Here is a 105,295-nt window from a genome sequence, read left to right on the forward strand (position 1 = left end):
GGCAAGGAAAAACTCCCCTTTAGGAGGGAAGAAACCTGGACCAGGACCAGGCTCATAAGGGGGGACCCTCCTGCCGAAGGCCAGACTGGGAGAGTCAGGAACGTCAGCAGCACACAGCAGGCAGGTGGAAGCAGCAGCAGGATGACCAGAGGTGGGGGGGGGGGGGGGGCGTCAGCAGCACACAGCAGTCATGTGGAAGCAGCAGTGGGATGACCAGAAGGGGGGGGGGCAGGCAGGCGGAAGCAGCAACAGCAGACATCCACGTAGGCAGGTGGAAGCAGCAACAGGATGACCAGGGATGGGGGGGGGGGCTGGGAACACAGGCCAGAACGCAGCTCCCGAGGCTCCAGCCTGCAAACATGCACAAAAGAGAAAAAAAGGGGGGCCGGCACAAGAAACTACAGGAACGATGGACAAAAATGATAGCTATGAGATATTTATAATAAATAAAAATGGTAATGGAGAAGAGAGGCAGGGAAAAGGAGAGGAGAAGAAGGGTGAGAGGCGGATCATGTCGGTCCCCCCTGCAGCATAAGCCTATGGCAGCATATCTACCGCGAAGCTATATTTGAGACTAACTATTATAGTTTTGTTCTATAGCTGCAACTATGACTACTGACTCTAACACACTAGAGTTTACACTACCTAGAGATTTACCAACACCAGCTAGAGGTTTACTAAACAATAACTATAGGCTTTACTAAACAGAAAGGTTTTAAGTTTAGTTTTAAAGGTGGAGGTGGTGTCAGCCTCCTTAACCCAGATTGGAAGTTAGTTCCAAAGTAATGGTGCCTGATAGCAGAACGCCCGCCCTCCAAATCTACATTTAGATACTCTAGGACAGGGGTATTCAACTAGATTCGGCCGGGGGCCACATCTGCAAAAGGACTGTATGGAGAGGGCCGCACAATTTGAAAATGTGGGGGTTTTCAAAATGTATTTTGCACTCAAAGACGAAGACTTATGTAAATATAATACATTTGTATTATACATTTGAATATATCTAGTTTACATATGAATTATGGATTAATTGTCTCCAGATTTAGTCATTGTGAATGTTAAATATAATATTCAGATAAAGAAATATTATTTTAAATGCAAGTTCATTTTGAAACCATGCATTGTGCAAACTTAATGAAATTGATATTGACCTACTTTTAATAAAACACGCCATAATGACAAAGCACCACTGTCCACCAAGATTTCTTTATTTGAATATTATATTAAGCATTGAGCACAAGCATTTCAGTCCATAGTAGCCAGTTATAAAAATATTATAATTTTTTTTTTCTTTTCCAACAAACAACCCCTTTTTTGAAATATGACCAGGGGCCACATAAAAGCTCCTGGCGGGCCGCATGGGGCCGCCAATTGAGTATCCCTGCTCTAGGAACTACGAGTAAACCTGCACCCTGGGAGCGGAGAGCTCTGCCAGGAACATAAGGCACTATCAAATCTTGTAAATACTGCGGAGCTAATATGCAAGTAAGCTTTATATGCAAGTAATAACATTTTAAATTGAATTCTGAATTTTACAGGTAGCCAATGGAGCGATGCTAACACTGGAGAGACGTGGTCTCTCCTGCTGATTCCTGTCAGCACTCGTGCTGCTGCATTCTGGATCAGCTGGAGCCTATTCAGCAAATTACTTGGACATCCTGCTAACAACACATTACAGTAATCCAGTCTAGAAGATACAAACGCATGAACTAGTTTTTCTGCATCACTCTGCGAGAGGATTTTCCTAATTTTTGCAATATTACGGAGATGGAAAAACGCTATTTTACAAACCTGATTAACATATGGTTTAAACGACAAATCCTGATCGAAAACAACACCAAGGTTTCTCACAGTTGCACTGGAAGCCATCGCAACACCATCTAATCCCTTCCTAAGGTGCTCTGGACCAAGAATGATAACCTCTGTTTTATCTGAATTTAGAAGCAAGAAATTTCTGGACATCCAGTCCTTGATGTCCCTAAGACATGCCTGAAGTTTAACCAACGGTTCTGTCTCATCCGGCTTCATAGACAAATAGAGCTGCGTATCATCAGCATAGCAATGAAAGTGTATGCCGTGATTCTGGATTATACTTCCCAACGGCTGCATGTATAAACTAAACAAGATTGGCCCTAGCACTGAACCCTGCGGAACACCATAACAGACCCTTGACTGTTCTGAAGAAAACTCATGTACATGAACAAACTGGAATCTGTCAGATAGATATGATTTAAACCAACGTAGAGCTGTCCCTTTAATCCCAACAACATGCTCTAACCTGTGCAGTAAAATGCTGATCTACAGTGTCAAAAGCAGCACTGAGGTCCAGTAGAACCAATATGGACACTAATCCCTTATCTGAGGCCATAAGAAGGTCATTCGTGACTCGAACCAGTGCTGTCTCTGTGCTATGATGCATTCTGAACCCTGACTGAAAGACTTCAAACCGATCATTTCTATACAAACAGTCACATAACTGGCTTGAAACTGCCTTTTCCAGAATTTTAGATACAAATGGAAGGTTAGAAATTGGCATATAATTAGCTAAGGTGTCTGGGTCAAGAGAAGGTTTTTTAAGTAAAGGTTTAATTACTGCCACTTTGAAAACCTGTGGTACATATCCTAAACTTAGGGATAGGTTGATTTGGTCCAGTATTGTTGCACCAATAAGAGAAAAAACATTTTTGAATAGTCGAGTCGGGATGGGGTCTAACATACATGCTCTATTAACGAGTGAGGTCAGCTCAGGGAGGTCTATAGGATCAAAACAGTCTAGAGTCAAGTTAGAGCCTAGGGAAGTCGCTAAAGCTGAAGAAACGCCCACAACCGGCTGGTTGATTTCTTCTCTAATTCTTGTGATTTTACTGTTAAAGAAGCTCATAAAGTCTTCACTACTGAGAGCTGCAGGAATACACGGCTCCACAGAGCTGTGACTCTTTGTCAGCCTGGCTACAGTGCTGAACAGAAAACGTAGGTTACTTTTGTTATCCTCTATCAACGTTGAATAATAAGCTGTTCTTGCTTTGCGAATGGCTTTTTTATATACTATTAGAATATCTTTCCATTCACGATAGAAGTCTACAGACTTACAAGAGTGCCACTTCCTTTCCAATTTTACGCACGCTTTGTTTCAACATGCGAATATCTGAATTGTACCAGGGAGTTAAGCTCCTGTGGCTAGAAACCCTCCTTTTCAAAGGAGCAACTTCATCTAAAGCTGAGTGCAATAGATCAGCAGTGTTACTAACAAGAAAATCAACATCAACATCAGAGGAAGAACCCAGGTCACTGGCCTCTATTGCTTCAGTAGAGGCTTCACTATTTTCCACTATCGCAAGATGAGCAATGGTCTCCTTAAATAGCTTCGCAAATTAGCAATAGCTTCATCAGACAAACATCTGCTAAAATAATACCTCCTGGGCCGCTCGGTGGCGCAGTGGGTTAAGCAGCGGGCCATATACTGAGGCTACAGTCCTCCTCCTGCAGCGGTCGCGGGTTCGAATCCAGCCCGCGCACCTTTGCTGCGTGTCTTCCCCGTTCTCTCTCTCTACCCCTTTCCAGTCTGCATCTCCAATAAAGGGCCACTAGAGCCCAAAAAAACCTTTAAAAAATAATACCTCCTGCCCTGCACTTCAACATCAACAACATTCAATTCAAACGTTATTAAATAATGGTCTGGAGTTTACAGGTGACACCAACAGATCATCACCAACGAGATCGAGAGTATGATCAAAACAATGCGTCACCCCGTCCACTTTTTGTGAGATACCCATTGATTCTAGAAGAGAATTGAAAGCTAATTTAAGATTATCGCTTTCAACAACCATATGAATATTAAAATCACCCACTATGATGAATTTATCTGTACTGATCAATAATCCAGAAAGGAAATCTGAAAATTCAGACAAAAACTCTAGATAAGCACCAGCAGGGGACACTACCACTAACACAACTGGCTTCTCTGATTTCCAGCTCGGAAATTTCAGACTAAGCGTGAGGCTTTCAAATGTATTATAATTGCACTTAGGTTCAATTTTTGTTTGGAGACTGGAGTTATAAATTGCTGCGAATCCTCCGCCTCAGCCCGTGTTTCTAGGAATGTGATGATTAAAGTAGCCGGGCGGAGTTGATTCATTCAAACTAACATACTCTTCCTCCTGTAACCATGTTTCTGTTAAGCAGAAAACATCACTCCTACTCTCTGTAATTATATAATTTACTAACAGAGACTTGGAGCTTAACGATCGTATATTTAGTAGTCCGCATCTAATTTTTCGGTCTCTTATTGGTACCAAATGTGCATTGGTTTTAATTTTTACAAGATTATTTTGGTTAACGCCTCTAAAACGCTGCACCTGGTGAACTTGTGGAGGGCGGGGAACTGCAACCACTTTTATTTTGCTAGGCACCTGGTTAGAGTTACCAGTTACATCATGTAATCTTATAGTTTTGTTGGCAGGCGTTGGTCCTCGAGAAGCAGCAGAGAAGTGTGTTAAACTACAGCTCTGCATCCTGGCCTGGACCCTGCGATGTCAGGGAGAGGGTCTAATGAAACAGGCCAAATTACTAGAGACAGGAGCAGCACCATCCCGGGTGGGATGAATGCCGTCTCTTCTGATCAGACCGGGCTTTCCCCAGAACGTTTCCCAATTGTCAATAAAGGCCACGTCGTTTTCTGAACACCACCGATACAACCAGCGACGGAGCAAGAGCATGCGACTAAACATGTCATCGCTGGTCAGATTGGGGAGGGGGCCAGAGAAACCTACGGAGTCCGACATACTTTTGGCGTAGTTACACACCGAAACAATATTCATTTTGGTCACTTCCGACTGGCGAAGACGGGAGTCGTTAGCTCCGACATGGATGATAACTTTACCATATTTACGATTACCCTTTGCCAGTAGCTTCAAATTTGCTTCTATGTCGCCCGCTCTGGCCCCCGGGATACACCTAACTATGGTCTCTGGAGTCGGCTTCACATGTCTGACTATGGAGTCGCCAATCACCAGGGTCGGCTCTCAACGGGTGTGTCGCATTTGATTGTTCATCCCCCCATTTCATGGATGTAGCTAAAATGGAACAGTTTTCTCAACTGTATGACAAACTGATCGACACCACCCTTCTCAGTTGCCAGTGTCACACAGCAAAAGCTTTCCTCCAACTCCGACGTGGAGGAGAAAACCATCATGTCGGCTCTGACACAACTCAGCACCATGTCTGTTGCATTTTCGGAAGTGATCAAACTATTTAAGATTGCAGCAAAATACCAGTTTCCACTGCATCAAACAAGAGATTTTTCTCCATTTTAAAACGAGTCAAAACATACCTGAGGACCACTATGGGCGATGACAGACTGACGCATCTCATGTTAATGGCTATTGAGCCTGCTGTCGTCAAATCACTGGACCCAGATTAACTTGTGAATGATTTCGCCGGTTTGAGGCCTCGGCGTTATCCACTGATGGATTAATTATGCAAGTTCATCGTAAGGTAAGATATCAAATCACCCTACCCTCTTATAAATCTGTTTAAAGGAGCTTGAGGCCGGATTGTGGCAAGATTTATGAAAAAAATCTGTATACATTTTAAGTTTTCTAGTAATAATGTCAGATGAAGCGTTCCAAACCCAAAAGAATGAGCCCTCTAGTGTATCTCTCCTTTGCCTTGAACAGGCTGTGTTGCAAAATGTGCTGCAATTCGGTCCCGAATTTCCCGCGCTGGGCTGCGGATGTGACGTCACATGGCGCTGCATGTGCGTTCTCCCCGTTCTCCCGTGCCGGCTTCACTGTTGGCTGCAGTACCCCCAATGGCCGTCATGGTGAAGGGTGGCGCTAGATAGTCTCATTTCTTAAAAGGAGCCTCAAGCTCCTTTAAGGGAAATATTTGACTTTTTTTTTTTACTCTTTCTATTTCTCTCTTCTGCTCCCTCCTCCTCCTTTTTTGCATTTGGACTTTAACTGTTTTAAGTTAAACTGGAATTGTAGTGTATGGACCTATTTTTCTGAGCGTAGTTATACTCCCCTCTGTTCTGCAGTATACCTGATCGCTGTTTTTGCATACGCGCATTGATACGTTCTTGCGCTGTCCGTTACTTAAAGTCCTGAAGTAAACTGTGTTGTTTAACAGAAACTCTGAGTCAACGTTTTATTTACAGTAAGTTGTTACAAACACAACAGAGATGTTGTGATATTGTTGCACTGACATAGTGAATGAAGTGAACAGAATAAAACAGAAATAAAACAGAGTTAAATTGTGTTTGTCAGATACTCTTTTTCTGTTCTCTAACTCTGCCGCTTGCTGTCCATGGTGCCGAAAACGGATGTGTGTTGCATAAAGGTGCATTCACTGACTTGATCAACGCGTTGTTAAAGTGTAGTGTTCATAGTTACGTTAGCAGGATGTGAGTGAGACTGCATTTGAAAAAGTTCACATTTTCTTGACCACACAGATAAGCTACATAGCAGACTTCTGATGAGTATTTTCTGGGCATGTTGATTGATACTCTACTTAAGTTCTGTGACTCGTAACCTTGCCATAGCTTAGCTTTGACTGAATTGACGCAACTGGGAGAGACCAAAACCACCAGAGAACTCCTTTAACTTGGACAAAATGAAGTTACGAACTTGCAAAAATTTAAGAAAATCGTTGTGAGTGATCCCATACTTATTTTTTATTTCCTGGAATGTGAGGAGAGCCCCGCCCTGAACCAAGTCCCCAACGACCTGATACCTTTACCCCTCCAGTCTGCTAGACCAGCCCGTTGCCCCGGGGGAAAGTCTGGGTTTTAAGAGAGGTTACTTCACACACACACACACAGCCACACAGACATATACATACACACACATACACACACATACACACACACACAGCCACACAGACACGCCCTCCGATAGGGGGGGACAAACGGGTTTGTTGTCCCGGGCCCAGGTTAGGGGGGGGCACGCCCGCTGATAGGGGGGGACAAACGGGTCTGTTGTCCCGGGCCCAGGGTAGAAGGGGGCCCAGAACTGAACCAAAAAATAATAATTTTAATTCTCATAAATTATGGAATCATTTTTCAAAATGTTTCAAAATATGCCTATTTGTGGAAAAATATGTAGTATTTGAGTTACATAAAAGTTTGTTATTTGTTTTCTTCCTAATTGTCCTTGTGGTCAAGAACCCGCAACACAAAAATGGTTTGGCCGCTGATCAAAATTTGATGTTATTTAATTCAACCATTAGAATGGTCAAATTGTCCGGTCAGCACAAGTCCGGTGCTCAGAAAAGAAGAGAAAAGAGAAGAAGAGAAGAAGAAAATAGAGGCCTCAAAGATTCTATACACAAATATTTTAAAAAAGGTGGTGACGGTGAAGCTGGAATTAATAAAGTCAGCGTAGAGCAAGGTAAGAAACAGCGCAGCCAACGTTTACCAACCTTGTAACTTAACTTAACTGGCTAGCTCTAATGTTAACATCCATTAGCTTGTATAAAAACCTGAAAAGCAGAGGGAGAGGAGAGGAAGAGGAGAAGGAGAGATATGGGCGCAGGGGGGCCCATCTTAGATTAAAAGCGCTCTCTGCTCTGTGCGCTCTGAATTTGGGCACACCATAGGTCTGGGTAATGTACTCGCAAATATCCAGTGTAACAGTCTTTGTGAGGAAATATCTATTCTTTGTCTTTGCCACCTCCAAAACAGACAAACAGTTGTTGCGTCTCTCTCATGGAAGGTGAAGCTCCTAAACCCGAATCACGCAAACCCGAAGCGCATGATGAGATGAGGTCTCTCCTCCTCCTCCATTTGCACAAATTGATTAAACCAAAACAAACTAAGCAAACGTAATAGTTATTACATTTGTGGGAAATCGCGTGTTACGTTTGTAGTAGGCAGCGACTATTACGTTTGTGGGAAATGTATTACATTTGCAGGATTATTACATTAAAAACTGCATATTTTTATTACGTTTGTGGTTTATTACGTTTGCAGGCATTATTACATTGGCGGGCGTTACAAGCCTGCTTACTGTGTTGTCTTCCATAATATTTGTAAATATATATAATATAAACTCCTAAGTATGTGTTTGTGTGAGTGTGTATATATAAATATATTGAAGTGTCAGTGTGTTGTTTTTTTTCTTGGTCTACTTATCATTGAATATACGAGGGGGTGCTTTTCACGGCAGGGGTGCTGAATACGGCACAACAATTTGCCTCTTCCACTAATATCTCTAACTCCAACTCGTCAAATTTCATTTTGCGCTTGTGACTATATCCTGCTTTCCATCCAGACTCTCCATGACGCAAAGTTTGCGCTCGCAAACCGTAAGACACGCAACACCTCATTTAAATACTGCTGTTTGCACCTGTTATCAATTGCGCACGCAATCTTAGTTGATCACCCGCAAACCACGGAACAACAGCACGCGCAAACTTTTTCAGTTCACACGCAATTTAGTACTCTTTATTTAGGATCTTAGTAAATCGGGCCCTATGTGTGCAGACAAGGTAAAGAAAAAAAAAAAGAGAGGTTAATTTTAAAATACTTCATAGATGCTATCCATTCAAGACCAGTCTTATTAAATATAAGATAAACATTCACACACTCTGTTCTTTTTGTGGTCATGTGGATGAAACGATATCTCACTTATTCTGGAATTGCACATATACTAATGTTCTCTGGATTGACCTTAATAATTGTATAAATGCTGAAGTTGATTCTTCCTTTAAGTTGATGATTTGGTGTATCAAAAAATGATGTGACAAGCCCAGAAAAAGTATATTTAATCAACCATATATATATATATATATATGTATATATATATATATACACACACACACACACACACACATATATATATATGTATGTATATACACATATACATTCACAAAGATGGTAATATTTCCCTTGTAGGGCTCTTTGAAGCGTTATCGATCGTTACTCCGGAGATTCATCATCTCCCCAAAACCAAACGTTTCCTGCAGACCTTAATGACATGAAGTCGACTGGGTCATTGTTTAAAGGTTTATTTTCCAGAAGTAGACGGGGCCAGACCCACGTGTTTGTGTGGCTTCACCCCCGTTGACAAAAAAGTTTCAGTTTCTCTTCTTCTTCTGCTATTTTTCCCCCAGTCATGGGGGGGGCATCAATACACCAGCGTCAGCAAATCTGTAGGGGGGGCCACCCCTGGCCACCCCCTGGTGGCGCCACTGGGTCTAATCAGAGAAAAAGAGCAGACAGTGTTTAATAGTGGAAGTATTTGACAGGAGAACAGTAAAATGGCCAGCTGTATCCATCTGGTCCAGAGAGGGGGGTGCACCGGCATCAGGAAGCAGCTGATGAAGCCATGCTGCACCCGTCGGGACCTGGGGTGCTCTCAGTTAGTCGGGTGTAGGTTCAGCAACGTCATGTGCCCAAAAAATTACTTATGCGGGCCACCTGGATCTGAAAGATCAGGATTTTATATCAACCCTTTATTTGGGGCTGGCATGTACATACAGTGGAGCAAAAAAGTATAGTATAAGTACAGAATGGGGGGAAAGAATCCAGGAAATCACATTGTAGGATTTTTACTGAATTAATTTGTAAATTCCTGGGTAAAATAAGTATTTGGTCACCTACAAACAAGCAAGATTTCTGGCTTTCACAGATAGGTAGCAGCTTGGTGAGAAGAAATCAACTGTGGGAGCAATTATTAGAAAATGGAAGACATACTGATACTGATAATCTCCCTCCATCTGGGGCTCCAAGATCTCACCCCGGGGGGTAAAAATGATCACCAGAACGGTGAGTAAAGATCCCAGAACCACACGGGGACCTAATGAAGGACCTGCAGAGAGCCTGGACCAGAGTAACAAAGGAACCATCAGTAACACACTACGATCGGGGACTCAGATCCTGCAGAGAGCTGGGACCAGAGTAACAAAGGAACCATCAGTAACTCACTACGATCAGGGACTCAGATCCTGCAGAGAGCTGGGACCAGAGTAACAAAGGAACCATCAGTAACTCACTACGATCAGGGACTCAGATCCTGCAGAGAGCTGGGACCAGAGTAACAAAGGAACCATCAGTAACACACTACGATCAGGGACTCAGATCCTGCAGGGCCAGATGTTCCCCTGCTGAAGACAGGACATGTCCAGAGCAGGCCCGTCTTAAGTTTGCTAGAGAACATTTTGATAATGCAGGAGAGGATTGGGAGAATGTTATACGGTCAGATGAAACCAACATAGAACTTTTTGGTAGAAACACAACTTGATGTGTTTGAAGGAGAAAGAAAGCTGAGTTTCATCCAGAGAACACCAAACCTACTGTGAAGCACGGGGGTGGAAACATCATGGTTTGGGGATGTTTTTTTGCAAAGGGACCAGGACGACTGATCCTTGTAAGAGAAAGAATGAATGGGACCATGAATGGTGAGACTTACAGAAATCATTTGACCTGTCATTGCCAACAAAGGGTATATAACAAAGTACTGAGATGAACTTTTGTTATTGACCAAATACTTATCTTCCACTATAATTTGCAAATACATTCTTTGAAAATCAGACAATGTGATTTTCTGTATTGTATTGGATGCTGGGCTGGATGCTGGATGCTGGGCTGGATGCTGGATGCTGGGCTGGATGCTGGGCTGGATGCTGGGCTGGATGCAGCAGCTGCGGTCGGAGTTTACCAGAGTTTACTGGGACATGGAACAGGAGATGTTGATGCTGGTGAGGACAAACTGGGACAAACTGGGGCACAGACTCCAGACGGATGGAAGGACTAACAGGAGGTGGGACGGCAGCGTTGGTTGATACCAGCTAGTGTGACTGTGGACATGTTGGAGTGAAGGAGCGTCTCTGCACCCTGGATGATGCAAGAACTCCGGCTGCGTTTCCTGCCCACGCTGCAGCCAACACTTCCTGCTCAGGTTGCCAGGTTACAAATGTTACACCTTATTCTGTCACAGTTCCTACTTTACAACAGATTGTTGACTGATTATTATTTTTCTACTTTGTCTAAATTTTTGCCTCAATGCATATCGCAACAGAACAATTTCACAGCCTGCTCTAGGGATTAAAAAGTACAAGACTGTCTCAGAAAGTTAGAATATTGTGATTTTCTGTAATGCAATTACAAAAATGTCATACATTCTGGATTCATTACAAATCAACTGAAATATTACAAGCCTTTTATTATTTTAATATTGCTGATCATGGTTTACAGCTTAAGAAAAAAAAATAGAATATTCTGGGAATCTTAAACTGTAAGCCAGGGGTCACCAATCCTGGTCCTCGAGGGGCCGGTGTCCTGCATGTTTTAGATGTTTCCCTGCGTTAACACACCTGATTCTAATTAATCATCGTCATCAGCTTGTCATCCAGGGCTGCACAATTCTGTTAACGACACAGTCACTTGTATCATGGTGCAATGAAGCAGGAAACATCTAAAACCTGCAGGGACACCGGCCCTCGAGGACCAGGATTGGTGACCCCTGCTGTAAGCCATAATCAGCAATATTAAAATAATAAAAGGCTTGCAATATTTCAGTTGATTGTAATGAATCCAGACGGGAGTGACTATTTTCTGGCCACACCCACACTCCCAGCTCGGGCCCGGAGTCTTCTTCTCCACCTGTGGAGCCAGCCGCTCACAGCACTGCCCCCCTCTCCAGCTTCCCCCACAGGTCACAGTCATCACTGCCACCCCCACCAGATAATTTCCCCATAAAGCCAGCTACATCTGGCGTCACCCACACACCAGATCCTCAACCAATTCATCCCCTGGTCACCACCCGTTTTCCCCGTCAGATCCACAGACCCACTGGTTTTAAAAGAGACAATCTTGTTTTTATCAACCCAGTTCGTTGTGGTCGTGAGCGCACGTTCAACACAGACATTAACTTGGCTGTGTTGAACGTGCGCTCTCTTTTAAACAAAACCTTTATTTTAAATGATCTTATTGTACATCATAAACTTGATGGTATTCTTTTAACAGAGACATGGCTTGGCACGGACGCTGCATTTTCCCTCATCCAGGTTTCTCCACCAAATTTTAATTTTTTATTTACTACACGGGGTGTTAGAAAGGGAGGCGGCACAGCTTCAATTTTTTAAAACACATTAGCTACAAAGGAGGTCTCTTTTAACAAATACTCCTCATTTGAACACCTTGCCTTTGTTTTTAGCAGTCCTCCTATTCTTTGTTTAACTGTTTATAGACCACCCCATCACTCCACTGTTTTATCAGTGAATTTTCTGAGCTTTTATCAATCATACATACCACTTGCAACAGAATTTTAATAACTGGTGATTCTAATCTACACATTGACAATACCTCCGACCCACTGTCGAGAGAATTTTTAAACCTTTTAAACTGCATGGATTTTACCCAACATGTCACACAGCCGACTCACAACAGAGGACACACCCTGGACCTGGTCATAACCTATGGCCTGTCCACTGGCGTGTCCTCTGTTGTCGACCTGGCTGTGTCTGACCATTACTGCATGTTTTTTAACATCACCAGTCTTAATCATCAGGAAGCCTCGATGAGAACGGTGAGGAAACGCTACCTAACTTCTGAAGTGGCTGCAAATTTTATTGAGATTTTATAGAGCACTCCTGCTGATGTTTTACCTGCATCATGTGATTTTATTGTTGATAATTTTAACAGGAAACTGGAATCCACTCTGAACTCAGTTGCTCTGCTTTTAACAAAAACCATAAAAACTAAGCCTACACCCCCATGGAGAACTGAGGAAGTCAAAAAATCAAAAAGAAAATGCAGGAGTGCTGAGAGAAGGTGGAGAAAAAGTAAACTTACAATACATTATCAAATATTTCGTGAACAACTCAAATCCTATAATAAAACTGCCAAACAGGCAAGAATTGCTCATTTCTCAAAACTCATTACAGACAATAAAAACAATCCTAAATTTATTTTCTCCACCTTCGATCTTTTAACAAATTCAATTTTATTTTTTTCAATTTTATTTATATAGCGTCTAATACAACAGAGTTGTCTCTAGACGCTTTCCAGAGACCCATACCCAGAACATGACCCCAGAGCAGTTATTACATAAACAATGGCAGGTAAAAACTCCCCTAGTGGGAGAAAAACCTTAAGCCAAACAGTGGCAAGGAAAAACTCCCCTTTAGGAGGGAAGAAACCTTGAGCAGGACCAGGCTCATAAGGGGGGACCCTCCTGCCGAGGGCCAGACTGGTGGGTCAGGGACGGCAACAGCACAGTAGGCAGGTGGAAGCAGCAACGGGATGACCAGGGGTGGGGACCGCAGGCCAGCACGCAGCTCCCGAAGCTCCGGCCCAATCAGCAAGTCCCAGGTTGGGGTGCAGGGTCAGGGAAAGACTTGTGCTCCGTAATGCAAGCTACAAGCCACCCACGACCACCTGCAGAGAGAGAAAAGGGAGGAGAAGGGGGGCCAGCAACGGGATGACCAGGGGTGGGGACCGCAGGCCAGCACGCAGCTCCCGAAGCTCCGGCCCAATCAGCAAGTCCCAGGTTGGGGTGCAGGGTCAGGGAAAGACTTGTGCTCCGTAATGCAAGCTACAAGCCACCCACGACCACCTGCAGAGAGAGAAAAGGGAGGAGAAGGGGGGCCAGCAACGGGATGACCAGGGGTGGGGACCGCAGGTCAGCACGCAGCTCCCGAAGCTCCGGCCCAATCAGCAAGTCCCAGGTTGGGGTGCAGGGTCAGGGAAATGTAGATTTTAAGAAGTCCTCACAACCACCAACAGACAATCTTTGTGAGGATTTTGCAGACCACTTTGGAAGTAAAATTGACAACATTAGGTCCAGTCTTTTACCACATCAAAATGTCTGTTTTTTTTTTTTTTTTTAAGATTTTTTTGGGCTCTAGTGGCCCTTTATTAAGATGCAGACTGGAAAGGGGTAGAGACAGAACGGGGAAGACACGCAGCAAAGGTGCGCGGGCTGGATTCGAACCCGCGACCGCTGCAGGAGGAGGACTGTAGCCTCAGTATATGAGCCGCCGCTTAACCCACTGCACCACCGAGCGGCCCCAAAATGTCATTTTTAACACATCTGGACAGTTGCTTTTATCCGAGGAAACACTGGAGAGTTTTGCCCTGGTTGATGCGAGGACCCTTGGTCGAGTTTTCTCCCAGGCAAACCCAACAACCTGCCTTTTGGATCCTATTCCCACATCACTTTCAAAGACATTTTATGAATTCTTTGAGGAACAGATTTTAAATATAGTAAATTGCTCTCTTCAGACAGGTGTCTTCCCTGCTGCCTATAAAATGGCAGTGGTGAAGCCCCTTCTTAAGAAGAGCAATTTAGATCACATCATTTTTAATAACTACGGACCTGTATCCAACTTACCCTTTTTTGTAAGATTTTAGAAAAGCTGGTTTTCAACCAAGTAAATTATTTTTTAATAAGAAACAATATTTTAGAGAAATTTCAGTCTGGCTTTAGGATGAACCACAGTACCGAGACAGCCCTTTTAAAGATTTTAAATGACATCAGGTGCAATTTAGATAACCGCAAACTGACAGTCTTGGTTCTACTGGATCTTAGTGCCGCCTTCGATACAGTAGACCATCACATTTTATTAAACAGACTGAAGCACCTGGTGGGCCTCTCTGGTACTGTTTTTAACTGGTTCCGCTCCTATCTCACAGATCGATCTTTCTTTGTAAGTTTGGATACATGTTCCTCCAGAATGCATGAAATTAAGTGTGGGGTCCCCCAAGGGTCAATTTTAGGTCGGCTTCTTTTTAACCTCTACATGCTTCCCTTGGGGGACGTCATCAGGAGACACGGCATCAGCTTCCACAGCTACGCTGACGACACACAGCTGTACATCGCCGTGTCTCCTGATGACACAGGGCCACTTGATGCCCTTTTTAACTGTATTTTAGATATTAAGTCATGGATGGCAGATAATTTCCTACAGCTCAACCAGGACAAAACAGAGGTTTTAGTTATTGGCCCTGAAGGCCAGAGAGAGAAACTTTTACCAAAACTACAAGATTTTAAACCTTCGCAATGTGTAAAGAACCTGGGTGTTATTTTTGACTCTGAGCTCACTTTTATTCCACACATAAAGAATATTACGAAGATAGGTTTTTACCATCTTAAGAACATAGCCAGAGTCCGCCCGTTTCTCTCTCAGGCCAGCACGGAGGTGCTGATGGATGCTTTTATCTCATGTCGTTTAGATTATTGTAATGCCCTGCTCTCTGGTCTTCCTAAAAAGAGTATTAAAGGTATTGTGACATGAAAAACACATTTTTCTTCATTATTTGTGTTTTGTTGGGTGTTTTGACATCAATTACACCCAAAAAACAACGAACTTTTAACATTCAGTGTATTGTGTGCTTTCTGGGATTTTCCGCATAACTATGCAAAAACGGCGCATCTGGTTTGGTGGCGGATCGTGACGTCACGACCCGCTAAATCACTGCCCCCTCCATCCAGCTCCCTGCCTCCTCTCCTCTCCAGCGCACCATAATGGCTGATTTATGGTTCCGCGTTACACCGACGCAGAGCCTACGGCGTAGGGTTACGTGGCGACGCGCACCGTACGCTGAACCCTACGGCGTAGGTTCTGCGTCGATTTAACGCGGAACCATAAATCAGGCTTAACACGGAGCTGTTTAGAGCCTCTTCTGTTCTCATCAACTGCTAAGAAGACCCGCGGCCACTGACTGGACTTAAGATAAGGGGACACTGCTGCTTGCATGCCTTTATTTTTATGATTGTTTGCGGTGGACTACTTTGCCCTGCTGCTTTTCCTGCTTTTGCCGCTGTTAGAAGTCCGTGACCAGAGGACTCGACTTCCAGTCGAGTCCTCTGGTCACGGACTTCATCCCCGGGCTGTAGTCGCCCTGTCTGGGCTGTGTGTGTGGGTGTTTGTGGTTCGGTGTGCGCGCGTGTGTGTGGAGACGGCAGAAGTGTGTAGCAGTTGGTTGGAGGAGGTTTGGAGGAGGAGTGGGGCAATGATTGATAGGAAAGGGGGAAAAGGACGCGTTTTTCATGGCGCAAAAAAACACTGTCATAAAAAGCCAGGAATGGAGTACTGGAGTGAAGTTTTTCTTGTTACACCTTTTTAGACACATTTGAGGGATGTTGGCCAAGACCGTGCTGCCTCGTCAGCGCTCGCGTGCTGACGAGGACCAGAGGGCGGGAGCACATTACACCTGTTTTAAAATCGCTGCATTGGCTCCCCGTCCGCTTCAGGATTGATTTTAAGGTTCTTTTACTGGTTTTTAAGTGTCTTAACGGTCTTGGGCCATCTTATTTATCTGACCTGCTTTTACCGTATCAACCCTCACGGACCGTGAGGTCCTCTGGCACCGGCCTTTTAACCATTCCCCGAACCGGGACCAAAACCCACGGTGAGGCTGCATTCAGCCACTATGGCCCTTATTTATGGAACAGCCTGCCAGAGAACCTCAGGGCCGCAGAGAACGTTGATATTTTTAAAAGGAGGCTCCAGACACAATTTTTAGCTTGACTTTTATCTGATCTCATTTACCTAGTCTTTTCAGCTATTTATTGTATTTACTTCTTTAGCTTTTTTATTATCTTTAAACCTTTAATCCATTTTAGTGACTTTGTATTTTATGTTATTTATTATTCATCTTAAGTTTTGTATAGATTTCTCAAAAATTTTACACTTTTAGGCATTTTTTACTTTCTTTTAATCTTTTAGTTTTTAGCTCCAGTGTTTCCTCAGGGGGGTCGTCCACACTGGGAGGTGTGCCTGCTCTGCCCATGGGGGTGTCGTCATGGGGGTCCCTCAGGCCTGGGTAGCTGGGGGTGGGACTCCACCTTCTGTGTGGGGTCTGCCCCGGTCTGTCCGGGTTGGGGGGGTCTCTGTGGCGATGCTCCTTGTGGTCATGGCCGGTGGAGCCTCTCGGTGTGGACGGCCACCCATAGGTAGTGTTTTCCTCACCTGGATCGTTCCAAGCCATGTCACCAGTCCACTTACTGTGTTTGTGTGTGTGTGGGCGTGTGAGTGTGTGCACATGTGTATGAGTGTGAGTGAGTGTGTGTGTGTGTGTACGCGTGGGGGGTGGGGGGTTGGGTCGTATGGGATGTTTTAAATTGTATTTTTGATTGTTATTTTATTTTGTATGTAAAGCACCATGTGTTGCATTTATATTGCATGATTTGGTGCTATATAAATAAATAAAGTTTGAAGTTTGAAGTTTGAATGTATGACATTTTTTTTTTTTTTTTTTAAATTGCATTACAGAAAATAAAGAACTTTATCACAATATTCTAATTTTCTGACACAGTCCTGTAAATTCAGACGATCACAGTTTCACTTTTCTTAATGACTGTTTATGCAAACACACGTGGAGGAAATCTTAGGAAATAATTGGTGTTGGAGAGACGCCAGCAACACAGGAAACAGGTAAACCCATTTTTATTGGAGAGTTCTGACAGAGCTCTGACATTTGGGCAGTATTTACACGGTCCTTCCTGTTTGTCGTGGATTCAGAGTGCTCCTCAGTCCCGTGGCTGTGCATATGGAAGAGTCCGATGAGAATAGGAAATTAAAATCACGATAGAAAAAGCTGTGGGTTGAGCGCGTCCTCGCCCCCTGGAGAGTGAGCGGGCCGGAGCTTGTCGAGTGAAGGTGGACGTACAGTCTCCTACCTGTACAATAATAGTGCTACTATTCACATTCATCTGTACATCAATAATAATATTTACAGTGATCACATTAGGGAGAGAGCCAGTACCTGAGGAGTTAGCAACAATTAGGTTCACTCTTTCACCAGAATAAAAAGAAGCAGCCTACCAATGGCAGCCTGAATGACACACAGAACACGAGGTCCGGGGTCCGTGTCCCGGGTCCGGGGTCCGGCACTGATTTTACGACGCGCTTGGAACTGGTGGGTGAGAACAGGAGGCTCCGGAACAACGGCATCAACACAGCTACGGCGCTCATGTTTTGGTCAGGAAATCACCTAATTGTGTGACTCACAGAACCACCACCCTCTGCATAAACGTGGAACGATGTTCCCACGGTTGGTTTAACTTTTGCTGAGGTAGGCAGCAAAGAGCAGACTAGATAACAAGCATGTGTCACTTCCCTGCTGTAGTGTCCGCTGAGTGAATGGTAACGGCTGTTTATCCACAACAAACACTCCCCTAACATTCTTCGGGTGAGCCGACACGCTTTGACAGAGAAAAACAACAGAGTAAAACAAGAGAGCTATAAATAAAAGGTGAGGTCATCAATGACTTTGTGCCACAAGTATCCGTACACTTCCTCCGGAGTACACGGAGCGTTCATGAAGACATAGTTTAAAGCGCCAGTGAACAGCACACCAGATAAAAATCAACCTCACACATGTGCAGCATTTCTCCCAATAAAGAAACGTCAACCAATAAATTAGAACATAAAAAAATGCATTAAATAACAATCATTGTCTCAATTTTCAGATCGCTCGACAAGTGATCCAGTTATAACTTAAAATGTACAAAGTCTGTTGGAAAAATATATGAAAGGCTGAGCTCCTGCGAGAGCCCGGGAGTCCCCCCCGCCCGTGCGGGTCACGGCTCGTCTGCACGACGGCGCCCTCTACAGGCTCCAACTCAAACCACCTGCATTTTCTTTGGATCCCATTTTCTCTCATTACCCATTTCATTACAAAATTACATCAAAAAGGGAAAAACGCTTCCAATAGAAACTCTGTATCTCTGATTTCTGCTACGTTTGCCAATTGTTGAGAGTGCTGACGGCCAGCGGGGGAATAAGAACGAGCAGTTGCTCAGAGAGGGGCTTTGGATTTGGTTTGTTCCAGCAGCTTGGGGGCCTGTGAGGCGGCGCGGCGGCCGGCGCTAGGCCTTGTAGCAGTTGCCCTGCGTGCTCAGCGCCAGCTGGCCGTTGGCCGCCACCTCGCTGGCCTCGTCCTCCAGCAGCCCCGACACGTCGGCGTTGGGGATGCTGTCGTGGTAGCTGCTGAAGCTGATGTTGTCCTCCTTCAGTTCGATGGTCCAGAAGGGGGCGTTGAGCTTGCGGTTCTGGTACTCGCGGTACGTGTAGACGCCGCCCACGAAGCCCAGCAGCAGCAGCACCACCAGGATGATGACGGCCAGGATGATGATGTTGAACTGCGTCCACGACACCTCGGTGAGGGCGGCCGTGGTGTTGTCCGTGGTGCTGCCGGGGCTGGTGAGTAGGGCCTGGCTGGTGGAGGGGCTGGGGGGCCGGGTGGGGGCGGGGCTCCGGCTGCTGGACTCTGTGGTGGAGGTCCAGGTGGAGCCGGTCAGAGACGAGGTGGAGGGGGGTTCACTGGGGGGAGGGAGATCTGTAGTGATGAGCTGCGGTGCTGAGGAGAGAAAAACATGATGCACAATTAACTCTGAGAAACTTGCACCTAACCCTTACATTCACATGTGCAGCGCTGCTTAATCACGTCTTGATCGTTACGATTTTCACAGCAGCTCAGAAGACAAGGCAAGTTTATCTGTGTAGCACAATTCAACACAAGGTCATTCAAAGTGCTTTACATCAACATTAAAAGTGGCAAGACACAATTAAACAGTAAATAACAAATAAAATTAAATAAAATGATAAGAAAAGAGGTACCGTATTTTTGTGACCATTAGGCGCATATAAACGTCTTATTTTTTTTTTAAATGTGCCGCGCGCCCAATGACGCAATGCGCCCATTGCGTCGACTTAACCCGGATCCATAAGGCAGATGTAATTGAGGCCACCATGAGAACGTTAAAGGGGGAAAGGGGGCGCCCGGCGGTGGCTCCGTGGCGGGACACCTGGGGCGGACGGGGAGACTCGGCCTCGCTACCGAGAAGGAGACGCGGCTCCCGGGGGAGCTGCGCCGCAGAGGCGGGCCCGAGGGCCGGAGGAACCGCTGACCGAGCGGCAGCCGACATGTCGGCTCGGTCAGCAGGCTCCGTCGTTTACTGTGAAGGATTGTAGATGCGTGGGCTGACGTGTCTACTGGGCTGGACTGTTGTTCCAGCTTTTGCAAAAGCTGGCATATTTCCGAGGGGCCGCACGGGACGGAAAGTGACTCGGCTGCAGCATGGCCAGAGAGCTGTGGGCTCTGCCCGTCGCAGCAGTTCTCCCGGTCTCAGCGCGATCAGGCTCGGATAAATGCAGAAACGGAGGATGAAGATTTCGATGGGTTTGATTAAAGGGGACCTATTATGAAAAACACGTTTTTTCATGTTTTAACATATATGAAGTGGTCTCCCCTCACCCTGCCAACACAGGGAAGATGAAATCCCATGAATTTCTGCAGGGTCTGTTCACCCCGCCCGACGGAATCCTCCAGTGTCATGTGACTTCTGCGAGCCGTTCAGAATCTGCTCCCGTCGTGACGTAACGACAGGAGCAGATTTCCATAGGTCAGCCTCCGCTGCTGAAACCACACCCACAACTAACTCCGCCGGCCGGAGCTCCGCCATTGTTTAGAAGCGGTGGCTGTTTCCACAGCGAGGGACAGTAGAAATTAGGTTTTGCATCAACATTTACCCTCATAAAATGATCAGTTCCAACAGCACGGACCCGGCAACTGCACACGAGTCAGCAGTAAGTGACGTTATTTTTTTATGTTATTTATATTTGTCTACAAGTATGATCTTTGCATGGGCTAAGTATTTATCTTAGCTCCCGTGTTACTCCGTGTTACAGAGCTCTATTAGTACCGTAATACATTTTTCTTCTGTTTATGGTTTCAGATCTTCCCAGCACCTGAAGCTGTTCAACGACACCTTCAGAAGACGCACGGTCCTTCCTTGAGCCAGCAATAGTGCATAAATGTTATTGATATACAACTTATGTCCTTTTTTAACAATAAAGTTTGTAAAATTTGTGAAAATTCAGTGTTGTGATTTCTTGTAACATATGAAATGATTAGCAATCGGAGTAAAGAACTGTGGTGTAACTGTTTAGAATTCAATTAAATCTTCCTGTGTGAAGACGAGGTGACTAAAGGCTGATTTATGGTTCCGCGTTTCACCAACGCAGAGCCTACGGCGTAGGGTAGGCGTTGATTTAACGCAGAACCGTAAATCAGGCTTTAAGATCCTTTTACAGCGTGTAACTGCACGCGAGCGTCCGACTATCAGGTCGAGCTGCGTGACATCGGACGCTCTCTGTCCACACTGAAACCGTTAAACTCTCTCTGTCCACTTTAACCTTAGGGGGGTTTTTAATGTGGCTTATAGTCCTTCTCCGTCTGCTCTGCCTGAAGCCTTGGTCGCGTTGGATGCGGAGAAGGCGTTTGACAAAGTGGAGTGGGAATATTTGTTTTTTATTCTGGGAAAATTTGGTTTTGGGGAAAAATTTGCTTCATGGGTTAGATTATTGTACGCCTTGCCACTCGCCTCTGTTAGAACAAATAACACAAATTCCGAATACTTTCATTTAGGTCGCTCTACAAGACAGGGTTGCCCGTTAAGTCCTCTTTTATTTGCCCTTGTGATGGAACCTCTGTCGATCGCCTTACGGTCTAACCCCGATATTCGGGGTATAACTAGACATGATGTGGAGCTGAAGGTAGCCTTGTACGCGGATGATCTTTTGCTGCTTCTGTCTGATATAGCGCGTTCCATTCCTGCGGCCCTCTCGGTTCTAGACGCTTTCAGTAAGGTTTCGGGATATAAACTGAACCTTAACAAAAGCTAATTATTCGCTGTTAATAAGCAGGCAAGAGAGTATCCGCTTAGACTGTTTCCATTTAAGGTCTCGAAGTCTGGTTTCATTTATCTTGGAGTGTATATAGCTGACACACAGGCTAATCTCTATAAGAAAAATTTTCTCTCTCTGCTCACACGAATTAAAGATGACTTTGAACGGTGGTCCCTCCTAAATCTCTCTAGGATCAATACAGTTAAAATGAATATTTTTCCACGTTTTCTTTACTTATTTCAGTGCATCCCAATTTTTCTTCCTCTCTCTTTTTTTCGTAAATTAGACAGCCTTATCTTGGATTTTGTTTGGAACAAGAAGACTCCTAGGTTGAGCCGTCAAGTATTACAAAGACCCAAAGTCGCAGGTGGAATGGCGTTACCTAACTTTTTATACTATCACTGGGCGACCACTGTTAGGAATTTGAACTACTGGATTCAGTACGAAAACATTGAGGTCCCCCCATCGTGGTTAGTCATGGAGGCGAATTCAGCTCATCCGGTATCCTTGAAGGCCTTGTTATACTCACCCCCTCACTCCTCTACCTCTGGTTTTGCCAGAAATGTAATTGTGGCCTCATGTCTTAAGACCTTGGCTCAATTTAGACGCCATTTTGGCCTGCATAGATTCTCTGTCGGGGCTCCATTGTCAGCGAATCACGCATTCCCTCCGTCTTTACTGGACAATTCCTTTGCTTTATGGGCTAGGCTGGGCATAAAAACCGTAAGAGACATGTATGTTGACTCAATTTTTGCATCGTTTCAACAACTTGTCGATAAATTCTCACTCCCTAAGGGACAATTTTTTAGATACCTGCAAGCGCGGCATTGGGCCCGTTCTGCATTCCCAGAATTCCCAGCTCTACCCAATCCTTCAAATTTTGAGATGTTCCTGAGACCTCTAACCTCATTGAGGGGGGCAATCTTGGTAATGTATTCAAATATTTATGACCTTCATCTGAACTCCTCAACTACTCTTAAAACAGTCTGGAGAAACAGATTTAGGTGCGACAATCCTCGATGAGGAGTGGGTGGAAGTTTTGAGAAGAGTACATAAGTCTTCAATTTGTGCTAGACATAGTTTTATGCAATGCCGTATCATACATCGGGCTCACTATACCAAAGCGCGGCTCGCAAAAATGTTTGAGACAGTGTCTCCTCTGTGTGACCGATGTCAGCAGGCCACCGCAAGCTACAGACACGTTTTGGAGCTGCCCCTCATTGAAAAGATTTTGGTCTGATATTTTTGTTACATTATCCAAGGTAATTGGAAAAGATGTCGCCCCTAATGCTCTAACCGCCCTGTTTGGTGTGTGGCCTTCGCAATTTGTTCTTTCTCCTGCTAATAAAGACTTAACTGCATTTACAACCCTGCTGGCCAGGAGGCTAATCCTGCTGAGATGGAAATCCACAGCCCCACCCACCCATACGATCTGGATTAAGGAGGTGCTTTACTTTCTTAAACTGGAGAAAATCAGACTGACCCTCTCTAATAGATCTGATTCATTTGATGTGACTTGGAACTCCTTTGTGTCTTATGTGAACAGCACAGAATGTAAGATCTCTTTAGACTGAAAGGGGACTGTCAACATTATATTTTGCGTGATGCGCTTATTACTATTTATTTATTTTATTTTTGCTAAGTAATTCGTCATATTTTGTTTTTCTTGTGCTTGTATAGGGTAGGTGCCAGGGGGGGTGGGGGGAGGGATACTCTTTTTGAGTGTTATGTTTATGAATGTCTGTTCATTAAAATGAAAAATCAATAAACAAATTGTGGAAAAAAAAAAAACTCTCTCTGTCCACACTGAAACCGTTAAACTCGCGACCAGTTAGGACAGTCCAATACAAAAAAAATAAAGCGAAGGAATTTATTTTGTCGAAGAAGCTTCTCGCATGGGACACGCTTTGTGTACGGAGCCGCTGCTCTTCTGCCCGGAGAGGCTTTGTCTCCTCCCCTGCTACACGTCATTCAGGCAGCCAATCAGCACAGAGCCTCATTATCATAGCCCCGCCCTCTCAGAATCCCTCACAGAGAAGGATAGAAGCGGTAAAACTAGTGACATGGCCCACAGGCTGAATTTCTGATTTATGTAGAAAAAACAATCTTTAGATTGTTTTTAAGACATTCAAGGCCTGTTTAAAATATACATTGTATGCCATAATAGGTCCCCTTTAATGTAATAACTTAAATAAAGTACAATCAAACTAAGTTTTGCTCTCTTTATTTTTAATTAATTTTTTTTCCGCTCTATTTGTGTGTGTTGTGCGGCGCTCGTGTGTGTTGTAAGGCGGCGCTCCATGTGTGTGTAGACGGCGCCTTTTCAGTCGGTGCACCGTGTGTGTGTTTTAAATCCAAAAATGACACAAAAAACTGAGGGTATGCCTTTCCACACGGCGCGCCGAATGGTCGCGAAAATACGGTAAAATAATAAAAAGTACAAGTTGTTAAGTATTTAATTTAAGAGTACGCTTAAATAACAAATAAAATGAAATAAAATTATAAGAAAAGAGTTAAAATAATAAAAAGCACAAGTTAAGAAGTAAGGGCAGCAGAGTACAGCAGGTACATCTCATTCTTACAATGGCAAGAATTACGTTTCTATACAGTCAAAACGTACAAAGACCGGGTCAAATACAGTATTACAAAAGTAATCTGTGCAGATTCGTACGGTGTACCAGACCAATTTGACAATTCTACGTCACAATGCCTGCATTCAGGGCTTATCCATAACTGCGCGGTTTTCAAAAATCATAAGTATTTAATTTGAGAGTACGCGGAAGCCGAGAGCCAGAAGCTGTTTTAATTTAAATAAAGCGCTGTTGATATTGCCACTTTATTAAGTTTTAATATTTTTTCAGGCGTAAAAGTCACCTTTAAGATCCCAAACCTGAGCTCAGTTTATCCAAATAACGCTGGCTGAAATAAATCATTTAGGAAGATAAATGTTGGTTTAATAGATGGATTCTAACAGTTATAGCTGCCACATTAGTTTGTCTGAATATAAAGTGAAGCTTCATGTTTTTACTGGAGCCCCAGAAGCAGCTGCTGCTGCTCTGCCTGTACATCAGAGCCTCACAATTTTAATAAATGTATTAAAAATGAACATAGTCTATTCAATTTCATTTTATTTTATTAAGCTACATATGTTTGGGTTTTTATTTAGTGCCCCTTTACGTACTTGGTATAAAACATGGCGCAGTGTTGTGTTTTCTCAATAAAGCTTGTAAAAAAAAATTAAAAATTGTGCTGTCCGGTCAAGGGCGCATTGCATTCTGGGACATAGTAGGCGAGGTAGACTGGTCTGATGCATGCTGTGGATTTTTTTTTCGCATACTGCAGATTTTGCTTTTGTTTGCATACTGCATACTGCATACTCCATTTTGGCAAAATCAGTACGTACTAGTAGTACAGTCTGCGAGTATACGCCCCTCCTTCCCTCCCCAGCCCGGCAGCAGCGTCGTGCCTCCTGGGAGCCGTGTTTGAGGAACTCACTCACCTGGGCTGCAGTTGTGCGCCAGAGCGTCGCCCACGTATCCAGGAGCACACAGCTGGCAGCGGGGGCCCGCCGTGTTGTTGATGCAGCCCAGGCAGTCACCCGTCTCCGGGTGGCAGGGCGGGGCCGAACTCCCAGGGGCCGCGTTGCCGCTGCAGTCGCAGGGGACGCAGGCCCCGGACGCCTGGTGGAAGCCGGAGCTGCACCGGTCACAGCGAGGGCCGCTGTAGCGGGGGAGGCACTGGTCGCACACCGGGGAGCCCCTGGAATCTGAGGACGAGAGGTCACAAGTCAGCTGATGGTGGGGCCAGGGGCCTGGGGGGCCAGGGGCCAGGGGGGCCAGGGGGGCCAGGGCACACAGTGGCAAAAACCTGCAGCGAATACAAGGGACATACAGGACTGTCTCAGAAAATTAGAATATTGAGATAAAGTCCTTTATTTTCTGTAATGCAATTAAAAAAACAAAAATGTCATACATTCTGGATTCATTACAAATCAACTGAAATATTGCAAGCCTTTTATTATTTTAATATTGCTGATTATGGCTTACAGTTTAAGATTAAGATTCCCAGAATATTCTAATTTTTTTAGATAGGATATTTGAGTTTTCTTAAGCTGTAAGCCATGATCAGCAATATTAAAATAATAAAAGGCTTGCAATATTTCAGTTGATTTGTAATGAATCCAGAATGGATGACATTTTTGCATTACAGAAAATAAAGGACTTTATCACAATATTCTAATTTTCTGAGACAGTCCTGTATTTACACACATTCCTTCAGATTTGGGTCTTTACGAGATGAAACTTGCATAAAAACAACATTAAGACCAGATTGATACAAAGGCCGTTTGAGTGCCACATTAGATTCCTGCGCGGGACTGTTTTCTTCATCCCGCTCCCACTCAATTTCTGACCTTAGCTGCAAAAGGTCGCAACCTGTGTGTTCCACTCCCGCCCGCGTCCGCAAAACTCTGAGAATTCATGCTTGCACAATAATAGAGATGCATTGATGTTGTGTCTTCTCCCGGCCCGCAAGAGAAATGTCCTACGCAAATCTATCTGATTTAATGTTAACATGATCATTGTGGAGCTTGATGGATAATTGACAGTTCATAGGTCACATGACTGAAAGTTAGATGCAAATGCATCATTGTCATCATCACACAAGCTGTTTCACCTTTAGCGCTGCATCAATTATGTGATTGAGGTTATAACAACGAGAGTAGCTGTGAGTGGCTCAAATAATACCAATAAATAACATAAAATAAACAAAGTTAATGAATGAAATGAATTAATTTAACAAATGAATCACTTGGCCATTATATTGCTGTGGAGGAAGAGAATGCTGCTGACCAACTGCTGGTTCCAATCCCATGTCTCTCTTCCACGATGCAACACTAAACGCAGTTTCTCCAAATATCTGACTTGCTTTGTCTTTGTTTTGTAAAGACCTTGTTTGAGGTTTTTTTTCCACCTCATTGATTTCCATCTTGTCGCTAGACTACATCCCGATCCCATAGTGTTTTTTTTAGCCGCCCGGCGCCCACAGCAAAGTTCAAACTGCCCGCTCCCGCCAGATTTGCGCTGGGTCCCGCAGGACCCGGCGGGACCCAATCCCACTGTAGCCCTCTATGTCACATTGCAGACGTTGAGTTCTTTTGAGGACCGTCAGCACATGCATGTCACCACTAGGTGTCCCAAGATCCTTTAGTGGAGGAGGCCCGTTCTGGTTCTACCCCCTCCCACAGGTCGTCTATTTTTTTTTTTATACTTCAAATTTGTATTGATTTTATACAAGGTATATAACAAACAAAACAAAATAGTCACAGTACCAGAACAGTTGTTGCCATGTCTTCAATAAGCCAGAGTTGTAGGTTACATAAAGATTCATATCATTGTCCCAATTAACTTGGACGGAAGGTAATATATTCAGAAAATCATAGTCTATCAAAAGCAGGGGGGAGAGACGGACCCCCACTCACTCCCTTATTTAACAAGAAAGCCGTCCATTTTGACCATCTTGCAGCATACAAATCACCTTTCAGCCGCAGTAAGAAAGTCGATCTTTCCATCTCGTGAATGTCCTCAATGATCCTGAGCCATTCATCCACTGTAGAGTCAGTCTGTAACCATTTACGAGTGATCGCTTTTTTAGCAGCGACAGTCAGAATTCTCAGGAGGTATTTGTCCCTGCCTGACATCTCTTCTGGAATATCTCCCAGATAGAGCAACAAACATGACAGTGGAATCTGTTGTCCGAGTACTTGTTGTAAATATGAACAAATATTTCTCCAAAATAACTTAATCTTAGGACAGCTCCAAAAAATGTGATGGTGATCTGCTTCGTCGTCCCCGCAACCTCTCCAACATCTTCGTTGGGAAGCTGCCAGATATGGTTTCATTTTAGGGGTAATGAAATAACATACCAGATTCTTCCAACTAAATTTGCACCAGTGCATGGAGCAAGAAGTACAAAAAAACGATTCACGTATGGACTCCCACTGCTGACTAGATATACTCTCCTTCAAGTCCTTTCCTTAATGTAATCTGTAGTATTCACAGGTTGTCTATTGTTAACTAATGTGTGTGTCTATTGTTGGGACTTTCAGAGATTGTTGAATGTGTCTTGTAAACTCTCCATCAGTCTGTTGGCTAGTTGTAGAGCAGGCTTTAACATCCACACCTCACATCAGGACCATGAACAGACCGGACTCTGCAGAGCTCGGCTGGAATCTGATGTGGCCAAAAACCCAACCCACAGATCAGCTGTCTCTGGTAACAGGAGAGTAACAGGACAGATCAGCCGTCTCTGGTAACAGGAGAGTAACAGGACAGATCAGCTGTCTCTGGTAACAGGAGAGTAACAGGACAGATCAGCTGTCTCTGGTAACAGGAGAGTAACAGGACAGATCAGCTGTCTCTGGTAACAGGAGAGTAACAGGACAGATCAGCCGTCTCTGGTAACAGGAGAGTAACAGGACAGATCAGCTGTCTCTGGTAACAGGAGAGTAACACGACAGATCAGCTGTCTCTGGTAACAGGAGAGTAACAGGACAGATCAGCTGTCTCTGGTAACAGGAGAGTAACAGGACAGATCAGCTGTCTCTGGTAACAGGAGAGTAACAGGACAGATCAGCCGTCTCTGGTAACAGGAGAGTAACAGGACAGATCAGCTGTCTCTGGTAACAGGAGAGTAACAGGACAGATCAGCTGTCTCTGGTAACAGGAGAGTAACACGACAGATCAGCTGTCTCTGGTAACAGGAGAGTAACACGACAGATCAGCTGTCTCTGGTAACAGGAGAGTAACACGACAGATCAGCTGTCTCTGGCTAACAGGAGAGTAACAGGACAGATCAGCCGTCTCTGGTAACAGGAGAGTAACAGGACAGATCAGCTGTCTCTGGTAACAGGAGAGTAACACGACAGATCAGCTGTCTCTGGTAACAGGAGAGTAACAGGACAGATCAGCCGTCTCTGGTAACAGGAGAGTAACAGGACAGATCAGCTGTCTCTGGTAACAGGAGAGTAACACGACAGATCAGCTGTCTCTGGTAACAGGAGAGTAACAGGACAGATCAGCTGTCTCTGGTAACAGGAGAGTAACAGGACAGATCAGCTGTCTCTGGTAACAGGAGAGTAACAGGACAGATCAGCCGTCTCTGGTAACAGGAGAGTAACAGGACAGATCAGCTGTCTCTGGTAACAGGAGAGTAACAGGACAGATCAGCTGTCTCTGGTAACAGGAGAGTAACAGGACAGATCAGCTGTCTCTGATAACAGGAGTAACAGGACTGATCAGCTCCATCTGGCGTCACACAGGAAGATGACTCACCTCACCACGTTGGGTTTTCACCTTCACCCCACCTTCACCTCACCCCACCTTCACCTCCCCCACGTTCACCCCACCTTCATCTCACCCCACGTTCACCCCACCTTCATCTCACCCACGTTCACCCCAGCTTCATCTCACCCCACGTTCACCCCAGCTTCATCTCACCCCACCTTCACCCCACCTTCATCTCACCCCACCTTCACCCCACCTTCATCTCACCCCACGTTCACCCCACCTTCATCTCACCCCACCTTCACCCCACCTTCACCTCACCTTCACCCCACCTTCACCTAAACCCCACCTTCCCCTCACCTTCATCTCTACTTCACCCCACCTTCACCTCACCTTCATCTCACCCCATGTTCACCCCACCTTCATCTCACCCCACGTTCACCCCTTTCATCTCACCCCACGTTCACCCCACCTTCATCTCACCCCACGTTCACCCCACCTTCATCTCACCCCACTTTCACCTTCACCTTCATCTCACCCCACCTTCATCTCACCTCACCTTCATCTCACCCCAGCTTCACCTCACCCCACCTTCATCTCACCCCACGTTCACCCCTTTCATCTCACCCCATGTTCATCTCACGCCACGTTCACGCCACGTTCACCCCACCTTCATCTCACCCCACGTTCACCTCACCTTCACCCCACCTTCATCTCACCCCATGTTCATCTCACCCCACCTTCACCCCACCTTCATCTCACCCCACATTCACCTCACCTTCACCTCACCCCACGTTCACCCCACCTTCATCTCACCCCACGTTCATCTCACCCCACATTCATCTCACCCCACATTCACCCCACCTTCACCTTCACCTTCACCCCACCTTCACCTCACCCCACATTCACCCCACGTTCATCTCACCCCACATTCACCCCACCTTCACCCCACCTTCACCTTCACCCCACCTTCATCTCACCCCACCTTCACCCCACTTTCACCTTCACCTTCACCCCACCTTCACCTCACCCCACATTCACCCCACCTTCATCTCACCCCACGTTCATCTCACCCCACATTCACCCCACCTTCACCCCACCTTCACCTTCACCCCACCTTCATCTCACCCCACCTTCACCCCACTTTCACCTTCACCCCACCTTCACCTAAACCCCACCTTCCCCTCACCTTCATCTCTACTTCACCCCACCTTCACCTCACCTTCATCTCACCCCACGTTCACCCCACCTTCATCTCACCCCACGTTCATCTCACCCCACATTCACCCCACCTTCACCTTCACCCCACCTTCACCTCACCCCACGTTCACCCCACCTTCATCTCACCCCACCTTCATCTCACCCCACCTTCACCCCACTTTCACCTTCACCTTCACCCCACCTTCATCTCACCCCACCTTCATCTCCCCTCACCTTCATCTCACCCCACATTCACCTCACCTTCACCCCACCTTCACCTAAACCCCACCTTCCCCTCACCTTCATCTCTACTTCACCCCACCTTCACCTCACCTTCATCTCACCCCATGTTCACCCCACCTTCATCTCACCCCACGTTCACCCTTTTCATCTCACCCCACGTTCACCCCACCTTAATCTCACCCCACGTTCACCCCACCTTCATCTCACCCCACGTTCACCCCACTTTCACCTTCACCTTCATCTCACCCCAGCTTCACCTCACCCCACCTTCATCTCACCCCACGTTCACCCCTTTCATCTCACCCCATGTTCATCTCACGCCACGTTCACGCCACGTTCACCCCACCTTCATCTCACCCCACATTCACCTCACCTTCACCCCACCTTCATCTCACCCCATGTTCATCTCACCCCACGTTCACCCCACCTTCATCTTACCCCACATTCACCTTCACCTTCACCCCACCTTCACCTCACCCCACGTTCACCCCACCTTCACCTTCACCCCACCTTCACCCCACTTTCACCTTCACCTTCACCCCACCTTCATCTCACCCCACCTTCATCTCACCTCACCTTTATCTCACCCTGCCTTCACCTCACCTTCATCTCACCCCAGCTTCACCTCACCCCACCTTCATCTCACATTACCTTCACCTCACCTTCATCTCACCCCACCTTCATCTCACCTCAACTTTATCTCACCCCAGCTTCACCTCACCCCACCTTCACCTCCACCTCATTTCACCCCACCTTCATCTCACCCCAGATTCACCTCACCCCAGCTTCATCTCACCTTCAACTCACCCCAGATTCACCTCACCTTCACCTCACCCCAGATTCACCTCACCCCACCTTCACCTCACCTTTATCTCACCCTGCCTTCACCTCACCTTCATCTCACCCCAGCTTCACCTCACCCCACCTTCATCTCACCCCACCTTCATCTCACCTTCATCTCACCCCAGATTCACCTCACCCCACCTTCACCCTAGCTTCATCTCACCCCACTTCATCTCACCCCACTTTCATCTCACCCCAGATTCACCTCACCCCACCTTCACCTCACCCCAGCTTCATCTCATCTCACCTTCATTTCGCCCCACCTTCATCTCACATTACCTTCATCTCACCTTCATCTCACCCCACCTTCACCTCACCCCAGATTCACCTCACCCCACCTTCATCTCACCCCACATTCACCTCACCTTCACCTCAGCTTCCAGGGCCACGCAGCGGCACCCAGGGGGCCAAAGGACTTGACCTGCTTGTTCATCCATTATCCTTCAATTTACTGTGGCACACTTTCATAAGTCTGATAATTCAATTATTTGTATAGCGTCTAATACAACAAAGGTTGTCTCTAGGCACTTTCCAGAGACCCAGAACATGACCCCCGAGCAATATATGATAACTGCTAGCCCTTTACATTCTTTCTGACACTTGTAAATGTAAACACTGGAAGAATAAAAGGAAAGGAAAAGAGAGAAATGAATGGAGATCCTCTCATTGAAAGGAAAGACCCCAGCCATCGTCTGCCACAGCATAAACACACAATCATACATGGATGATTTAGCATGGGTGACCCACATTCAGCACGACTGCTTCTCCACTTCACCCGTGCATGTGTCAGTGTTGAGGGATGTTTCTGATTTAACTGTAACAGGCACATTTATAGAAATACGGCCCTTTGTGGAGTTGTGATCCTGCACTGTGTCATCTTCTTGTTTGCCATTGCCGTCTGCCTGGAAGCTGCCCGTTTGGTCTGATGCTGCGACCAAAACCCACGTATGCAGTCAAAGTGATCCAGGGTGGGTGTCTGGGTCCCCCCTGCTCTTAGACAGCTCTTCCTGTAGTGATGCTGTCTGCACAGAGGGTGATACTGCCCATCCCCCCTGGTGCCTTGCTGCCTGACTGGTTCTGAAACGGCCCAGCTGCGCTCTTGCTGTCCTAGCTCACTGCAGCCTGGTTCATGTCCCGTTCACTCCCTCCGTTCACTCCCTCCCACGGTGTGCAGCCTCCACTCTGACCCCAGCAGGGGCCAATGAAAGCTGACAGCCTAAGTGCATCTATGCACGGCTGTTGCTATGCAGGCCCCGGCCGATGAGTGGGGCATCAGGAAGTGATGGTGGGTTGGAGCACATCAATGCCAGCGTCAGGTCAACACAATGATGGAATGCTGAATGAAAACCTCTGTCTCCTGTTGTGGAAAACAGTTTGCAGTTGGATTGCGGAGAGGCTACGACCTCCACCAGTGTGTGACGTTGTCATGCCGGAGCCTGATTAACTCAGACGATGAAAGTAGATGACATGACGACGTGTGATCAAGAGTTTTGTTCATAGTCCTTGGGGCGGCAGTAGCTCAGGTGGTAGAGCGGGTCGTCCAATGATCCAAAGGTCGGCGGTTCGAATCCCGCTCTGTCCCAGTTACTGTCGTAGTGTCCTTGGGCAAGACACCTTACCCACCTTGCCCCGTGTGAATGTGTGTGAATGTGTATGAATGTTGGTGGTGGTCGGAGGGGCCGTTAGGCGCGGAATGGCAGCCACGCTTCTGTCAGTCTGCCCCAGGGCAGCTGTGGCTACAAAACGTAGCTTACCACCACCAGTGAGGATGTGTATGAATGAATAATGGTCTAAGTGTAGCACTTTGAGATTCATGAATGGAAAGTGCGTTACAAGTTAAATGCATTATTATTATTATTATTAGTCCTAGATGACAGATCCGTCCAATCATATCTTCTCAATCCTTTAACTCTTATAACTCCCAGAAGGAAAGTTACACTTCTGCAGTAAAAAGTAGGTTATAAACCAGGGGTCAGCAACCCAAAATGTTTTAGAGCCATATTGGACCAAAAACACAAAAAACAAATATGTCTGGAGCCGCAAAAAATGAAAAGTCTTGTATCAGCCTTAGAATGAAGGCAAATAGCGAAAGGCAAAATGTCGAGAAAAAAGTCAAAATGTTGAGGAAAAAAGTGGAAATGTCGAGAAAAAAGTCAAGATGTCGAGGAAATGGTCAAAATTTTGAGAAAAAAGTCGAAATGTCGAAATTAATGTTGAAGTACAATCTCGAGAAAAAAGTGGAAATGTTGAGGAAAAAAGTGGAAATGTCGAGATTAAAAAGGAAAGGAAAGAAAAAAAAGAGAAAAAGAAAAAAAAAGAAAAAAAAGAAAAAAGAAGAAAAAAAGGAAAAAAAAGAAAAAAAAGGAAAAAAAGGGAAAAAAAGGTCAAACATTTTTGAAAAATCTCCAGGGAGCCACTAGGGCGGCTCTAGAGCCGCGGGTTGCCGACCCCTGTTATAAACGTTGTTCTGCAGCTCTGTTTTCATCCCTGGTTGCTCCCTAACAGTCCTCGTAAAAGCAGCAGCCTTCCTTATTTGTTTGGAGAGTTTTTCTTAAGTCTCTCTCTGGTGCTGATGGTGCCAAGGTATTTATAGTCCTGCATCCCCTCCACTTCTTCTCCTTTGATGGAAATATTCCCTTTCCTCCTAAAATCTAAAGTCGTTCCCTTTTGTTTCGTTCACGGTGGAGCTGAATGTCGGCAGACCAAGCCACAGATGGCGCTTTTCCACTAGAACCTACTCAGCCTGACTCTCCTCCACTCGGTTTGGTTCTTCTCCACCAGGGGTCTAATGTGCCGAGTAAATACTTTTCTGTATCTATTCTGCTGAAGTTCTAAGCTGCTGAGTCGGCTGTATCTGACATCATCACACTACAGACCACCGATTGGTCGGGGGGTTGGAGTCAGACGTCTGAGTCAGGAGGAGGAAATCAGAGAAAGAGACTCTGACGGATTCTGGTTCATTTTATTCAACAGCAACGGCAGCAGAAGTCTGTTTGGTGATCCAACTCTGAGGTGCAGATGTTCATAAACCTGGTGCTGAGGAGAGAATTAAAAAGGGATCTAGACGGAGATAAAGAACGACCAGATCTACCAGGAGCTCTGTCTCTTCATAGCTGCTCACGGCTCCAGCTGACTTTTCAGCAGCCGAGACAAACTAACAAACAAAAAAGTGAGCTTCTCTCACTCTCATTTTTTATCTTGATATCAAACACAAGTGTAGACTTCTTCCTACTCCTTTTTCGAACCTATGTGCATATGAAGATGTTACTGTTTATTTCTATTTTTAATATACAGGACTGTCTCAGAAAATTTGAATATTGTGATTTTCTGTAATGCAATTAAAAAAACAAAAATGAACTGAAATATTGCAAGCCTTTTATTATTTTAATATTGCTGATCATGGCTTACAGCTTAAGAAAACTCAAATATCCTATCTCAAAAAATTAGAATATTCTGGGAATCTTAATCTTAAACTGTAAACCATAATCAGCAATATTAAAATAATAAAAGGCTTGCAATATTTCAGTTGATTTGTAATGAATCCAGAATGTATGACATTTTTGTTTTTGCTTGTACTGTACATGTTTGAAATAAATTCATTCATTCATTCATTCATTCATTCATTCATTCATTCATTCAAGTCACAGGCCCCGTGTGGCTGGAGACGGAGACGGAGCAGCACCATGGGACAGTTCAGCTGTGACAGGGAAGCTGTGGACAGGTATGTCATACGTCCACTCAGTGTAAGATTTAAAAGACATAAAACAACTATTTCACACAGTCACAGATTCAAGTTCCCTCTTCAGTGACTCGACTTCTGATTTCCAGACCTGAACCTCAACTACCAGCTTTGTGATGCTACCAGCGGATGTCTGAAGCACCGATTAGGAGTAAAGCCCATAACAATGACAATTAGTCTTGGCCGAAAAAAGTGATCTCATGCAAAAATACAGCTGAACATGTTTAGAGCCAGTGCTATCAGTGCTACTGGATAACATGTTTACATGACATTTAAGATCAATCCCAGGTTTCCATCTTGTGATTTCTGAGAGGACGATCTTTACATGCTATAAAACCACATGGTGATTGAGTGATTTTAGAGTGATGAAACCAGCTCCCTCTGGTTTCAGAATGTCACATGTAGGGCTGGGGATCCATTCAAATGTCAAGAATCGATTCCATTCTGATTCTTAAGATTCAGAATCAATTATCACGCTTTGATTCGATCCGATTTCGATATTGATTTGGGTTAGTGTTATTAAAAATGTTTTTTTCAGCTGTTGCATAAATTAGATGACTGTAGTTCTGCAACATATTAATACTAGTATTATATTGAGATTCAACAGCAAGTATTGCAGCTAATGATGCTGTAAGGACCAATCAGCTCCCAGAATGCTGATAGAACTGAAACAGAAACATCATGTAGAATTACCAAACAGTGAAATCAGTTTTATTTTTTCCCACATTCCGTTTTCATTTTTTCCATTTTCGGTCTATTTTGGTTTTTAATTTTTGAGAATTTTGTTTTTAGCATTTTATGCAAATGTAACCCCAAGACAGTATATATATAGTAATGATATATAGAGAATTTATGCGATTATAACTGAAAACTTTAATGTTTTCATACCTTTAAACATATTTAAAGGCAAAAACATGGCACCAGTTATTCTCGTGTCCAACAAAACATTCCTTTTTTGGGCATAAACAAAAAAATACCAAAAGTTGTAATGTAATGATGGAAAAAAAAATAATAGATCTTTAGACATACGAATCGATTTTTAGGAATTAATAAACACAGGCCTAGTCACACTACTATGCAGCACGCCAGGTCTGCACTTTCCCAGAGAAAGCGTGTTCTAGGACACGGCTATGTCAGGTTTGAGTGGCGAGCAGGGACTGACCAGTGTGACAGGTCCCGTTAGAGTTGGAGCTGGAGCAGGGGCACGGCGCGCAGGCTCTGCTCAGGCCGGACCCGGAGCCAGAACCGGAGCTGCGGTAGAAACCAGGCTGGCACTCATCACAGTTGGACCCCTGGGTGTTTCCATCACAGTTCACACACACGCCTGTAGGAGAGATCAAACAGCACATGATAATCCTGCCACCATCAGAAAAGGAGATTACATACATTGGTATATAACTCTGGGGGTGATGTATGACAACATTCCGACTCAAGTGTTTACTAGTATTACTTGTGATGACTACTACTGGAATTGCTAATCATTGATCTAAGAACTAATTATTAATCTCTAGATAACCCATTTCATTTTCATTTTATTTTCTTATTTAAGTTTGCACTACTACTACTACTACTACTTTTTTGTTATTTCACTATATTACTATCTTTTTATTTTTTTATTATTATTATTATTATTATTATTATTATTATTATATATTTTTATTTTATTTTTTTGCTATTCCCAAGGGAAAATTAATGACGATAACTGTGGGGGGAGGGATGGGGAGAGGGAAGAAAAAAAAAAAAAAAAAAGTATGTTCATCTGTTTTGCTCTGTATTGTGGAAACAGTCTGCCAATAAAAACATATATATATATATATATATATATATATATATATATATATATATATATATATATAAAAAAAGAAAATGAGATTACATGGCTGATTACGCTGACATGTGGTCAGATATTTCCATCAACAGGGCTGAACAGGTAGACCTCATTAACTGGACTATACACAAGTCAGAGGAACCAAACGCGTCCTGACAGGATCTGCAGGTGTACGGAAGAGTTTAGGGCCATGCAGGAGAAAAAATACTTGAGAGGGGAAGGGAGGGGATTTTTTTTATTGTGCATTTCGAGAAAAAAGTTGAAATGTCGAGAAAAAAGTCGAAATGTCGAGAATAATGTTGAAATACAAGTCGAAATTTCGCCTTTTTTCTCAACATTTCAACTTTATTCATGAAATTTTGACCTTTTTTCTCGACATTTCGACTTTTTTCTTGACATTTCGACTTTTTTCTCGAAGTGCATAATGAAAAAAAAAATCTTCCTCCTCTAAAATATTATTTTCTCCTGCCTGGCCCTAATACTCCGTAGAAGGTGCTTCTAAAGATGAGACATTTCAGCAAGTCCACGCTGGAGGAAAACCCTGCAGAGTGCTATCAGGTTGTTTTTTTTTTTTTTTTTTTTTTTTTTTAAATTTGATTTATTCTATTTTAGTACATGTAAAAAAAACACTTCATAAGAAGTTTAAGAAAACAAAACAACAAAACAAAGAATTTCATCCTTTTAAAACTTGCTATCTTGATTTACATGTGCCAAAAAAGGAGTAGGAAGAAGTGTAAACTTATTTAGTCCTACCCCCATTCACTGATCATTTAACCTGTATTTATAAATATTCACACACTGAACTCACACTGCTAAATAACAGTATTATTATTATTATTATTATTATTATTATATACTATAATTATACTCACACATACTTATACATGCATACATACATACACATAGTTGAATATTTATACACACATGCCCATATAAATATTTATATAAATATACTTATTTACACTATACTGTATCTGCTCTATATCTATGTATATATCTATTTACACACATAATCACACCACACATATATATATATATATATATATATATATATATATTATATATATATATATATATATATATGTATACCCATACATACGTATACACTCATACATACCTACATATATGTAGTACAAATGTACAAATATGTATATATTTTTGTTGCCGAGGGCCTTTAGAAGACGTTTATACGCTCTCACCCCCGGGAGCAGTGGTAGATAAGCACCCGGGTCTGTCTCACACTTGGAGTTTCCTTTTAAGGTGCAGAACTCCGAAGAGAGACACGAGTCATGCAGACTTCTTTAAAAAACACTGCACAAGCACATTTTTTGCCATTTCATGTCTTGACTTGTGACGGTTGCGAACGACGACGCTAGGAGGAACGAGTGCTGCCGAGTGTGGTAGGAGGAACCACTGTGGTGAGGAAGGGAAGCATAGCAGTTTATTTGGAAAGCAATAAGAAACTAATGTTCAAATGACTGAAATAACTGTAATTTGTAGGACTGAAGGAATTCCAAGACAACCTGGAATTTCTTCCCTAACTGGAACAATCATGAACGACCCCCTGCACCAACGCGTTTACTGTGGCAGGAACGTCACTGTCCACATATTCACGTGTCATTTGAATAGTGCAGTTTTGCAAGACCCAGAGCAGATCTACAGGACTGTCTCAGAAAATCAGAATATTGTGATAAAGTCCTTTATTTTCTGAAATACAATTAAAAGAACAAAAATGTCATACATTCTGGATTCATTACAAATCAACTGAAATATTGCAAGCCTTTTATTATTTTAATATTGCTGATCATGGCTTACAGTTTAAGAAAACTCAAATATCCTATCTCAAAAAATTAGAATATTCTGGGAATCTTAATCTTAAACTGTAAGCCATGATCAGCAATATTAAAATAATAAAAGGCTTGCAATATTTCAGTTGATTTGTAATGAATCCAGAATGTATGACATTTTTGCATTACAGAAAATAAAGGACTTTATCACAATCTTCTAGTTTTCTGAGACAGTCCTGTAGATGTTGTATTCTGCAGAGTTCTGGTCATCAGCAGCTGCGAGCACATCTGGCCTGCTGTTGGCAGACTGCTGTGGTCAGGATCACGTGGAACATGGAAACACGCAGGACTGTGGGTCCTGAGGAGCAGCTTTGAAGAACGCTGTTAAAAAATCATGTTTACCAAAGTAGGTGTGATTACCGTATTTACATTTGGTTCCCATACAAATCAAGCCAGAAATCTTGGTGTAATTATTGACTCAGACCTGAACTTCAACAGCCATCTAAAGTTTATCACTAAATCTGCCTATTACCACCTAAAAAACATTGCTAGAATTAAGGGTATTCTGTCTAAACAAGACATGGAAAAACTTATTCATGCATTCATTTTCAGTAGGTTGGATTATTGCAATGGCATCTTTACAGGCCTTAATAAGAAATCAATCAGGCAGCTGCAGCTGATCCAGAACGCTGCCGCCAGAGTCCTTACAAACACCAGGAAACTATGGAGCTAGAACAGTCTCGTAATTCACAAATGCACACGCCGATCCACAAATGCACAGGACAAAATTCACAAATGCACAGACCGATCCACAAATGCACAGGACAAAATTCACAAATGCACACGCCGATCCACAAATGCACAGGACAAGTTTCATACATGCACAGAACAATTCACACGTGCGTAGGACAAAATACACAAATGTATTTTTGATGCACACACAAATATAACCTGATTTACAAACGTTTTTCTGTCTGTGAGCTGCACTGGATTTGTGTGTGACTTCGATCCACAAATACATTTTTTTTTAACACAGAAGGATCTGCAACCAATCAGACGTCTTCCTTTGTTTCAGCCAATCATAAGAGCGCACCCCACGTGGGGGACGATTTACTTGTAAAGCAATCAGATGAAAGGGGCGGATACACCTGCTGTTTGAGCTGCGTTCACGCCGTTCGCTTAGAAAAGTGATTACATATTTCGAGTTAGTGGAGTAAAGATGAATAAACAAGACAGCAACACGGTTTCTCTCGCTGTTTCTCATCACCAGTTGCTGCATAGTTTTCTTTACTGAGATCACAAGAAAAGCAGAGCAGTGATCTCCTCTCCATCCCGTGTTTTATTTCATTTAATTTGTTATTTACTGTTTAATTGTGTATTGCCGCTTTTAATGTTGATGTAAAGCACTTTGAATTACCTTGTGTTGAATTGTGCTGTACAAATAAATTTGCCTTGCCTAACTGAGCAGTCCCAGGCTCAGCTAATGGGAAAATGAGCACAGTAATGAACAGCTCTCCTTCCCGGGAGCTCCGCGGGTATTTCATGACGTGGCTATTTGAACATGGACGGCTTAAATCTAGAGAAGACTCCCGGCGACGATCACAGCAGCTGGACACAGCCAGAGACTGAAAGTATTCATCAAAACTGAAGCTGATGGAGGACAAAGGTGTTTTCTGTGTGGCTGACACTTCAAACATCTCCCCTTTACTATGACCGTTTTCGTATAAAAATGTCAAATTAACAAATTACAAGGTCATTTCTTTTGCCCTTTATAAAAGCGCTGCAACTTTAAGTTTCTTTTTTTTAATACTTTTTATTTTGTCTTTTTCAAGTTACACAGAAAGAAAATAGAGAAAAAAAATAATAATAAGAAAAGTAAAAAATGATAGTAACAATCATAACATAACTTCCTGGGGGACATGTAATATTTTGCCATTCTTTTCTTTCCCTTCTTTAAGGGCATGGCTGGGATTTGACCTTAAATGTAGACCATTTTTGCCACTTTTGAGCAAAATCCCTTCCTCTAATTCTAAAACAAAAAGTCAATTTTTCCATGCCGTATATTTCTTCAACAATGTCGAGCCATTGTCTCAGTCCTGGGGGATCGCTTCTCATCCAGAGTCTTGTCAGGGCCTTTTTAGCAGCAACAATATTCCATCAATATTTTGAAGAGGTAGATGTCTCTCTTTCCAATTACTTCAATAGGGATAAGTCCCAGATATACAGTAGCAATTTTAAGTTTCAAGTTTGAGAAAGAGTAAAAGTCTCTCTCTATCATATTAGTGGAAGCCAACTTCCTTTGTCCTGCTGGAAGTGAAGTCCCCGTCACGTTTCTCGTGCACACTTCTTGGGCTACATTATAATTTGCATTTGCACAATGTGTCCTGCTGTAAGCAGCCCCGGGGAGAGGCCCGGGGAGAGGCCTGGGGAGAGGCCCGGGGAGAGGCCCGGGGAGAGGCCCGGGCCATTCTTTAGCAGGAGCCGTGTTAATCCACGGCTCCCGGACCGCGGAGGCCGAGCGGAGGCCCCAGCCCTCCATCTGCCCCCACATTATGACCAGAGGACATATGGCGCTCTAACTGCCACCCCCATCGCTGCCATCCACTCCTGGACATCCCCTTCTCCTCCGTGCTCCGGCCCGCCTGCTCAGCAACCCTTCACTGATTCTGATCCAGGACACAAAGGAGCAGCTCCAGACACTGACAAATGTTCACATTCCAACCAGATTTTTCTGATGTGGCAGTTTCCCTCATCCTTCTCACCAACCTACTATTTCAATTCTCCAGTGGCGTCACATAAATGTTTATTTTGGAGAAACTGGAGGACTTGTGCACGGGAGATTACCCACAAGCCCTAGAGCCCAGGTACTAACTTGCACCAAGAAGCCGTGTCACAATGAAAGTCAAGTGCATTCACAATCATAAATATATAAAACCACGAAGGTAAGTTATGTTAAACAAGTTATTGACTACGTTTACATGCAGTCAGAATTAGGGTTATGGTCAATATTCCGGTTACTGAAACATTGGGAATAATCTGTTTCCATGCGTGAGCAAACATTATCCCTGTTTACATGGTAATTAATCATTTGGGATATCTGGATCAAACCAGCGACGCACGGAGAACATCATGACGCAATTCCCGTCATTTCTGCTTCTTCTTCCTACAAATGCTGCTTCGCTTCACTTTTCTCTCACCTTCTTGTAAATCTTCTATCCCGGTACTTTCTACCGTCTACAAATGCAGAAATGTTCATATCCTTCATTACATTTATGAAGTGATTAGTCTCCTCCTGGTCTTGGTTTCTCTGTGTTTATAAGAACTTCCTGGACTCAAAAGACCAGGATTCCTTGTGAACAGAGCATGAGCAGAAAACTAATCCATGTTCCTTTTGATGGGGATATTCCGTTTGGCGTTTACATGACCAAATATTCGGGTTTTAAAAGGAGTAACCCAGGGATCATATTCGTTTATTTTTAAAACCGGAATATGAGCAAATTCTGGTAATTCAAAGGGGTTATTGGTGTTTACATGTCCGTGCAAAACCAGGTTGTTGCTAATATTCTGGTTAGAAAAGGGTTATTGATGCATGGAAACGTAGTCAGTGTTATTTGGATTTTATTGTATAACAGACAACCTGGAGTACTGGTCCAAACTGAAGGCTTGTTTTGGGTGATGATGACCAGAATTAATGATGAGATAAGCTGCTTCCTCCAGCTCGACCCACTCACCGGACTGGGGATGGCAGTAGTTGGTGCGGTTGTTGCACTGGCAGGGCCGGCAGCCAGTGCTGCTGAAGTGGAAGAATCCTGGGTGGCACTCGTCACACTTGGGACCGTACACTCCTGTCTTGCACACACAGATCCCCGAGCTGAAACACAGAGCAGACAAGGAGCTCAAATAAACGACCAGCAGTGCACACGACGCGTGTCACAGGAAGCGGTTCAGTGGACGAGACCGGACTGAGACGGAGCTTTGCTTGCGGGGGAATGTGTTTTGGAGTGTCTGACTGTGTCCCTGCAGATTAGACCTGTCTCCATTCTCATATCAATTCCTAAAAATCCAGTCATATGTCTCAAGATTTTATTTATTTTTATTTTTTTTTTCCCATCATTACATTAGAACTTTTGGTTATTTTTTGTTTATGTCAATGTCAATTTTATTTATAAGCACATTTAAAAACGGCCGAGGTCGACCAAAGTGCTGTACAGCATACAAGAAAATAAAACAATACCAAAAGAAAAACACAGTACACAGTGTAGAAACAATAAAATCACTAACATACTAAAATGATCAATAAAATAGTAATAAAAAATAGATAATAGAGAATAGACGACAAAGAACAGACAGATAAAGTGCACAATCACTTCTCACAGATGTAGGGAACTAATTTGTCACACACTAAAAGCCAAAGAAAATAAATAAGTTTTCAAAGAAGACTTAAAAACCACTAGGGTCTGGGCAGATCTAACATTTAGTGGCAAACTATTCCACAGCTTAGGGCCGGCCACCGCAAAAGCTCGGTCACCTCTAGTTTTGAGCCTAGATTTGGGGACGTTATGCCCAAAAACGGAATGTTTTGTTGGACACGAGAATAAGTGGTGGCATGTTTTTGCCTTTAAATATGTTAAAGGTATGAAAACATTCAAGTTTTCAGTTATAATTGCATAAAATGTCTATATTTCTTTGCTTTATATGTACTGTCTCGGGGTTACATTTGCATAAAATGTTAAAAACCAAATTCTCATAAATGGGGAAAAAATAAAACCGATTTCATCCGTCTCTGTTTCCTCCCTGGATCTGTTTGGTAATTCTGACCCACGATGTTTCTGAAAGCAGTTCTATCAGCATTCTGGGAGCTGATTGGTCCTTACAGCATCATTGGCTGCAATACTTGCTGTTGAATCTCAATATAATACTAAGATGTTGCAGAACTACACAGTCATATAATGTATGCAACAGATCAAAAAACAGTTTTATTAACACTAACCCAAATCAATATTGAAATCGAATTGGATCGAATCAAATCTTGATAATCGATTCTGAATCTTAAGAATCGGATCGATTCTTGACATTTGAATGGATCCCCAGCCCTGCTGCAGATACAATACAATATCTGCGCCTTTCCTTTCTCTGCTCTCTTCAGCTTTCACAAACACAAAACATGCAAAAATCCAGCTGATGCTGCTGAGTTTCTGCCATATAGAGACTGAACAGACACACAGAGCACAGTGCTGTTCATTAGCCACGAGTAGGAATGGGCGATATTTTACCGTTCACGATATACCGTTAAAAAAATTCCCCACGGTAAGAATTTGTCATCTCGCGGTAAAAAGGATAAATTCCCGTTGATGACGTTTTTATGTAAAAAACATGGCGGAAGGCGGATCTGAGAGTGAGGAGCTCGTTGTTAAACGAGACTCCAGCTCCGTTATCTGGAACTGGTTTGGATTTTAAAAGAGACGAGGAGCAAACATCATCTATTTTATGCAGAGTCTGCAAAAAAACAGAAGGAAATGGTTGTTACATTTTGATATAACGTTTGACTATTACGAAAAAAAATTGTAATAGTATCTAATTTGTGGCCACAGGTTAATTTGCACATTTTATTTATATTAGAAGAGGTCATCACTGATATGATTTTATTTTCAGTGAAATTTTACTTATTTGTCCTGTTTCTTTATTTATCAGGTTGTATTTTTTTCTACTTTGTGATTTTATAAGCTAAGAAAATTTGAAGGACAAGGTACTTTTGCTGTTTGCACTGTTATCCCACTGTTTAAGCCATACAGTTTGAATAAATGTTGAATCTGTTCTTACATTTCAAACTTGTTTCATTTGAGTCATTACAGTTTTGCAATACAGGTGGACTCATTTAATTGGTTTTTATTAATTACATTTAATTGGTGTAGTTTAGTAGCATTTAGTATTCTTTCAGAGCAGTGTTTTGGGGGCTCCAAAGAGTGAATGTGGTGATAAGATTTATAGTTAAAAAGATGGAGTTGAATTGGTATTTTTTTTATCGTCATTTTTATCGTTATTGGGATAAATGCCAGAAATTATCGTGATACATTTTTTAGTCCATACCGCCCATCCCTAGCCACCAGTGACTGCAACCTGTCAGCAAGTGAATGAAGACGACAGGGAGCACCGGCAAATCAAATATGCATTACTATACGCTCACTGGCTACTTTAGAAGTTACTGTGTGTACCTCAGAGAGTGGCTGGTGTTCTGATTCATCAGCAGGGGTCTTCAACATTTTGATGAGTAATACATTTCTGATGTCTGTGTCTCATGTTTTAAAATACTAAATGATTTACAGATGTGGCAAACATCTCAATGTGCAAATGCAATACTCCCCACTGGTAACAATCCTTCACCATATCACAAGTATTCAGATACATACAAAGCTCATCCCACAGCCGACCCCCCGCTGTTCCTGCTCTCTGCTCTACCCCCCCACCCCCCTCCACTGTTCCTGCCCTCTGCTCTACCCCCCCACCCCCCTCCACTACCTCTGATACACACCCCCCCTGCTCCAGCTTGTCCCTCACAACCCTCCAGGTGAGAAATCAACTCAGGAAGATGAACGCGAGGAAGGCGGCAGGTCCGGATCGCATCAGCTCCAGGCTCCTGAAGTCCTGTGCAGACCAGCTGTGCGGAATTGTTGGACACATGTTCAACCTGAGCCTGAGGCTGGGGAGGGTACCACCACTATGGAAGACATCCTGCGTGGTACCTGTCCCCAAGAACCCGCACCCCAAGGACCTCAGCAGCTTCAGGCCGGTGGCTCTGACATCCCACCTGATGAAGGCCCTGGAGCGGCTGCTCCTCCGACATCTCCGCCCCATGGTGAGCCCAGCGATGGACCCACTACAGTTTGCTTACCAACCTGGCATTGGGGTGGATGATGCCGTCATCCTCATGCTACATCGTGCCCTGTCTCACCTGGAGAAACCTGGGAGCACTGTGAGGATCATGTTCTTTGATTTCTCCAGTGCGTTCAACACCATCCAGCCGGCACTTCTGGGAGACAAGCTGGAGAATGCAGGGGTTGACAGTCACCTCACATCCTGGATTCTGGACTACCTCACCAACCGCCCACAGTATGTGAGGACACGGGACCACACATCGGACATGGTCGTCTGCAGTGTGGGGGCCCCGCAGGGAACGGTCCTGGCACCGTTCCTCTTCACTCTCTACACTGCTGACTTCTCCTACAACTCACCAACCTGTCACCTTCAAAAGTTCTCTGACGACTCTGCTATCGTCGGCCTCATCACTGATGAAGACGATAGCGAGTACAGAGAACTGTCCCAGGACTTTGTGGACTGGTGCCTGCAGAATCACCTCCAGATCAACGCGGGGAAAACCAAAGAACTGGTGGTGGATTTCCGCAGGCGTAATAAATCCCCCTCGACACCGGTGAACATCCAGGGAAAGGACATTGAGATGGTGACATCTTATAAGTACCTGGGTGTTCACCTCAACAATAAACTGGACTGGACTACTAATTCCTCTGCACTCCACAAAAAAGGCCAGAGCAGACTCTATCTGCTCAGGAGGCTGAGGGCCTTTGGTGTGGAGGAAACACTCCTGAAAACATTTTATAACACTGTGGTGGCATCAGCCATTTTTTACGGAGTGGTCTGCTGGGGCAGCAACATCACAGCTGCAGACAGAAGGAGGCTGGACAAAACCATCAAGAGGGCCGGCTCTGTCGTGGGCTGCTCTCTGGACACAGTGCAGGTGGTGGGAGAGAGGAGGATGATGGCTAAGCTGTCATCCATGATGGAGAAGGACTCCCACCCCATGAAGGACACCTTCAGAGCGCTGGAGAGCTCCTTCAGCGACAGGCTCCTTCACCCTAGGTGTGTGAAGGAGCGCTACAGAAGGTCCTTCCTCCCTGCAGCTGTGAGACTACACAACCAGCACTGCTCACAGTAGACCACATACAAACCTGACAATAATGTACATAAGGGAAATAATGTGCAATCTTTCACTCACTGCAACGTGCAATTATGTATATATATATCCATCTGTAAATATCCGTCTGTTATCTTTTTCATATACTAATATCTTATTATTTATCTTTATTCTTCTTCTTCTTATTATTATTATTATTGTATACCAGTTTACTGTTTATAGTGTTTATAGTGTGTTATTATTATTACTGTGTTACTAGTTTTTTCTATTGTTGCCTCTTGTTTTTGCACTATCCCCTTTGCTGCTGTAAACTGGAAATTTCCCCTCTGTGGGACTATTAAAGGTTTATCTTATCTTATCTTACATGATATCGTCAGGAGATTCTGACACAGAATCCAGTTCTGGTGAAAGATCAGAACAGACAGACAGCACATTCAAATAAGCGCTTTCATAAGAAAACACACCAGCTAGAGTCTTGGTTATTACTGTTGTATTGTTGTGTGTGACTTGGTGCTGTCAAGTGATTTGAGTCAACCCTTCGACAGTACTGGTCCCACTGGAACAGAAGTTGGCTGGTTTTTGTTGATAGCAGGGCCGGAAGATTAAACTATACTGTATATATATATATATATAAAATATTCCTTCTTATGAAACAGAAACGGATATTTTAACATCAACAAAAGTCAATTGTGCTACTTTAACTGGTAAATCAGCCCTCTTCTATTACTAGACGGCAATGAGGGTAAACTTTCATCAGCGACCAAAACCTGGCGGACTGAAGCAGTTAAAGGTAGAACAGTCATGATGGAAGAATGAGTGGTGGGCTGTGGTTGTAGCTGTACATGGACATGACCAGAACCAGAACCAGAACCCCCTCAATCTCGAGGTAACGTCCTTGGGGTCATACAACCCTGAATGCTCCAAAGACGAGGGACTCGGGAACATAATTGATTGATTGAATTGTTTATTTCGAACACATAAGGGAAAAATATAAAATTTGTGTCCGAAAAAGAGCAGGTAGAAGTAAAACTTATTTAACCATGCCCCTTTGTTAAATCCATTATAAATTAAACATAAATATTAATAATAAATAGCTGCTAATTTACACTATTAGCCTTTGCACCTAACCAGCTAACAAAACACAATCTGTCCTTAACATAACTCCTCCTCAATAAAATAACTTCCCAGAAATTCCTTTTTGTACCGTAAATTGATTTATATTTGTACATTGCTTCAACCCATCACCCAACCCATTCCTTAGATCCACTCCAACAACTGATACACACATGCTTTTCCTTTTAGAATCAACACATTGTTTTTTTAAATTATATTTTCCTCTTAAATTATAACCCCCCTCCCTGTCACAAAACATTTTCTGTAAATTGCCTGGAAGTGAATCAGTTCTCGCTTTGAATATGATTTGTAGAGTTTTTAGTTTGACAATGTCCCAGAATTTCAACACATGCGACTTTAAAAACAGGGTGTTTGTGTGATCCTTATAACCCAATCTGGTCACAATGACTCCCAAACAGTTGAAGTTAATCAAGAGTGACAGAGGATTTTCATGAGTATGTGTGTGTCGCCACACACAGGGATTTGGTAGAACTACTGCACCTAAGAGGCCTGGGGCAATGCTTGGCCAGGTGACACACACACACACACACACACACACACACACACACACACACACACACACACACACACACACACACACACACACACACACACACACACACACACACACACACACACACACACACACACACACACACACACACACACACACACACACACACACACACACGACAGTGCAGTTAGAGGGAGATGCAATGTTCAGGAAGTAAATTTAACGTGCTCATGTTAAAGTGCTTATTTTTGAGAACTTCTTGGGACCAAATATCCAATTAGGGATGAATAGTAGGACCAAAATAATAATAAAAAGAAGATATCTTGGTAGTTTTGGGAACCTCAGGATTTCATCTCTGCTTTTTGCGGATGATGTTGTCCTGTTGGCTTCATCGGACCGGGACCTTCAGTATGTGCTGGGGCGGTTTGAGGCCGAGTGCGACGCGGCAGGGATGAGAATCAGCACCTCCAAGACCGAGGCCATGGTTCTCCACAGGAGAAAGGTGGTGTGCCCCCTTTGGGTGGGTGGAGAAGGCCTGCTTAAGTGGAGGAGTTCAAGTATCTCAGGGTGTAGTTCATGAGTGAGGGAACGATGGAGCGTTACATTGTCAGACGTATCGGTGCAGCGTCCGCAGTTATGCGGTCGATGTACTGGACCGTCGTGGTGAAGAAGGAGAAGGAGTCGAAAGGCGAAGCTCTCGATTTACGGGTCAATCTACGCACCTACCCTCACCTATGGTGATGAACTTTGGGTAGTGACCGGAAGGACGAGATCGCGGATACAAGTGACCGAGATGAGTTTCCTCCTCAGGGTGGCTGGACGCTCCCTAAGAGATGAGTTTCCTCCGCAGGGTGGCCGGACGCTCCCTTAGAGATGAGTTTCCTCCTCAGGGTGGCTGGACGCTCCCTTAGAGATGAGTTTCCTCCGCAGGGTGGCCGGACGCTCCCTTAGAGATGAGTTTCCTCCGCAGGGTGGCTGGACGCTCCCTTAGAGATGAGTTTCCTCTGCAGGGCGGCTGCACGCTCCCTTAGAGATGAGTTTCCTCCGCAGGGTGGCTGGACGCTCCCTTAGAGGTGAGTTTCCTCCGCAGGGTGGCTGGACGCTCCCTTAGAGATGAGTTTCCTCTGCAGGGTGGCTGGACGCTCCCTTAGAGATGAGTTTCCTCCGCAGGGTGGCTGGACGCTCCCTTAGCGATAGGGTGAGGAGTTCGGTCACCCGGGAGGAGCTCGGAGTCGAGCTGCTGCTCCTTCACATTGAGAGGAGTCAGCTGAGGTGGCTTGGACATCTGTACCGGATCCTCCTGGATCCTCCATAGGGAGGTGTTCCAGGCATGTCCCTCCTCCCTAGGGAGGTGTTCCAGGCATGTGCCACCAGGAGGAGACCCCGGGGAAGACCCAGGACACGCTGGAGAGACTATGTCTCTCGGCTGGCCTGGGAACGTCTCGGAAGAGCTGGAGGAAGAGCTGGAGGAAGAGCCGGAGGAAGAGCCAGAGGAAGAGCCGGAGGAAGAGCCGGAGGAAGAGCCGGAGGAAGAGCCGGAGGAAGAGCCGGAGGAAGAGCCGGAGGAAGAGATGGAGGAAGAGCCTGAGGAAGAGCCGGAGGAAGAGATGGAGGAAGAGTTGGAGGAAGAGCTGGAGGAAGAGCCAGAGGAAGAGAACACACTGCTGCCATGTTCATCTACGGCCATGTCACTCCTTGACATGATTACCGTAACCCACTTTTCTTTGGTTTCTCCAACAAATCCCTTCATTAACTGCAGCTCCTTCAGAATCACGATCTCTTCCATCGAACACTCAAATGCACCCAGAATTTGGCCTCTCCATACCTGTCCGACTTGCTCCACATTGCTCCCCCCTCTCATCCTCTCAGGTCTTCCTCCTCCATTCATCTCTTTCCCATCCAATCATCTAGTCATCACGGACCACGAGCCTTCGGTCGCTCTGCGTCCCGGCTCTGGGGCTCACAAGTCTCATATCAGAATGAGATTTTCATGCTTCTCATGCTAATTTGTAAAAATCCATAATAAATGACACAGAATAAGACCCAGTGCCGTTTTTCAGGCAAAAAAAAAAAAGAGTAAGTGCAGCTTTGAAGCACAACAAGTAATTCAAAATTGGAACAAAATAATTGATTTAAATTGAGATAATAATGAACGCCATGAAGTAGACATGGGAATAAACCGTGATGTTTATGTAAAACAGTTAGAACAAGAATAACAGTCTTTTAGGAACTTCCCAAGAGTGAAAGCAATAATCATCTTATGAGAGGTCATTCAGCTGAGCAATGCTGGGAGTGACCAAAAGCATTGTAATCCTTCTGATAATTTAAGCCTTTTATGTGTGTGTGTGTGTGTGTGTGTGTGTGGGGGGGGTGATTGTTTTGAATTATTTCTCCATACTGCATTGGCCTCAGCTGCTTTGCGTAAGATCTGCACATTAAGTAGGTCAGTATTGCAGGGGCGCCACAGCTTAACCCCTTTCTGACGCTGCTGCTCTGAAGCTGTCCTTTGGCTGCTGCATGTGTCGCAAAATAGCAGACAGTTGCAAACAACCACTCCGCCACATCAGAGGGGTCACCAGTGTAATCAGTGAGGGGTGAAAGGGTGACTGATATAAACAGGGAAATACACTAAGCAGGTCTAATTGCATCGCGAAGCATGCTGTCAAATCCTGCAAGGGTCTGTAAAGCGACAAGAATTGTGATCCCTCCCCCACTGTCTTGTCTCTGATGGCCTGAATATGGACGTGTTCAACTATTTATAACAGAAAATGAACCAGGCCTCAGACCAAAAGCTAATAACATTGCATGTCATGCAGCCAAAGGAGTCATCTGAAATGTCTTAATCTGTATAGTGATTTGGTGATAATACAACAGTGATAAAGTACAAAGCATCCTCCCCAGCCCTGTCTTTATAATTCTCTTCACAGCGGTTCGTTTGAACACTCCTACACACTGCAGGATTTCCGCAGTTGTATAGCATCATTACATCTCACACTATACTGATTGGATCTTCTTTTGTCCGATTTATGCTTTTCCATCAACTCGACGCAAAGGGAACTCTGTCATCTTGATGGCTTCATGTACCTTTAGAAGTTCTGCATCAAGGTTGAATGTGCTGAGAGCAATTTTAAATCACAACACTCTCTCGTAGGGAGTGGCGTTCCCCAGACCTCTGTCCTGGGGCCTCTTCTCTTTATCATCTATTTATTAAAGGGGACCTATTATGAAAAACAAGTTTTCTCTTGCTTTAACATATATAAAGTAGTCTCCCCTCAGCCTGCCAACTCAGAGATGGAGGAAGCAACCAAATTCTGCAGTGTCTGTACAGCCGCCCGGATGAGCCGTCCAGTGTGATGTGGATCTACGAGCCAATAAGATTCTGCTCCCGTCGTTACGTAACGACGGGAGCGATTTACATCGGTTGGCCTCCGATGCGTGAAACCACGCCCACAACTAACTCTGGCCGGAACAACAACAACAACTCCGCTGGCCGGAGCTTCCGCCATTTTCTACGCGTCATTCAGGCAGCCAATCAGCACAGAGCCTCATTATCATAGCCCCGCCCACTCAGAATCCCTCATAGATAATGAGGTTAGAGAATGGGAAGATAAAGACATGGATCAGAGACTGAATTTATTTAGCAAAAAAAATCAAAAGCTTGTTTTTAAGACATTCAAGCCCTGTTTAAAACAGGTATTAGATGCCATAATAGGACCCCTTTAAGTCACGGTCATATCTTCCGTAGACTTCCTAGAATTCCCTTCAATTCAGTTTTATTTATATAGTGTATATAACAAAACAAGTTGTCTCTAGGATCTTTCCAGAGACCCAGAACATGACCCCGAATTATTACATAAACACTGGCAGGTAAAAACTCCCCTAGTGGGAGAAAAACCTTAAGCCAAACAGTGGCAAGAAAAACTCCCCTTTAGGAGGAAGAACCCTGGACCAGGACCATAAGGGGGGACCCTCCTGCCGAGGGCCAGACTGGGGGTCGGGGACGTCAACAGCACAGCAGGCAGGTGGAAGTAGCAGCGGGATGACCGGGGGTGGGGACAGCAGACAGGTGGAAGCAGCAGCGGGATGACCGGGGGTGGGGACCGCAGGCAGGTGGAAGCAGCAACAGGATGACCGGGGGTGGGGACCGCAGGCAGGTGCAAGCAGCAACGGGATGACCGGGGTGAGGACCGCAGGCAGGTGGAAGCAGCAACGGGATGACCGGGGGTGGGGACCGCAGGCAGGTGGAAGCAGCAACGGGATGACCAGGGGTGGGGACCGCAGGAAGGTGGAAGCAGCAGCGGGATGACCAGGGGGGGGACCGCAGGCCAGCACGCAGCTCCCGAAGCTCCGGCCCAATCAGCAAGCCCCAGGTTAGGTTCAGGGTCGGGGAAAGGTTGAGAAGCTTGGTTAAGCCTGAATTATGGTTCTGCGCCAAAACGACGCCGTGCCTACGCCATCGCCATGACGCCGCCACGACGCCGCTACGACGCCGCCACGAATCCTTCGGACTTCTCCGTCACTCCATTTCTCCGCGGTGCAGTACCCCCCGTGACCGCTAATTCACAATCTTTTCCTGAATGGTTTATCCGACTTTTTCCGGTCACAGTGAATCAAAGAGATAAGGACAACTATTGTGCAAAAAAATAAATAAATAAATAAAAAAAATAAAAAAATCACACATACACGAAGAAAAGAGCGCTGAAAGTTCACGACTGCTTCAAACCGGAAACCGGAAATGCGTTGCTACCACTCAAACCAATCACAGCCCTCTCATCTGCGTTTGGTCTGCGTCACCTCGACGCGTAGTTACAATTTTTGGGAGGTGCAGGTCAGTGACGGCGTCAGTGACGGCGTCAGTGACGGCGTCAGTGACGGCGTCAGTGACGGCGTCAGTGACGGCGTGTGGTCTGCGTTGACGCGTAGCCTACGCCGTAGGCAGGGCGTCATTTTGACGCAGAACCATAACTCAGCCTTTACTGAAGGCCTCCATACCATTGACTCGCTCCACATCTTCAAATCCTGCCTTGAGAATCCCCTGTTTAATTTGGCATATCCCACATGGAAAACAACAAACCTGTTGTTTTTTTTGTTTGTTGAGTATTTTTCTTTCATTTCTCATTTTGATGGAATTGCTAATGTTTTAATCTGTTGCTCTTTTGTTTATTTGTATAATTGATGTCCTCTGTAAGGTGTCCTTGAGTGTTGTGAAAGGTGCCTATAAATAAAATGTGGTATTATTATTATTTATCAATTCACCACAAAAATGCTCGGGGTGTCAGAGGAATCTTTTGCAAAATAACATGAAACTCGTAGGTTGAGTGTTTAACTTCCGGTTTTGCTTTTCTATGAGAGAGGACGTTGTTGAAGTTGGAGCTGACCGATGTGAAACATCAAATGCTTATATCGAAACTGTTGCATTGTAAAAGAAAGAGACGGTGCGACCTTTGAATGGGTGTAGCAGTGTGGGAAAAGTGCCAGAAATGATGCGGTAAAGTAGACCAATCACTGCCATCGCTGTCTGCGTCACATTGACACACAGTCAGAAAACTTCAGCAGTGCTATCGAGGCCCTGCGAAAGTGGCGGGGGGGTTCGCGTCAACGCAGAGGCCATCAATTCAACACAGAAGCACAAATTACGCTTAAATCAGGCTTGACTGATGTGGCAGTAATAAGAGGAATGAGAACGCAAAGTAAACAATAGTTAACATTCACTAAGATAATATTTTACAAAGCAGTACAGCAAACGGGAACAGAGTCATTATTCAGTCGAACAGGGTACAGCCTACTTCTACCAGGTGGTATCAAGAGTCAGTGATACCACCATAGTGATGACTTGCCCTAATTTTTATTCTAAACCATCCATCCATCCATCCATCCATCCATCCATCCATCCAGGGGTTCATCACCCTGGACAGGTCCCCAGTCATCAATTAACCTACTACGCAGGACTGTGGGAGGAAGCCGGAGCACCCGGAGAAAACCCACGCAAGCACGGGGAGAACATGCAAACATGCAAAGACCCTGCTGGGCCTGGGAGTCGAACCGGGGACCTTCTTGCTGTGAGGCAACAGTGCTAACCACTGAGCCACCGTGCTGAGGACCTACGTCGGTTGTAAACTCCATAGCCAGACATATGGCGCATAGCCAACACATGCAGATTGCACTCACACAAATGCGGAAAGCTTGAGCTGCTAGAGGAAGTAAAGAAACTGAAACCAGCAAAGGGAAGATGTTTTGGATGCATTTGACAGCGTAACATTAAATAAGACAGAGAACTTCAAGTTCTTAATCCCACAATTTCTCCATTTATTCATCAGTCTCTGCCAGCCACAACTCCAGGACTCCACACCCACAGTTCTGCATTTACTCTACAAGCCCCACCCGTTCACTCTCAAAGCAAGCAGAATGCTGCCACCTGAAGCTCCATCAAGCTTTCCTCCCATACCTGCAACCCACAACAGCTTTAATCTGGTTAGCGCACCAGCAGAAACCCTTAGCACCAATCGCCTGCCAACTCCAGAGCCAATGAGTTTACAGGAGATCCCTTAAAGTTCAAAGACTGGCAACTATCCTTTGAGACATTCATTGTTAGAAAACACATTCCAGGAAATAAAAAAACTTTATTATCTGAGGATGTATTGGGTAGGTGTGGCCAAGAGAATTGTTGAATTGAATTGATTCTTCCTACTTGGCCCTGAAGTGGCTTATGATGATCCAAAATAACACGCGTAAAAAATAACATGTGTTGCTTCTGCAAAAGAGAGAGTTTGGTGAAATGTCAGTACAAGAGAGATTCAAATTTGTCCCAGCGGAGAAGCTTTGCTTCGGATGTTTAAAGACTTGACATCACTCAAGAAGATGTGACAATAAAGGCTCATGTGAACCTTTTCAAAAGAGACACCCCACATGTCTGCATGACGATATGAAATCGGTTTTATTTTTTCCCGTTTATGAGAATTTGGTTTTTAGTAGTTTTATGCAAATGTAACCCCAAGACAGTATATAAAGCAAAGAAATATAGACAATGTATGCAATTATAACGGAAAACTTTACTGTTTTCATACTTTTAAACCTATTTAAAAGGCAAAAAACATGGCACTAGTTATTCTCGTGTCCAACAAAACATTCCTTTTTTGGGCATAAACAAAAAAAATACCAAAAGTTGTAATGTAATGATGGGGGAAAAAAAATAAAAAAATCGATCTTTAGACATATGAATCGATTTTTAGGAATGAATATGAGAATCGTTTTAGAATCGGAAAATGGGGGAGACTTCCGGTGCAGCGCATGGAGTAGGAGCGCACATTTCGAGCTCCTGCTAAAAACTTTTTATCCAACATTTCAAACCCTTGTCTATTCGTTTTAACGTCGACTGACTAACTGCAACCACTTTTGGCACTACTACTACTGCAGGAAAATGTCAAAATCGGGGAGACAACCAAAAAAAGACTCATCAGCCGAGGGTTCTGCGACTAGCAGCATGGCCGGCATTTCGGAGCTGCTCGAGGAGCACAGGGCGTCTTTGGCCGCCGACTTCAGGTCATCGTTTGCCAGTTTGGACTCCAAGCTGGACAAGATTCAAGTTGAAGTTTCAGGTCATGGTCGGCACATAACTGATCTGGAGTCTAACGCGGAGGATGTCAGCACACGTTTGCAGCAGCTCGAGGCTACATGCTCCGTGTTGCAGGTGGACAACAAGGAGCTGAGAACTAAACTCTCGGACCTAGAGGGACGCAGCAGAAGACAGAACATCTGCATTGTTGGCTTACCGGAGTCAGCTGAGGGCGCGCGCCCCACCGCCTTTTTCTCCCAGCTCCTCGTGGATGTCCTGGGCGACCAAGTCCTCCCTTCACCCCCGGAGCTGGACAGAGCCCACCGCAGCCTCGCTCCCAAACCTGGCCCTCGGGACAGACCGCGTCCCGTTATCATCCGCTTCCACCGGTTCCAGATGAAGGACTTGGTAATGAGAGAGGCGCGCAGACGAGGCGAGCTGGAATACCACGGTCATAAGCTCCGATTCTACGAGGACTACAGCGCGGATGTCTTGAAGCAGCGGGCTGTTTACAAGGACGTTATGGCTGAACTTTATAAAAGGGGTCTCCGGCCATCCTTACTCTTTCCGGCGAAGCTGCGCATCACGCTCCCGAGCGGCGAGAAGAGGTGGTTAACGTCCGTCACGGAAGCTACAAAGTTCATCCATGGTCTGGAGGAGAGCGCGCCCGCCCCGCCGTGAATACTCATTGGGGCCCGTGAAGTTAGACCTGCTGACGTGTACAATCTTATATTTGTGAGTAAATGACTGGAGAATTACTTGGTTTGTCTCCTTTTGGCTTTGGACTGATCTACGTTTTTTTTTTTTTTTTTTTTTTTTTCTGCCCGTCTGTTGATGTTGCTGGCTGAATCAATTTTCAGTTTATTTTCATGTTTTATTTTGAAAATCGTGAGCTAGGACAAAATTGAACTTCTTAATAGCCTGAGGTGCTTTTATTTTTTACGTATCTTGTACAGCCTAGTTTGTTGAGGCTATTTAAGTTTAAGGGGCAGTAGGCAATATTGTGGTAGAGAAGTCATGTTAACCTGTGATTGACAGTCATTGCTCAGACAGTAGTTGTTTGTGGTGCATTTTAGGTTAGTTGTCCAATTTTTATTATCCTTTTGTCATAGGGTTAACTGTTAAGACTGTAGGGAGTTTAGATAGGAAGTCGTTTTGTTGGGATATATATGATTAGTTCAGAGGGTATTGTGCTGAATTTGCTATTCAACGCATTATGTGGGTCTGGGGTTTGGGATGGGACTGTCTAACGGGGTGATAGCTGACAAATCGATGTGTGTTTTATCTTTTTTTTTGTTTTACCCCCCCCCCCCCTTTTTTTCTTTCCACTTTTTTTCTCTCCTTTTCCCCTTTTTTTTCTTTCTTGGAGCTACTCACTTTATTCTCTCTGCGAGTAATTTAGATGAAGGGTCGTCTCAACTTTATTAGCTGGAACGTTAAGGGGTTAAAGTCCTCATGCATCTGAAGCAGCTCAGGGCTGGGGTAGCCTTTCTCCAGGAAACTCACTTGCATGACTCCGATCACTGGCGATTAAGTAAACGCTGGGCAGGACAGTTTTTTCACTCAAATTTCAAGGGTAAGGCCAGAGGAGTGGCTATCCTCATTGGAGGTGACATTCCTTTTGAGCCCTCCAACATTATAGCAGACAAATTCGGCCGTTATATTATCGTTTCAGGTAAACTTCACAATAAGTCGGTGATTTTGGCTAATGTCTATGCGCCTAATGTTGATGATGTACAGTTTTTCAACAGGTTTTTTTCTCAACTTCCTGATTTACATTCTCATTCACTAATTCTCGGAGGGGATTTTAACTGTTACCTGGATCCGGTGTTAGATCGCTCGTCCCCTAAACCTACCACTCTTAGCAAGTCTGCCAGTTATGTCAAGTCATTCCTCGCCAATTTTAGCCTCTCGGACCCCTGGCGGTTCTTATACCCCACAGGAAGAGAATACTCCTTTTTCTCCCATGTTCACCGCACATATACTCGAATTGACTATTTCTTCTTAGACAATAACTTAATCTCGAATCTCAAATCATGTAGCTATGAAGCTATCATTATTTCCGATCACGCTCCCTTGGTTCTTGTACTGGCTATTCCTGAGGCCGAGTATACAAGGAGACACTGGAGATTAGATCCGCTGTTGCTTATGGACGAGAACTTTCACACACACATTTCTACACATATTAAAACATTTTTAAACATTAACAAAACACCAGATGTGTCCAATAAAACGGTTTGGGAAGCAATGAAAGCCTATTTAAGAGGGGAAATCATATAATTTGCAGCATATAAAAAGAGGTGTTCAAGGCAGAAACAGACTGACATAGCTAACCGGATTTTAAATATAGATACAGTATTCAAATTCACCCTCTCCTGAATTGTACAAGGAACGCTTGGGACTTCAGACGGAATTTAATCTTCTTACTTCTCACTTAGTCGAAAGACAGCTACTTAGGACTAAAAGCTACTTTTATGAACATGGTGAAAAAACAGGCAAACTCCTGGCCAATCAACTGCGTGGGTTGAGAGCGAAGCAACTTATTGCTGGTGTACGGACAGATAAGGGAGGTGTAACTTCCGACCAGAAACTGCTCAACGACAAGTTTAGAACTTTCTACTCCAATTTATACACTTCGGATTGCACAACAGATTTAAATGTCATGGAAAACTTTTTTAATAGCCTTGATTTACCGTCTCTCTCTCAAGATCAGAAGAATAATCTCGATGCCCCCATTACTCAGGATGAAATTTCAGCTGCAATTTCATCTATGCAGTCGGGTAAATCACCCGGACCTGATGGGCTTCCTTCAGATTTTTTCAAAAAATTTTCTGTTGAATTGTCCCCTTTTCTATGCTTGGTGCTCTCTGACACCTTTCACTCAGGTGCTCTCCCTCCTTCATTTAACCAAGCTTGCATTTCGATGTTGCTGAAAAAAGGTAAAGACCCACTAGAATGTGCCTCGTATAGGCCAATATCACTACTTAAAGCAGCACAACGTAACTTTCAGCTTTTGTTGAGTTTGGCGGGTCCTTTGGACAAAAGCGGTAGTGCTTTACCAGTAATATGGAAGGGTTCCTACCATGCTCCTCAAAGTTACATAGTGCCAGTGAAGGCAATACAGACCCCTCAGACCATGACAGAGGTGTCATTAAACCTGTTGTTAGTTGATGTGCCATCACAATGATTCTGGAAATATGATATTAAGGTGGAAAAGTTACGTAGTGTCGCTTTAACACAGATGTAAAGATCCTGGCCAAGGTCTTGGCCCACAGATTGGAAGATATTCTTCCTTCTGTGATATCCCCTGATCAAACCGGATTTATGAAAGGACGCCACTCATTCTACAATATCCGTCGACTATTCAACATTTTATATTCCACAAATCATACAGACCCAGAGTGCCTCGCCTCTATGGATGCCGAGAAGGCGTTTGATAGAGTTGAGTGGAATTACTTATTCACGACACTTGGGAAATTTGGTTTCGGTCCGGCCTTCTCTTCTTGGATTAAAATACTGTACTCGTGTCCTTCTGCTTCTGTTTTGACCAATAGCCACTCCTCAGAATTTTTTAATTTATATCGTGGAACCCGACAGGGGTGCCCACTAAGCCCTCTCCTTTTCGCGCTTGCTATTGAGCCTCTTGCGATCGCCTTGCGTGGCAACAGGAAGATACGAGGGATATGGAGGGCAGGAGTTGAGCGCAAGGTCTCGTTGTATGCGGACGACTTACTTTTGTTTGTCTCAAAGCCTGCCTCCTCTCTACAAGAGGCCCTTTCTGTGTTGGAGATTTTTAGTCAGTTTTCAGGATATAAACCCAATTTAAATAAAAGCGAACTATTCCCTATTAATAAAAGAGCCCTCAAACTTAATTTTGCAGATTTCCCATTGAAGGTGGTGAAAGATCACTTCAACTATCTTGGGATATGTGTAACTAGAGACCTTAAAGATTTATTTAAATCAAATTTTCTCACTCTATTAAATCAGGCGGAAAACACTTTATCTAAATGGTCTCCTTTGTCTTTGTCTATGATTGGAAGGATAAATTAAATTAAAATGACGTTGCTTCCAAAGTTTTTGTATCTATTTCAGTGTCTCCCGATTCTCGTCCCAAAATCTTTTTTTATGGCCCTTGACTCTTTATTAACGTCCTATATTTGGAATGGTAAACGCCCACGGTTACGGAAGGCGTTTCTCCAGAGACCTAAGCAGGTGGGGGGAATGGCTCTGCCTAATTTCCAGTATTATTACTGGGCAGTGAATATTCAATGCTTGATGTACTGGATGCATTTCCATCTTGAACCCTCTCGCCCTGCTTGGGTGTCAATGGAGATGTGCGCAAGTAGCCCTGTTTCCTTGCCTGCTCTTTTGGGCGCTGCACTTCCACTTGCTTCAAGTATCCCGAAGGCTAATCCAGTGGTTAGACAATCCTTGCTAATTTGGGCCCAATTTAGGAGAAGTTTTGGACTGCAGTTATTCTCAATTCGAAGTCCAATTGCGGCCAACCATTTATTCGTCCCTTCTATGGTTGATAGCACATTTAAAATCTGGCACAAGAAAGGTTTGAGATGCTTCGAAGACCTTTATTCTGGTAATCATTTTACTTGTTTTTCTCAACTGACAGAAGACTTTGGTATTGCCAAAACCCATTTTTTTTTAGATTTTTACAAGTTAGGAATTACATACAGGGTGTTACACCTCAGTTCCCTCTGAAGCCTCAAGTCAATCCTCTTGATATTTTTTCTCTCTGTCAACCCCACAGCTAAAGGTACCATATCTAACCTATATAACCTTATTTCCAAACTACACTGCTCCTCAATGGCTGTTATAAAAACGACTTGGGAACAAGACCTGAACTACACTTTTACTGATGATATATGGGACTCAGTACTTGATCGGATTCACTCTTCGTCCTTATGTTCCCGACACGCACTTTTGCAATTCAAAGTAGTGCATCGCACCCATATATCAAAAACTAAACTGGCTCGAATGTATCCTGAAGTTGATCCCACTTGTGACAAATGTAAAAATGAACCTGCTTCACTTTATCATATGTATTGGTCGTGTCCCTCTTTAGGTAACTTTTGGACCTCAGTTTTCCAAATAATGTCTGAGACCATTTGTCACCAAATTGAGCCGAATCCTCTGACTGCCATTTTTTGAATTGCTCCAGACTTGGATTTGCCCAAAGCTAAACTCAGGGTTCTGGCTTTTGCTTCCTTATTGGCTCGACGAGGTATCACACTTAAATGGAAGGAGTCTACACCTCCTTCTGTCTCGCACTGGCTCAAAGAAATAATGCTGTGCATGAATCTGGAGAAAATTAGATATACTATCCGAGGTTCAGAGAATACATTTTACAGATTGTGGCGCCCCTTCTTGGCATTTTTTGAGAAACCCACAACGGTAGTCTTGGAGTAGCTTCGACCCCCCCCCCCCCTCCCTTTTTTTATTTTATTTTTTATTACCTTTTTTTTATGCACTTGTTTATTTAAATAAACTTAATGTTTTATTTAGTTTCTAACTCATTCAATTGTCTGTAACTTTGCTATGCTTGATTCTTATATCATAATGCTGTGTTTATTTCTTATGGTCAGCTGGTGTTGTTTGTCCATGTTTGGGCAACGAGGTGTGTTGTGGTCTGGGTGGGGACGGATAAAGAGGAAAAAAGAAAAAACCTTCCTGTAAAGTTAATGTTTTATTCTTGACTTTTCGTTAATAAAAAGACCTTTGAAAGAAAGAATCGGAAAATGGATCTTTTCAACACAGGCCTAATACATATACACATATATCATCGATAAAGGTTAAAGTTAAAACATGGTACTAATATACATGTAGAATGTTTTGTAAAACTTCTTTACAAACAATCCCCTCAGCAGCTGCCCTAAATAAACAACTGTTGAGACGGATAAAGTCACAAATACATGTCAGTTAATGTCATACCCCCACCCGAGGAATTTGGGAAAGGTGTACGGACATTTTCCATCATGTGATTGTTAGACCTGCTGCAGACAGAATGCCATATCAGCTAGCATTAGGGCAAAATCTAATTAGAGCTGTTAAGAAATGGAGCACGATTACATGTCACGGGGCTTTAAAGAGCTGTTAACCCTGAAGGAATTTTATTAGTGTGGGCCTCAGTGGAGAGCAGAATGGTCGTACTTGGTTGGAAGAGTCTGACACTCACTGACACCAACAATCTAACATACACACCGGCGCTTCCTCTCCGATTTACTTAAATCATTAGTCCAAATGACTGCCCTGCCTAAAACTGGAAGAGTGGAAGAGAGAGCCCTGTTGACATCTGAACTACGTACGTCACTCAAGTATTCAACACAATTCAATTCAATTTTATTTAAATAGCGTCTATTACAACAGAAGTTGTCTCTAGGTCTTTCCAGAGACCAGAAGCAATTATTACATAAACACAACATAGGGCTGGGCGATTTTGGACAAAAATAAAATCCAGATTTTTTTCTCTGAAAACCCGATTTTCGATTTCGATTTTTTTGGTTAAACTACAAAAGACAATGGAATAAATTGTTTCAAATATTTTATCTTTATTTTTAAAGAAAAATAGCAAACAAATTTCCCTATTGGGAATGAAGTGCAATTGAAAGATACTGTAAATCCTCCTTGAGTTTAGTAAAGTGACAACATTTACAATTTTCTTGACCAAACAAAGATGACTAGACGAGATCTGTCTGTAATGCAGCCAGCTGCAGAAAAGGAAAATTGATTTTCTGATTTTCCTTTTTTAACATCGATTTTGATTAATAAATCCGATTTAGATTTAAAATCGATTAATCGCACAGCCCTAACACAACATAGACAATGGCAGGTAAAAATCCCTTGGTGGGATTTACCTGCCATCTAGTCCAAAACCGTCTAGTCCATGTGCTGCTGGATAGCACCCCCTTTATTTGTCTATGTTAACCAGCATTCGGCCTTGTTTTCATCAGCAGAGCGAGCAGTTTTGGTCATAATCAAAAAGAATGATGGATGGTTTCAAATAAAAAGAGTATGTAAAGTAGATTTTCCTCACAACGTCATCACATCTTTGTAAAATGTAATTAACAACAATATTTCTGGTTTTCTTATTTTTCCCTGCTGTAGTTTTAGCCAAGCTGGAGAGTGCAGCAGCTGCTTGAAACATTATTGTTACCGGATGTCGACACTCGTATCGTTATCATTTGTTTTAATACCTTTTATTTTGTCTTTTTCAAGTTACACAGAAAGAAAAGAAAAAAAAATAATAATAATACAAATAAAAAATGATAGTAACAATTAAAACATAACTTCCTGGGGGAGATGTAATATTTTGCCATTCTTTTCTTTCCCTTCTTTAAGGGCATGGCTGGGATTTGACCTTAAATGTAGACCATTTTTGCCACTTTTGAGCAAAATCCCTTCCTCTAATTCTCAAACAAAAAGTCAATTTTTCCATGGCGTATATTTCTTCAACAATGTCGAGCCATTGTCTCAGTTCTGGGGGATCGCTTCTCATCCAGAGTCTTGTCAGGGCCTTTTTAGCAGCAACAGTCAATATTTTGAAGAGGTAGATGTCTCTTTCCAATTACTTCAACAGGGATAAGTCCCAGATATACAGTCCATGGGTCTTTAGGTATTCTTAGATTTAGAATTATTATTTTTGGACATGTTCAAAATATATGAGAATGATTGGCTACTACATGATCACACCCTCGCCAACAATTCTGTTGTTGTTGTGTATCGTTATCATTTTTGATTTGAAAAGCTTTTAGCAATAGCTTAAGCAGCAAGATTGATGCACTTCAGCAGCCCTGTGTGGGGATTACTGCTTTATTTGTGCTATTATTATAGTCACAAAACCCTGAAAACACATGTGGAAGTGAGTTGGAGCTGTTGTGACATGTTTGCTTTGAGGAGACAGTCACACAGTTTGTCTAAGGGCAGCGTTATGTAACTGCAGCACAACACGCAGCTCAGACCGAGCTCACACTGCACTTTTCTCTGCTACACTCACTCTGTTATTACAACATTTGCTTTCTGCTGCAAACTCATTCTGAGCTTTAGCAAGTCCCATGTGTTTCTGAGTCACTGTTTGCATCGTATTTGTTTGAATAGTTTACTAAATATAGATGGTGTGACATCACAAGAAGATATTTCCAACTTGTTGGCAATAATGGAAAGCCTATTTTCAGCCATGTAAAATATCATTTTATATCCATCATGAATCTACATAAGAAACATTAGAGGACATGCTTTTCCAGCCCTCGTGTTACTGATTAACTGGCCTTCCAACAGCATGGATGGTAATGGTGCGACTTCTGGCCGGTGAACAGAGATGCAAACACCACAATAGTCTGTTTTTGTGCGTTTGTGGCGTGAACTATTTTTGTGCTTTACCAAACAGTGTTTTTGAATGTCAGAGATGTGGACTAAGATGGCACAGAGTAAACGTAAAAGCAACCTAAGGAATGAAGGACAAAACTAAAAAGTTGGTCAGTATGAAAGAAGTTGTTCATACTGTGATTCTTTCAGCCCCGTTGGAAAAAAAGAGCTCATAGGGGTTTTGTATGTTGACACTTGATGGTAGAGTGACAATTTCACAGTTTGAAAATAAGATAATCAAACAAAATACATATTACCTGGGGAAATAATGATAGGGCCACAAAAGTCAGATAATAACTGACTAATGGAAACCCGTCTTAAACTCTGATCACCTGAAGGATCTCTGCATAGGAGGGTGTGAACTACAGTCTCCTGGTTTTTGAAAGGCTTGCCTCTATATGCCTGCAGGTCATGCATAATTTAGACGTTTGTGGTTGTTTTGTCATTGATTTTTATTATCTTTTGGTTATCAAACTTGATGCTTTATTCTTATGGGATTTGTGCACACAACGTCAGACGATCTCAGACAGCTTGCTTCTACTACAAATGCTAAAGTTTTATATATATATATACATACATATATATATATATATATATATATATATATATATATATATATATACACACACACACACACACACACACACACACACACACACACACACACACACACACACACACACACACACACACACACACACACACACACACACACACACACACACACACACACACACACACACACACACACACACACACACACACACACACAGGACTGTCTCAGAAAATTAGAATATTGTGATAAAGTTCTTTATTTTCTGTAATGTAATTAAAAAAACAAAAATGTCATACATTCTGGATTCATTACAAATCAACTGGAATATTGCAGGTATTTTATTATTATGGTTTACAGATTAAGATTCCCAGAATATTCTAATTTTTTGAGATAGGATATTTGAGTTTTCTTAAGCTGTAAGCCATGATCAGCAATATTAAAATAATAAAAGCATTGCAATATTTCAGTTGATTTGTAATGAATCCAGAATGTATGACATTTTTGCATTACAGAAAATAAAGGACTTTATCACAATATTCTAATTTTCTGAGACAGTCCTGTATATGCCTGCAGGTCATGCATAATTTAGACATTTGTGGTTGTTTTGTCATTGATTTTTCTTATCTTTTGCTTATCAAACTTGATGCTTTACGCTTATGGGATTTGTGCACACAACGTCAGACGATCTCAGACAGCTTGTTTTGTACTACAAATGCTTAAGTTATATATATATATATATATATATATATATATATATAATATATAATATATAATATATATGCTGACCATGGTAAGAATACTCAAGCTGCTGTTATCACCCTGGATCAGTTTGGGTTTGGAGTGAACTTTAAGTTAAGTGGGTTAAGATGATTTATTCTAATCCTGTCTCTGCGGTTGTTACCAATATGGATAGATCTCGACCATTTAATTTGCAGCAAGGTGTAAGGCAGGGTGATCCCCCTCTCCCCACTTCTTTTTAATATTGCACCGGAGCCTCTTGCAATAAGAATCAGGTGCCACTTCAATACCCTTCATGGAATTACATTTGGTAAAGTTGAAAGCTTTGTTAATGTATATGCCAACCTGCCATTGTTTATGTAATAACTGCTCGGGGGTCATGTTCATGTTCTGGGTCTCTGGAAAGCGTCTAGAGACAACTTTTGTTGTATTAGACGCTATATAAATAAAATTGAATTGAATTGAATTATAAGCTGACGATCTATGAATCTATCTGATCCAAAAGTATCAATCCCTAATCTTCTAAACTGTATTAATTCATTCGGTACACTTTGAGGATATACAATCAGCTGCAACAAAAGTGAACACTTCTGAAAAACACCCTGTGTCCGGTTTTCTTAAAATCCGTACCATTTAAAATAGTCACCATCCACACAACACATCTTTGTCTTAAGATATCTGGAAAACCACAACTTTTAATTAAACTTAATTTCTGTGACATGCTGCAGAGATTAAAAGACAATATTAGGTGCTGGAATCTGATTGCTCTTTCTCTAATTTAAAAATGGTAGCATGTCCAAGGTTCCTATATTCTTTTCAGAAGCTCCCTGTATTCTTACCCTCCTCTTTCTTTAAACAATTAGACTCCATTATACTCTTGCTTGTTTGGGCAAATACGTCTCCTCGCATTTCCAAATTACATCTGCAGAAAAGATGCAGCTAATGGTGGCTTTGTCTTCCTGTACTTGAGCATTATTACTGGGCTGCAAACACGAGAGCTTTTGTTCTCTGATGAGGGCTGGCCTGACAAATGCCCACGTCGGTTAAATATCAATCTCTGGAACATCTCTCCCTGCATTTCTTTTTCTCACCCACAAAGCCTTCCATTGACTCTCTTGTTTGTAATGATATTTTAAGAAATTCCATGAGAATTATGAGTCAAGTCCAAACGTTCCTCTGCCCACTCTGCAGACCATTTCAACACACATACCAACAGCAGACAATCGTCTGTTTCAACCTGCATCAATGGGTGCAGTATTTCTTGATTGAAGAAAAAGAGGGCTCTGCAATGTCAAGTTTTTATATATTGACAATAAATTTGCCTCATTTGTCCAGCTTCAAGGCCAATTTGATCTTCCCCAGTCACATTTTTACTTTTACTTGCAGGTCAGACACTTGGAAAGCTCAGTGACGCAGAAGAATCACACTTTTTATGATTTACTTCAAACCCAGATACCAAATGCTTGGTCTCCTGCTTTGTCGCCTATTATGGCACCAACTAATACACATCACCTTAGAGAGGCGTGGGCTAAACAACTGGGAATCCTGTCATTCGCATTGTGGACAGAGGCTTTGTCTTGCATAAATAGTTGTTCAATCAACTCCAGATACAATACTCCTCCAATGCAACGTTATCCATAGGTTGCATTACTCAAAAACCAGGTTGAATAAAATATATAAGACATGCTAACCCCTCTGTGATAGGTGTGTTGCTGCAGAGGGCTCCCTAGCACATTTGTTTTGGCAATGCCCAAGGTTAAACAGCCTCCTGGGGGAAATATCTGATTGGCTTTCAAAAGATATCAAATTGACCTTCAACCTGAATGTAGTTTGGCAATATTTGGATGTTCTGACAAAACAAGTTTTACTTTCCTCCCACCTTAAACAGGCTTTAAAGATTGCTTAACTGGAAATATTAAACTGGTTTATTCTTGTTTTTCTTATGTCGCATGTCATACTGTGCTGAAAACTTATAAATGAAGTACAATCGACAAAACAATAAATTAAAAACAATCTGTGCTACCATCTCCTTTATTACTTCTTTGATTACAGTTTTTCACAATTGTTTAAACACATTTATTGGAACATCAGACACAATGTGCACAACCTGAAACTCATGTTTCAGGTGGCTGAACCAATCCTGCTGAACTCCAAGCACATTTACTGCTCTAAACTCAAATTCCCATTCCATACCACACATTTCTCACAAAACTACACACAATTCCCAATATCCTGCACACTCTTCCTGGATTCCCTCTCTTGCTGTTCACACAGAACACACAGTCAATCACATTTCTAAACTCCAAAGGCTGTTGTGCAATATGCAATCAGAAATTTGCCATTGAATTCATATTCATTGATGAAGCGGGGTTCAACCTTGTAAAAAGAAGGCGCCGAGGGAGGAATATCATTGGCCAGCGTGCCATCACAGAGGTCCCTGGCCAACGTGGAGGGAACATCACAATGTGTGCTGCCATCAATCACCACGGCCTCCTCCATCACCAGGCCACCTTTGGCCCCTACAACACTGCACTTCTTCTAGCATTCATGGACCTGGACCTGGGCTCTACAATATCATTGTCCAGACAGACCAGATGGAGGACACAGAGGTGGTCAGGTTCGTTGTTATCTGGGACAATGTCAGTTTCCACCGGGCTGCTCTGGTCCGTGACTGGTTCAGGGTCCATCCAGAAGTTGATGTTGATATCTCCCTCCATACTCTCCCTTCCTCAACCCAATTGAGGAGTTTTTCTCTGCCTGGAGATGGAAGGTATACGAGAGAAATCCTCAGACACGGATCCCACTGCTGCAGGCCATGGAGGATGCATGTGGCCATGTCACTGCTGAGGCCTTGCAAGGCTTCATGCAGCATTGTAGGAGATTCTTCCCCCGCTGCTCTGCCAGGGAGATCATCGCTTGCGACGTGGATGAGGTTCTGTGGCCAGCCAGGGATGAAAGGCAGGATGCATCCTAATACTTTTGTTCTGTTTCTATTTTCTGTCAAGTTTTCATACTATAGTGTCTTCCATTCTGCACATCAGTGTTCAGTGGGTGCTTAGAAATGTCTACTCAAATGATGTATGTGTTTGGCATTTGAGAAGGAAATACCATTTAGTGAAGAGTTAACACTGTTTTGAAGATAGAGTGTGCTTTTGCAAGAGAAGTGTAGGATTTTGCATTTTGTGTGTGAGTTTTGTCATTTTTGTTTAGAGTTTTGAGAAAGTGAGGTAGTCTATCAGGAAATGTGTTTAAACAATTGTGAAAAACTATAATGCCATGCTTGTCAGGTCTCTGAGTATTGGTGGTCTGTCTAATATTGTTGTGGTTTTATTCTACAGGACTGTCTCAGAAAATTTGAATATTGTGATAAAGGTCTTTATTTTCTGTAATGCAATTAAAAAAAACAAAAATGTCATACATTCTGGATTCATTACAAATCAACTGAAATATTGCAATTATTTTAATATTGCTGATTACGGCTTACCGTTTAAGATTAAGATTCCCAGAATATTCAAATTTTTTGAGATAGGATATTTGAGTTTTCTTAAGCTGTAAACCATGATCAGCAATATTAAAATAATAAAAGACTTGCAATATTTCAGTTGATTTGTAATGAATCCAGAATGTATGACATTTTTGTTTTTGTAATTGCATTACAGAAAATCACAATATTCAAATTTTCTGAGACAGCCCTGTATATCAATATATTTAAAGGCACTCCATAGGTATTAGGGGAGATCTCGAAAGAACAGCTAAAAGCTGAGTGAAACGGAGGACGTTTGTCAACGGCCCATGGACCCTAGAGGAGCAAAGGGCTTAAGTCAAGTCATGGGTATTTCGTCTTTGCTGTTTTTCTTCTTTTTTTTTCTATAACCCAAACCTGTTCAGAACCTCATGGCTGTTTAAAGAGCTCCTTGGTCTTTCCAGTAGCCATGAATGCAACTAATGTCCAGACTGCTTTGACTCATTACTTAATGCGAAAGCAAGCTAAAGCAGCAAGCTGGGGGGTCGAAAAGCTGGTTAATCTGTGTAATTCACAGTGATGAACTCCTGATTGGGGGTAGGCTAGGCTAGTAGAGATATCAGACTCCAAATTAGGACTTTATATGTTTCTAAAATCCCCTGAGCCCCAATATAACCCTCTGGCTTCCAACTTCTCTAACGCCCCAGAGCCCCAGACAACAGCATCCTTCAAAATGTACAACTCACCCTGTGTTTCCCTTTAAGAACTACTCTTATTAGAATGCATGTATCTTATGTAAGCTTGTACCATGACGTGTTTTTAACATCATAACATGTATCCTCACTCCGCTCTGAACGCTGGCTCACCATGTTGAGAAGCAGCAGCATTCCTTTTCATGGCAACTGAAAGTACAGCTCCTATTTTTACCACGTTCCTAACCCACACATAAACCGCCCTCCCTCGGTCGCAGTCATTCCCACTTGAGGAGAAACTGCATGTTAGCTCTACTCTGTTCCTGTTTTTGCTTTGAATTGGAAAAGTAGTGCGATGAAGGAGCATTGTCATATGTTAAGTGAAGCCTGTTGGGTGAGTGCCTCCATCAATCTGCAGAATAACCATTCCACAGTGTTACAAAGACTGCGTTTACATGCAGTCTATAACCCTTTTAAAACCCGAATATTGGCAATAACCCACCAATAACCCCTTTGAATAACCCGAATTTGCTCATATTGGGGCTTTTAAAAACCCGAATATGACCCCTGGGTTACTCCTTTTAAAACCTGAATATTGGGTCATGTAAACGCCAAACGGAATATCCCCATCAAACGGAACAGGAATTTGTTTTCTGCGCACATGCACATGCCTGGCACGTTACTCAACACTAAATTATGCATTTTCCCATAATTTCAAGCGGAATGATATTAGCAAAACAAGAATATTTAAAGTGTATTTCAAATGCTTTATTGCTGCAATATTGCTGCAGAACAAAGAAAATGCTACATTTATTCTGGGCTACCTCACTCATCAGACAATCTAACAACAGAAAATAAAACATAGATAACAAAATAGATAACAAAAATAAATATAACCAAACTTTCTACACGCGTAGCAAAATACTGCATCATTTTTGCAAGAATATTCTAGCCACTCTCTGTTATCGAACCATGAGCTGCAAAAGGAACGCTTTACTCTTCCAAAAGATGATGGATACTTCTGTAAACACACTTGAAGTGGCTCCTCCATACCTAGGTCGTCGGGTGGGCCGGCGCCTGCTCTGGGTCATGGGGTGAAGGGAGGGGGGGCTGCGGCGGCAGCGACTTGGGCAGGAGTGAGCAGCAGGACGAGGTTACTGCTTGCTCCCCAGCAGCAGCTAAGCTAACTTCACGAAGTTCAAGTTGAGATCGAGTCTCTGCCTCATGACCACCGTTGTCTAACTTGCTGGCGTGGTTGTGCTTGAACCACTTTATTTTGTGTTAACGGTGCAGCAGAGAGCAGCGTCTTGCTGGTGCAGGTAACTGCGCGCTGGGCACAGATGAGTGACATACACTAAAGCCTGAATTATGGTTCCGCGTTAAATCGATGGCGTAGCCTACGGCCTAGGGTCTGCGTTGGTGTAACGCAGAACCATAAATAAGCCTTAGCGCGCACACACTTTTCAAGTTTTTTTTCGTCTTTTCAACTGAGCATGCAGACACATACTGAGGGTGCAATGCTTATGGACCCTCGTAGAACCGGGCCTGGCTCTGTTCACAAGGAATCCTGGTCTTTTGAGTCCAGGAAGTTCTTATAAACAGGGAGAAATGCAAGACCAGGAGGAGATTAATCACTTCATAAATGTAATGAAGGATTTGAACATTTCTGCATTTGTAGACTGTAGAAAGTACGGGGATAGCCAGATTTAAAAGAAGGTGAGAGAAAAGTTGCGCGAAGCAGCATTTGTTTTGAATTTGGATACAGGAAGAAGAAGCGGAAATGGCGGGAATTGCATCATCACGTTCTCCGTGCGTCACTGGTTTGATCCAGATATCCCAAATGATTAATTACCATGTAAACGGAATTTTCCCAATGTTTCAGTAACCGGAATATTAGCAATAACCCCAATTTTGACTGCATGTAAACATAGTCAATGAACCAAGAGTCCCTGAACATCTCTGCCGAGGGTTTGTGAAGAGAGCAACCCTAATTCACAGTAGACAGTCTAATTGGGCCTGCCAGACAACAGCAGTTCCTCTCCAAAGGTTAGTTATATAGGAAAATATCAAGGAGAGTATTGATTTTGGCCATGCTGCTGGTGTCGATGATGTCAGCACTCATGCAGTCCCTGCATATTGGCAAAAAACCTCACATGAATTCTGACGTCTCCCTTCTTACTCACGTGATATGGACATGCATCCGATCTAGAACCACACACCGAAGTTACAATCCCAATTTAGTAATCAGAATTCAGGATCAGATTTTAATTTTCCTGCTGTGAAAAACTAAGATATGAGGCACCTGGATGGAAAGATATCATCTGTAGTCCACTTGAGGCTGGTGTAAATGACTAAATGTAGTTCAAGCTGGACAGTTCTGCAGAATGTATTCTGAAATGCAAATTGTGATTTCAATTTTAATTGTAAATGCTCATGTGTGAAACTCCTATATAACTGCACTCTTCCAGCTAAAGCCTGATTTATGGTTCTGCGTTAAACCAACGTAGAGCTACACTGTTGCCGTGACGCCGTCATGAACCCGTCGGACTGCTCCGTCACTCCATTTCGCCGCGGTGCAATAGGGCTTGGTCACCACGGTGCATTCTGGGACGCGGTGGCCATGTTGGCAGCCTCGTGAGTGTAAACAAACCGCAGTGTAGTAGCAGTGTGGTAGCACCAAATGAACAGACGGAACGCAGAAAAAAGATGTTTAAATGCCGGAAAGGAACTGGAATTTACCGGGATACCTTAAACAAGGAAGCCAGGGAGCGGTATATGGAGAAAATAATGATTATTAACAGTCTGGATCCATATGAAATCCCTACTAAAGAGTGGAGCTCCTGGTCGGAGCTCCACTCTTTAGAAAGGATTTACTGCCGCAGTTCTGCACAACCCACGTCTTCGGCTACCTTGTTTAGGAGTGTTTGGCAGCTGCTTTGGTAAATGTTTGACTCGCCATGTGTTTCAATAAATTAGTATAATAGTACAACATACAGTACATGTTTTGTATTACTCTTACTTTTTTCTTTTTCTTCTTTGACTGCTATATTATGCTGAAGAGGCTCCGAGGCATGAGCAATATTATTCTTTTCCTCGTGAGATTATTTTTTTCCTCTGCAGCTACAAATAGAGTTTATATTTTTTCCTCAACAAACTAGTTTTATCTGAAGATTGGGGTTAATAGCACCGCAGAGAGCTGCCCAGCAACTGCGTTTAGCTGGAGAAGTGGGGAATAAAACCTGTGTTTTGATCGGACCCCGGTTTGTGTGAGTGTTTGTTTACTGTGGAAGTTTATGTTTGGTCGTTACAGCTGCCATTCAAGCGAGCAGACGACTCTTTTACTCTGTTACTCTTTTACTCTGTTATCTCAGATACTTGGCCTCCCTGGTTCTGCCTCCGAGCAGGAAAGCGGTGAAAAGTTAAACCATTAGCGATCTTTTCCCCACATCTGTTATTTGGAGCTGCTGCAGCCACAACACAGCAACGGGTTACCATGGTTACAGAATAACGGAAAGTAACGATTACAAGTACCGGTAGGCTAAGACAAAACGAAGAGGGAGCACGTCTGTACACAGTGCTCAGTGGTCTGAAGAGCAGCTCATGTAGCTTCCAGTATGACGGCTCCGCCAGGTGATGACGTCAAGACGACCAAGCCCTATACCCCCTCAGAGCACTAGTTGATACTTTGTTTAGCTTCCGGCTTTTCCGGTCACAGTGAATCAAAGAGTTAAGGACAACTATTGTGCAGAAAAGTTCACTACTGCTTCACGAACCGGAACTGGAAATGCGTTGCTACCAAACAAACCAATCACAGCCTCTCCGTCTGCGTTGGGTCGTAGTTCCATTTTTTGGGAGGTGCAGGTCAGGCTACGGAGAGACTCCCGCGTAGCCGCGTACCCTACGGCGTAGGCTCTGCATTGATTTAACGCAGAACCAGAATTCAGCCTTAAGATTTAAAAGCTGCACCTCATTACACAGAAACTCTGCAATTGGCTGCTGTGAGTAATTAAAACTGCACCAACGGACTTGTTGGATGCAGTGCAGCAGGAAGTAAACACAAGAAACACCTGGTAAACTGATGTTGACACAAATATGTTAGCAAACAGGAGTATATTTCCACATTAAACAGACTGCATGTTTAAAGTCACAACAAAAATGAAAGGTCACTATTGACTGTTCTTTTACCCAAATTTGATCTCATTCAGCTTCAAGAATCAACAGAGACTTTGGTCCCCTTCATTAGTTACTCATTTGTTTCTGGGCACCAAAAATATGATAAACATTGAAGCTATGCATGACCACAACCGCAGTCGATCAATCTGCCATGTTTCTGACTGAGGGGTCTTGAGATGGATCACAGAAATCATCCTTATTGCTTCCATAATCAATGCTCAGGAAACAGAGCAACATGGTTAGATGGAGGAACAGCCTGACCTGTCACAGAGGTGGTTCTCTGCACCGAAGGAGTCGCAGGAGCAGGGCAGGCAGCCGCTGGTGCCGTTGGTGAAGAATCCCTCCGCACAGTCCTCACACTGCAGGCCGGCGTAGCCTTGCAGACATAAACACTGACCCGTCCTGGGGTTGCAGTCGGTTGGGTCCAGAATCCCCTCGCTGCCACTGCTGCAGTTACACAGGCCGTCTGGGGGAAAGAGGGAAGGACAAGCATTAAAACAGTCAAAACGTAATGCAGGCTGTTTGTACTGTAAATGTGTCTCTTCCAGCACTTAAAGTAACTGGGAGGACCAATATTTCAAAGAACGGTGGTGAGAGTCAAGCAGAGCAAACAAAAAACAAAACAAACTTATGGCGCTTTTTTGATTTGATTTTGAGTTTTTATTTCGGTCCATTTGGATACAATATAATACAACATAAAAATAGTCCAATGCTTTAAATGGCACCGAAAAGGTATAGGCTGAAGCAAAGGCTTATTATGCCTACCCTTTTATGAACCTGAACTCAGGAGGTTTTATACAAAACAAAACTAATAATTTGGATTCAAACATTGAAAAAGAATGGATATATTGGACAAGTAACAGAGGTATCTAGACAAGAAGCAAAGACAAAAAAACAAAGACAAAAACAAAACAAAAAACATACTATAAATTACAAGGAGTGATAAAGTAAGTGGTTTTTGGCTAGAGACTGTACAGTGCGGAGAGCAGAGGTTATTTTCCACTAGAACCTACTCAGCCCGACTCGGTTTGGTTCTTTTCCACCAGGGGTCTAACGTGCAGAGTAGATACTTTTCTGTATCTAATCTGCCGAGGTTCTAAGCTGCTGAGTCGGCTGTATCTGACATCATCACACTACAGGCCACCGATTGGTCGGGGGGTTGGAGTCAGACGTCTGAGTCAGGATGAGGAAATCAGAGAAAGAGACTCTGACGACGGATTCTTGTTGATTTTATTCAACCAGACAGCAAAAGTCTGTTTCATGATCCAACTCTGAGGGTCAGATGTTCATAAACCTGGTGCTGAGGAGAGAATTAAAAAGGGATCTAGACGGGCAATAAGGAACGACCAGATCTACCAGGAGCTCTGTCTCTTCATAGCTGCTCACGGCTCCAGATGACTTTTCAGCAGCGCCGAGACAAACAAAATTTAAAAAAAAGCGTTGTCAATTGAAGTTTCTCTCACTCTCATTTTTAACTTGATATCAAACACAAGCCACAGACCCAGCAGCACATCTATCATCTCCTCCAGGTTCTACATCTTTAGTGTTGGTGTCTTCTTTGTTTAGATACACAATCAAATACGTCACAGCAGCTTCACTCCAACCTCCTACTTCTGCTGCAGGAGCTGATTGCGGTGGAAAAGAAACCAAGCCAAGATGACTCGAGCCGAGTAGGAACTAGTGGAAAAGCTCCATTAGTTCAAATGATCAAGTTCAATTTATGAAGCGAATCTTGACAAACATAGTATGGTTCCAACTTTTAACTTGTACGTTTTCATTGCTCTGGTTAATATCACTGTGAATTATATGCATTTGTAAAAGACCAATAAAGAAAAGTCTTTCTTTTTATCCCACGAGCAGGAACTGATGGTGGACGCCAGCGCCCCGCCCCCCTGGCACGCTCGCCCTGCTCTCCTTTGTGTGGCCGGTGGAAACACTGATGCACTTCGTCAGGAACAGCGAAGTCATTAATCCCACACGCATCATAAACCTGTTGGGTGCAATGTGTCGGGCAACACGCTGCTCAATATTTGTCACACTCCACATACTTTTGCTGGGCTATTTGCATTTAAATTGCATGTAGTGACGGACAAAGGCTGGCAGTGCCTGGCAGAAGTATGACTGGGAAGAACGGCCAGCGCTCGGGAGCCGGCTCCTGCAGGGCTGCTCATTCACTCAGCACAGCCAGGTTCACTATCCTCAATCACAGAATTCAAGGAGGCATTTTCATGAACACTGTTTTCAGAACGCATTTATGTTTAAAAAAATAAATAAATAAAATCATCTTCTGCACATTCATGCAAGACCAAAGAAAAGATGGTAAAACCAAGTGCTATGGCCGGTTTACTTCAAATAAAATAGACATTTTGGCTTTTACTTCCTTACTGGCAAGACGCCACCTTCTTCTCCACTGGAAGTCACTAAGGCTCCTTCTAGTACTCAGTGGCTCAACGATACCATGTTTTTTCTGAAGCTGGAAAAGATTAGATATTCATTGAAGGGTAGCTGTAACAAATTTTATAATAAGTGGCTTCCCTTTTTTACCTTCTTCCACTCTCTCCAGTTCCTGCCTCCTGATTAATGGATCCCCCCTCCCTCTCTTCTCTCATTCCTCTCTTTATTCCTCCTTTTTATCTATTTATTTACTTTTCCTTTGTTTTTGGGGTTGTTTTTTTTTATTTTCTTTTTTTATTTCTTTTTTCTTTTCTTTTTCTTTTATTCATCTATTTTTTAATTTATACTGTGTAGCTTTTATACTTAAATATTACTTAAAATAATTTTCATTTATTTGTCATTATTTTCGTTGAATGTTTGTTCTGTTCTTGAATCAAAAAAAAAACATCCTAGGAGGTGGACTGTATCTTTTTTTTATTCCTGTTCTACTGTGCCTTACCCCCTAATAAAAATATTAAAAAAAAAAAAAAAACAAGTGCTGCAGAGCTGCGTGAGGGTTTTATGTGGTTGGTTTTCTCATCAAATCAAGGCATGTGATGGCCGGCGTGTGCATGATGACCCTGCAGAGCACAGAGTGCCAATCTATTATTTATCTGATCTCAGGTTAGGTGTGGCATCTGAAGGCTCCACTCTTCACCCTGCTTCCGTGTTCAGCAGTTACATAAAGAGATCAGGCATTCAACACAGCTAAATCAGCACGTATTTATCACTTATTATGTGTACAAAATAACTATAGTAACGCATAAAGAAAAACAAGAGAGGACCACGGATTCTTTTGTCCAATCCTGCTTGGGTATTCCACTCACATTATGCTGATTGCTGCTTGAACTTTTATGTAACTAAGAAAGGCTCGTTGTTATGCAAGACTGTGGAGTTATGGCGCCAAGGCCACCGCGACAGTCACGTCCACTGATCCCCCGCCCCCCAAACGACGTGTCACATCCACTGAGTGCAACCCGCTGGGCAAAGACACAGCGGGTCGTTCTCAAGGAGCAGCTTCCTTCTCGGTGCGGCGCTGGCTATCCGGGCTGATTCTGCAAAGTCACACAACAGGTTTCCTAGAGCCGGGACTGGAGCTGTGTGGAGCCGGGAACTAACGGTGGGGAGGAAGTGAGGAGAGGTTCCCGCTCTCCTGGCCGCCTGACTGGCAGCATGGCTGCCGTTCACACAGGAACCCTTTTTAGTGTGCTTTTTTTTAGTTTTTAGTTTAGTTTATTTCGGTCATGACATCACAAAAAAAAAGAATAAAAATGACAACAAGGAAAGGAATACACTGTTCAAAGAAAACATTACAAAAAAGTTTCCAATATACAAATAACATCTAGACCGAAAAAGCTGTAGGCTGAAGAAAAGCTTATTCATTGCCTACCCTCAAAAAGATTGTTTAAAGTAATGAAATAAAAGCAAGAAGTGAGATATAAGACTGCCAGTAAAACAAATTGCCTTCATGGGGATAACAAAGATTCGTCAATAAATAAATAAAAATAAAAAATAAAAGTTGCAGTCTACATGTTTCCTTCATCCTTAAATAATCAAATCAATCACCAATTAAATGAATACCCAAATAAACATAGCAAGCATCACCACTCATTAATTTGATATAGAGAAATCATCCTTCTTTTCAATGTTTTTTTTAAATAAGGTTAAGGTTAAGCATCTCGGGTTGGTGTTGGTTCTGATTGTTGATTTCCTGTATCTCTCTCCCCTCTGAGGTTGGAATGGCTTTGTCTTAAATTCAACATGTTTTGGATACAGTCTGCCAGCATGTTATCAGAATCAGAATCAGAATACTTTATTATCAATGTACCTGGGTACTGTGAGATTAGAGGTAGCATCACCTCTCCAGTGCAAGATAAATAGCAGTAGTGCAAACAATAAGAAATATAAAAAATATAAAAAGGTTAAGGTGCATTTGAATCGTTTTTTTTTTTTTTTTTTTTTACAGATGACAGTATATACATGTGTAGAATATTGTAGAATATTGCACAGAGTCCGGGAGAAGTATTGCACGGTTTAAAGAGACAGTAACGAGGATGATTCACATATTGTTCAGGGTGATTATGGCTTTGGGGAAAAAACTGTTTTTGAGTCTGTTTGTTTTTGACCTGAGTTATTGTTGATTTTTAACATAATCTCCCTCCGGCCGTTCATACCGGACCATAACTCCAACACACACGCTGTCTGGAGGATCCAGAAGTTTGAGTTCAGACAGAACTAACTTTAGGATCTTCTGCAACAAAAATAAACCTTATGCAAAAGAAGTAGCTAAAATATTAATTAACGGAACTGAAATCCTTCAAGTATCACACACAAAATTTCTGGGTGTTGTTTTGGACGAAGGTCTAAGTTGGAATAATCATATTAATCAAGTTTGCAAAAGATCAATGAAAATGCTTGGCATACTGAAAAAGGTTTGTCCCCTGATCCATCCATCTGCTCACTTGACTCTGTATTAGAGTTTCCTATTTCCATATATGAATTACTGCAATATTGTCTGGTCTGCAACTTACCCAACAAATTACTGATAATCCAAAAAAGATTCTTAAGAGCGATCTCTCAGTCTGGTAGACACCAACCACCTGCACCTCTTTTTATGAAATATTCACTATTATCCATCATAAAATTAATGTTTTTCACTCATGCTTGTTTGTGCATAAGTTTATCAATAGAAAACAAGATCACTTTCCAGCAGTTTTTTACTTTTTCATCTGATTTTAATTCATATCCAACTAGACAGTGGCAATCTTCATTTACCCTTCTGTGGAACATCTGCTCATCAATTTAATATTACATTTAGATCCAAAACTCTGGAATGACTTGAATGTGTCGCTGGAGTCAACATTATCTTTTACCTCCTTCAGAAAGTTATTAAAAAAACTTCTTATTCTGTCTTAATCTTCAATGTCTTGATCTTTAATGTAATCCAGACCTCGTATCCATGTTCTCTTTTACGTTTATATTTATAATTTCTTTTAATTTATTGTACATTATCTTTGTTATTTCATCACAGTTGTTGATGGGAGTGGAACTCTGTACAAGTTCCCTCCATGCACTGTTTTTAAAATAATTTGTGCTAAATAAATAAATAAATGAAATGAACTAAGACGTGATGAAAAGAGAAGTAAGCCGCGACAAGCCTCCGCCCCGCCAGAAAGTGTCATGGCAGGAGCTGGGCGAGGCGTTAAGCCGGGGACGGGTGGTGATGTGATATCATCATGACTGCCCTTTAGACTGGAGGAGTGGGGGGGACGACGTGCACCGTCTCACACCCAGGGGAGAATATCCCACATTCAGACGGCAAAATCAACCATAATAAATGACACTTTACTGAATTAAATAAAGATACAGGTAAACACAATAGCACTGAAGCTATACAGGACTGAGATATGACTAGTCTAGTGTCTAGTTATAGATGGAAAGCGCATGACGTCACTGACTACGTTTACATGCAGTCAAAATTCGGGTTATTGCTAATATTCCGGTTACTGAAACATTGGGAATATTCCGTTTACATGGTAATTAATCATTCAGGATATCTGGATCAAACCAGCGACGCACGGAGAACATCATGACGCAATTCCCGTCATTTCCGCTTCTCCTTCCTGTATCCAAATTCAAAACAAATGCTGCTTTGCGCAACTTCTTGTAAATCTGGCTATCCCGGTACTTTCTACCGTCTACAAATGCAGAAATGTTCATATCCTTCATTACATTTATGAAGTGATTAGTCTCCTCCTGGTCTTGTGTTTCTCCGTGTTTAGAAGAACTTCCTGGACTCAAAAGACCAGGATTCCTTGTGAACAGAGCATGTGCAGAAAACAGATTCCTGTTCCGTTTGATGGGGATATTCCGTTTGGCGTTTACATGACCCAATATTCAGGTTTTAAAAGGAGTAACCCAGGGCTCATATTGGGGTTTTTAAAAACCCGAATATGAGCAAATTCAGGTTATTCAAAGGGGTTATTGGTGTTTACATGGCCGTGCAAATTCGGGTTATTGCCAATATTCGGGTTTTAAAAGGGTTATTGATGCATGGAAACGCAGTCACTGAGATATGACTAGTCTAGTGTCTAGTTATAGAGGGAATGTGCATGACGTCACAGATGCAACTTCACAGCGGGTTAACCGTCTGAGTGTCAGAAAGACTGAGTGTCAGAAAGACTGAGTGTCAGAAAGACTGAGTGTCAGAAAGACTGAGTGTCAGAAAGACTGAGTGTCAGAAAGACTGAGTGTCAGCGTAAACTTTCAGTTTGAGCAACTGGAAAACATCTAAAATGGGAAAGAGCTGTTGTGCAATCGACTGTACTCATAGATTTAGCAGGAAATCTGGAAGAAAGAGGTTGCTCGTGTTATTGTTTATTATTGTGCCAGCTCTGGAAACTGCTGCCTTGCATAATGAGCACGTCACGGTTTCAGTGGGGGGACTTTGTAGAATAAATTCACTCAGTAGTGCATGATGCTAATGCCAGACAGCTGCCTCAGTCTAATAACTCATCTATCCAGGCGTCTTCATCGCAGCTCAGAATAAAAAGTTGCAAGGCAGCGTTACGTGACTTTTTTCAGATTCTGTTTATAAAAATTAAATAGTATCAAATGGTGCATAGATGCAGATACTCGTACATAAATGAAATAGATGCTTTGACATGTTTATCTTGTACACAGAGATATAAAGATGATTGCAAAAGAGAAAAATAAATGATTAAAAAAAACTACTTTTTCCCTGTTATTCTGCTGAACATGTTTAACTTCCGTGAGTCCCATCTGACTCCAAACCTTTATCCCCAAGTACAGTTTCTGTTCCAGTCTGGAGCCCTGCACACCAAACAGCTTCTCTGATCCTCCTCCATTACTCCACTGACAGTCAGGTAGGACATCGAGTGATGAACAAAGACCCAGGTTAAACAAAAAAAAGGAAAAAAATTAAAAAAAGAGGACCCCCTGGTGTGAAAAGCCAATGTCAGTCAGAAAATACAGTGCAGTTGCCTGGACTGTCTGCTCAAGCTTTGGAACCTGAAGGGGCAACAACCAGAACCCCCTGGTTCCTGGGACACAGAACAGGAGCTTTTCCTAGACCGGATTGGATGATAAAGTTCACAAGCAACACATGTAAAACAAAAAAACGCCCCTTTTTTCAACAGAACAGGTGTAACATTGACAACCGATGACCTAATAACCTCTGTGCTCCTTAACAACAAAAGGTTAAAGCTCTGGCTCGTTGATTCCTAAACCCCGCTTTTAAACTGCCATCAGCAGAGCCATTTTGGATAAGAAGCTCCAGCCCGTGTCTGCAGTGTTGACTGGATAACAACACATCCCTATGGATACTGGGATGTGTGTGGGTACTGGGATGTGTGTGGGTACTGGGATGTGTGTGGGTACTGGGATGTGTGTGGGTACTGGGATGTGTGTGGGTACTGGGATGTGTGTGGGTACTGGGCTGTGTGTGGGTACTGGGCTGTGTGTGGGTACTGGGCTGTGTGTGGGTACTGGGCTGTGTGTGGGTACTGGGCTGTGTGTGGGTACTGGGCTGTGTGTGGGTACTGGGATGTGTGTGGGTACTGGGCTGTGTGTGGGTACTGGGCTGTGTGTGGGTACTGGGCTGTGTGTGGGTACTGGGATGTGTGTGGGTACTGGGATGTGTGTGGGTACTGGGATGTGTGTGGGTACTGGGATGTGTGTGGGTACTGGGATGTGTGTGGGTACTGGGATGTGTGTGGGTACTGGGATGTGTACTGGGAGAGGAGAGGCCCCTCTCTGTCATTGCTCATTCATGGCTTGATCTGTCTGGCCATTTTGGCTGGATGGCCTTGTTCTGGAAATGCCACCCCAAACCACAATAGAGACGGTGAAGCAGCTTTTTTCAGCATCTTATCGTAATTAGAGCTGTAATTACACAAATTACAGCCCTAATTCTGCTGGATCACAGGCCTGTAAGGCTTCTGTAGGGACTGGAGCACTGAACAACAACAGAATCAACCTTGCAGCCCCTCACAGCTCCATCCCTCCTTCCAGCTCACTGTTATAGGCTGCACCATCACCCTATAATAAAAAGCTTTGCACATCATGTTTAAGGCCACACGGTCTAATCAATATTCAGCACACTGTGATTTTACAGTATTTATGATCTGGGGTTTCCAGATTGGATTGTTTTGAAGGGTTACAGTCAGTACTGGAGTTGAGGGGGGATGAGGGGGGATGAGGGGAGATGGCATCCCCCCTGACATAAAAACGGTCCAAATCATCCCCCCTGTAAAACTGCCATCCCGCCTTTCCATCCCTTATGTCATTTCATCAATGAATGTGGTTTTACTGCTATTTCCACATTTAGAGTCATCACCAGAAAAATAACTTATCTGACAATTTTCAGTCAGTCAGATTTTTCTACTTATTCCATGTGAAAATCTACTTGAAACAGGTGAAAATTGTTGTTTTTTTCCAGTGATGAGTCTTGTTTTAAGTGTAATGAGATTTTTTTTACTAAAATGAGACATTTTAACTACAAATAAGACAAATATTCTTGTTAAGATTGTGAGTTTTTGCAGTGATCCATTTTACTTATCCTGTGAAGGACAGAGTCATATTGATAAGTTCAGAAAAGTGTTTTTTATTGTTGTGTTTTGATGTATTTGATGTAAGCCCAGTGGATATTTAAAGCTTACAGAAGGCTGCATTTAACTGCTGCTATGTCATTCCTGCAGTATTTCTGCAGCTGTTTTGGTCACTGCTATTACTTGTAATATATTATATTATTTGTAATCAGCACAAATTATCTGTCCCCATATGATAAAATCCACCATCCCCCCTGATTTTATTTTACAACTCGATACTGGTTATAGGCTAAACCATCACCCTATAATAAAAAGCTTTGCACATCATGTTTCAGGCCACACGGTCAGATCAATATTCAGCACACTGTGATTTTACAGTATTAATGATGTGGGGTTTCCAGGGTGGATAGTTTTGGAGGGGAACAGTGTTCAGACTGGGGGTCTGCCCTGCCATTGTTGCCATCTGGTTTCCTCGGGTCTCTGCGTCAAAATCACTACCAGCATCCACAACCCACATTACACATGGATGCCAGCACCCCCACCCCCCCATTTTGATTTTAAATGCAACAAAATGGGATTGTAATGCATCTTCAAAATTATATGATAAATTAACCCATTCCATAGGACTCACCTTGAGCATCATTTACTGATGTGAGGGATGCAGAAACATTATCCAGAGCCAGGGCATCGTTGTCTGAGCGCTGGGAGTGCACGGACACCAGGGTTTGGAGCATTTTCTCCGGGATAAGCAGTGATGTTTGGGCGTCGGTGGATCGCTTTGTTTGTCTCAGAATCGTGGCTGTTTCCTCCTGCAGGACGGGGGTTTTCAGAGCCCCGGGGGCCGCGGTGGAGGCGGTGGTGGTCGGCTGCAGGGGGGGCGATGAGCCGGACTTCCTGGACGACGAAGCATCGTACACACGGACGCGAGGTGCAGCTGCACAAAACCCGAGAGATCCATACAAAACCAAGAGCAGCACGGGAGATATGTACATCATTGAGTACGTTGAGCTCATATTTAGCTTCAGCTCTCCATGTAAGCTCCAATAACGGTCTGCCTCAGACCTCTTTTCCCCTGAATGGACGCTTTTACTCCACCATTCACGTCCCCGGCGTCGACGCGGCTGATTGTTGCCCCGAACCATCAACACCTCACCTGCGCTGCAACCGACCCCGCTGCCGCTGATTGACAGGCCAGGGAGCCAATCAGAGGCCAGGAGGATTGTCCGCCTGCGCTCATTTGTTTTTTGGTCGGGTAGTCATTTTAAGATGGACAAATGAATAATGAGAAATCATTTGTCTGTAAATGATAAAGAAAACAACCAGTACTCGAGTTGTAAAAAAAAAAAAAATCAGGGGGGGATGGTGGATTTGATCATATGGGGACAGATAATTTGTGCTGATTACAAATAATATAATATATTACAAATAATAGCAGTGACCAAAACAGCTGCAGAAATACTGCAGGAATGAATGACATAGCAGCAGTTAAATGCAGCCTTCTGTAAGCTTTAAATATCCACTGGACTTACATCAAATACATCAAAACACAACAATAAAAAACACTTTTCTGAACTTATCAATATGACTCTGTCCTTCACAGGATAAGTAAAATGGATCACTGCAAAAACTCACAATCTTAACAAGAATATTAGTCTTATTTCTAGTTAAAATGTCTCATTTTAGTAAAAAAAATCTCATTACACTTAAAACAAGACTCATCACTGAAAAAACAACAATTTTCACCTGTTTCAAGTAGATTTTCACTTAAAATAAGTAGAAAAATCTGCCAGTGGAACAAGATGTTTTTGCTTGTAATAAGAAGATTAATCTTGTCCCACTGGCAGATTTTCCTACTTATTTCAAGTGAAAATTTACTTGAAACAGGTGAAAATTGTCAAATAAGTTATTTTTCTGGTGTTATTTTTCTGGTGATGACTCTAAATGTTGAAATAGCAGTAAAACCACATTCATTGATGAAATGACATAAGGGATGGAAAGGGGGGATGATTTTGACCGTTTTTATTTCAGGGGGGATGATTTGGACCGTTTTTATTTCAGGGGGGGATGCCATCCTCCCTCATCCCCCCTCAACTCGAGTACTGAAAACAACTGCTTTACTTTACGATTGAAACAATGCATCGCTTTATTTGTTTTCCAGATATAACGTGTTCATTAAAGGTGGTAGCCTGTCTGATAGTGAAAGTCTTTTCTGTCTGTATTTGGTTGTTGCCACTGAGCTCAGGTATGCTCCTCTACGTTCTGACAGGAAAATGTCAAGTGCTGACTTGTTCCAGGAATCACAGTATTTACTCTTTCTGTTAAAGGTATAGCAATCTACGGCTGTATCTTTGTTTGTGCTTGTGTAATAAAACCGTATTAAAGGCATCTTTTTCTGTGCACGTTCAGTTTCATCATTCTTTCCAAGTGGAACTTGAACACTTATTTCCATTTTCATGCTTTATATACATCATGTTTTCGAGAAAATAATTTGTATAGCAGTTCACCACATTTTTACCAATATAGTCAAGAACAATGATAGTCAGCATCTTCCTCAACCACAACAGCAACATTTGTATTCTTAAATTAATATATCCGTTATACTATAATATTTATACTGATGTAATATTTGCTCATTTTCTGTCTTAAATTCTCTATTAATTTATATTTGGTTGCTTATATGCACGAACATTACTGGGCTTTTTGGTTTGAGAGAGGTCACGTGTGTTGAATGTGGACTTGCTTTGAGCTGAAAATGTTGGGATGGCACAAGGACGTCAAAAAGACGGACAAAACTCAAAGACAAAGGTCTGGTTAATGTAAGACAAAGTGAAACTTCCACAAAACAGCTAATTAAGATGTTAAATACACCCAGCTCTTTTAAAATCTGAGCTGTGTAACAGTACTGTCCATATTCTTGTCCATTCTTTTCAAGCCTGGTTTTTCATAGGAGTAACAAGGCCTTTTCATCATCAGCTGCTAATTTGGAAATAAAATATATATTCATAAATTGGATTGTAATTTAGTGGGTGAATATATAAATAAATTGTTTAATTTCTAAATTGTTTTCTTACTGAATATTTCATTGTGCTTGTTAAGAAAAAGGATGTAATTTATGATGAATTAATCATAATCCTCCTCAGACCTGGCTACACACATGGATGTCACATGTTGTGTTGTCTCTGTCATAATATTTAAATTCTTTACAGGAGCCCAAAGCAAGAACAAAAGAAACTGCACCAGGTCTTGGGAGGTTAAATAATGCAATTTCAAAATATTCTTGAAAATACATTTTCAAATAGAAAAATGAACCACTGAATTAAAAAATTCATAAAAGAAATACACTTTCTATTCAAGTGTTTAAAAACTAACTCTGTTTTCCACTTTCATTTTCTTTTCCCCATTGCATTTCCAAATCATTTACAAAATCACATTTTCTAAATCTATTATCTTCTCCATTTAGCTTCTCCTTTTCTGTTTTCCGTGGCACGTTGGGCCACGGGGACGTCCAAAAGGGCAGGTTAAACCATGCAAATAAGTCTTTTGAATGCAGCAAATCAGCTCTCTGCTCAGTCACATAGCTGACCTGCATTACTCAACCTGCGTTTCCTGCTCAACACCCAAATGGACACATTTCCAATCCAGCTCAGCAATATTCATTTTCATTTCCTCATCAATGAGTGCTGATGACACTGCCTTGTTACCATCGGCATGTCACTCCTGGTCAGCCATAGAATTATTCCTATTTTCATTTCTCTATTTAGTTCTTTGTGTAATTTTCACCATTTTATTTTTTTGCTTAATTATTGTTTCATCTTACATACGTTCCCTCCTGTTCAGCTAATTGAATACTGATGAAATTTCCACCAAAGAAGCTATCAAAAGTAATAGATATTATGGAAAAAATAACCTTCTCCTTGAACCTCAATATGGGTAAATGTACTACTTACTGGTGGAAGTGGTCGTCTTATTCTGATGGATGAGGAAGAGTGTATGGAGGTGTGTGTACATCTTTGTGAGAATGTGGAGGTAGATGTTTATGAAGATAAACAGTTGTACAGGTTCTTCACATCCCTCTGTGTCGGTATACATGCAGAGCTGGGTAGAGTAGCCAAAAATTGTACTCAAGTAAAAGTACTGTTACTTCAGAATAATCTGACTCAAGTAGAAGTAAAAAGTAGTCATCCAAATAATTACTTGAGTAAAAGTAAAAAAGTACTTGGTGAAAAAACTACTCAAGTACTGAGTAACTGTTGAGTAACGTCTGATTTATTTTTTTAACACAACCATTCAAACAGACAAAAGTACAAAATAATCATCTTCAGGCAAATTAAATCAATAAAATAATAAAATAAATTAAAATTAATAAAAAATACAAAATAGCTTAAATTAAAATAAGCTTAAAGTAAATTCAAGTACTTTAATAAATAATAAAATAAATAAAATAACAGAATAAATAAATAAATTAAGCACAAGTAGCACAAAATGTCAAGCCTTTGTACTTTTCTTTTTTAACCAGCAGAACTAGAACAAACATGAACTCATAGAAACTCTGTGTGTGTTTGAGTCTGTGTAAATGTGACAAAACATGCAAAAACTAACATTTTCCCCAAAGGTTCACCCAGTGATGTCATGAGATTGACGCGTACGTGGATAAAAGGGATAAAAGAAAAGTAACAGCTCAACGTAGCCTAATGTAGCGGAGTAAGAGGAACAGTTTCTTCTTCACAAATCTACTCAAGTAAAAGTAAAAAGTACAGTGATTCAAAACTACTCCTAAAAGTACAACATTTCCCAAAACTTACTCAAGTAAATGTAACGGAGTAAATGTAACTCGTTACTACCCACTTCTGTATATATGTATGTGTAATTGATGGCCTAGGATTTTTGTTTGGGACTTTTGATGAGGGTTCACTTCCCATGCTGCCGTGTGGCTCTCCCTTTGCTGTTGATATCAGAGTGGCTCACTGGCCCAACTTGTTGTTCCTATCAGTACACTTTTGTTAGGTTTCTTTTTGTTTTGCTTTGCTTTGCTTTTGATTTTATGTCACTGTTACATTTTTGTTGTAATGTCCAAAATATACAAATCTTTAAAAATAAAGTAAAAAAAAAAGTAACAGATAAATATTCTCTCCGAACTGATTCACTCTCCTCAGCAGTGACAGAGTGGGCGCTGGTTGTACAAGTGTAGTATAAGCTCTGCCTGCCATTCTGCTAGAAATCAACCAGGTTGTCTGATGGAAAAGTACTCTGTCAGGATAATATGGAGTTGAGCTCAAAACATTTATAATATGCTCCTTTTTTTTTTCTTGAAGTCTTAATGAAAGGTTTCTGAAGTGTTTTCATTCAAATATAACGACGGATTATTAGGGCCAAACTAAGACAAAAAAAATTGGAAATTACGACAATAAAGTCATAATATTACGAGAATAAAGTCGTAATATTTTGAGAATAAAGTCGTAATAATAAATATATTATAAATATATAGTATATATATATATATATATATATATATATATATATATATATATATATATATATATATATATATATATATATATATATATATATATATATATATATATATATATATATATATATATAATATATAATATTATATATTCATAATGTTGCGAGAATAAAGCTGTAATAGAATAAAGTCGTAATATTATGAGAATAAAGTCGTAATATGATAATAAAGTCGTAATATTATGAGAATATAATTTATGAGAACTCTAACAGGAAGAGCTTCTTCTCCCTGTGTTAAAATGAGGAATATTGAGCATCTTATAAAGTTATATTTATATATTTATAATATATTTAATATTACGACTTTATTCTCGTAATATTACGACTTTATTCTCAAAATATTACGACTTTATTCTCAAAATATTACGACTTTATTCTCGTAATATTATGACTTTATTCTCGTAATTTCCATTTTTTTTGTCTTAGTTTGGCCCTAATAGTCCGTCGTAAAATATAACAACAGTACAGTGGGAAAAAATCCCACTTTTCAACTGTGTCTTTATATCAGAATATATATAACATATAATAAATATATATATAATACACTTGGACAGCACGAAGATGAACAGTACTGTTTATTATGTTGCTGGATCAGGTTTTCTGGTGGCAGGTTTATTCCCAGAGTGAGATTTGAAACATTTAAGACACCTTTACAGCGGATGTCTGACGTGATCTAAAGACCTTTCTTCAAAAGAAATTCAAGACCAACCTTCTTAATATTGATTTTAAGTGAGATTTCACAGTATTAGTTTAACATTTAACTTGGACGGATTAGCACTGTTGCCTCACAGGAAGGTGATTCCTGGTTTGAATCCGACCAGCTTCTTCCCACAGAACAAAAGCCTGTTCCTGGGGCTAGTTAGTGATGCTGAAGTCCCTCAGCAGAGAGCTGGAGCACGGTTGTCCATGTGACCCTCCGATGGACGGCCAAGGGGCCCAGGATGTTGTCCACACCTGCCTGGTCCCGGAGGAGAGCTGGCACACGCTCCACCAGATCCCTGTGACATTAAATAGGAATAAGTGGGGATGAATAATGGATGGACGGTTGGGTGTAGATAAAAGATGGATGGATGTTTTTCAATTGGTTTCTTTTCCCTTTTTATAGCTTTTTACCAAGTTTATTTATTTATTCATGTATTCATTCACTGATTTAAAATATAGACACAGGACTTTGGACACATAAAGAGATGAATTTGAATGTGGTCGATGCTGGAGACGGAGTTGTCAGTAGGAGAAAGAGGAGGTGGTGAAAGTGGATATGCCATTGGTTGGTATGACTGCAGAAGACAGGCTGGGAGGAAACAGATAGCGCTCTGGAAATCCCTAAAGGGAAAAGAAGAAAGAAGAAAATGGAAAGGAAGAAATTATTTCTCATATCCATTTTTTTTTTAATGTTTATATCTATCTTATGCATTTCTACTTTCAGTATTTCCCCAATTTTGATTTTAATTTTACTTCCTCAATTAGAATTTCAAATTTACTATCAGTTTAAAAGTATTTTCTGGCTTCTATGGATTTCTTTCTTTTTATTTATAGATTTCATATTGGACATAAATTGTTTGTAAACTGTTGCTTGAGTGTTGTTTCACTTGTAAGTCACTTTGTTTAAAGGCATTCACTGAATGACTAGATGTAAATGTTGACAGCCGAGTGTTGACAGGATCACTTTCAGCTGCCCATGAACCAGCAGCAGCTTCACCAAACACTGACGTCTCCCTTTTAACTTTAACCAAAAGTAACTCCACAACGAGGGAAACCAAAGGCCCCAGAAGCTTATAGTCAACTCCGCCGCTGCAAAGCAACTTCTAGGCCTCATCTGAACATCTGATGGGTTATGAGGAGTCATGGGTTTCATGGGTGTAAGCTTCTGAGGTGCAGATACATACATTATTTTCTTGTTTGCTGCAACCAAAATTGTTCAATTAAGACTGTTTAAATACCAAAGGGCCTGAGACTTGTGTAGTGTTTGTTTTAATGTTCAGACCCCATCAGGCCACTGCAAATCAGCTGATTGTGCATAATTCATTTTACAGAAATTCCATTGAATTCAATATTATGTATTATTATTATTCAATACTATTAATCTAAGATGATATATACAGGACTGTCTCAGAAAATCAGAATGTTGTGATAAAGTTCTTTATTTTCTGTAATGCAGTTAAAAAAACAAAAATGTCATACATTCTGATTCATTACAAATCAACTGAGATATTGCAAGCCTTTTATTATTTTAATATTGCTGATTATGGCTTACAGTTTAAGTCTAATTTTTTGAGATAGGATATTTGAGTTTTCTTAAGCGGTAAGCCATGATCAGCAATATTAAAATAATAAAAGGCTTGCAATATTTCAGTTGATATGTAATTAATCCAGAATGTATGACATTTTTGTTTTTGTAATTGCATTACAGAAAATCACAATATTCTAATTTTCTGAGACAGTCCTGTGAATCATATACAGTACATTTTGTCAGCTGATGTTCATTAGCAGTAAAGCACTCGGTCAGAAAGTTGTCTTGGGTCCAGTTGTGTAATCCGTTATTCAAGTCGGTAGATGGCGGTAGAGGGCAGTAGAGGCCACCGCGCAGCTCTGCCGCGCAGCTCTACCGCGCAGCTCCGCCGCGCAGCTCTGCCGCGCAGCTCCATCGCGCAGGTCCACCGCGCAGCTCCAACGCGCAGCTCATTGCTACCGGAAGTGGACGGCCCTCTCTGGTACAATGGCGCCTCTGGATCTGGATAAATATGCAGAGATCGCTAAACAGTGTAAATATCTCCCTGAAAATGACCTGAAGGTAAATGTAACATTTGATAACTACGGTTTATGAACACAAATTAACTTGACTCTTGACGGAAACGCCGTCTCACTGAAATGTTGTATTAAGGTAACGTTAGCTGCTGCTAGCCGTTTAGCTGTTTAAAGAAAGTTGAACCAGTTAACAGGTTTTATAAAGTGACGTCGACCAGTTCTGGTCTAATATTTAAATAAATGTTATGTTGGCAGCCACTAGACTGACTTGCGACATTGTTTTATTGACCGGTGGTGACATGATTAAACTGGTTTAGCTTTGTGGTGAATGTGATGAGAGGGCAGCGCTAACGACCTGCTCCACTTACACTAAAGTTCAGTTATATACAGAACTCGAGTTGTAAAATAAAATCAGGGGGGATGGTGGATTTTATCATATGGGGACAGATAATTTGTGCTGATTACAAATAATATAATATATTACAAATAATAGCAGTGACCAAAACACCTGCAGAAATACTGCAGGAATGACATAGCAGCAGTTAAATGCAGCCTTCTGTAAGCTTTAAATATCCACTGGGCTTACATCAAATACATCAAAACACAACAATAAAAAACACTTTTCTGAACTTATCAATATGACTCTGTCCTTCACAGGATAAGTAAAATGGATCACTGCAAAAACTCCAAATCTTAACAAATGTACAGTAAATAAACAAATGTAGCACTTATTAACATACAGGACTGTCTCAGAAAATTAGAATATTGTGATTTTCTGTAATGCAATTACAAAAACAAAAATGTCATACATTCTGGATTCATTACAAATCAACTGAAATATTGCAAGCCTTTTATTGTTTTAATATTGCTGATCATGGCTTACAGCTTAAAAAAACTTAAATATCCTATCTAAAAAAATTTGAATATTCTGAGAATCTTAATCTTAAACTGTAAACCATAATCGGCAATATTAAAATAATAAAAGGCTTGCAATATTTCAGTTGATTTGTAATGAATCCAGAATGTATGACATTTTTGTTTTTTTAATTGCATTACAGAAAATAAAGAACTTTATCACAATATTCTAATTTTCTGAGACAGTCCTGTATATACAATTTTTAAAAAAGTGAAAGGTGCAGCAGTACTGAGGTAGACATGGTAATGACAGCTCTTAATAACATATATACAATTTTTGTATATATGTGAGAGGTGCAGCAGAATGAAGTAGATATGATTAGATTATTGGGAGGTGCATTGTTACAGCATATTGTACGGTGATTGATTCTCTGAGACTATGTGTTATGAGAGTTCATCAGAGCAACAGCTTGGGGAAAGAAACTGTCTCTGTGTCTGGAGGTTTTAGCGTACAGTGCTCGGCGCTGTCCAGAGGGGAGAACAAATGCTCCAGATTGAATAAGCATTACAATAGATAAATAAATAGACCTAGATGGAGGATGGGAAATCATCTCCTATGTAGGGCTGAGGGGACAAAACTACATTTATAACTTTTAGTTTTGCACAAAGGCATTTTAAACCTACGGCCAGAACTGGAATTCCCCGTGTAGTGGATGAGATGTATCATCTGAGATGGATCAGCTAGTCTCTGTAGCTGCCCATTAAAGAGGAGAGAAGTTGAGTTGTGGCTCTCCAATTAGCTCACTGACCCACCTCACAATCTGATTAAGCCAGTTTTTATTTTTTAGGGGTAAGTTGGCAAACCAGGACACTAAGCTAAAAGAAACCGTAACCGTTTCTATGCAGGTAGAAACAGGTGGAGTGCCAGTCTGGACGCTTGGAGTCAGTGTATGAGATACAAATGACTGCATGATGTCCTACTGCTTTTGGTCCTTGAGGCTTTGAGCAAAAATGACAATTTCACACTGCTACCCTACTTTGAACGACAACAATTGTTTAATGTTATCAATTATATAGTGCTGACTCTGTTATTGGAATAACATAACTGGATACCTATGATCAGTTTTTGATCTTCCCCTGGCCTTTGAGTCATATACAGTAGTTTCTGAGGATCACATGTATGAGTGTTAAAGATTTTGACACACTTCATTCAAGAACTTGCTAGAAACTTGATTCCCAACCTTTTATAAGATAAAACACTGGGCTTGTCAGGTGAGCTACAGTGCTACTCCTGCAGCCGAACCCATCAGTGGAATGATACAGGGATGGTAGTCTAGTGGCTACAGGGGTGGGTTTGGTTCTGGACAACCCAGGTTCAAGCCCCAGATGAACCACCTTGGGCCCCTGAGCAAGGCTCCATGGTGTGTGTGTCTCTGATGTAAGTCGCTTTGGATAAAAGCGTCTGCTAAATGGTGGTGGTAGTAGTAGTAGTAGTATTGCCCTTCAGGATAACATGATATCATAAAACTATTATAACAAAGAAATCGTTGGTGATGTTACTTCCAGTAATTGTAGCAGGTGGTCTTTTTAATCTGTGTGTTTGGGGAGATTCAGAGACTGATGAACCCTTAACACCCATGTGTATTTGACACTATTTGTTGTGTACAGAGATTATGTGACTACGTGTGCGATCTTCTACTGGAGGAGTCCAACGTTCAGCCTGTTTCTACTCCTGTAACAGTGTGTGGAGACATACATGGACAGGTAAAAAAAAGTATCAACTTGTTCCAGTATTCCTTTTTTTTTTTTTTTTGCATTACGTTATTGTTTTCATCAATACCTGGTAATCTTATTTTGTTTTGTTGGGGTTTTTTCCTTTTTAATATGATAGCATTTTCATGCTAAATGTTTATGTCTTGTGTTGTAGTTCTACGATCTTTGTGAACTCTTCCGAACTGGCGGCCAGGTTCCTGACACAAATTACATCTTTATGGTTTGTATAGTATTGTGTTTATGAACTTAAGAAGCAGCTGTTTTTAGAATATTGTAAATCACCAGAGTGTCTGCAACAAACCTCTATTGTCTGTAGGGCGACTTTGTTGATCGAGGATATTACAGTTTGGAGACGTTTACCTATCTGCTGGTTCTGAAAGCCAAATGGCCCGACCGAATCACTCTCCTCCGGGGAAACCACGAGAGCAGGCAGATCACTCAAGTTTATGGCTTTTATGGTGAGATGTCTTGTCTGGCCTGACTTGGCCAAATAAACACGATTCCGATTCTGACATATACACACACACATTTATTTTATTTATATATATAATTTATTTATGTTTTGTCTTACAGATGAGTGCCAGACAAAGTATGGAAATGCAAATGCCTGGCGTTATTGCACCAAAGTATTTGATATGTTGACAGTTGCAGCTGTAAGTATAAAACATTTACGCACTTTTTTTTTGGCATGCGTCTGTTTCTAATGATGTTCTGATGAATAACTATCACTTACCGTATTTTCGCGACCATATGGCGCACTGTGTGGAAAGGCGCACCCTCAGTTTTGTGTGTAATTTTTGGTTTTAAAACACACATATGGCGCACCGACCCAAAAGGCGCCGTCTCTGTAGACGGAGCTGCACACGCGCGCGCTGCAGAACACACACGCGCTAAAAACAGAGCGGAAGCAAAACTTAGTTTGATATTTTATTTCACTTTTCACATCAATCAAACCCTTCAAAGGTTCATATTCTGTTTCTGCATTAAAGAATTAAAAAAAACCACCGGGGCGCTGCACATAAACCTGTCTCAGCCACCCGATCATCTCCTCATCCCTCCAGCCCTTTTCATTTCACTCTGGCTGGAACAGTCTCTTTAGGGAACGCCTTTCTTTTAAAAATCACCATAGCCAGCAGTTTCTGTCCATCAGCGTGGCAGCCAAGCACAAGACTAAATAAACTTTTCATACCCCGTTGTGCTGCGGATCCCGACCGCGGCGGTCCCGGGTCCCCGGTCCCGCTCCGCTCCGTCCCCCCCCCGCGCTGGACCGGGTCCGCTCTCCGTCTGCTCCCTCGCGCTGGACCGGGTCCCGGTCCCGGTCCGCCCCCCCCACCCCGCGCTGGTCCCGCGGCGGTCCCGGGTCCCGCGTCCCGGGACCACCGCGCTGGTCCTCCTCCGCTCCGCCGCGCTGGACCCACTCACACACGCGCTGTCGGGGAGCCGGTACCGGGGTTTGTATCCGACACGAGCTCCGTTAATTCAGTTGCGCCAGTCCGAATTTCCAGACCTGGAATCAGCTTCTTGATCATCATCCCTTCATCCAGCCCCCCCTTTTCATTCGTCCTTATAATGACTCCGGCTGGAAACGTCTTATGCAAAGTTTTTCTTTTAAAAATCCCCATAGGTTTCTGTCCATCAGATGCGCCAGTCCAGCACCACATACATGAGAATCTGTGTGTCGCGCCGCGAATACACACCCGCGCATGTCGGGATCCGGTACCGGGTTTGTAACCGACAGATTTGGCTGCAAATCTCGGAGTGTGAAGCTGATCTGACCTGAGACAGACCCCAGAAATCTCTGCTCGCAAAGCGGCCGGGAACCAGGTCGATCGGACCGCTTTGGGAACCAGGAAGTCGGCTGCAGCAGCGCGCATCACGAGGCTTTAACCTTTAACGTGTGCTTATTTAAATAGAGCAGAGCAAAACTTAGTTTGATTGTATTTTATTTCACTTTACACATCAAGCAAATCCTTAAAAGTCTTTATCATCTGTTTACGCATTAAACAGCTCAGTGGAGTCTCATTCACGTCGCAACTCACGGGGGCTTCACCCGCCCCCTTCTCCCTTTACCGTTCTCATGGTGGCCGGCCTCACATTACCGTAATTCAGGTCATAGACACGGCGCACCGTTTCTTAAGGCGCCCCGGCACATTAAAAAAAAAAAAAAAAAAAAAAAAATGTGCGCCTTATGGTTGCGAAAATACGGTACCTCCTCTTGCTGTTTAGACATCCTGCCAACAGGTTCTTTCAAAAAGCTCTCAAAGGTTTTGGAGACTGACCCATTTTAGATTGTGAACAACTGGAGGCCAGTCTCAAATAGCTAAATAACTTTTTAACACAAAATAACTGCTATGATGCCTTCCAGTCAGGTTTTATATGGCACCACAGCACTGAGACTGCTCTGACTAAAGTGTTAGTCTTAGTTTAATGGAAGCTCAGTTCTGCATTTAATTGATACAGTTGACCACAATATGAGTATTTCGGGAACTGAACTTAACTGGTTCAAAACATACTTTGAGAACAGGAAGTATTTTCTCTCAAGAGGTAACTTTACATCTGAGCAGACAAGAATGACATGTGGAGTTCTTCAAGGTTCCATCCTGGGACCTCTTCTGTTTAACATCTACATGCTCCCACTGGCACAGATTATAAACAACACCAAAATAAGATACTATATATATATATATATATATATATACAGTGAGAGTAAAAAGTATTTGACCCCTTGCTGATTTTGTTGGTTTGCCCACTAATAAAGACATGATCATTCTATACTTTTAATGGTAGATGTATTCTAACATGGAGAGACAGAATATCAAAACAAAAATCCAGAAAATAACTTTAAAGAATATATTTCTATTAATTTGTATTTCATGGAGGGAAATAAATATTTGATCCCTCTAGCCAAAAGCACTTAATACTTGGTGGCAAAGCCTTTATTTGCAAGCACAGCGGTCAGACGTTTGTTGTAGTTTACCACAAGGTTAGCACACATATCAGGAGGAATTTTGGCCCACTCTTCTTTGCAGATCCTCTCTAAATCATTAAGGTTGGTGGGCTGTCGCTTGGCAACTCGGACCTTCAGCTCCCTCCATAGATTTTCAATTGGATTGAGATCCGGAGACTGGCTGGGCCACTCCATGACCTTAATGTGCTTCTTCTTGAGCCACTCCTTTGTTGCCTTTGCTGTATGCTTCGGGTCGTTGTCATGTTGGAAGACCCAACCGCGGCCCATTTTCAGCTTCCTTGCAGAGGGGAGGAGGTTGTTCCCCAGGACTGGACGGTACATGGCTCCATCCATCTTTCCACTGATGCGGTGAAGTAGCCCTGTGCCCTTGGCAGAGAAACACCCCCAAAACATAATGTTTCCAACTCCATGCTTGACGGTAGGCACATTGTTCCTGGGGTCATAGGCAGCATTTTTCTTCCTCCACACGACGGGTAGAGTTCAGGCCAAATAGTTCAATTTTGGTCTCGTCTGACCACAGAACCTTCTCCACATCACTTTGTGCATCTTTGAGGTGATCATTGGCATACTTTAGGCGGGCCTCCACATGTGCCTTCTTCAGCAGGGGTACCTTTCGGGCACTGCAGGATTTTAATCCGTTGCGGCGCAAGGTGTTGCCAATTGTTTTCCTGGTGACTGTGGTCCCAGCTGCCTTGAGATCATTCACCAACTCCCTCTGTGTGGTTGCAGGACGATGTATCACAGTTCTCATGATCCTTGCCACCCCACGAGGTGAAATCTTCTGTGGAGCACCAGACCGAGGTCTATTGATGGTCATGTTAAACTTCTTAGATTTTCTCACAATTGCACCAATAGTTGTTACTTTAATACCTAGCATCTTGCTAATGTTTTTGTAGCCAATGCCAGATTTGTGCAGGTCAACAATCCTGTCTCTGAGGTCCTGAGAGAGTTTTTTGGTCTTACCCATGTTGGAGGGTTTGGAATCTGTCTGATTGTCTGATTCTGTGAACAGGTGCCTTTTATACAAGTGATTAGTTAGAACAGGTGTCTTCAATTCAGGTAACAGGTTGATTGGGAGTGTCTAACTGGTCTGTGAAAGCCAGAACTCCTAATGCATACTAGGGGATCAAATACTTATTTCCCTCAATGAAATGCAAATAAATTAAAATAAATTATTTTAAGTTATTTTCTGGATTTTCTTTTTGATATTCTGTCTCTCCATGTTAGAATACATCTACCATTAAAAGTATAGAATGATCATGTCCTTATTCGTGGGCAAACCAACAAAATCAGCAAGGGGTCAAATACTTTTTACTCTCACTGTATATATATATATATATATATATATATATATATATATATATACCATATGCTCTTGGTGAATGCATTGAGGAGATTAATGACTGGCTGAGCCACAACTTTCTCCAGATAAACAAAACTGAAGTAAACGTCTTTGGAGCCAGAGAGAAATGATCACAGGTCACCACAGAACTTCAATGTATACACCTAAAAACCACCAACCAGGCCAGAAATCTGGGTGTAGTGATGGACTCTGACCTGAATCTGGAAAAACACATTAAGACAATAACAAAGTCAGCCTACCATCACCTTAAGATTATATCAAGGATAAAAGATGTGATGTCTCAGCAGGACCTGGAGACACTAGTCCAGCATCATCTTTAGTAGCTTGATTATTGTAACAGCATCTTTACAGTCCTGTCACCTTAAGTCAGTTAGACAACTGCAGCTCTGCTGAATAAAGCTCCAAATTTGAACAGATACTTTTAAGTTGGAGTTTCAAGACTTGATCATATTGTATGTATTGTTCTTTTTTCTTTCTTTATGTTTGATCTTCATTTCTGTCTTCAATCACCTTAACTGATATTTTATTGTCTCTCTTCCCAATTGGTACAAATCCTTCTCTCCTTACTTAGTATCCAGCTTCTCATTTCACTTTTTTTCATCAAATTCATAGTCTATAGGCACTTGTTCTTATTGAAGTTAACAGTGAGCAGCTGGAGCCTATTGCAGAACCTTCAGCTCAAAGACAGGGGTAGATGTCTCCAGGCCATCGTAGAGCCAAATCATGTTGAAAAATAACCACACAATCCTTGCAGCACATGTCATGTAATACAGTTGGAAGTTTTGGGTCAGAACACAAGAACTTAAAGGAGACCTATTATGGCATCAAATACCTATTTTAAACAGGCCTTGAATGTCTTAAAAACAAGCTTTTGATTGTTTTTTAGAAATTCAGCCTCTAAACCATGTCTTTATCTTCCCATTCTCTAACCTCATTATCTATGCAGGATTCTGGGTGGGCGGGGCTATGATAATGAGGCTCTGTGCTGATTGGCTGCCTGAATGACGCGATACACCGCTACGAAAAAATGGAGGAAGCTCCGGCCGGTGGAGTTAGTTGTGGGCGTAGTTGTTCATACATGGAGGCCAACTGATGTAAATCGCATTTTGGTTCCGTAACAACAGGAGCAGAATCTTATTGGCTCGTAGATCCACATCACACTGGATGGATCATCCGGGCGGCTGTACAGACACTGCAGAATTTGGTTGCTTTCCTCCTTCTCTGAGTTGGCAGGCTGAGGGGAGACCACTTTATATATGTTAAATCAAGAAAAAAAACCCTGTTTTTCATAATAGGTCCCCTTTAATTGTGTGAATGCAGTCAGGATTCACACCATTGTGATCCCGTCTCTCTGTTGTGTCCTTTGCTAAGACCAGTATTGTCTCATAGGATTGAAAAGAGAAGTACAAGGTTTTAAGGAGTGTCCTTCATCCACAAGTAATGATCTGATCAGACCTGTGGGGTGTCTTCATGGTTGGTTTATTGTGTATTTGTGTTGCCAGCTGATGGATGAGCAGATCCTGTGTGTCCACGGTGGCCTGTCTCCAGACATAAAGACCCTTGACCAAATCAGAACCATCGAGCGGAACCAGGAAATCCCCCACAAAGGAGCGTTCTGTGATCTGGTGTGGTCCGACCCGGAGGACGTGGATACCTGGGCCATCAGCCCCCGGGGAGCCGGCTGGCTCTTCGGTGCTAAGGTCACCAATGAGGTAGGTTGGAGCAGTTCATCACTACATTAATCTGGATTAAAGGAAGGAGCAGATGCACACCTACCATTTTTTATGTTGCTGTTGCTTAGAGATGTACTGATAAAAAGTACGCCAGAAGGTTTTTGAATGAAACTCTTACGTAGATTTAGCAATCGCTTCGGCTGCTGATAAGTTCTGTAATTTGTTTCTTCTGTTTTTCTGTTTTTTGTTTTTTAATGATAAGTTTAAATATTGTGGTTAAAATAAATATTTTGCATCAATTAAAAAAAAAAATTGTGAATTTAGCAAAAGACTCACTAATGTTTTACGGTTACAAACTTAAATTCAGTAAATTTACAGTTCAGAAAAGTCAAATCAAAGCAGATGACTGGGTTGACAGGAAACAGTTTTTGGTTCTTGAAAACACAAAAAGAAATTGTAATTGACGTACTTGACAAATGTGTTGCTTTTGCACCCCCTCTCTTCTGCACCGTGATGCATTCACTGCCTCCACCATCTCTGGTGACTAAAACTGGGGAGACCCTGGTTCAGTGTTTAGTCCATCAACAAATAGCAAATCTGATGGTGCCGTCCCTCTACTTACAGATATGAGCTTAAAGATAATGTGTCTGTGCCTGCCATTGATGGATAGACCATAATCAAAAATGCATAAACACAGGATGGTTAAACTACATCAGTAAAACCCCACAGTCCCTTCTGCAGTATATATTTGTAGCTTAACCTTTAACCCCTTCCCCCCGACGGACCTGGTACCAGGTCCAGCATGCACCAGTTCATGTGTGGGGAAAAAGCTACTCAAGTGCTGTCAGGGTATTTTCTTTCAACTGTTTCTCAAACAAGAAGCCCTGAAGCCAATATGTCAAAACTCCAGGTCCCTTTGGTCAACAAAGTATTTGATTTATAACGACTTAAAAATACATATGCAACAAAGATGGCACCCCCAACAGGAGCAACCCCCGCAACAGAATGCAAGATGTGTGTTCTCCACCCCAACGTAGTGGGTATCATATGAATCTAGAAAAGCTACACTTTCAGATGATACCGAACATAATCTTTTTTTCTGGGGCGACCACTTCATGCTAATCTCAAAACAAACAGGAAGCCAAAATTCACATTTCACAGCCAGCACATCAGATTGTGTGTTCATCACACACTACGTCAACAAATCCCAAAGCTATTCTCACCACATGCTTCTTTTCATGTTTTTCTCTTTTTCTGTCTGCAGTTTGTTCACATCAACAACCTGAAGCTGATCTGCAGGGCCCATCAGCTCGTCCACGAAGGCTACAAGTTCATGTTTGACGAGAAGCTGGTGACCGTGTGGTCGGCCCCCAACTACTGCTACCGCTGCGGCAACATCGCCTCCATCATGGTCTTCAAAGACGCTAACACACGGGAGCCCAAGCTCTTCAGAGCCGTACCCGACTCTGAGAGGGTGATCCCGCCCCGCACAACCACCCCGTACTTCCTGTGAGCCCTTCACGCCCACGCAGCTCAGTGCAGTTACTGACGGGGAAGAGGCACGGCATATACATTTTGTAAATTACTGTGTGTGTGTTAACAGTGCTTTTCTTTTCTTGTTGCCAACTCTTCATTATTCCTGCTCTGTGCAGTTAATGCCATTATTCTGCAGCTTAAATAAAAGTGGGAAACCACAGCACAGTAACCTTGCTGAGCATCATCACTAACTGTTGTTAGAGGAAGGACTGAAGGAAGCTGACCCTTGTAAAATATTTATAAATCTCCAATGTATTCCAAAATGAAATTGATTGCTAGAGCAGTGTTATCGATTGTTTCATTTTACTTTGTTACAGTGATATTGTTGAGCTGGATGTAAAATAAAAGCACTGCAGAAAAGTAAACTATTATGACAAGTCTCAGTCGCTCACTGTCATCATATGATCTTATAAATAAACAGGTAAACCTGAGAGTTGATGTTACTCATCTCCATCGTTAGATGTTTCAGGTTTACCCCTGGTACCATAAAAATGTCTAATAGATTTGGAACCAGTTCATTTGATCATTATCTTTTTGTATGTTTGTGTTTTTCTTTTTAATGAAATAAAAATGTTTAAAGTAATATACTGACACCGTAGCATAGAAAAAATCATGGTCAAAGTTAGAATCTTTATCACACACTGCTCCAAAAAATAAAGGAAACACTTAAATTAACGTAATTAAGTCAATCCCATTGTGAAGTCAAACTTTCCACTCAGGAAGCAACGCTGATTGATAATCAATTTCACATACTGGTGTGCAAATGGAATAGTTTATAGTTTTATTTGGATCCCCATCAGCTACAGCAAAACTGCAGCTCTTCTTTCTGGGGTCAGACACATAATACACAGTACATTACAACAAATATTAAAAGCAAACCTAAAGAGGTAGCATAAAAATAAAGGAAAAACAAAATAAAGAAAAAATAAGTCATTCCGTTTAACATTTAGATATAAATAAAACAATACATATTCATACATTCTATAACATCAACAAATCAAACGATTTATAGTTAAAGTTTGCACCAATAACCATTTTTAATAAATATTAATTTATATATACATATATATATATATATACCCATATGCTATGTACATTATTTAATAATAAATATGTTTTATATGTATCTATTCAAGAGATGTTTATTTACTAACTATTTGAATTCTTTTATGTTAATAGTTTGGGAAGTGGGTTCCATGCAGACATAGATCTCTACATCACCATTCTTTTACCATAGTTTCTCTTTATTTTCGGCAGTGAAAAATTACTAAATGACCTTAATGGAATAGACAACAAGTGGACATTATAGGCCATTAGCAAGACATCCCCGGTAAAGGAGTGGTTCTGCAGGTGGAACCACAGACACGTCTCAGTACCGATGCTCTCTGGCTGGTGTCATGTCTGAATTCTGGCCGTGATTTCACTGTAGTGGTGGAATGAGACGAAGTCTACGACCTCCACCAGTGGCTCGGGGATTGCAACTCATCAATGCAAGCTGTGGCCCGAAGGTTTGCTGCGTCTGCCAGCGTGGGGTCCAGAGCATGGAGGCTACCAGGAGACAGGCCAGGATCAGGACGGCTACCTCCCAGGAACAGCGGGAGTTGAGTTTAGAGTTTATTTACAAATAATTAAAAAACACAAATACAGATAATAATCAATCAATTGAGGTTTGTAAAATGGGACTCCCAGAAGCGACTGTAGCTTATGAATTAGGGGCCCAGTCACACAGCAAAACAACTATAAATTACACATATAATACATAGAGGACTGTCTCAGAAAATTAGAATATTGTGATAAAGTTCTTTATTTTCTGTAATGCAATTAAAAAAACAAAAATATCATACATTCTGGATTCATTACAAATCAACTGAAATATTGCAAGCCTTTTATTATTTTAATATTGCTGATTATGGCTTACAGCTTAAGATTAAGATTCCCAGAATATTCACATTTTTTGAGACAGGATATTTGACGACCTGTACCGGTCCAGGACCAGGAAACGGGCAGGTTGAATCTCTGCCGACCCCTCACACCCGGGACACAGCCTGTTCCAACTCCTCCCCTCTGGACGGCGCTACAGAGCTCTGTACACTAAAACCTCCAGACACAAAGACAGTTTCTTCCCGCAAGCGGTTGCTCTGATGGACTCTCACAACTAACAGTCTCAGAGTAACCAAACACGTGCAATAAAAAAAAAAACAGCTTAAGAAAACTCAAATATCCTAATTTTCTGAGACAGTCCTGTAATGTCTACACTTTCTTCAGTCCTACTCAGGATCATCAGAACCTACTGTAGCTACCAGAGACAGCGTGGACATGCAGACTCAGACCGCTGCAGTGAGGAGTAGAAAGCCGTGTAAGCATGGGGAGGAGATGCAAACTCCACACAGAAGGGCCCCAGCAGGAATTGCACCTTTTTTAACTGAGACAACAGTGTGTGCTAACCACCAGCTCGGGTTGCCCAGGCCCAAAGTCTTAGCTCTGGTACCCAGAGGTGCCTGGAACTAGTCGGAACTCTTAGAGCTGTGACCCAAAACTGGGAGTGGATATAATCATGATATGCTCATGTATATTAAAGGACACATAAAGAAAAACCAAATAAGTTAATATAATACATGATATAATACATACATTTAATAACTGAGTCCTGGATCTGTCACCTTTCATCCAGCCCATGGAACCACCATCAAGGTCAATTACTGTTAGAAATGTCTCTGATTGCTGGAGGATCTGATAGTGACAAATTATGTTTGTCACTATCATGTTGGGTCATTTTGACTTAACTGAAATTTCCATAACAAAATAAAATGACTTCACCAAAAAATGTATTTTTGAAAGCAGAGATAAATACACAAAAACTAAGCAGATTTGTGTTTGGTAGATTATTTCTTTGTAACAATACTTCTTGGCAATACATCTTGAAATCTTGAAGATGAGATTCTGCAACCAGTGGCAATGCCATATCTCCACAGTGTGGGACTGAACTGTTTCCTCCAGCATGACAACGCTCGCCCCCCACAGGGCAGCAGGTTTATGGGAGATACCTCCAGAATCTGGGAGTGGAGAGGATGGAGACCTGCGGTCCTGACGTCAACCCCACGGAACCCCTTTGAGATCGGGTTGGGTGTGCTGTTAATACCAGAGGAACCAACACAACCATGTGGGCTGACTTGTAACAAATGCTGGTTGAAGATGGGATTTCACCCCACAGCAGTGTGGGACCAGGCTGGTGACCAGCATGAGGAGGAGGCTGCTACTGAGGCTCCTGTTTGTTATATGGATAAACTGTTAAATTGCCATGTTTTGTTTCTTCAAACTTCAATCATCTGATCCACCAAACACCAAACAAGACTCGATGGCAAAAAAGGTTGTTTGGACTTGGCAAATCTTTAATGGATGCAGCCCACATCCTCAGTTCTGCTGCTCATCTCATACATGCATGTTACTTACAAATGTGTTACTATTTAAAAGGGAAATAAACAGCTTTCCAACTGTATAAGATGTATTGCCAGGAAACATTGTTACAACAAAGAAATAATCTATCTTTGTGATATATATATATATGTAGAGAGAGAGAGAGAGAGAGAGAGAGAGAGAGAGAGAGAGAGAGAGAGAGAGAGAGAGAGAGAGAGAGAATATAATATAATATTGTTTATGTAATAATATTAATTATTGTGTTTTTTTACAATAACATACTTTTGATAATGTATGAATCATCACTCATACATAAGAAAATAACTTTATTTTTTATTTACATTTTTTTTTAACTCTTGGGGGCCCCCTAGTGGTTACGGGGCTCTGTCATCCATTAAAGTGCGTGCGCACCCAGTGAACCGGTGTTATGCCAATTTCTGCTGCTTTGCACAAAAAATGCTCCCTAATGGTTTTCTACCTTTGTAGAGCTACATTTTTACTGTTTTACTCCCTAAGCCCAATTCCTTTTCCCCCAAGTGGTCCTTGTCTCTTGCCAGGCCGTCATTGTAAATAAGAATGTGTTCTTAATGATCTTCCTGGTTAAATAAAGGCGAATGACTGAATGAATATCAAATAAAGCGATATAATTGTTTTTTTTTCTCTCTTTATCGTATAATGTTCACAAAGTGTAATGCGATTCATGTCATGGGTAGTGTATTTTGAAGGATCAAATACTCAACATCCCATATTATCAATTTAGCGTGGCTAAATCAAACTTTG

The 105,295-nt window shown here is 42.4% G+C and overlaps 2 protein-coding genes across 2 annotated transcripts; one reads left to right on the forward strand and one right to left on the reverse strand.

Annotated features, from left to right (window-relative positions):
• Positions 1–17,365: 17,365 nt before the first annotated feature.
• Positions 17,366–83,800, reverse strand: si:ch211-158d24.2 (multiple epidermal growth factor-like domains protein 9). Its single transcript, XM_061729690.1, has 6 exons — positions 83,294–83,800; positions 73,922–74,126; positions 42,291–42,430; positions 36,107–36,268; positions 25,136–25,402; positions 17,366–19,306 (listed from the first exon to the last, which is right to left on the reverse strand). The coding sequence occupies exons 1-6, from the start codon at positions 83,673–83,675 to the stop codon at positions 18,816–18,818; spliced, it is 1,647 nt and encodes a 548-aa protein (XP_061585674.1). The 5' UTR covers positions 83,676–83,800; the 3' UTR covers positions 17,366–18,815.
• Positions 83,801–90,833: 7,033 nt separating this feature from the next.
• On the forward strand, positions 90,834–101,484 carry ppp6c (protein phosphatase 6, catalytic subunit). The gene is made up of 7 exons (XM_061729691.1): positions 90,834–90,979; positions 93,457–93,552; positions 93,716–93,781; positions 93,878–94,019; positions 94,135–94,214; positions 99,395–99,604; positions 100,830–101,484. The coding sequence occupies exons 1-7, from the start codon at positions 90,905–90,907 to the stop codon at positions 101,076–101,078; spliced, it is 918 nt and encodes a 305-aa protein (XP_061585675.1). The 5' UTR covers positions 90,834–90,904; the 3' UTR covers positions 101,079–101,484.
• Positions 101,485–105,295: the final 3,811 nt, after the last annotated feature.

Source organism: Cololabis saira, chromosome 9 (genome assembly GCF_033807715.1).
Source record: "Cololabis saira isolate AMF1-May2022 chromosome 9, fColSai1.1, whole genome shotgun sequence".
In the NCBI taxonomy this organism is placed as follows: domain Eukaryota; kingdom Metazoa; phylum Chordata; class Actinopteri; order Beloniformes; family Belonidae; genus Cololabis; species Cololabis saira.

What these genes read in the sequence shown, in the direction of transcription:
- si:ch211-158d24.2 (XM_061729690.1), bottom strand. Translation starts at nt 83,675, where the DNA reads ATGAGCTCAACGTACTCAATGATGTACATATCTCCCGTGCTGCTCTTG. An exon ending in CTACTGCCATCCCCAGTCCG is followed by an intron (nt 36,269 to 42,290) that starts GTGAGTGGGTCG and finishes TCTCTCCTACAG; the next exon opens with GCGTGTGTGTGAACTGTGAT. An exon ending in TAACGGGACCTGTCACACTG is followed by an intron (nt 25,403 to 36,106) that starts GTCAGTCCCTGC and finishes TCTCGTCCTCAG; the next exon opens with ATTCCAGGGGCTCCCCGGTG.
- ppp6c (XM_061729691.1), top strand. Translation starts at nt 90,905, where the DNA reads ATGGCGCCTCTGGATCTGGATAAATATGCAGAGATCGCTAAACAGTGT. An exon ending in TCCCTGAAAATGACCTGAAG is followed by an intron (nt 90,980 to 93,456) that starts GTAAATGTAACA and finishes TGTTGTGTACAG; the next exon opens with AGATTATGTGACTACGTGTG. An exon ending in ACACAAATTACATCTTTATG is followed by an intron (nt 93,782 to 93,877) that starts GTTTGTATAGTA and finishes TATTGTCTGTAG; the next exon opens with GGCGACTTTGTTGATCGAGG.